This window comes from Salvelinus sp. IW2-2015, linkage group LG7 (genome assembly GCF_002910315.2).
Source record: "Salvelinus sp. IW2-2015 linkage group LG7, ASM291031v2, whole genome shotgun sequence".
Lineage (NCBI taxonomy): Eukaryota > Metazoa > Chordata > Actinopteri > Salmoniformes > Salmonidae > Salvelinus > Salvelinus sp. IW2-2015.
This window is the reverse complement of record NC_036847.1, coordinates 20,955,501-21,083,461: the sequence shown is the minus strand read 5'-3', so window position 1 is coordinate 21,083,461 and position 127,961 is coordinate 20,955,501. Positions and strand designations below refer to the sequence as shown.

The window sequence follows — 127,961 nt, the reverse complement described above, 5'->3', positions numbered from 1 at the left end:
GAGAGAGAGAGAGAGAGAGAGAGAGAGAGAGAGAGAGAGAGAGAGAGCAATCAGATGTCCCACCACAGCGCAGAGAACAAGTAATACAGGCCTCATTTGAAGCACACTTATTACATTACAGCCCAATAAATAAATGGGCTTCTAAGAGCTAGGGGTCTCAGTTTGGGAGGGTGTGGAGGAACAGCCTGAGTCTGGCCCCATTGTTTGGATTTGTGTGTCTTCATGTGTGTGTTGAGTGTAATCTTGTCAGTAAATGTTGGTGTTTTCACGTGCTTGTCCATGTATTTATGTAGGAAGGGAGGGAGGGTGAGTGTGTACGTTGGGACAGATTTTCACTGTCCTGTCCATGTAGAAGCTACCTCCTCTGTCAGCATTAAGACCATCCTAATTGAGCATAGGAGCGCTGGAGCACTGGCATTGTGGGGTTGATCTGCTGGGTGCTGATAAACTGGTTTCTCTGCTCCAGGGGAGAAGAAAAGGTGCCATGACAGAGTTATGAGGCGTGTAAAAAACCTGATTGCTTCCCCTGGGCAGTGGGCAGGTTCTGAATGCCCCATGACAACCCAGACCTGATTGCTTCCCCTGGGCAGTGGGCAGGTTCTGAATGCCCCATGACAACCCAAACCTGAAGACACAATCTCACACATCCAGAACAAGGCTCAGATACCAAGGCAGGAGCACTACTTCAGTCAAACCCCCAAACCGACTCCAGAAGGATTCTCACAAATTAAATATAAATAACTTATTTCATATAACTTAATACATATTTCTCTTTTGGAGGGAGCCCCAAATCCTGCCGATTAATTTGACCCTGTGTCTGACAACACTGCCTACTGGCAAACCGCTTTCATTGGCTAACCCAAGCAGTGTTTTCTTAACAACCTAGAGTGTAACAAATACCTTAGAGCAAACAGACTTGTGTTTATCCTGAGCTCAACACAATAACAACAAAAATGTTACCCCTTCACCCAGGCCAGATCTATACATTTGCTGTGAACGCTTCTGACATTTTCTCTTTAGTAACCAAGAGTGGAACAGTCACAGAGAAAGAATAGAGATCCCATACATTATTTCCCTAGTTCTGACACTTTAAATATTTCACACACCGTTGGCAAGGAGAAAGTGTATTGGTTTTACATTCCAGCAGCCAGGATGAAAGCGAGAGACTGGCCAGTGGTGGGGCCACAGAACTGGCCTGGGTCATGGCCTGTGCCAGACAGCCCAGCTTTTACACATGGCTGTAAACATGCATGCTAACTGGCTGACTGTGTTGTTCTCTACCATGCTTTGCCTACACTATGCCCCTCTAGAACCTCTGTCAAAGAGAAACTTAGAAACAATAGCATCATAGACAATAAACACCACGGCCGGCCCGCTCATTAGGCAGGATTATGCGGCAAATTAACCAGGGCGGCATTTTCTGAGCTAAACTGACCAAGACGCACCTCCAACAACCACACATAAAACCTCACATAATTCTGCCCAAAAACAATGGCAATTTCTCTCAACCAGTGGCATATGGGCTTTTTAGGGGAGCGTTGATGCCGCCCTGTGATAAGCAATGCCCACGTTGTCAAAGCCAAGGGGGGCAAAATATTTTGATTGTCCATTCCCAGCACGCCTCTCCAGGGTGCTGTTGGAGAGACCCATCGCTGTGGTGTCCACCAAAGTTTAGTCCAAAAATTATCTAACATAAATGATGCAACAGATATAGGATATGGTATAAAGAGTATGTGGCTTTTTCTGCAGCCTATTCTGTAGGAGATAAAATGTTTGACTATTTTTTATTATTTTTTTATTTTTTGCAAATAGATTGGGGCTTCTATCAATTGAAATTTTCTGCATCATTTCCAATCCTCCAAATATATATTTTTATAAATAAATATTATTTTAAATATACAGTTGAAGTCGGAATACACCTTAGACAAATGCATTTAAACTCAGTTTTCCACAATTCCTGACATTTAATCCAAGTAAAAATTATCTGCCTTAGGTCAGTTAGGATCACCACTTTATTTTAAGAATGTGAAATGTCAGAATAATAGTAGAGAGAAGGATTTATTTCAGCTTTTATTTCTGTCATCACATTCCCAGTAGGTCAGAAGTTTACATACACTCAATTAGTATTTGGTAGCATTGCCTTTAAATTGTTGAACTTGGGTCAAATGTTTCGGGTAGCCTTCCACAAGCTTTCCACAATAAGTTGGGTGAATTTTAGCCCATTCCCTTTGGTGCACTCCGGACTGGCCTTGATTTTTTTGATGTTTTTTTAGTCCAGTCCGGACCAAATCTTAACCAATAATAGATGTCTATGTTTGGATCAGATTTGGTTCGTTCCAGACTAGAGCTGTGGCGGTCATTACATTTTGTCAGCAGGTTATTATCAAAAGACTGCCGGTCTCAAGGTAATTGACCATTAATTAACATAAACACATTTAGCATCTCCAGGCCTCCAAACATACAAACTGCATACAAGCCACTGATGTGTGCCTTTGGAACATATACGCTTAAAAAAGTATAATAAATCAATTTAATACACACCATCACAATAAATCCATTATTTATTTTGTCAGGTCTGAAGAAACATGATATGACAAAAATGTATTTCAGAAGAATAGAATATGAGTTGTTATCTCGCTCTGCTCCATGCCATAGGCTGTGGTCTTGTTAATTTAGCAGACAAGATATGCTTATAAGTCCCGTGCCCTTATTTTATTTTATCAGATTTTATAGTAAGAAGAACATAATTGAACTTAGCTGAATAAAAAAGAAAGGATATTTTTACCATTCTGGAGCGAGTGCACATATGAAATGGTTATGTTGAGCGTAGAAGTGATAATTTGAAACAGGTAGATTTAAAGTTATTTTGCAACTTTGGTTGTGAATGATACAAAATGTAGAATGTCTTAGAAATAAAAAAAATATATGGGCTGCTTGATGTGACTATAGACTATTGATGATTTGAAGTAGCAAAAAAAGCTTGGGCTCTGTTCCTCACCTCAGGCTGCACAGCTGTTCTCTCATCAAGGGATCATATTTTCACCCATCATACTATTCTCAATTGAATCTTGTCTTTACTAATACAGTACCAGTCAAGTTTGGACACACCTATTCATTTCAGAGTTTTTCTTTATTTTTACTATTTTCTACATTGTACTCTCTGTTCATCATATATGCATAGTCACTTTAACCATATATACATGCACATACTACCTCAATCAGCCTGACTAACCGGTGTCTGTATGTAGCCTTGCTACTTTTATAGCCTCGCTACTGTTATTTTTCACTGTCTTTTTACTGTTGTTTTTATTTCTTTACTTACTTATTGTTCACCTAATACCTTTTGTGCACTATTGGAGCCTATAAGTAAGCATTTCACTGTAAGGTTTACACCTGTTGTATTCGGCACATGTGATAAATAAACTTTGATTTGATTTGATTAGACTAATAGTGAAGACATCAAAACTATGAAAAAACACACATGGAATCATATAGTAACCAAAAAAGTGTTAAACAAATCAAAATATATTTTATATTTGAGATTCTTCAAAAGCCTCCCTTTGCCTTGAAGACAGCTTTGCACACTCTTGGCATTCTCTCCACCAGCTTCATAATGTAGTCACCTGGAATGCATTTCAATTAACAGTTGTGCCTTGTTAAAAGGTAATTTGTGGAATTTCTTTCCTTCTTAATGCATTTAAGCAAATCATTTGTGTTGTGACAAGGTAGGGGTGGTAAAAGACCAAGTCCATATTATGGCAAAAACTGCTAAAATAAGCAAAGAAAAATGACAGTCCATCATTACTTCAGGACATGAAGGTCAGTCAATCCGAAAAATATCAAGAACTGTCAAAGTTTCTTCAAGTGCAGTCGCAAAAACCATCAAGTGCTGTAACTGGCTCTCATGAGGACAACCACAGGAAAGGAAGACCCAGCGTTACCTCTGCTGCAGAGGATACGTTCATCAGAGTAACCAAACATGAGCAATGGACATTAGGCTGGTGGAAATCTGAACTTTGGTCTGATTAGTCCAAATTTGAAATGTTTGGTTCCAACCGCCTTGCCTTTGTGAGACGCAGAGTAGGTGAATGGATGATCTCTGCATGTGTGGTTCCCAACGTAAAGCATGGAGGAGGAGGTGTGATGGCGTGAGGGTGCTTTGTTAGTGACACTGTTTGTGATTTATTTAGAATTCAAGGCACACTTAACCAGCATGGCTACCACAGCATTCTGTAGCGATACGCCATCCCATCTGGTTTGCGCTTAGTGGGAGTACAATTTGTTGTTCAACAGTACAATGACCCAACACACCTCCAGGCTGTGTAAGGGCTATTTGACCAAGAAGGAGAGTGATGGAGTGCTGCATCAGATGACCTGGACTCCAAAATCACCTGACCTCAACCCAATTGAGATGGTTTGGGATGAGATGGACCACAGAGTGAAGGAATAGCAGCCAACAAGTGCTCAGCATATGTGGGAACTCCTTCAAGACTGTTGGAAAAGCATTCCAGGTGAAACTGGTTGAGAGAATGCCAAGAGTGTGCAAAGCTGACATCAAGGCAAAGGGTGGCTAATTTGAAGAATCTAAAATATATTTTGATTTGTTTAACACTTTTTTGATTACTATATGATTCCATATGTGTTATTTAATTGTTTTGATGTCTTCACTATTATTCTACAATATAGAAAATAGTAATAAAAAAAATTAAAAAAACAACTTTAATGAATAGGTGTGTCCAAACTTTTGACTGGTACTGTATGTGAAAGTTTTGATTTAGAATGACCCATGATCAAATGGGCAGGAACCGGGCAGGGGAAAAACTACATGTCATCTGTATGCACTCCAATAGCAAATGGAGGCTGCACACTTTCCGCTGGTCCATTTTTGCCAGGTAGGCTACTTCGGTTTTATACAGTAGTGGAGCATGTACTTAATATGAGCAGCTGAGAAATAAATATAAAAACACTTATTTCACTCCATGCATCAACCACTGTTTGAGGAGCATACTCTCGCTGCGCGACAGGTGATATTCCACCCAAACTCTGTATGCCATGGGCTCTCAAACCTTGTTGCTGCAGCTACCCAGTGCTTCATTTGGGAAACAAAGTGAAATCTGTTCGGGAACATCGACAGTAACATGTTTTCACAACAAAAAATATTTAACTAAAGTGTTGGCAGCCCCTCTGCGGGCTCGAGAAAGGAATAAAGTAGAGAGAGGAGATGGAAATGCATAGTGGTGATATATTCTGTATAGCTAAAAATGTGTCACCCAATTAATTATGAAAATCTGAAAAAAAATCCCTATTACTAGGCTATTCAAAATTGCCCTGCACAATCTATGAACCAACAGCATGGCCTAGGGCTACACATTCTCTCCAAGACTCATAGATCGACATTTTGTAGCGTAGCATATTGTAACCAGTCCATCCAGTATGCATAATAATACAGTCCACACTCAAAGGCGATTACTCAAATTTGTTTAATTTTTGAGTATAGGCTACACCAATTATGTACCAAAGACATCTTAAATCAGTTTTATGTTTTAATGAGATGCGTAATATGCGGTAGGCTATGTAACGGCACAATCATCATTTTAATTCCGTTTTTTGGTGGGGCTTGGGCTCATAAGCCTATGCGTATGCATAAACTCTAATACGCATATGGTTGTTTTGAATGAATCATCACCTTAGATTGCACTGTCCATTTTGTTGTGTTAGGCTTTGAAACAACATCCACAATGACCATGTTTTCCACTCAGTTTCAACCTGCTGTTGAACTTCTTACTTCAAATCGATCATCATAGTGAGGTGAGTTTTAAAAGCATGATGATGTTTTGATGATAAGTGTTTGATTTTCGTTGTATTTGCATTGATGTCAGAGTAGTTAGAGGGACAATAGCAGGCTGAGTACTAGGCCATTAGGACCTGATGGAGGGACAATAGCGGGCTGCTTACCAGGCCTATTAGGATCTAATGGAGGGACAATAGAGCCCTGAGTTCCAGGCCATTAGAACCTAATGGAGGGACAATAGAGCCCTGAGTACCAGGCCATTAGGACCTGATGGAGGAACAATAGAGCCCTGGTTACCAGGCCATTAGGACCTGATGGAGGGACAATAGAGCCCCGAGTACCAGGCCATTAGGACCTGATGGAGGGACAATAGAGCCCTGAGTACCAGGCCATTAGGAACTGATGGAGGAACAATAGAACCCTGAGTACCAGGCCATTAGGACCTGATGGAGGGACAATAGAGCCCTGAGTACCAGGCCAATTAGGACCTGATGGAGGGACAATTAGAGCCCTGAGTACCAGGCCATTAGGACCTGAAGGAGGGACAATAGAGCCCTGAGTACCAGGCCATTAGGACGTGATGGAAGGACAATAGAGCCCTGAGTACCAGGCCATTAGAACCTGATGGTTGTTAGCAAGTTGGGTACTACCAAAGCATGTCCAGAGTGCATAACAGGAGATTACCTTGACTCAACGGTCTTGTGGAATTTTACTGCGGTCATGACTCATGACTGCCGGTGTGGTGGTAATACGACCGCAACAGCCCTAGTCCAGACAGCCCTAGTCCAGACCGGCACTTACATATTTTGTCTTGCCCATGAATGGCACACACACACAATCCATGTCTCAATTGTCTCAAGGCTTAAAAATCCTTCTTTAACCTGTCTTCTCCCCTTCATGTACACGGATTGAAGTGGATTTAACAGGTGACATCAATGAGGGATCATAGCTTTCACCTGGATTCACCTGGTCAGTCTATGTCATGGAAAGAGTAGGTGTTCTTAATGTTTTGTACACTCAGTGTATATCAATATGCAAACTAGACCAGTATCAGATCTATGCTTGTCCTAACGTCATCACCACATGTCCTTAAAGATCAAAGCCATGTTCACTATTCAGACTGTATATTTGTCTTGGACGGAACTGTTATCAATCGTTTCAACCACTCAACCACTGCAAAGATTATGATCTCCCTCCTTTCACTCAGCTGCTCTGTAACAACATGTCCAGTGGTATTGGAGCACCACTTCTCAGGCAGGTCGTATCCGAATATCCATTCTCAGAGTGGCAAAGCACAGCTAAATTGATTGTCTACTCTACACTCATGAAGATCAATGACCCTGACAGGCTTCCATGACGACCGTGATGTATTGATTAAGAAGAAGAAAAGGACAGCAAAGAGAAAAACATACACAACAGCAGCAAATATCTTGAGAGATGTAAATGTAATTTCATACATCCATTTGAATATGTGACCTGGAGCTATATTCAGTAAATAATAAAGAAAAGGTGTTCTGCGTGTCAAATAGATATGCCAAAACCCCTGAATCCCTAATACCTTGGCACACTGAAAGGGACTTTGACATCAGTACGCTTTAAGGCACATATCCACTCTGTGAGTAGATAACAGTACTGTAATAGCACAACAAATACCACTGCTGTCTAGACAAATGAATGCTCACAGCCAGCACCTAAGAGTGAATGTGATGAGATGTGTGCCAAAGTGGGAAAGGACTGGCCATGGTCCACGATGATCACAGAGAATAGAATGTTGTCTCCACAATAGTTGCATTCTTCTTCTGTGGTGTTCTTAGGGTGGTGCAAGCCCAGAAAGCTGAGCAGGAAGAAAAGCACCATTTAAACAGATATTTTCATGTGGCTTCATATGTGGTTACCAGGAACCATTGCCAAGAGATCACAAGAGATGTCGGTATTTGACTTTCATTAATTGTACAGCTTTGACTTTCACAGGTAAATGCCTGCAATATTTGCTAAGAAAAGCAGTGCAAATCTATTAACATCTTCACCTTCCACGACAGAGAATGTATGAGGACCGGACAGGTTTAATGATTTACAACTAGAGGATAACAAATTGAGGAATAGGAGCCCCATTAAATAGATCTTGTGCATGCCTGTAACACACACACACAGCCATAGCCTATGGCAGACGGTGGAATCAGACATGACTAATTCATTTAGTATAAAGAAAAGAAAAAGAAGACAAAGCAAACAAAGGAGAGGAGGGATAAAAGCAAAAGGGAGGGGGGGAACCTCTGGCCTTCCTTCCATCCCATTCTTTGTGGAAGACACACCACTTCTAGGCCTCCCTCCCTCGCTCCACTTGGGCCTCATTTTGCTGAGTCGCTCCCTCCAGGCCAGGGCTGGTTGGTTCCCACATTGTGGCTCAGGGCTGAGGGCTGCTGCCTTTGGCTCCCTCCCTGGCTGCAGTAGGAGCTCTGCCTTCCAGAGAGACCCTCGGGCCCAGGAGCAAAGGTTACACCAACACAGCCACCGCTCTGCACCGCATCACAGCATGTCAGGACCTCACCAACGGTTGCCTTGGCGCTGTATTAGCTAGCCAGGAACTTCCGACTTGAGGTTAGCTCAAAGGCTCAGTGATTAGCCTTGTCCAAGGCCCTTCACTATTTCCCTTTTTCCTTTCTCTCTCTCCACCTGCACCTCTAACCGGTCTAATTTCCCTTCTTCATCCTCCTCTTTTTTTACCTGTTCTTCACCATATCCTCCACAATATTCCTTAGTTCATTTGATGAAGGACAAAGGGGCTTGTCACCAACATCTTTGTTGAATCAATATTGACCTGACAAATTGTGCCTTTTATTGTTCCAGTATCTGTCTCTCTCTCTTTCTCATCTCTCCTCTTGATCTCATCTCTCTCTCTCTCATCTCTCCTCCCTCCTCTCGATCTCATCTGTCTCTCTCTCATCTCTCCTCCCTCCTCTCGATCTCATCTGTCTCTCTCTCATTTCTCATCTCTCCTCTCGATCTCATCTTCTCTCTCATCTCTCCTCTCGATTCTTCTCATCTCTCTCTCATCTTCTCCTCCTCTCTTCATTCTTCTCTCTCTCTCTTTCTCATCTCTCCTCTCGATCTCATCTCTCTCTCTCTCATCTCTCCTCTCCCTCCTCTCGATCTCATCTGTCTCTCTCTCTTTCTCATCTCTCCTCTCGATCTCATCTCTCCTCTCGATCTCATCTCTCTCTCATCTCTCCTCTCGATTCTCATCTGTCTCTCTCTCTTTCTCATCTCTCCTCTCGATCTCATCTGTCTCTCTCTTTCTCATCTCTCCTCTCGATCTCATCTGTCTCTCTCTCTTTCTCATCTCTCCTCTCTCCTCTTGATCTCATCTCTCTCCCGCTCTCTCATCTTTCTCCCTCTCTCATCTCTCCTTCTCCATCTCATCTCTCCCTCTTATAGATGTCTAAAGATAAAAAGCCATACAAATATTACTAACTGCACATTATTCATAGACTATCCTCCCACTCTTAAGACTTCTGTTTTCACAGAGTCCATTCTCTGCCAGGCTATGTCACTTAAGCTACAAACAGGTGCATGCCATTACTGAGTGATAACACTGTTCCGGTAACATTCCACATGACAAGCAAGTGTGTAATCGATGTTGTGGGAAATTAAGTTAGAAAAAAGTAGTTATAATTGCAGAATGTAAATATTCGGTTCTCTCACAAGTGGGGGCCGACCACCCAGGATGCTAAATAGTCCCCCCCCACACTCCTTGCCTGACGGGCCGAGGGATGTCTTTTTGTGTCTATCTTTGTGTGAAACATAACCAAAGCTGCTGAGGTTTGCACACACACACTGTGCTCTGTCCCTGGCATATATAGATCTGGTTGCTACAGATTGACATGAGTAAGCATATTCTTATTATTTAAAGAGAGAAACAGACAGAAGAGAGGAAATAGTAAATAGGTAAGAAAACAGCACCCAGGCAGCAACTTATTTCAGCCCTTTTATTGTGTGGATGGATGACTTATAACTGCAAGTAAAATGTTGTCCTATGACCTGCATCGTCCACGCATTTTCATTGACTTTCATTACCCTAATCCTCATAATCATCAACATCTTTAGTCTGAGTGCTCAATGAGGATTTAGAGTTTTTCACCTTAAAGCCTTGAGGCACAATCTGTGTATGAATCAAACAGAGGCGGCAAGACATGAAAGCAACCCGGGTGCAGTACTGTAGCCTAGCTCAGTGGAGGCTTTGACAGAGAGACTAGGGAGAGCCCTTCTGCTCCATGTGAGTGTTACAGAGTATTTTTCAAATACTTGGCTTGGTAGTGATAAATACATCTTGATGGTCTCTCTCTTTCATTAATAACTACTCTGTTCTTGAAGTTCTCAACAAACCTGTTCTGATCACACTGTTGTTGTTTGAAGTGTCGCCAGTTTATCTCCATGGTTAGAAAATGGGAGTGTCAGAGGGATTTAAACATTGATTAACGGTTTTGGATCAGACCTATAAAACAGGTTAATTTTCCACTTTTGTGACAGTCTCAGAAAAGTGCAGCAGTAGCTTAAACATCATGGGGAGACAAATATAGTCTGGGCATGCAACAGAATAAACTATTTCCTGATCTCAGGACACATGCAAGTGCAAAACAATATTTAAACAGAGTGGAATTTCCTAGGTACTTAATAAATAAACATATTTTGCATCAGCCTACTAAAAGAGTTTTCAATTTGCTTACCAGTGTGCCTGTTCATTAAATATAATATAATGTTGAATAGGATGAATGAGGCATATTTCGTTTTTAAATTTTTATTGTGAGATGCTGAATTTATTGGTGTGTGTGTGTGTGTAATCTTTAAAAATGAACTAATATGTAACTCAATTAGAAATTGGTCAGGCATTAGCTTACAAATTCACAATGCACAGCGGATTGAGGTAATGAAATCTGCACTAAATAATCATAGCTGCTCCCCAGGGTCTGAAAGATACAGCCTGGAGGAATAAAGGGATTTTGATGGGAAAACTTACCTTGAGTGGATTTGCCTCCTGAAGCGCGAGCTGGCTGTTGGACAAAGGCAAGCAGACAGAAACCGACTAATCCAATGCTAGCGCGCATTATAATGTGCAGATGCATGGCTACTTTATACTGTAGTTGGACAGTTATACTGTAGTTAAACACCTACTTTACAACGCTTAACACGCACAAACGGACGGTATTTCTTTTATAAGAAAAACGTGTTCCACCTTTAAAAATATATTGTGGTACTATGTCCTTTCCTTTGTGTCTGCTTATTGTGTTTCAAGTGATCGGGTTTTGCGGAATACCCGACAATGTGCAGCAATAGAGAAGCGGTGTTCTGTGATCCTGTTCGACCCAGACCAATTTCAATATAAGGCAGAGGGACGTTTGAGAGAGATGGAGTGAGGTAGAGAGGAGGAAAGGGGTGGAGAGATGAGGATCCGCGCATTGCTCCTGCTCTCGCTCTCCCACACGCGCTCTCTCTCTTTCTCCAACTACTTGCAAGTGTTTATTTTTCTGCAGGAATTTACAATCAGCTGCTGGTTGGAACGAAGTCGGGGGTTGTCATGGAGGAGACTTCCGTGGGCGAAAGGTCAAACTCTGGGTGCAATCTATGGACCGCGCGCCACACCACAACCAACTTGGACACTTTCCCCACAGACAAGGGAAAAGAGCAGTGCGGGGGAAAAAATGAAAACCTGCAACTGACACATACAATGACAAATATAAGGAGTTGTGTTGATAGCACCCGATGCACAATGACCGCGAACAGGTTGTAGTCTCTGCGTGTGCTACGCGAGCTCTCGTGTACACTCTATCTCCCATGATTGCTTCTCGTACAAAATTATTATTACCTATTTTTGCCACCTCAAAAAAAGTCAGGAGCAAATCGCATTCAAAAAGATCTAGAGAGCAATAATCACCATGACATGATCTGCTATTTAGCAATAGCCTGCAGGAGATTCAGTTTAATTATCACATTTTACTCATATATTTGTTCCGCTGGATTTACATGCTGGCTTTACATAAATGAAAAACACAAGTCTGGCATTTTATATAATCTTTTTGTATACATACGCCTACTCCTTTTTCAAATGAGTTTGTACCCTTTCCACTTTCTCTGCACCATCACTTGAATTTGCCTATTGCTATACCCATGTGTAGGCTACACAAGGCAGACAGAAAAAGTATTACATTTCCCTGGCCACACCTCACAAATAGGTTTTCACATCTTCTAAAACCCAGCAAAGGATATCTCCAAGCAGCCTAAATTTCACATCACCTGCCTGTTAACATCCCTCAAATTATACATTTCCTTTTTATTTACAGCAGGCCAAGCCTATACTGCTTGCCTCCTAGAGGATAAGTGTCCCATTAATGAATATGTCTTTGTGTTGTGCAGCTAGTCTCTACCTCCTTGTCTCTTTTAAAGAATCAATAAAAGCTGAACAAAAGGAAATGCAAACAAGAATCAGCATGTTCCTGTTCTTTCATTGTGGCAGTGCATCATGGGTGCTTTTCAACTTGAAAGAGTTAAAAGAAGACTGGAGATTGGAACATGGAGATTAGATTCAGCGCTGCATCAGTATTAGACAGAAGATATGCTTATTATATTTCATTTCCTCTAGGATTTCATCTGCTGTACTGGTGCAATACGCTTTAAGTTTACATTTGTTTTGAGAAAGATAATGCTCAATAATGATGTTCTCTAGCTTCCCTGTTTTATTTCTCTTTAATCAAAAATGCAATTAGGGTCTCGCATTAAAATTGATTTGGAGATTTAAAAAAATCTATTTTCTACAGGCTTAGTAAGATAACGGAAACTTTTCCAATTTGTAAGTCGCTCTGGATAAGAGCGTCTGCTAAATGACTTAAATGTTAAATGTTAAATGTTAAATGTTTTGATAGCAAACAATCTGATAAAAGCTTGTCCATAAAGATGGATATCTCTGTGGCTGATAAAATGAAAACATGTTTCAATAGTTGAAAGGTACAGAGGAACATTAAGGTTTCTTTATTCTTCTTTTTTTTACCCAAGTTTAATCTTTGATTAAGTATTTGTTCTTTGTTTTTGCCTTGCAGAATGGAAGACACTTTCTGGCAATGTCTAATGCTCCATATTAATATTTGGGTGGTAAAATGAAGCCTGATCATATACTATTTTATGGACGTGCATCTAATTTTGAAGAAAAAAATCAACATGGATGGTACTCCTCTGTTGTGAACGTTCATGTCGTGAATCTTAATGGTTTCCCTAGAGTTGTTTTTATAACCAGGAATAATCAGACAAAGTATAAAAATGCCCTTTAAAAGAAATCCCTCCTGGCTTGTAGCATACATCATTTGAAAGGATTCATAGTAATGACCATTCAGATCCAAATTGTGAAGTCTGGCAGCCTGGCCTGTGTAATTATAATAACATCTGTCAGAAGAAATATGTAAATATCCATATCCCAAACCCCAAATCTCCAGGTAATTGTGAGCCCCTGTATAACCAAATGAGCTGAGAATCACTGGGGAGCCAGAGAAAGTCAGGCCACAGTGGCAGGGGCCTGAGCCTGGAAGCTGTAAGTGATGCATAGTTTTTCATATGGGTACAGCAGTAACACTTACTTCATTAATGGTAGAGGGGTGTGCATGGGCATCACTCTACACACAAACATACCTATTTTTACTTGAACAGACGCATAAGAGAAGCCCAGGTAATGTTTAATTTATGACCCTAGTTGTCATGAAAGGACTTCAGTTACACTGTGAATCCGGAGGAAAAGGAAAGAGTATGCCTGTAGGGTAAAGAAAGAGACTGGGAAAATACAGCTGCAGGCTGCAATACAGGCTTCTCCTATTAGATAAGCACACAGCCCCACTATGTAACCAAATGGCATCATATACTTCAGCAATGGGACTCACTCTACCATACCATTTTACATGTAGTAGTGCTTGCTTAAATGTACAGTAATGCTTGCTTACATTTTCCTACAACACTGACGTTGCAAACGCCATGCTCTAGCAATTGAGCCACACAGGACCAAGATGGTACATTACTCATTCTCCATCTTCTCCCTCCAAGCAACACAGCAGGGTATTTGGGCATTGACCATGCCAGCTCCACAGGGGATCAGATGGGGGGAGGTAAACTTAGAATCGATTGAGGGTTAGATGATTTGGAACCTTTGCATGAGTAGGAATGTCAAAACTGTGCTCCAAGGCTATGGGTGATTATCTCCCACATGTTTTGGTGGTGACCTATTTGAATGAGCTAAATAGGCTGGGTAAGAGCTGCATACTCAGTAGTGGCTTTACTGTACAGACTGCAGAGCATCTCCACGAATCCCCCTATGATCAACTAAGATCCAGCCTGAGGCAGACCTTCCACACAGGTACAGTCAGAGGATGAGACCTGCCAATCTCCAACACAGGTACAGTCAGAGGATGAGACCTGCCAATCTTCAACACAGGTACAGTCAGAGGATGAGACCTGCCAATCTCCAACACAGGTACAGTCAGAGGATGAGACCTGCCAATCTCCAACACAGGTACAGTCANGAGACCTGCCAATCTCCAACACAGGTACAGTCAGAGGATGAGACCTGCCAATCTCCAACACAGGTACAGTCAGAGGATGAGACCTGCCAATCTCCCACACAGATACAGTCAGATGACGAACGCCTGCCCCAAGAGCGACGAGGAATTATGTGGAAGTACCATGACCTCCGTGTCTAGCTATACGGCACAACGTGTATGCCTTTATCCCAGTCAGCATTTAACAAGGCCTACAGTAGATGAGGGTCATAGATTTCTGCTAGGTTTGTATCTTAACCTAGTAGAAAAGCACGCTCACAGTAGAATGACATGAAACTTTGCTCCTTTTGAAGAAATATGTTATTTGAAAATACATCTCTAAGGCGTTCATTCACTCCTCTCTGTCTGTTCCCTAGAACTTAACCTTGACAAACCGACGAGAGAAAACACAAATGCAGAGATGGTGCAGAGATGCTTTGTTGAGTAAAAGTTTTCATACAAAACATTCAGACTAAGTGGCACAGGTCAAGATCAGTCCTAACATCTTTTTTTACTCTGGAGAAAATAAATTATTCCTCTGAAAGAGATTAAAACAACCACGCCACTCTGAGCTCTCTGGGTCACTCTCCCACACGCCCTGATTTGTTTCACCTGTCCCTGTGATTGTCTCCACCGCCTCCAGGTGTCGCTTATTTTCCCCAGTGTATTTATCCCTGGGTTTCTGTCACGCCCTGACCTTAGTTATCTTTGTTATCTTTATATTTTGGTTAGGTCAGGGTGTGACATGGGGGATGTATGTGTTTTGACTTGTCTAGGGGTTTTGTATGTTTATGGGGTGTTTACTAGTCTAGGTGTTTGTATGTCTATSGTTGCCTAMATTGGTTCTCAATTAGAGGCAGCTGTTTATCGTTGTCTCTGATTGGGAACCATATTTAGGCAGCCATATTCCGTTGGGTATTTCGTGGGTTATTGTCTATGTGTAAGTTGCCTGTGTCTGCACTTGTTGATTATATAGCTTCACGTTCGTTTTGTTGTTTTTGTAAAGTTTGTTTAAGTGTTCTTCGTTTCGTGTTAAATAAATAGAAGAATGTATTCGTATCACGCTGCGCCTTGGTCCTCCTCTCTTCCTCCAAACAACGAACGTGACAGAATAACCCACCACAACTGGACCAAGCAGCGTGAAAGGAAGGAACAGCGCTTTGTGGAGCAATGGACTTGGGAGGAAATATTAGACGGCAAGGGACCATGGGAACAGCCGGGTGAAWATCGCCGCCCCAAGGCAGAGCTGGAGGCAGCGAAAGCCGAGAGGTGGCATTATGAGGAGCTAGCTCGGCAGCGCGGCTGGAAGCCTGAGAGGCAGCCCCAAAAATGTCTTGGGGGGGGGCACACGGGGAATGTGGCGAGTTCAGGTAGGAGACATGCGCCAACTTCCCGTGCTTACCGTGAGGAGCCGAAGATGGAACCAGAGCCAGTCGGGGTGGAATTGGAGGTGAGCAAGGGGAGTGAAGCAGAGACTGTGAAGGAATTAATGGGGAAATTGGAGGAGAGTGAAATGATGGAGTTGCTGTGTTGGTGCATGAGGCACGACATCCGCCCGAAGGAGCGTGTCCGGGATTTGATGTTACCTGAGTCAGCTCTCCATACTCGTCCTGAGGTGCGTGCTAACCGTCTGGTAATGACAGTGCCAGTCCCACGCACCAGGCCTCCTGTGCGCCTCCCTAATCCTGCACCTCCTGTGGCAGCCCCACGTACTAGCTCTCCTGTGGCAGCCCCACGCACCAGCTCTCCTGTGGCAGCCCCTCGCACCAGTCCTCCGGTGCCGGCGCCACGAACCAGGCCTCCAGTTCCAGCACCCCGCACTCGCCTTGAGGTCCGTGTCCCCAGCCCAGTACCACCAGTGCCAACACCACGCACCAGGCTTCCTGTGCGTCTCCAGAGCCCTGTACGCCCTGTTTCTCCTCCCCGCACTCGCCCTGAGGTGCGTGTCTCCAGCCCGGTACCACCAGTTCCGGCACCATGCACCAGGCTTATAGTGCGCCTCGGCAGTCCAGTATGCACTGTTCCTTCTCCCCGCACTCGCCTTGAGGTGCGTGTCCCCAGCCCGGTACCACCAGTTCCGGCACCACGCACCAGGCCTACTGTGCGCCTCCAGGGTCCAGTATGCCCTGTTCCTGCTCCCCGCACTAGCCTTGAGGTGCGTGTTCCCAGCCCGGTACCACCAGTTCCGGCACCACGCACCAGGCCTACTGTGCGCCTCCAGGGTCCAGTATCCCTGTTCCTGCTCCCTCTGTAGAGCACCGCCTGAGCTGCCCGTCTGTCCAGCGCCGCTGAGCCGCCCGTCTGTCCAGCGCGCCTGAGCCGCCCATCTGTCCAGCGCCGCCTGAGCCGCCCGTCTGTCCAGCGCGGCCTGAGCCGCCCGTCTGTCCAGCGCCGGCTTGAAGCCGCCCGTCTGTCCAGCGCCGCCTGAGCCGCAAGTCTGTCCTGAGCCGTCAGAGCCGCCCGTCTGTCCTGAGCGCGCTAGAGCCGCCGTCGTCGCGAGAGCTGAAGCCGCCCGTCAGTCAGGAGGCCGCTAGAGCGTCGTCAGTCAGGAGCCGCTAGAGCCGTCCGCCAGTCAGGAGCCGCCCGAGCGCCGACAGTCAGAGCCGCCAGAGCGCCCGCCAGTCAGGAGCTGCCAGAGCCCCCCGCCAGTTCAGGAGCTGCCAGAGCGCCGCCAGTCAGGAGCTGCCAGAGCCGCCGCCAGTCAGGAGCTGCCAGAGCGCCCGCCAGTCAGAGCTGCCAGAGCCGCCCGACAGTCCGGGCTGCCCCTCATCGGAGCTGCCCTCAGTCCGGAGCTGCCCTCAGTCCGAAGCTGCCCCTCAGTCCGGAGTTACCCCTCAGTCCGGAGCTGCCCCTCAGTCCGAAGCTGCCCCTCAGTCCGAAGCCTGCCCCGTCCGGAGTTACCCCTCAGCGGAGCTGCCCCTCAGTCTCCTGGAGCTGCCCTCAGTTCCGGAGTGCACCGTCAGTCCGGACTGCCCGTCAGTCCCGGAGCTACCCTCGTCCTGAGCTGCCCCTCAGTACGGAGATGCCCTCAGTCCGAGCGACCACCACTCAGTCCGGAGCTGCCCCTCCGTCCAGTGCGCCCTCTACGATGGTCTTCAGTCCGGACTCGCCTGCAAGGGTCCCCGCTCCAGAGGCGCCACCAAAGCGGGGTAAATGACTATGGTGGAGTGGGGTCCACGTGCCCGCACCCGAGCCACCGCCGTAAGAAGGCCCCCGGACCTCCCCTTCTGTGTCAGGTTTTGCGCCGGAGTTCGCACCTTTGGGGGGGGGGGGGGGGACTGTCACCGCCCTGACCTTAGTTATCTTTGTTTTCTTTTATATTTTTGGTTAGTCAGGGTGTGATATGGGGGATGTATGTGTTGCTTGTCTAGGATTTTGTTGTTTATAGGGTGTTTACTAGTCTAGGTGTTGTATGTCTATGGTTGCTAGATTGGTTCTCAATTAGAGGCAGCTGTTTATCGTTGTCTCTGATTGGAACCATATTTAGGCAGCCATATTCTGGGTAGTTTCGTGGGTTATTGTCTATGTGTAAGTTGCCTGTGTCTGCACTTGTTGATTATATAGCTTCACGTTGTCGTTTTGTGTTTTTGTAAAGTTTGTTTAAGTGTTCTTCGTTTCGTGTTAAATAAATAGAAGAATGTATTCGTATCACGCTGCGCCTTGGTCCTCCTGTCTTCCTCCATACGACGAACGTGACAGTTTCCTGTCTCTCTGTGCCAGTTCGTCTTGTATGTTTTCCAAGTCAACCAGCGGTTTTCCCGTTCTCCTGCTTTTTGCTATTCTCCTTTTTTATGGTCCTCTGGGTTTTGACCCTTGCCTGTTTCTGGACTCTGTACCTGCCTGTCTGACCTTTCTGCCTGCATTGACCACGAGCCTGTCTGCCACTCTGTACCTCCTGGACTCTGATCTGGTTTTGACCTTTTGCCTGTCCACGACCACTCTTGCCTACTCCTTTTGACTCCAACCATCTGCCTCCTGTGTCTGCATCTGGGTCTCGCCTTGTGTCATGATAATAGGATACTATGGTATAAATACTATAGTATTCACTGTAGTATACTGTAGTATTTACAGTTAACTATAGTTTAAATACTGTAGTAAAATAACTGTAGTATGTACTATAGTAATTAATGTGCTGTTTTTGCAGAATGTAGGGAGTTTCAGAGTTTTTCCTTGCCACCGTGCTTCTACACCTGCATTGCTTGCTGTTTGGGGTTTTAGGCTGGGTTTCTGTACAGCACTTTGTGACATGAGCTGATGTAAGAATGGCTTTATAAATACATTTGATTGATAGTATACTGCTGTATTTACTGTAGAGTTTTTGGAGACTGTAGTATACTGCAGTATTTACTGTAGCGTTTTTGGAGACTGTAGTATACTGCAGTATTTACTGTAGCGTTTTTGGAGACTGTAGTATACTGCAGACATTACTGTAGTGTTTTTGCTTCCTCCTTCAGAAAACCTACTGAAGAAATACTAAAACAGAACATTTCCATAACCTGTAGGTAGGATTGGGATCTGAACAGATAGTTCAGCACTTCTGCTCTTTTCTATGACTTGTAGGGAACACAAAATGTCTATACTTGGCTTGTAGGTTTCTCACTTAGGGGTGGGACAAATTGCAATATGGGGGAGGGGAACGGGCAGGGTATATGCAAATTATATACTGTAGTATTTACTATAGTTAAAAAAGTGTAGGGTTTTTGCGGACTGTAGTGTTTTTGCGGACTTTACTGTAGTATTTACTACAGTTTTTTTCTTCTTCTGGATAATACTGTAGTATTTACTGTAGTTTTCAACAGTATACTACAACATTCTATAGTAAGTACTACACATGATAAAGGGTTACTACAGTGTGTAGTATAGTATTCTACAGTAGCTTATACTACAGTTCATTATAGAATTCTACAGTAAGTACTGAAGTATTCTACAGTATAATGTAGTATTTTTTTCAGGTGGGCAGGGTCAGCCAAGGTTTCACTTTTCGAGGCTGCAAAACAAATTGTTTTTTGTTACTCAGCCTTAAGAGTTAATTTTAAACCTCCAGTGGAAGCAGGTTAAAATTGATACAAGGCTAAATAAAACACAATTCAACAGTTCAACATTTATACTGTTAACTGGAGGCATGCTGTTAATTTAAGTGGAGGCAATTCCTCTTATTAGTGAGGTACAAATTACCAACATTTTGTACAAAATGAATTACTTAATGGCTTATGATAAATGGTATGGAATATGAAACACATTAAACACATAATATTGATATTACATTTGTGGACATTAGTCATTCATTCGCTGCTCATTTATTGATCTGTGTAATCGCCAAAGAGAAAGCTGTTAAAAGTAATTATTTCCCTCTCGCAGCCTACAGATGGAGAATTCTAATGGCATTATATAAATATAATTCTAATGGTATTATATAAATATAATTCTAATGGTATTATATAAATATAATTCTAATAGCATTATATAAATATAATTATAATGGTATTATATAAATATAATTATAACGGCATTATATAAATATAATTCTAATGGCATTATATAAATATAATTATTAACGGCCATTCTATATCAAATATTAATTCTGATGGTTATTATTCCAATCCTAATTATATCATTATATAAACTTAATGGTTTAATATTGTATAATGGTAATTATTAACTCATAATCTATACGGGCATTTTATATATTAATTCTGAATGGATCTATATCGATCTAATATATATTGTCAACTATATAAATATAATGGTATTATATAATTATAATGGTATTATATAAATATAATTATAACGGCATTATATAAATATAATTCTGATGGTATTATATAAATATAATTATAATGTCATTATATAAATATAATTCTGATGGTATTATATAAATATAGTTCTGATGGTATTATAGAAATATAATTATATTGTCATTATATAAATATAATTATAATGGTATTATATAATTATAATGGCATTATATAATTATAATGGCATTATATAAATATAATCTTGACAGTAACAGGGAACACTCTCTATGAGAGAGCAACGTTGCAGACTGTTTATCCTCCCGTAGCTTTTGTTTTTGGATGACTGTGCTCACATCACCTCATTCCTCGGCAACAATAGAAAATACATAAATAAATCCTCATTAAATCCGCACCATATGCAGCATCATTTTGTTTGAAACACTCTGGAGCAATTTGGTCATTATGAACATCTAACAGGGGGGTATGAAAGAGGATTACGGTAAAGCCCATCAATTTGTTTTGAAGTCTGTTTGTTCTGCCTGCCTGAAATGATTTCAGATCAATGCTTGTCGGGATATTATGATTACAACAGGCAGTTAAATGCAACAGCTGTTAAGTGAGTGAAGTGGTAAAGCTGTAAGAAGGCCTGTGTAGCTGTGCACATGAAAATAAGGGCAACACCAGCAGTCCTTCATAAAGTGGTCTGTAAACAGTACGTTGTCTTCTATCAGCACATGACGTTACAGCCTCAATCATGACTGTGCATTTACCGTACCCCTCTATAGTCTCACTGTACCAATCTGCTGTGAGGAGAGACTAGTCTGCATAGGTTTACAGACGACTGCCTACACACCTATTCAGCAGAAACCATCCAGCACAAACCTGGACTGCCCTCTAGTGGCAGCATGGTGCTCACACAAGCTCTGAAGGTTGACCACCTGTTTCTGGCCATGTTCAGTATGAAAACGTACTTTATTAACGTTGCAGAAATACCAATAATAGAGCTGATGGGATTCCTTATTCTACATGTCAGAGATGCATGTGTGTTCTAAATAGCATATTTCGATCATCATGTCACCATCATCAAGGCTGCATCACATTCGGCCGTGATTGGGAATCCCATAGGGCAAAATTAGCCCAGCGTCGTCTGGGTTTGGCCGGGGTAGGCTACCATTGTATATAAGAATTTGTTCTTAACTGACTTGCCTAGTTAAATAAAGGTTAAATAAAATAAATAAAACATAATCATGTCACAGAGAAGCACAAAGCACTCTTATTTCTGTATTTGCTCATCAATGATTCCCTTTAAAGAAGCAATCAGCAGATGAAGCAATAAAGTGTATAACATTGTTTCAGTAAAAAGCTGAGGGATGGGGTTGGAGAAATGTAACCACTCTTAAATTAATAGACAGAGCTCTGGATGCAAGGACTAACCATCCATGATATAACATGTGTAGTTTAACCATGTTTTGAGGCTATATAGTGTTTGTTTACATTTACTTTGTTTACAAACATTGGAGTAAAACAAGCTTATATTTTGGGTTCTGATGGGATACAACAGTTGAAGTATGCTCATAAGGCGTTTATAAGTTATATTCTTCAAGAATCAATGGGTACATATCGTTAATTTATAAGTAAAAAAATGTAGCAACAGCAGATTCCCCCTTTATCTGGTACTCCTGCTCTAGGCCTGAACAGTGAAGGGAGGAAGTGCCTTAGGCTGGGCTCTCATTGGCACAGAGACAGACTGCGTACTGTCAGTTTGGCACGGACTCACTCATTCATTCCTGAAGCAACATGCACCTCAAAGCTGTCCCACCTCTCAGGGAACGTGAGCCGAATTCCACAGATACAAACTTGAAGCAGCAATTGGAGAAAAAAAAAGTTTCAAAATCACGTGCGTTATCGTTTGATACAATATTTTATACCATGCATTGCAGAAAACAGAAAAAGTTTAACAAACCATACAACTCTATGAACAAGGACAGCTTTGAACAATTCACACAACACATTTCACAGAAACACATTTACTGGAAGAACTGTGCAGATGCAAAATTTGGATACAGAATTACGGTAAAATCTCCCTCTGTTTTTTATGTGACCACGTTTCCCAAAAACGAAATATTTACTCCGAATTAAGATTCAAAGATGTCTGCAGAAAGAATTGGATGTCAGCTACAGAAATGCATAATTATGGATATGAATATCGTTCTCTTCATGGTAATGTGTCCTGAAGGGCGGCAGGTAGCCTAGCGGTTAGAGCATTTGGCCTGTAACCGAAAGGTCGCTGGTTTGAATACCCAAGTCGACAAGGTGTAAAATCTGTCGATGTGCCCTTGAGCAAAGCACTTACCCCTAATTTGCTCCAGGGTCATCCCGATACTATGGCTGACCCTGTAAAACAACCCATTTCATTGCACTTATCTGGTGTATGTGGCAATTAAACATATTTAAAACACTATAACTAATTGGTAAGTTTACTTTTACTTGTTACTTCTTTTAACTTTTATTATCCTCTCTCCTCATGAGGGAGAGAAATTAGAAAATATATTAAAGATATGTGGGTTTTTAGTAACGGAATTACAAGTCACAAGGCAATGTTTCTTAAACTTTCTTAAAGTAAATAATTTCTCCAAAACTAAATATGTGTTTACATTACTTGGCAGGGGTCTTCAGTTCAATATTAATGTGTTTGATGTATTTCAAATAACTTTTAAGACATTTTCTGGTAGATGTCTAAGACCCCTTTTCCATATATTGTACCAAAATTCAAAAGGCACTCACACATCTGAGCTATCTTTGTTGCAGGTTCATGGTAACAATTGAATAAGATGAGAAAAAATAAGAAGCCCACACACTGCTCATGATAGTATCACTGCTCTTTAATAAGCTTTACATATCAGACTCAAGGCCTTCGTCAGAGCTTTTGTGAGTTAAAAAAATAATAATTGCACCCTTATGTAGACATAGCTCCACCCACATCCGTACCATGCTTCGAATGGGTTTGGAGTCGAGGGAAAATAAGTAAGTGTTACCAAATATAACAATGTGAATTTTATAAATATTCTAATAGTGTACATAAAACGTATTAAACACGTCTGTAAAACCACAATGAGGACATCGAACCACCAAGCAAGTTTTCATAAATCATTGGGTACAACTCAAGAACAACGTCAGAGTAATTTGAAATGGTGGCATTTATTCATGTGTTAACTAACCTCCAAACGAGCTTCAATGCCATACAACACTCCTTCCATGGCCTCCAACTGCTCTTAAACGCTAGTAAAAACAAATGCATGCTTTCAACCGTTCGCTGCCCGCACCCGCCCGCCCGACTAGCATCACTACCCTGGACGGTTCTAACCTAGAATATGTGGACAACTACAAATATCTAGGTGTCTGGCTAGACTGTAAACTCTCCTTCCAGACTCACATTAAACATCTCCAATCCAAAATCAAATCGGCTTTCAATTTCACAACAAAGCCTCCTTCACTCACACCGCCAAACTTACCCTAGTAAAACTGACTATCCTACCGATCCTCGACTTCAGCGATGTCATCTACAAAATAGCTTCCAATACTACACTCAGCAAACTGGATGCAGTCTATCACAGCGCCATCCGTTTTGTTACCAAAGCCCCTTATAGCACCCACCACTGCGACCTGTATGCTCTAGTCGGCTGGCCCTCGCTACATATTCGTCGCCAGACCCACTTGCTCCAGGTCATCTATAAGTCTATGCTAGGTAAAGCTCCGCCTTATCTCAGCTCACTGGTCACGATAACAACACCCACCCGTAGCACGCGCTCCAGCAGGTATATCTCACTGGTCAGCCCCAAAGCCAACACCTCCTTTGGCCGCCTTTCCTTCCAGTTCTCTGCTGCCAGTGACTGGAACAAATTGCAAAAATCGCTGAAGCTGGAGAATTATAATTCCCTCACTGACTTTAAACATCAGCTATCTGAGCAGCTAACCGATCGCTGCAGCTGTACATAGTCCATCTGTAAATAGCCCACCCAATCTACCTACCTCATTCCCATATTGTTTTTATCACTCCAGTGGTAATCTGCTAAATTGTAATTTAATTGAAATTACTATGGCCTATTTATTGCCTTCCTCCTCACGTCATCTGCACACACTGTAAATAGACTTTCTTTTTTCCCTATTGTGTTATTGACTGTACGCTTGTTTATTCCATGTGTAACTCTGTATTGTTGTTTGTGTCGCACTGCTTTGCTTTATCTTGGCCAGGTCGCAGTTGTAAATGAGAACTTGTTCTCAACTAGCTTACCTGGTTAAATAAAGGTGAAATAAAAATAAATAAAAATGTTCACATTTACAACATAACATACATAGGCATTTCATCATTAAGACCTTTAGGAAAGAATGTCTGGAGGGTGAAAATCCCAAAACATTATATTTTGTTCAGAGTATTATTTATATCACCTCCCCTGCCTGATATCTTAACTTTCTCTATGCCACAAAATCTACAGGTAGAAATGTCACGTTTTTGGTCATTAAAATGTACTGCGATTGGATAATCCCTGTCGTTCTCCTTATTGAACTTTAATGTTCACTAATTCTCTGCATGAAAGAACAAGAGGTTTTACCTACATACCACAGCCCACATGGACATTTAATCATGTAGATAACATGTGTAGTAGAACACGTAATAATGTCATTAATTTGGAACCATTTTCCTGTATATGGGTGGTAGATATATTCACACTTCATCATGTTGTTACGCTGTGCGCAACCTCTGCATTTATAGCTACCATTCGGAAGAGGGCGTAAAAGAGCCTGGCTGATTTTATTTTGGCTGTTGGCATCGACCAATTTATCGCGTAAATTGCGACCTCTCCTATATGCAATAAGTGGTAAATTCTTAAATTCAGCTGGGTCCGATGATAAAACATGCCAGTGTTTCTTGACAGCATCTCCCACTTTGCGCGAGTTCAAAGTATATGTGGTGGTGAACATTACAGTGTTCTTTAACTCTAATGGCTCTTTATTTGTGGCAGTTCATCTCGTGTTTTCCCCAATGCCAAATCAAGAGTTTCATTGTCACATTGTAGAGAGTAGCCTCTTCTTAGAAAACGGATGTGGATGGAGCTGTCTACATAAGGATGCTAATTATTTTTAAACTCACAAAAGCTCTGACAAAGGCCTTGAGTCTGATACGTAAAGCTTATTAAAGAGCAGTGATACTATCAAGAGCAGTGTGCGGGTTTCTTCTTTTTTTTAACCATATATTTGACCAGAAATCAAAGCCTTTGCTTATTCCACATTTTTAAGATGGAAAATGGCTATATATATGTCACAATGTAAACAATAATAATAGACTCTTAGCTTTCATTTGACACCCAATTTGACATGCTCCTATGAACTTTGTACTCATGGGTCCTTTTACATGGAAATGCCCTAAGGTAAAATCAGTGGTGGAAAAAGTACCCAATTGTCATACTTGAGTAAAAGTACAGATACCTTCATAGAAAAAGTAAAAGTGAAAGTCACCCAGTAAAATACTACTTGAGTAAAAGTCTAAAAGTATTTGGTTTTAAATATAATTAAGTATTAAAAGTACATATAATTGCTAAAATATACTTAAGTATCAAAAGTAAAAGTACAAGTATAAATACTTTCAAATTCCTTATATTAAGCAAAGCAGACAGCCACATTTTCTTGTTTTTATTTTTTTTAAATGGATAGCCAGGGACACACTCCAACACTCAGACACCATTTACAAACAAAGTATGTGTTTAGTGAGTCCGCCAGATCAGAGGCAGTAGGGATGACTAGGGATGTTCTCTTGAAAAGGTTGTGAATTAGACCATTTCCTGTCCTGCTAAGAATTCTAAATGTAATTAGTACTTTTGAGTGTCAGGGAAAATGTATGAAGTAAAAAAGTACATCATTTGCTTTAGGAATGTAGTGAAGTAAAAGTTGTCAAAAATATAAAAAGTAAAGTACAGATACCCCAAAAAACTACTTAAGTAGAACTTTAAAGTATTTTTACTTAAGTACTTTACATCACTAGATAAAATGGATTGAGTTATTATGGTAAAAGTTATTATGGTAAAGTTGTTGAGTTGGTGCCATTCAGGATAATGATCAATTGTAGCTGACTTTCATTTCTTCCGGTCTGTAAAACAAGATTTAATTTATTTTTTATTTTTATACAATGCACTCCAGTTATGTATCAGCCAAGCCTACAAAGTGTTATATTGTCAGTGAATAGAACATTCAGAATTACTCACATTTACATGTGGGAAGGGCAGGAGTCCATTTCCCTTCCAGGCCACATGTGACGGTGCCTGGTCCATCCATCACCATGCCCCTATCACAGACAAATGTCACAGAGTCACCAAACTTAAGAGACATTCTTGCTCCTCTTGTCAATTGTCAACATCCGTTTTCATTCTATTGTTCTTAAAGGGGATGAGCGGTTTGTTCCCTGACATTACTCTCGGGGCCAAGTTCTCAACACCTAAGGGGTGTTCCTAGTTTGATAAAAAACATTGCAAAATAGTGCAGCTGGAGAAGCTATAGACTTGAAAAGGATTTGGAACCTTGGCACTCTGGAGGTGGATCACTCCAGGTCCCATCTTTGGTACAGTAGATCTCTCTCGCTCCAATCAGTTTCCCTACGCGACATCGATAGCCAATCACAGTGCTGTAAAAGTAAGGTGGTTCCAAATAGCCATTTGTCTCTCCATTTACCACCGTAGGAAGTTCAGCACACTGCACAGCTGAAAGACACACATTTACATGATTACATTACAACAATTTTGAAAATATTATGGTGACAGTATTGGAAGTTCAGGGATGTTATAAACTAAAACAATGATACCTAAAGCAATTGACCTATGACCCAGGTGTGATACTGTGTGGTGCAATAGGGTGATTCGGTTCCACGCCAGCGAGAGCAGAAAATATTTTTGGTATCTCAGACTGTTCTGGCAAATCTCACATAAAAACTTCATTGGGAGGAAGGATGCTTGAAAAGCTTTCTCCATTTGTATCACAAACCATGTTTGAGAAAATCATGATGAAAGTTGACATTTTAGGCCCTTTTTAGAGCTATACATGCCTCCTGTGAGACCCTATGATCCATGAACTGTACATGATACAGACAACATCTTGGTGTCATTATACTCCTTATAGTCTGCTCTAAAATATGGAGTATTTCTACATTCTGAAATACACATTCTCACATTAATTTATTCAACATTTTGCTTATTTGTAAACATATTGTTTGTAACAATACACTCTTCAAACATGTCAAATTTCTAGAATGGTCTCTCTGGTACTTTTAATGACATGACCCATTTTATACATAGAAATTGATATTATAGGTAATTAACCAATCACAGCCCTCCTTTAGGATTGCACATTCAGCAAGTCACCAGCAGAGGGAATTTCCCATTCACTGTGTTGACGGCTCATAAAATGTATAATACCGTCAGAATTAGCAGAGAGCCCACTCTGGAAATTGTATGTATATACTTGTACAGTATATATTGTTACAAACAATATGTCTTAAAATTAACAAAAATCAAAAAATTAACAAAATCAAAAAGAGTAGTTTTGAGATATTAATATTTTCAATGTTGAATAAATGAATGTGAAAAATTGTGTTTCAGAATAAAGAAATACTCTTGACACCAAGATGTTGTCTGTATCATGTATGGTTCACAGATCATAGGGCCTTACAGGAGGCATGTATAGCTCTAAAAAGGGCCTAAAATGTCCACTTTCATCATGATTTTCTCAAAATTACTTTGTGATACAAATGTAAAAAAACATGTCAAACATTCTTCCTCCCAATGAAGTTGCTATGTTAGAATTGGCAGGACAATCTGAGATACCAAAAATATTTCCCGCTCCCTCTGGTGTGGAATCGCCCAGTAGCCTATCTAAAAAATGTATGTGACAGCCTACCTTCACAGACCGGAACACGCCCATCCCAGCCATCAGTCATGCAATTTCTTACATCCCGTCCAACCAGTTGATACCTGGTTAAAAAATGGGTACAAAAAGTGATTTAATCTGGCAATGCATCATTTTATTTGTACACTGTAACAATTATGAGGGTTAGGCAGCCTCGAGAGAAAATAGACATACTAACAGAATACTTACCCCTCATTACAAACCCCTGTAGCTGTATCCCCAAACTGTACACCGGTATAAATGAAATCACCATAAGAGATCTCTCCAGCAGATCCACATGATTTGCCTTTGGACAAGAAACTTTCACAATTAATTTTGGGGGAAATAACAAAATACACAAACCTTCACTCCCACAGAGTGATATAATATAGACTAGCTATGGATCTGCTGCCACCTAACGGTTAAACAAGATAAGTGCAATCTCCTGAACACGCTGCCTATGAGACAGAGCAGTTGCATTTTGTTGAATGTTCTTTATGTACTATATACTGTGCATATACGTTTAATATATTCTGAACATCAATAATACTTCTCCTTATGTGTTCTTACGTTCACATCTCAGAGTTACTGGCGTCCACTTCCCACTGACACAGGTACTATAGTAAGTGCCTCTTGCTCTCCCGTATCCCAAGGCACAACTGTAACGGACCCGTTCACCAGGACCAAAGTCTGTCTGTGTTATATAGCGGTCAGAAAGGTGTGCGTTGGGGAGGTACGGTGGCACTCTACATCTGCCTAAAGGAAAGGGAGATGGACCATTTTGACAATAGATTGAAAGTACATCTAGTATAATACCAATGCATCATAACGTGTTTTATATATTTCAATGATCAAAGAGACAGATCTTGGATGGTGTTATGTTTACCATCAGGCTTGGAGCTTTGAGTTATATCAGAGGCCTGACAGAGTGGGGGCTGGGGCTGCCACTGGCCATCTGGTCCACAGGTAAGCTGCTGGGCTCCAGTCAGGAGAAAACCCTCAGAGCAGGTGAAGGTCACTGAGTCTCCGACCTTGTATACTGAGTCAGCCTCACTCAGCTTCACACCGTTGGCCACAGAAGGATCAGGGCAGAACACTTCTGCTGGAACCACTTGTGGTTTACCTCCTACTAGAATGAGGACATTTCAAATGGTAGTGCCTTTTGTTTAATTCATTATTGCATCAATAATGACATAATTGTTAATGTGGCTCATTTTGGAGATGCCTCCATGGAGACAATGAGCTTATGCTTTGGTAAAAAGCATTGCAGTACAGTAGATAGGACTTTAGCCATGCTGTAGTAGCCTAAATAAACGTTTGTTTATGTGATATTATCCTGCTTTTGAGATGATGGGACAACTACGGACTGAATGTCCAAGGCCAACATGGTCAAGTCTCAACAGAAGTATCTTGGTGTGTCGTGCCAACAATCTCTTAGACAAGTACAGGGTCATGCCAGTCTGGTATTTCATACAGTAGGGCTTACTACATTGATTAGGAGGTGTGTTATGTATCCTACTTAGAAAGGGATATATCTTATTGCTGCATATTACTGTAAGATTGGTAATTGAATGTTGCACACCTTCACAAGTGGGAATCTCTCCACTCCAGCCAGACTCTTTACACATTCTGTATTCCATCCCCTTCAGTGTAAACCTGTTCCAATATCACAGAGAGGATGAAAACAAATCTCAGGCTATAGGCCTATTTCATTACATTCAAGACACTTCCCACTGGGCACGGACCTCAGTTCAATGTCTAGTTCTTATAACATTTGGTTGAGTTTTCAACTAATGTGAATTCAACGTGAAAACAACAAAAAATGTGACTATGTCATTTAGTTTAAAAGTTAGGTGAAAAAAAATATGAAATGCCCTTCTTGATGACTTTTTGCAAATCCAATCAGTTTTCCACGTTGATTCAATGTCATCACATAGATTTTTTGGGGTTAAAATTATGTGGAAAACACATTGATTGAGTCAGTTTTTGTCCAGTGGGTTACTTACCCCTCATTGCACACTGCATATGCCTTGTCCCTGAACGAAGCCCCTGTGTAATTGTAGTGTCCATTGAACAACTCCCCAGCAGATCCACACATTTTCTCTAAGGAGAGGACACATTAGAAAACAGCAGAGCAGTCAGGGAACAAATCCAGGGTGGATGTGCCAAACTCAACATAAAGACTCATACAGAGAAGTGTTAAGCCGGCGACACTGCAGCCCTCAACGACTGAAGAGAATATACATTCAACTTCCCACATTTTCTCTCTTTGCAACCACCAGAGTAGTGTCAAATGATAGCTCCTTGCCACAACAATCTCATCCCACGCATCACATCAGACTCAGGCAGCGAGACACTTATCATAACCATAATGATATGATGACATGACATTCATTGAACCAGTGTTATGCACAACAACAATATACTGAGCTAAATGCTTAGCTGTAGCCTATTACTTACTTTCACACTTCATGGATAACCTTGTCCATTTTCCAGCTTCACACATGATAGAGCGAATGCCTTTGTACTGAGTGTAGCCCTCAGCACATCTGTAGAGGACTTTAGCTCCTTCGCTGAATATATTTTTCTGTCTCAGGTATTTGTCCCTGACTTGCATGTGTGGAAAGGACGGCGGCATACCACATTTCGATGGAACTTCAGCTGTTTACAAACAAATGAGCCACACCAGAGAGGTAAAGCAGAATCAGAATCAATCAAGAGTTAGCCAACATTGATTAAAAAAATAATAATAATAACTATTGACTTTCTGGTTCATTAAGAAATAAACTTGAATGTGTTTTTGGTTGTTGAGACAATTACACTATGTCCATTCCAAGCTTATCTTAAAAAAAAAAAATGTTATTTCAATATATTTAGGCAAGTTAGCTGGTTAACTCATTGATCCTGCTTTGTAGTACTCATCAACAGTGGCAATTTCAATCACGGCATTAATCCGATGAATATGTAAAAATTCTACAAATTACATTGTCATAGTTACAGTGGTCTGTGCAATGTTATGTTTACAAATATAATAATCTTACCTGAGGGATGTATGGCAATTGATAAAAAGAACATGATTTTATACCCCAGATTCATCATTTCCTCCACGTTTATTGTGCATTCGGATCTGTAGGCCTACCCGTTGAAATGTGCTTAATAAAATTCTATCTAGAGTAGGCTGTATTTTATAGTTGGAGGGCGGAGTAGACATGTAAGTAGGCTTATATCTATTCAGATGTTTATTTACGTCAGCTGCTTAGGCTTTACTCACGGGGCGTGTTCGTTTTGCATGGCCTGTTGCCCCGGGTGGGCGGAGTTTGCACATTTTAGACCATTCCATTGGTCCTTAAGTAAAATCTCCCCCCAACTGGGTCACCGGGCCATGCAAAACAAACTGGCCATTTAGTAAGCTACACTGTATAGCCTACAACCTGTGCTTTCCCACTGATATTTGTAAATCATGTATGATAAGTGGACTAAGATGCACTCCAAAATAGGAGTGAGTCAAAGTTGATATGTTTTACATATCGAATTTCCTCCTGAAATTCTAGTTGCACACGTCTGTCAAGATAAGAGTGGAAAGCTCTATGGCCAATTTCACTTTGGGGACAAATCTAAGGATCAAATACAAAGGCACAAGATTTAAAAAAAGAAAAACTTGACAGAACATGATTTGTTTACACTAGCATTGTCTGCCTCTTTCTTTCTCTTCACTGATTTCCCCTCCACTTCTGATCCTCCAATTTAACCCACATTTCTGCTCTAGCCTGTATTCATGTTGCAGAGCAGGTCCACAGAAAGCAACACTCCCATTTTAGTAAGATTATACAATTCTAACTTCTGCACACAAAATGCAGTGAGGCAAGATCATACCACTGAACTTTTAGTGGGAGCACTAGTTTACCACACCCTATGTTCTGTACATGCTTTGGACAGACAAAATATGTTTCCTATGATGGTAGTTAAACTGGCAGGGCAAACCAGTTTCCACCCAATCCAGTTCCCACCAAACTTCTTATTATCAAAACATAACTAATATAGGTCTAGCTTGTCAACTTGTTTACTGTTCCCAATTGTATTTGTACAAAACTGAACAAAAATATAAACGCAACATGTAAAGGGTTGGTCCCATGTTTCATGAGCTGAAATAAAATATCCCTTACTTCTCTCAAATGTTGTGCAAAAATGTGTTTACATCCCGGTTAGCGAGCTTTTCAACTTTGCCAAAATAATCCATCCACCTGACAGGTGTGGCATATAAAGAAACTGATTAAACAGCATGATCTTTACACAGGTGCACCTTGTACTGGGAACAATAAAAAGGCCACAATGCCAAAGATGTTTCAAGTTTTGAGGGAGCATGCAACTGGCATGCTGACAGCAGGAATGTCCAACATAGCTGTTGCCAGAGAATTGATTGTTAATTTCTCTACCATAAGCTGCCTCCAACGTCATTTCTGAGCATTTGGCAGTATGTCCAACTGGCCTCACACCCCAAGACCACGTGGAAACACGCCAGCCCAGGACCTCCACAGCTGGTTTCTTCACCAGCCACCCAGACAGCTGATGAAACGGTGTGTTTGCACAACTGAAGAATTTCTGCACAAACTGTCAGAAATTGTCTCAGGGAAGCTCATCTGCGAGCTCGTCGTCCTCATCAGTGTCTTGACTTGACTGCAATTCGGCGTCGTGAACGACTTCTGGGCAAATGCTCACCTTCGATGGCCACTGGCACTCTGGAGAAGTGTGCTCTTCAGATTAATCCTGGTTTCAACTGTAAAAGGTAGATGGCATTGTGTTGTGTGGGTGAGCGGTTTACTGATGTCAATGTTGTGAATAGTGTCCCATGGTGACAGTGAGGTTATGGTATGGGCAGGCATAAGCTACGGACAACGAACACAATGGCATTTTATCTATGGCAATTTGAATGCACAGCGATACCGTGACCAGATCCTGAGGCCCATTGTCGTGCCATTCATCCACTGCCATCACCTCATCTTTCAGCATGATAATGCACAACCCCATGTCGCAGGAACCTGTACACCATTCCTGGAAGCTGAAACTGTCCCAGTTCTTCTATGGCCTGCATACTCACCAGACATGATACCCATTGAGCATGTTTTGGATGCTCTGGATCAACGTGTACAACTGAATGTTCCAGTTCCCTCCAATATCCAGCAACTTCGCACAGCCATTAGAGGAATGGGACCAAATTCCACAGGCCACAATCAACAGCCTGATCAACTCTACGCGAAGGAGATGTCGCGCTGCATGAGGCAAATGGTGACCACACCAGATACTGACTGGTTTTCTGATCTACACCTCTACTTTTTTTTTTTTTTTTTTAAAGGTATCTGTGACCAACAGAAATCCATAGATTAGGGCCTAAATAATTTCTTTTAATTGACTGATTTCCTTATATGAACTGTAACCCAGTAAAATCTTTGTTGCATGTTGCGTTTATATTTTTGTTCAGTTCATTTGTGTAGACTAGCCATGTTATCAACATTTGATTACTGATGAACCACTCATCCAAAGGACAGGATGTCTATAGGCGGAGTACTGATTTATTTTGGTCCTCAGTCTGTCATTGGTTTATAGCAGGGGTATCAAACTAATTCCATGGAGGGCCTAGTGTCTGCTGACTTTAGTTTTTTCCTTTCAATTAAGACCTAGAGAGCCAGGTGAGGGGAGTCCCTTACTAATTAGTGACCTTAATTCATCACTCAAGTACAAGGGAGGAGCGAAAAACCACAGACACTCGGCCCTCCGTGGAATGAGTTTGACACATTTATAGAAAGCACCATTTAAATTCCCTACACATCAGAAAACCCAACAATTTATTATTTCTATTCCAACTATAGTTCAGAATTGTCCTAATTTACAAATACAGTAATACAAGTTTATATATGACTCATAACATTTCATTACAATGTCTCCACACCTTAAAGTCTTGTTGGTTTAGGTAAATGGTTGCTTCGAGTGTAGTACAATGCAGTCTTGCGAAAGATGCCCACCGATACACAAACAAGGCTGTGAAAGCGGTAATGCGTGACAAGGACTTTACTGTTTCCAATAACAGAAAAAAAAAAGTAATAGTCAAAGTTCTCACCTCATTTGCTCACATTGTATATGGACTTATTTTTCTACTGCATTATTGACTGTATGTTTGTTTAACTCTGTGTTGTTGTAAGTGTCGAACTGCTTCGCTTTATCTAGGCCAGGTCGCAATTGTAAATGAGAACTTGTTCTCAACTTGCCTACCTGGTTAAATAAAGGTGAAATAAATTTAAAAAGGAGGCACCCCTGCTGATTGAACCAAATAAATACTTCCTGTGAGAATAATGTACTGTATGCTTCAGTAGTTCATGCTATACACAGACACTGAAGTTTCAGATGGTAGTATAACAATGAACCAACCCATTTCCCCTATGACACACCAGTCTGGAAACATTTGAACATTCCCAATCCCCTGCTGCCACCGTCCCTTTACGTCTTTGAGACATTTCTTGTATTAGTCCTCTTTCACAGATACTGTAGGTCAAATATAAGAAGATAGAGTCATCTAGGTTATTATTCCCAAAAGCCACTCCCAGAGTCTAGCCCCATAGCCAGGGTTCTGCCACAGGCTTGCCCTGGCTTTAGAGAGAGACAGGGAGTTGTAGTGGAAACAGGATGACACCTCCCAATGAGCTCAATAAATCTGGCCACATTATGTACCAGAGAACCAAGTCAAGTCAAACTGCCATGAGCAAGATGTTCTGACAGAGTACAAGATCATTTCTTCAATAATTTACACTTACATCAGATAATTCTAGTGATCTAAAAATATCTTACAGCATCATACCATTATATCATTCAGTATGTTGTAGTCTTACAGGCTACTGACTTCTGCCTACTTATATGATAACATTACTTTTGTGGCTCTTACAAGACAATGTTGCTAAACACCGGCACATAAGCACTTTAGAGCAGCATTGAATTTAACATTATCAATGTGGCAGTAATAAACAAGATACACATGGTTGGACACAATCAGTGAACTGTAAGTATGAAAGTACCCATCTTCGCTTACGCTGTGCTTTTTCAAATGTCAGTATAGCAAATTTAAGAATAAATATTCCAAAATGTTGATGCATGGAATATTAACTGTAACTACAGTAGTACTGTCTAAAAACTATTTCCCCCCTTAAATCATGTTGCCATTTTAGCTGAGGACGTGCAATGGATGCATCGATAATGCAAAGAAATGGGTGTTTCATAACATGGCCATGAATATGTGACAGAATTGCAGTGTGAAATGTGAACTCTATACACACACACAGTAATGTAACATGTAAAAGTAACATGTGACTAACTAATAACATTAACTCTTAAGCCAAAATGTTAAATCCTGTATGGTGGTCTTTCAGCATACTCTCACTGAGGAAACAGGGCTGGTCAAGTATGAGAATGTTCAAAAGAGATGATATTCAACTATCCAATTAAAGGGGTACATATACTGAACAAAAATATAAAAAGACAACATGTAAAGTGTTGGTCCCATGTTTCATGAGCTGAAATAAAAGATCCCAGACATGTTCCATACGCACAAAAATACATTTCTCAAAAGATTTTCATACTTCTCAAATGTATGCACATCTCTGTTAGTGAGCATTTCTCATTTGCCAAGACAATCCATCCACCTGACGGGTGTAGCATATCAAGAAGCTGATTAAACAGCATGATCATTACACAGGTGCACCTTGTGCCGGGGACAACAAAAGACCACTAAAATGTACAATTGTGTCACACAACACAATGCCACATATGTCTCCAGTTGAGGGAGCGTGCAATTGGCATGCTGAATGCAGGAATGCCCACCAGAACTGTTGCCAGAGAATTTAATGTTAATTTCTGAGGACTATTTCTGTCTGTAATAAAGCCCTTTTGTGAGGAAAAGATCATTCTGATTGGCTGGGCCTGGCTCCCAAGTGGCTGGGCTTATGCCCTCCCCAGGCCCCAATGGCTGCGACCTTGCCCAGTCATGTGAAATTCATAGATTAGGGCCTAATTTATTTATTTCAATTTACTGATTTCCTTATATGAGCTGTAACTCAGTAAAACCATTAAAATTGTTGCATGTTGCGTTTATATTTTTGTTCAGAATATATTATTCATAAGACCTTAAGTAATTGTTTATAAACTACATTGTAGAATTAAAGGATAATAATTTAAGGATAAGACAGTGTTTGTAGTCAGTGCTTTGTTTTTGATACATTTTTCAGTGTGGCAACCTTCTCCATTAGTTATAGTATAAATTATATACATTGTAATAGACAAAATCACTGAATGTCTCAAATCTACTGAAACAAATAATCTCAAGGATGTCCTCTATTCAACATTCTAAAGTTCTGTTCACAATAAATTAAACGTTGACTGTTGATAAGTGTGTGTGCGCAAGGTCATGTTTGTCTCAAATCATATCGCTCTTCACCCACACCATCTATCTAACAGATGGCAACAGAAATGGAACTGTAGAACAAATTCTGGCCACTACAACTACCACATTCCATACCTAATTTGCTGCTAAGACGGTGTGCTTGAACTCCTGCTTGACAATCAAATTGGTAAGGCTGGCAGGGTATGAAGCAAGCCTGAGCAGAGCACCTGGGTTCAAATACTATTTGAAATAATTTAGCTGTGCTTTATAGCGCTTGCATGTTGCAATGGAACCAGTGGAAAATTCCCCAAAGTGCAAACACTACCCACCTGGCACTCCAGGCAAGCTAAAGCAAACACTCAAGGTATTTAACAAGATTTCTAAATTGTATTTGAACCCAGATCTGATGGCAGCGAAAATGTGGGGAAGTGGAGACACCCTTCTCGGTCCTCTTCAACTGTGGACAGCATCTTCTGCGTCTCCTGGGCTGAAGCAGTTGAGAGACTCCTTTAAGAGGCAGAAGGAGGGGGAAACAGAGTGTTACTTCCATGCAAAGCAGTGCCAAGGCTAGGTGCCATCCTCATAGTTTGTTTTGACTGGCCTCTGCTACACTTGAGCTCAGAGAGGAGGGTGAGGTCAATCACAAGACACAGCTTACTCTGTTTTTATAAGTAGCTGTTTTTAGAAAATTATCAAATTTAATGAGGCAAATGGGGAAACTAAAATTGCAGAATTTAAAAAATATATATGATTTTAACCCTTAAAGCACTAACAGGGGTAAATGGTGAGGTCCTTCTGATCCTTCTGAAAATGTTAAGGCTTTGTCAAGCAAGTAGTTAGACAAAAAAAAAAACTATTTACCATAATTTACTTGTTAAAAAAAGACGAATGAAAAATATATTTTGTATAGTAGTGGTGTGCGGTTAAACTAAAAATGTGGACTCAATAGTAAACTTTGTGACAAAAGCACCAAATTTAGCACAGAAGTAGATGTATGTATCCTGAAAAGTACAGTCGTGGCCAAAAGTTTTGAGAATGACACAAATATTAATTTCCACAAAGTTTGCTGCTTCAGTGTCTTTAGATATTTTTGTCAGATGTTACTATGGAATACTGAGTAATGACAAGCCTTTCATAAGTGCCAAAGGCTTTTATTGACAATTACATGAAGTTAATAAAGAGTCAATATTTGCAGTGTTGACCCTTCTTTTTCAAGACCTCTGCAATCCGCCCTGGCATGCTGTCAATTAACTTCTGGGCCACATCCTGACTGATGGCAGCCCATTCTTGCATAATCAATGCTTGGAGTTCGTCAGAATTTGTGGGTTTTTGTTTGTCCACCCGCCTCTTGAGGATTGACCGCAAGTTCTCAAGGGATTAAGGCAGGGGTGTCAAACTCATTTCGCATCGTGGGCCACATACGGCCTAGGGAGATGTCAAGTGGGCCGGACCATTAAAATTATACCATACTCTGCTATAATAAAACAAAATATCATGTCTTTCCTTTGTTTTGGTGTAAAGAAGCACAAGAACATTAGGAAAATATTGAATTCTCTGTTTCAATTGACTGTCTAAATCTGCCGATAGTTCCGAAATCCTCTCTGCTATAGTATTTCTCGTCAGGCTAATATTGCAAAAGCTTGTCGCTTCTCGGGACATACAAGTTCAGCCGCCTTCATCATGCATCGTTAACAAAGTCACCGTCGGAATACGGCTTCGATGCTAATGCTATTTCGCTAGCAATTAGGTAGCTGGCTTTTACCGCTCTTCACTGACTTCTCGGCTCTGGATGAAAGTGACTGCTGTTTCCCAGACCCGCCAGCAATTCGTTAATCTTATCTCTTCTCAGTTGTCCTTGCAAGCCGTCATATTTTTCGCTGTGATGAGTCCTCGTAGTGGCGTCGAATATTATATTCCTTCAATACCGAAACTTGTTGCAAACACACCAAGCACGAAGGTTTTCCGTGCATCTCTGTAAAAAATAGGACGTGGTCCATTTTCTTTGAAAATTCTACACTCCTTATCTACTTTTCTCCGTTTGGATAACGACATTTTGGCTAATGAGGGTGTAGCGGAAGAGGTAGAGACCAAGGTATTAACAACGTCGTAACAAGCAGCAGATGGCGCATTGATACCGTCTGCTGTTTTCAGTCGTCTCAGTGATGCAGCTTGTCTTCTACTCTGATGGAAAGAGTGCGCCCCTTAGCGGATAATCCATGAATTGCAGCGAATTAAAAATATTAATTCCATGTCTTTTATGCATTTTTTCCACTTTCAAATTATCCTGCGGGCCTGATCGAACCTCCTTGGGGCCGGTTCCGGCCCGCGGCCGTATGTTTGACACCCCTGGATTAAGGTCTGGGGAGTTTCCTGGCCATGGACCCAAAACATCGATGTTTTGTCTCCGAGCCACTTAGTTATCACTTTTGACTTATTGCAAGGTGCTCCATCATGCTGGAAAAGGCATTGTTCGTCAACAAACTGTTCCTGCATGGTTGGGAAGAAGTTGCTCTCGGAGGATGTGTGTTACCATTCTTTATTCATGGCTGTGTTCTTAGGCAAAATTGTGAGTGAGCCCACTCCTTGGCTGAGAAGCAACACCACACATGAATGGTCTCAGAATGCTTACTGTTGGCATGACACAGGACTGATGGTAGCGCTCACCTGATCTCTCCGGACAAACTTTTTCCCGGATGCCCCAAACAATCGGAAAGGGATTCATCAGAGAAATGACTTTACCCCAGTCCTCAGCAGTCCAATCCCTGTACCTTTTGCAGAATATCAGTCGTCCCTGATGTTTTTCCTGGAGAGAAGTGGCTTCTTTGCTGCACTTCTTGACACCAGGCCATCCTCCAAAAGTCTTCGCCTCACTGTGCGTGCAGATGCACTCACACCTGCCTGCTGCCATTCCTGAGCAAGCTCAACTTTGGAGACGGTCCTGGCGCTTGCTGGACTTTCTTGGCGCCCTGAAGCCTTCTTCACAACAATTGAACCGCTCTCCTTGAAGTTCTTGATGATCCAATAAATGGTTGATTTAGATGCAATCTTACTGGCAGCAATATCCTGCCTGTGAAGCCCTTTTTGTGCAAAGCAATGATGACGGCACGTGTTTCCTTGCAGGTAACCATGATTGACAGAGGAAGACAATGATTCCAAGCACCACCCTCCTTTTGAAGCTTCCAGTCTGTTATTCGAACTCAATCGAGCATGACAGAGTGATCTCCAGCCTTGTCCTCATCAACACTCACACCTGTGTTGATGAGAGAATCACGACATGATGTCAGCTGGTCCTTTTGTGGCAGGGCTGAAATGCAGTGGATTTTGGGGGGGGGGGGGATTCAGTTCATTTGCATGGCAAAGGGACTTTGCAATTAATTTGATCACTCTTCGTAACATTCTGGAGTATATGCAAATTGCCATCATACAAACTGAGGCAGCAGACTTTGTGAAAAATAATATTTGTGTCATTCTCTAAACTTTTGACCACAACTGTACAGCCTTCAGAAGCATTCATACACCTTGACTTAATCCACATTTGTGTTACAGCCTGAATCAAAATAATTAAATCTAATTTCCCCCCCTCACCCATTTACACACAATACCCCATAATGCCAAATGAAAACATGTTTAGACATTTTTGCAATTTATTAGAAAAAACGAAATCCATAAATATCTAATTTGCGTAACTATTCACACCCCTGAGTCAATACATGCTAGAATCATCTTTGGCAGTGATTAAAGCTGAGTCTTTCAGGGTAAGTTTAAGAGCTTTCCACACCTAGATTATGCAACATTTGCCCATTATTCTTTGCAAAATTCTTCAAGGATTGTCAAATTGGTTGTTGATCATTGCTAGACAACCATTTTCAAGTAGATTTAAGTCAAAACTTCAACTAGGCCACTCAGGAACATTCACCACTTCTAGGTACTGTAATCAACTCTAGTGCAGACTTGGCCTTGTGTTTAGGTTATTGTCCTGCTGAAAGGTGTATTCATCTCCCGGTGTCTGGTGGAAAGCAGACTGAACCAGGTTTTCCTCTAGGACTTTGCCTGTGCTTAGCTCCATTCTGTTTCTTTTTTATCCCTGATGAATTACCGGCAGTGTCCGTTAAGCGAATTGAGCGAATGCGGGATTAACCGGCGGAGTAAGCATGACTTGCAGCCACCACTATGCTTGAAAATATGGAGAGTGGTACTCAGTAATGTGTTGTATTATTTTTTTTGCAGTATTACTTTAGTGCCTTGTTACAAACAGGATGCATGTTTTGGAATATATTTAGTCTGTACAGGCTTCCTTTTTTTTGCTGTCAATTAGGCCAGCATCTGAGTTAGGAAGGACACCTGTATCTTTGTAATGACTGGGTGTATTGATACAAAATCCAAAGTGTAATAAGTTCACCATGCTCAAAGGGATATTCAGTGTCTGCTTTTTAAAAATGTGTACCCATCTACCAATAGGTGCCCTTCTTTGCGAGGCATTGGAATACCTCCCTGGTCTTTGTGGTTAAACCGGTGTTTGAAATTCAATGTTCGACTGAGGGACCTTAAAGATAATTGTATGTGTGGGGTACAGAGATGAGGTAGTCATTCAAAAATCATGCCAATCACTATTATTGCACACAGAGCGAGTCCATACAACATATTACGTGACTTGTTAAGCAAATTTCTACTCTTGGAACTTATTTAGGCGTGCCATAACAAAGGGGTTGAATACTTACAGACTCAAGACATTTCAGCGTTTCAATTTTAATTAATTTGTTTAAAAAAAATGAAAAACATAATTGCACTCTGACATTATGGGGATATTGTGTGCTGGCCAGTAACAAAAAAAATCTAATTTAATAAATTTTAGAGAATCTTGTTTCTCATGGTCTGAGTGTCCTTTAGGTGCCTTTTGGCAAACTCCAAGTGGGCTGTCATGTGCCTTTTACTGAGGAGTGGCTTCCGTCTGGGCCTGATTGGCGGAGTGCTGCAGAGATGGTTGTCCTTCTGGAAGGTTCTCCCATCTCCACAGAGGAACTCTGGTGCCCCGTCAAGAGTGACCATCGGGTTCTTGGTCACCTCCCTGACCAAAGCCCTTCTCAGGTTGGCTGGGTGGCCATCTCTAGACCTTATATAGACAGGTGTGTGCTTTTCCAAATCATGTCCAATCAATTCAATTTACCATCAAGTTGTAGAAACATCTGAAGGATTATCAATGGAAACAGGATCCACCTGAGCTCAATTGAGTATCATAGCAAAGGGACTGAATACTTATGTAAATTTTTACTCGCTTTTTCATTATGGGGTATGTCGATTTAATTTAATCAATTTTAGAATAAGGCTGTAATGTAACAAAATGTGGAAAAAGTCAAGGAGTCTGAATACTTTCTTAATGCACTGTAGAGCTAAAAGGCTGATGGCACCGGCGCCCATATTGCCCATATCGGTGGCCATCTTAGGTCGTACCGGTATGTCAGATTAACTCTAAATCACCAATTTCTTAGCTTCTGAGTATCACAGAAATACAACACTTTGAATGAATAACAGACAAATGTTCATAACATGTGGCTATGGATGAAATGTATCAAGTTAACTTAAATTAAAAATATATATTTTGAAACATTAAACTTGTGGGACAGTCCCGCATTTGGCCCTTTGTCCTGCGTCCCCCAACCAAACAATCATGTCCAGCATTTTATTAACAAATTCAAACACCACTAATTTAGAAAAAAAGGTTGATTTGTCCCGTATTTCAGTCACACATTCCAACCGGTCTCTTGCAGTCATGTTGCGCTTATATATACAGTTGAAGTCGGAAGTTTACATACACTTAGGTTGGAGTCATTAAAACTTGTTTTTCAACCACTCCACAAAATTCATGTTTACAAACTATAGTTTTGGCAAGTCGGTTAGGACATCTACTTTGTGCATGACACAAGTTATTTTTCCAACAATTGTTTACAGACAGATTGTTTCACTGTATCACAATTCAAGTGGGTCAGAGGTTTACATACACTAAGTTGACTGTGCCTTTAAACATCTTGGAAAATTCCAGAAAATGATGTAATGGCTTTAGAAGCTTCCGATAGGTTAATTGACATCATTTGAGTCAATTGGAGGTGTACCTGTGGATGCATTTCAAGGCCTACCTTCAAACTCAGTGCCTCTTCTGCTGTGACAATTCATGGGAAAATCAAAGATATCCAGCCAAGACCTCAGAAAATAAATTGTAGACCTCCACAAGTCTGGTTCATCCTTGGGAGCAATTTCCAAATCCTGAAGGTACCATGTTCATCTGTAAAAACAATAATACGCAAGTATAAAACATCATGGGACCACGTGCCGTCTTACCGCTCAGGAAGGAGGCGCGTTCTGTCTCCTAGAGATGAACGTACTTTGGTGCAAAAGGTGCAAATCAATCCCAGAACAACACGCAAAGGACCTTGTGAAGATGCTGGAGGAAACGGGTACAAAAGTATCTATATCCACAGTAAAACGAGTCTATATCGACATAACCTGAAAGGCCTGTCAGCAAGAAGCCACTGCTCCAAAACACCATAAAAAAGCCGACTACGGTTTGCAACTGCAATGTGGACAAAGTTGTTATTTTTGGAGAAATGTCCTCTGGTCTGATGAAACAAAAATATAACTGTTTGGCCATAATGACATGTTTTATGTTTGGAGGAAAAAGGGGGAGGCTTGCAAGCCAAAGAACACCATCCCAACCATGAAGCACGGGGTGGCAGCATCATGTGTGGGGGTGCTTTGCTACAGGAGGGACTGATGCACTTCACAAAATAGATGGCATCATGAAGGAGGAAATTCTGTGGATATTTGAAGCAACATCTCAAGACATCAGTCAGGAAGTTAAAGCTTGGTCGCAAAGTGGTCTTCCAAATGGACAATGACCCCAAGCATACTTCCAAAGTTATGGCAAAATGGCTTAAGGAAACAAAGTCAAGGTATTGGAGTGACCGTCACAAAGCCCTGACCTCAATCCTATAGAGAATTTGTGGGCAGAACTGAAAAAGCGTGTGCGAACAAGGAGGCCTACAAACCGGACTCAGTTACACCAGCTCTGTCAGGAGGAATGGGCCAAAATTCACCCAACTTATTGAGGGAAGCTTATGGAAGGCTACCCGAAACGTTTGGCCAAGTTAAACAATTTAAGGCAATTATACAAATACTAATTGAGTGTATGTAAACTTCTGACCCACTGGGAATGTGGTGAAAAGAATAAAAGCTGAAATAAATCATTCTCTCTACAATTATCCTGACATTTCACATTCTTAAAATAAAGTGGTGATCCTAAGTGACCTAAGACAGGGATTTTTTATTTGGCGTACCCCCAACAGAATTGCCCCCAGTTTGGGAATATCTGATCTAGTAGAATTCACTCGTCTTTCTCCTACTCAGGTGTTTTAACAGCTGATAATCAGATAAATGACATGCTGTACCAAAATGAACGAATGGCAGGTGAACACAATCGCGCATTAGATGACACATTCAGAGTACTACATTTCACATACTATAAAACCTTTTGTTTTTTTTGCATACTATTAAGTACACTAGTATGGGTATTCAGAAACAGCCAGTGTCTTGGAAGATCACAACGATTAATTAGTATTCTACATAACCAAAATTAACAGAGTATATTGTTACTGTTTTAGGATGGTTAGCTGAATAGACAAAAAAATACACTACTGTTCAAAAGTTTGGGGTCACTTAGAAATGTCCTTGTTTTTCTGTGAAGGGAGTAGTACCCAGCGTGTAGAGATCTTCAGTTTCTTGGCAATTTCTCACATGGAATAGCCTTCATTTCTCAGAACAAGAATAGACTGACAAGTTTCAGAAGAAAGTACTCAACTAGTCTTAAGGTAGCCAGTTGTATTGCTTCTTGAATCAGCACAACCATTTTCAGCTGTGCTAACATAATTGCAAAAGGGTTTTTCTAATGATCAATTAGCCTTTTAAAATGGATTATCTAACACAAAGTGCCATTGGAACACAGGAGTGATGGTTGCTGATAATGGGCCTCTGTAGACATTCCATAAAAAATCTGCCGTTTCGATCGTCATATACAACATTAACAATGTCTAACACTGCATTTATGATCATTTGAGTTATTTTAATGGACAATTTTGTTTTGCTCTTCTTTCAAAAACAAGGACATTTCTAAGTGACCCAAACTTTTGAACGGCAGTGTATATTGTGGACAAAATCAAAAGGCATTTGCCACTATGCAGAATATGCTTGTATTGAAACTAAATACAGGAAGGATATATCATTGTTAACTTCTTATGGCTGCAGGGGCAGTATTGAGTAGCTTGGATGAAAGGTGCCCAGAGGTGCCATAGTAAACTGCCTGCTCCTCAGTTCCATTTGCTAATATATGCATATTATTATTAGTATTGGATAGAAAACACTCTGAAGTTTCTAAAACTGTTTGAATGATGTCTGTGAGTATAACAGAACTCTATGGCAGGCAAAAACCTGAGAAGAAATCCAAACAGGAAGTGGGAAATCTGAGGTTGGTCGATTTTCAACCAGCCCCTATTGAATACACAGTGGGATATGGATCTGTTTGCACTTCTTACGGCTTCCACTAGATGTCAGTCTGTAGAACTTGACTGATGCCGCTACTGTGAAGTGGGGCCGAAGGAGATAGGAATTAGTCAGGTCTACCATGCCATGACCATGCGCGTTCACATGAGAGGGAGCTCTGTTCCATCGCACATTCTGAAGTCAAAGTATTCTCCGGTTGGAACGTTATTCAAGATTTATGTTAAAACATTCTAAAGTTGATTCAATACATCGTTTGACATGTTTCTATTGACTTATGGAACTTTTTGACATTGTCTGCTTTTAGTGAACGCGCTTCCTGACTTTGGTTTGTTTACCAAACACGCTAACAAAAATAGCTATTTGACATAAATGATGGACATTACCGAAAACAACAACATTTCTTGTGGAAGTGGGAGTCCTGGGAGTGCATTCCGACGAAGATCAGCAAAGTGAAGATTTATAATACTATTTATGAGTTTTGTTTACTGCACAATTTGGCTGGTAACTGTATGGCTTCCTTTTGTGGCTAAACGCTGTTCTCAGATTATTGAATATTGTGCTTTTGCCGTAAACCTTTTTGAAATCTGACACAGCGGTTGCATTAAGAACAAGTGTATCTTTAATTCTATGTAAAACATGTATCTTTCATCAAAAGTTTATGATGAGTATTTATGTTATTTGACGTAGCTCTCTGCAATTTCTCCGGATTTTTGGAGGCATTTCTGAACATGGCGCCAATGTAAACTGAGGTCTTTGGATATAAATATGAACTTTTCGAACAAAACATATATGTATTGTGTAACATGAAGTCCTATGAGTGTCATCTGATGAAGATCAAAGGTTAGTGATTAATTTTCTCTATTTCTCTTTTTGTGACTCCTGTCTTTGGCTGGAAAAATGGCTGTATTTTTTCTGTGATTTTGCGTGACCTAACAATTGTTTGTGGTCTTTCGCTGTAAAGCATATTTGAAAATCGGACACTTGTGGGATTAACAACAAAGATTACCTTTAAAATGGTATAAAATAACATGGTATGTTTGAGGAATTTTAATTATGAGATTTGTTGTTTGAATTTGGCGCCCTGCACTTTCACTGGCTGTTGTCATATCATCCCATTAACGGGATTGCAGCCATAATTAACACAATCTGCTCTAATTTGCTCACCAAAAAATATTTGAAAATCAAATGATGGGCTTACAGGTGTAGTTTGGACATGAAATCTGTAAAATTCTGCCAACATTTTGTATTCATGTAGTCTACACTCCCCCGCGAATTTCCGCAAAATCCTGCTGTTGGTCACCCTAAATTGTACAATAAATGTGTGATAATAAATAAATAAATATCTGGTTATTTGAATGTTTTACTGCTTGAAAGACAGTGTCTCTTTACAATCATTACCAATTTGGGGTCAATAATAATAACCTCCGTTGGCGCCCTTAAGCAAAAAATATGTTGGAGCTTTTAGGGTTAAAAGGTAGAGTCAGTGATGCACATAGTAAAGAGCAGAATCGGGCCGACTTCTGCAACAACTAAGACTGCGAAGCGTGAGACAAAATTGTTTTGGTCCTGTAGCTATTGCCTTGCAGCAGCGTGAAGCACACCCGTGCAGATACTCTGAGTGCATCATCGTCTTGCATTGTGCTTAACTGCAGTAACTGATGTTTATCCTACTGCTTGTGGAAAGGTCATATCACTGAGTCTTAGTTGATGGACATAAGTAACATCATAAACATATTTAAAAGAGCGAGACATTCATACAGAAAGACAACACTAACTTGGCTTTGTGCCAACTCTGCTCCTTCAGGGTCCTCGAAGGACTGCATGCTGGGTAGAAAGGGGGCCAGGGGCCGTCGAGATTGAGGTAGGTTGCCAGCGCTGTAGAGGCGCGGTCGCTTCACCTGGTCGTGACTGGACAGCGGGGTGAAACTGTTCCTCCGGAGGAATGTGGCAGGAACGACGTCATTACGGACTTTATCCTGGTGAGAGAAGATTAAGGAAAGAGAATCAGAAATGAGAGAAATAAAGTATCTTTCACTGTGTGTGTGTGTGTGCGCACGCCTTGCTTGCTACACTTCTTGTGAAAACAATCCAGCTGGAACAAACAGAAGATTGAAGGCGCTTTTGCGGTTCCTTTCCCAGACATGTTATTCTCCCTCCATTTAACAGGGCTATTCTCAGGAAAAGGCAGTGTGGTCATTTTTATGAGTGTGACGCCCACACCACCAGGGACATCTGGTTAACACACTGTACTGGGGACAGCACTGAGGTCTGTTCACACCAGAACTACAATACCATCAGAAAATATTCATACCCCTTGACTTATTCCACATTTTGCTGTGTTACAATTCAAAATTGATTAAATATATGTTTTTTTCTCACCCATCTACACACAAAACCCCATAATGACAAAGTGAAAACAATTTTAGCAAATTTATTGAAAATAAAATACAGAAATATCACATTTACATAAGTATTCACACCCCTGAGTGAATACTTTGTCGAAGCACCTTTGGCAGTGATTACAGCTGTGAGTCTTTCTGGTTAAGTCTGTAAGAGCTTTCCACACCTGGATTGCGCAACATTTGTCCATTATTTTTTTCAAAATTCTTCATGCTTTTTTGTCAAATTGGATATTGATCATTGCTTGACCACCATTTTCAGGTCTTGCTATAGATTTAAGTAGATTTACAGAACCAGTCAAAAGTTTGGACACACCTACCCATTCAATTGTTTATATTTTCTACAATGTAGAGTAATAGTGAAGACAACAAAACTAATGAAATAATGTTTATATATATATATATATTCTTCAAAGTAGCAACCCTTTATCACAGCTTTGCACACTCTTGACATTCTCTCAACCATGCTTTCCAGTCTTGAAGGAGTTACCACATATGCTGAGCACTTGTTGCCTGCTTTTCCTTCATTCTGCGGTCCAACTCATCCCAAACCATCTCAATTGGGTTGAGGTCGGGTGACTGTGGAGGCCAGGTCATCTGATGCAGCACTCCATCACTCTCCTTCTTGGTCAAATAGGCCTTACATAGCCTGGAGGTGTGGTGAGTCATTGTTCTGTTGAAAAACAAATGATAGTGGGACTAAGCGCAAACCAGATGGGATGGTGTGTCGCTGCAGAATGCTGTGGTAGCCATGCTGGTTAAGTGTGCCTTAAATTCAAAATAAATCACCGATAGTGTCACCAGCAAAGCACCCCCACACCTCCTCCTCCATGCTTCACGGTGGGAACCACACATGCATAGATCATCCATTCACCTACTCTGCGTCTCACAAAGACACGGTGGTTGGAACCAAAAATCGAATTTGGACTCATCAGACAAAAGGACAGATTTCCACCTGTCTAATGTCCATTGCTCGTGTTTCTTTACCCCAAGCAAGCCTCTTCTTCTTATTGGTGTCCATTAGTAGTGGTTTCTTTGCAGAAATTCGACCATGAAGGCCTGATTCACGCAGTCTCCTATGAACAGTTGATGTTGAGATGTATCTGTTACTTGAACTCTGAAGCATTTATTTGGGATGCAATCTGGTAACTAATGAACGTATCCTCTTCAGCAGAGGTAACTCTAGGTCTTCCTTTCTTGTGGCGGTCCTCATGAGAGCCAGTTTCATCATAGAGCTTGATGGTTTTTGCAACTGCACTTGAAGAAACTTTGAAAGTTCTTGAAAGTGTTCCAGATTGACTGACCTTCATGTCTTAAAGCAATGATGGACTGTCGTTTCTCCTTGCTTATTTGAGCTGTTCTTGCCATAATATGGACTTGGTCTTTTATCAAATAGGGCAATCTTCTGTATACCACCCCTACCTTGTAGGTGGACCAATTCAGTTTGTCCGTGATGTGTACACCGAGGAACTTAAAACTTTCCACCTTCTCCACTACTGTCCCGTCGATGTGGATAGGGGGGTGCTCCCTCTGCTGTTTCCTGAAGTCCACAATCATCTCCTTTGTTTTCGTTACGCTTGAGTGTGAGGTTATTTTCCTGACACACACTCCGAGGGCCCTCACTCTCCCTGTAGGCCGTTCGTCGTTTTTGGTAATCAAGCCTACCACTGTAGTGTCGTCCGCAAATTTGATGATTGAGTTGGAGCGGTGCATGGCCACGCAGTCGTGTGGTGAACAGGGAGTACAGGAGAGGGCTCAGAACGCACCTTGTGGGGCCCCAGTGTTGAGGATCAGCGGGGTGGAGATGTTGTTACCTACCCTCTCACCACCTGGGGCGGCCCGTCAGGAAGTCCAGGACCAGTTGCACAGGGCGGGGTCGAGACCCAGGGTCTCGAGCTTGATGACGAGTTTGGAGGGTACTATGGTGTTAAATGCTGAGCTGTAGTCGATGAACAGCATTCTCACATAGGTATTCCTCTTGTCCAGATGGGTTAGGGCAGTGTGCAGTGTGGTTGCGATATTGCGTCGTCTGTGGACCTATTGGGTCGGTAAGCAAATTGGAGTGGGTCTAGGTGTGTCCGGTAGTGGAGGTGATATGGTCCTTGACTAGTCTCTCAAAGCACTTCATGATGACGGAAGTGAGTGCTACGGGGCGGTAGTCGTTTAGCTCAGTTACCTTAGCTTTCTTGGAACAGGAACAATGGTGGCCCTCTCGAAGCATGTGGGAACAGCAGACTGGGATAAGGATTGATTGAATATGTCCGTAACACACACAGCCAGCTGGTCTGCGCATGCTCTGAGGACGCGGCTGGGAATCCGTCTGGGCCTGCAGCCTTGCGAGGTTTAACACGTTTAAATGTTTTACTCACCTCGCTGCAGTGAAGGAGAGCCCACAGGTTTTGGTAGCGGCCGTGTCAGTGGCACTGTATTGTCCTCAAAGCGAGCAAAAAAGTTATTTAGTCTGTCTGGAGAAGACATCCTGGTCCGCGACGGGCCTGGTTTTCTTTTGTAACGTGATTGACTGTAGACCCTGCCACATACCTCTTGTGCTGAGCTGTTGAATTGCAACTCTACTTTGTCTCTATACTGGCACTTAGCTTGTTTTGTTGCCTTGCGGAGGGAATAGTACACTGTTTGTATTCGGTCATGTTTCCGGTCACCTTGCCCTGGTTAAAAGCAGTGGTTCGCGCTTTCAGTTTCACCGCATGCTGCCATCAATCCACGGTTTCTGGTTTGGGAATGTTTTAATCGTTGCTGTGGGTACGACATCGTCAATGCACTTTCTAATGAACTCGCTCACCGAATCAGCGTATTCGTCAATGTTGTTGTTGGACGCAATGCGGAACATATCCCAATCCACGTGATCGAAGCAGTCTTGAAGCATGGAATCAGATTGGTCGGACCAGTGATTGAACAGACCTGAGCGCGGGAGCTTGCTGTTTTAGTTTCTGTTTGTAGGCTGGAAGCAACAGAATGGAGTCGTGGTCAGCTTTTCCGAAAGGAGGGCGGGGGAGGGCCTTATATGCGTCGCGGAAGTTAGTATAACAATGATCCAAGGTTTTACCAGCCCTGGTAGCACAATCGATATGCTGATAGAATTAAGGGAGTTTTGTTTTCAGATTAGCCTTGTTAAAATCCCCAGCTACAATGAATGCAGCCTCAGGGTGTGTGGTTTCCAGTTTACATAGTCAGATAAAGTTCGTTCAGGGCCATCGATGTGTCTGCTTGGGGGGGAATATATACGGCTGTGATTATAATCGAAGAGAATTCCCTTGGTAGATAATGCGGTCGACATTTGATTGTGAGGAATTCTAAATCAGGTGAACAGAATGACTTGAGTTCCTGTATGTTGTTATGATCACACAACGTCTCGTTAATCATAAGGCATACACCCCCGCCCCTCTTCTTACCAGAAAGATGTTTGTTTCTGTCGGCGCGATGCGTGAAAAAAACAGCTGGCTGCACCGACTCCGTTAGCGTCTCTCGAGTGAGCCATGTTTCCATGAAGCAAAGAACGTTACAGTCTCTGGTGTCTCTCTGGAATGTTACCCTTGCTCGGATTTCATCAACCTTGTTGTCAAGAGACTGGACATTGGCAAGTAGTATGCTAGGGAGTGGAGCGCGATGTGCCCGTCTCCGAAGCCTGACCAGAAGACCGCTTCGTTTGCCCCTTTTACGGCGTCGTTGTTTAGGGTCGCCGGCTGGGATCAGATCCATTGTACTGGGTGGAAGGCAAAACACAGGATCCGCTTCGGGAGAGTCATATTCCTGGTTGTAATGATGGTGAGTTGACGTTGCTCTTATATTCAGTAGTTCCTCCCGACTGTATGTAATGAAACCTAAGATTATCTGGGGTACCAATGTAAGAAATAACACATAAAAAAATACTGCATAGTTTCCTAGGAAAGCGAAGCGAGGCGGCCATCTGTCGGCACCGGAAGATTACTCCTTCTTTTCACTCAGCCAATTAGTTTAGAATTGGGGAGTAACTACAATGTTGTTCATCCATCATCAGTTTGAGCCATTAAACTCTGTAACGATTTTAAAAAGTTACCGTTAGCCTCATGATGAAATCCCTGAGCGGTTTCCTTCCCCTCCGGCAACTGAGTTAGAAAGGAAGCCTTTAACTTTGATGTGAATGGGTGTATTGCTAAACCATCCAAAGTGTAATTAATAACTTCACCATGCTCAAAGGGATATTCAATGTCTACTTTTTATAAATGTTTTCACATCTAGCAATAGGTGCCCTTCTTTGCGAGGCAATGGAAAACCTCCCTGGTCTTTGTGGTTGAATCTGTGTTGAAATTCACTTCTCGACTGAGGGACCTTAGAGAATTGTATGTGTGGGGTACAGAGATAAGGTAGTCATTAGAAAATCATGTTAAACACTATTATTGCACACAGAGTGAGTCTATGCAACTTATTGTGACTTGCTAAGCACATTTTTACTACCGAACTTATTTAGGCTTGCCATAACAAAAAGGGGTAGAATACTTAATCAAGACATTTCATATTTTCATGTTTAATTAATTTGTCAAAATGTCTAAAAACATAATTCCACTTTCACATTATGGGGTATTGTGTGTAGGCCAGTGACAAAAAACAAACAAATATTTAATCCATTTTAAATTCAGGTTGTAACACAAGAAAATTTGGAAAAAGTCAGTGGATGTGAATAATTTCTGTAGGTACTGTACTGTATAACCAGAACACAGGTTAGATTAGATTACATGAAATAGGCCCTTTGTGTGGTTGAGGGTGGAGATGGTGCGCTGGCTTTTTATAAGAGCAATTTCACTACAAAATAGAACTCTTCAAACCACACCTCCACAGCTTAGCCAGATGGTAATGACTCGGCTGTTTACTGTCAAACTGACCCTTGAGGGAAAGTCTTCGGATCAGTGTTCAGAACTGGCCACATCCGTTACCGAGAGGGATACAGGAAATAGGAGAGGGATACAGGAAATAAACCTAGGAAATTAAGAAGAACGCACAGTAGATTGAACAGCGATATGGCAAGGAGAGCAACTCACTAATGTCCTATCCCGGTGAGTGTTCACAGCCTTCACTTTCAGGTCAAACATGTCCACTTTGCAACCTGGCCGAGAGATGGAGAGAATAACAGTCAATGTTAACCTGAGAGAGGGAGGAGAAATATGTGGATTCTGAGACAGGGTAGTCTTGGATGAGATATCCTACCATAAGCCACAGGGGTGAGCTTTAGGACTGTGTGGAGGGGACACTTCAAGTAGGGCAGGTCATCTGTGTCAACAGAAACAAGAATGCCAATGACTTCACTTAGAACATTACACGTGAGATCTATGCATCATCTCAAGACAACTCAATCTTATGCATTTCAATGACACATGACAGTTAATGATACATATTTATTTTTCAGGGATTATATTTAGATTAGACGATATCATTACTCAATAGATTACATTACTTCCCTTTCATGACATCTGGGATCAGGCAGTGACAGTCAGAGGTGCCCAATGCCCAGTCACAGTGTGGGCGAGCTGTGGCAGACAGACTTTACTAGCGTTTAAAATGCTCTTTTAGGCACAAACCACTTTTGCTCCTGACTTTGACAGACCTTTAAGAGGGCCATGTGACATTGTTTAGCCTCAACTTAATTACCTCGACTAACCGGTGCCACCGCACATCGACTCCGTACCAGGACCCTCTGTATATAGCCTCACTATTTGTTACACAAAACATGCCTTTTTTTTTTTTTAAACTGCACTGTTGGTTAAGGGCTTGTAAGTAAGCAATTCACGTCAAGTATTTGGCGCATGTGACAAATAAAATTTTATTTGACTTTTATTCACTCAAAACAAGCAGATGTAAATTAAGAGGAGTGTGTTTGTATCCTAGCCAAAGTAAATGAGTTTCCTAACACAGGTGTGTCTATCTGCGAATCTCCATGTTTATATACAGTGGGGCAAAAAAGTATTTAGTCAGCCACCAATTGTGCAAGTTCTCCCACTTAAAAAGATGAGAGGCCTGTCATTGTCATCATAGGTACACTTCAACTATGACAGACAAAATGAGAAAAAGAAATCCAGAAAATCACATTGTAGGATTTTTTATGAATTTATTTGCAAATGGTCACCTACAAACAAGCAAGATTTCTGGCTCTCACAGACCTGTAACTTCTTCTTTAAGAGGCTCCTCTGTCCTCCACTCGTTACTGTATTAATGGCACCTGTTTGAACTTGTTATCAGTATAAAAGACACCTGTCCACAACCTCAAACAGTCACACTCCAAACTCCACTATGGCCAAGACCAAAGAGCTGTCAAAGGACACCAGAAAACAAAATTGTAGACCTGCACCAGGCTGGGAAGACTGAATCTGCAATAGTTAAGCAGCTTGGTTTGAAGAAAACTGTGGGAGCAATTATTAGGAAATGGAAGACATACAAGACCACTGATAATCTCCCTCGATCTGGGGCTCCACGCAAGATCTCACCCCGTGGGGTCAAAATGATCACAAGAACGGTGAGCAGAAATCCCAGAACCACACGGGGGGACCTAGTGAATGACCTGCAGAGAGCTGGGACCAAAGTAACAAAGCCTACCATCAGTAACACACTACGCCGCCAGGGACTCAAATCCTGCAGTGGCAGACGTGTCCCCCTGCTTAAGCCAGTACATGTCCAGGCCCGTCTGAAGTTTGCTAGAGAACATTTGGATGATCCAGAAGAAGGTGGGAGAATGTCATATGGTCAGATGAAACCAAAATATAACTTTTTGGTAAAAACTCAACTCGTCGTGTTTGGAGGACAAAGAATGCTGAGTTGCATCCAAAGAACACCATACCTACTGTGAAGCATGGYGGTGGAAACATCATGCTTTGGGGCTATTTTTCTGCAAAGGGACCAGGACGACTGATCCGTGTAAAGGAKAGAATGAATGGGGCCATGTATCGTGAGATTGAGTGAAAACCTCCTTCCATCAGCAAGGGCATTGAAGATGAAACGTGGCTGGGTCTTTCAGCATGACAATGATCCCAAACATTTCAAGGTCCTGGAGTGGCCTAGCCAGTCTCTAGATCTCAACCCCATAGAAAATCTTTGGAGGGAGTTGAAAGTCCGTGTTGCCCAGCAACAGTCCCAAAACATCACTGCTCTAGAGGAGATCTGCATGGAGGAATGGGCCAAAATACCAGCAACAGTGTGTGAAAACCTTGTGAAGACTTATTGAAAACGTTTGAAATCTGTCATTGCCAACAAAGGGTATATAACAAAGTATTGAGATAAACTTTTGTTATTGACCAAATACTTATTTTCCACCATAATTTGCAAATCAATTCATAAAAAATCCTACAATGTGATTTTCTGGAATTCTTTTTCTCATTTTGTCTGTCATAGTTGAAGTGTACCTATGATGAAAATTACAGGCCTCTCATCTTTTTAAGTGGGAGAACTTGCACAATTGGTGGCTGACTAAATACTTTTTTGCCCCACTGTAAATGAGATTGTGTGTTTGTACCTGCACTCTTATCCAGGAAGTAAGCGAGCAGGCATCGCATGACAGCCTGGTGGCAGATGACCAGCACGTTGCCTTGTCTCTCCAGTTCCATGATGACCGGCTCTAACCTCTGCACTAGGTCCTGGTAGGACTATGGAGAGGAGAGGGACAAACTGAGCTCAATGACTCGGATGAATAGGCCAGATAGATCTCTGTAGAGAAGGAAGAATTACCTCTCCCCCTGGGTAGCGGTAGTGGTACTTGTCCTGGTTTCTCAAGGAAAACTCCTCAGGGTAGGTTTTCTCAATTATATCATAGGTCATCTCCTCACACACACCCTGACACACAGAAATATGTCATTTTAAAAGACAATCATGATTTAACAATGTAACCACTACCATGTTTTGTCTAGGGGTCATTAGTGCACTGTGGTACTGACTGCATCGATCTCGTTGAGTATCTTCCACTGCTCGTAGGGCACCCCAAGCTCCTCAGCAGTCTGGATGGTCCGTCTCAGCTGGCTGGTCCACACCTTTAGGTCTGACAGACCATGCTCCTCCACAAAACCCTTTAGCGCTCCAGCAAACTGAGGATTAGAATAGGCATAGTAGGTTTAATAGTGTACGTAAGCGTGAGATGTCATATTGTGATTAAGTGATTTAAGAACACCTTCCTAATATTGAGTTACACCCCCTTTTGCCCTCAGAACAGCCTCAATTTGTCAGGGCATGGACTCGACAAGGAGTTCCACAGGGATGCAGGTCCAGGTTGACTCCAATGCTTCCCAGTTGTGTCAAGTTGGCTGGATGTCCTTTGGGTGGTGGACCATTCTTGAGACACATGGGAAACTGAAATCCAGCAGCGTTGCAGTTCTTGTCACAAACCGGTGCGCCTGGCACCTACTACCACAACCCGTTCAAAGCCACTTCAATCTTTTGTCTTGCCCATTTACCCTCAATGACACACATACGCAATCCATGTCTCAATTGCCTCAAGGCTTAAAAATCCTTATTTAACCTGCCTCCTCCCCTTCATCTACACAGATCGAAGTGGATTTAGCAGGTGACATCAATAAGGAATCATGGCTTTCACCTAGTCAGTCTGTCATGGAAAGAGCAGGTGTTTCTAATGTTTTGTACACTCAGTGTACATAGAATACAGAGCAACATAGCAAGAGCAAGCACAATTTGACTACTTGTATTGATGTACTTAAAGAGAAGTCGGGGTACCTTTTTCCCTTGAACAGACAGCATTGCGTCGCCCCCGATGCGTCCCTCCACGTTGTGGTCGCTCTCTCCGTGCCGACACAGGTAGATAGAGTGAGAGTGCACGTGGATGTTCATGAGGTAGTACACGATCTTGCTCTGGATGTAGTCCTGCACCCTGTTGACCAGGAAGCTCCGGCCCACATTGATGACCTGGATGAAGGACAGGTCCCTAGGGGTCAGAGGTTAGACTGGAGGTCAAGATGTGTGATCTGATAGCATCTTTACCACATGCAGACTGATCATGAAGATATACTCATCAGTAAAATTAATTCTCCATAGTTGGGAGAAATGAAAGAAATCGAGACATACGAACATTCAATAAAATTATACTGAACATGTTTCATGAGCTGAAATGAAAGATCCCAGACATTTTCCATACCGCACAAAAAGCTTATTTCTCTCAAAATGTGCACACATTTGTTTACATCCCTGTTAGTGAGTATTTCTTCTTTGCCAAGATAATCCACCACCTGACAGGTTTGGCATATCAAGAAGTTGATTAAACAGCATGATCATTGTCTATTGATCATTGATTGTCTTATTTCACTGTAGAGCCTCTAGCCCTGCTCAATATACCTTATCCAACCCTTTAATTCCACCTCCCACACATGCGATGACATCACCTGGTTTAAATGATGTTTCTAGAGACAATATCTCTCTCATCATCACTCATGCATAGGTTTACCTCCACTGTATCTACATACTACCATATCTTTGTCTGTACATTATGCCTTGAATCCATTCTATCGCACCCAGAAACCTGCTCCTTTTACTCTCTGTTCCGGACCTACTAGACGACCAGTTCTTATAGCCTTTAGCCGTACCCTTATCCTACTCCTCCTCTGTTCCTCTGGTGATGTAGAGGTTAATCCAGGCCCTGCGGTGCCTAGCTCTTCTCCTCTTCCCCAGGTGCTCTCATTTGTTGATTTCTCTAACCGTAAAAGCCTTGGTTTCATGCATGTTAACATTAGAAGCCTCCCCCCTAAGTTTGTTTTATTCACTGCTTTAGCACACTCTGCCAACCCGGATGTCCTAGCCGTGTCTGAATCCTGGCTTGGGAAGACCACCAAAAACCCTGAAATTTCTATCCCTAACTATAACATATTCTGACAAGATAGAACTGCCAAAGGGGGCGGTGTTGCAATCTACTGCAGATATAGACTGCAGAGTTCTGTCATACTATCCAGGTCAGTGCCCAAACAATTCGAGCTTCTACTTTTAAAAATCCACCTTTCCAGAAACAAGTCTCTCACCGTTGCTGCTTGCTATAGACCACCCTCTGCCCCCAGCTTTGCTCTGGACACCATATGTGAACTGATTGCCCCCCATCTATCTTCAGAGCTCGTGCTGCTAGGTGACCTAAAGTGGGACATGCTTAACACCCCGGCCATCCTACAATCTAAGCTTGATGCCCTCAATCTCACAGAAACTTTTAATGAACCTACCAGGTACAACCCCAAAGCTGTAAACACGGGCACCCTCATAGATATCATCCTAACCAACTTGCCCTCCAAATACACCTCTGCTGTTTTCAACCAAGATCTCAGCGATCACTGCCTCATTGCCTGCATCCGTAATGGGTCTGCGGTCAAACGACCACCCCTCATCACTGTCAAACGCTCCCTAAAACACTTCACCGAGCAGGCCTTTCTAATCGACCTGGCCCGGGTATCCTGGAAGAATATTGACCTCATCCCGTCAGTAGAGGATGCCTGGTTATTCTTTAAAAGTGCCTTCCTCACCATCTTAAATAAGCATGCCCCATTCAAGAAAAAATGAGAACCAGGAACAGATGTAGCCTTGGTTCCCTCCAAACCTGACTGCCCTTGACCAGCACAAAAACATCCTGTGGCGTTCTGCATTAGCATCGAATAGCCCCCGTGATACATTTTTCTACGGCTGGCCATGCTTTCCACCTGGCTACCCCTACCCCGGTCAACACCCCTGCATCCCCCACAGCAACTCACCCAAGTCTCCCCCATTTCTCCTTCACCCAAATCCAGATAGCTGATGTTCTGAAAGAGCTGCAAAATCTGGACGCCCTACAAATCAGCCGGGCTAGACAATCTGGACCCTTTCTTTCTAAAATGATCTGCTGAAATTGTTGCAACCCCTATTACTAGCCTGTTCAACCTCTCTTTCGTATCATCTGAGATTCCCAAAGATTGTAAAGCAGCCGCGGTCATCCCTCTCTTCAAAGGGGGAGACACTCTAGACCCAAACTGCTACAGACCTATATCTATCCTACCCTGCCTTTCTAAGGTCTTCGAAAGCCATGTTAACAAACAGATCACCGACCATTTCGAATCCCACCGTACCTTCTCCACTGTGCAATCTGGTTTCAGAGCTGGTCGTAGGTGCACCTCAGCCACGCTCAAGGTCCTAAAAGATATCATAACCGCCATCGATAAGAGACAATACTGTGCAGCCATATTCATCGACCTGGCCAAGGCTTTCGACTCTGTCAATCACCACATTCTTATCGGCATACTCAACAGCCTTGGTTTCTCAAATGATTGCCTCGCCTGGTTCACCAACTACTTCTCTGATAGAGTGTGTCAAATCGGAGGGCCTGTTGTCCGGACCTCTGGCAGTCTCTATGGGGGTGCCACAAGGTTCAATTCTCGGGCCGACACCATTCTGTAGACCTCTGGCCCTTCTTTGGACACTGTGTTAACTTCTTATGGCTGCAGGGGCAGTATTGAGTAGCTTGGATGAAAGGTGCCCAAACTAAACGGCCTGCTCCTCAGTCCCAGTTACTAATATATGCATATTATTATTGGATAGAAAACACTGAAGTTTCTAAAACTGTTTAAATTATGTCTGTGAGTATAACAGAACTCATATGGCAGGCAAAAACCTGAGAAAAAATACCACAGGGTTCAATTCTTGGACCGACTCTCTTCTCTGTATACATCAATGATGTCGCTCTTGCTGCTGGTGATTCTCTGATCCACCTCTACGCAGACGACACTATTCTGTATACTTCTGGCCCTTCTTTTGACACTGTGTTAACAACCCTCCAGACGAGCTTCAATGCCATACAACTCTCCTTCCGTGGCCTCCAATTGCTCGTAAATACAAGTAAAACTAAATGCATGCTCTTCAACCGATCGCTGCCTGCACCTGCCCGCCCGTCCAACATCACTACTCTGGACGGTTCTGACTTAGAATATGTGGACAACTACAAATACCTAGGTGTCTGGTTAGACTGTAAACTCTCCTTCCAGACTCACATTAAACATCTCTAATCCAAAATTAAATCTAGAATCGGCTTCCTATTTTGCAACAAAGCCTCCTTCACTCATGCTGCCAAACATACCCTCGTAAAACTGACCATCCTACCGATCCTCGACTTCGGTGATGTCATTTACAAAATAGCCTCCAACCCTCTACTCAACAAATTGGTTGCAGTTTATCACAGTGCCATCTGTTTTGTCACCAAAGCCCCATATACTACCCACCACTGCGACCCGTACGCTCTTGTTGGCTGGCCCTCGCTTCATACTCGTTGCCAAACCCACTGGCTCCAGGTCATCTACAAGTCTTTGCTAGGTAAAGCCCCGCCTTATTTCAGCTCACTGGTCACCATAGCAGCACCCACCCGTAGCACGCGCTCCAGCAGGTATATCTCACTGGTCACCCCCAAAGCCAATTCCTCTTTTGGCCGCCTTTCCTTCCAGTTCTCTGCTGCCAATGACTGGAACGAACGGCAAAAAATCACTGAAGCTGGAGACACATATCTCCCTCACTAGCTTTAAGCACCAGCTGTCAGAGCAGTTCACAGATCACTGCACATAGCCCATCTGTCAATAGCCCATCCAACTACCTCATCTCCATACTGTATTTATCTTGCTCCTTTGCACCCCAGTATCTCTACTTGCACATTCATCTTCTGCACATCTACAATTCCAGTGTTTAATTGCTATATTTTAATTACTTCGCCACCATGGCCTATTTATTGCATTACCTCCCTTATCTTACCTCATTTGCACACAATGTATATAGACTTTTTCCCCCTACTGTATTATTGACTGTATGTTTGTTTTACTCCATGTGTAACTCTGTGTTGTTGTATGTGTCGAACTGCTCTGCTTTATCTTGGCCAGGTCGCAGTTGTAAATAAGAATGTGTTCTCAACTAGCCTACCTGGTTAAGGTGAACCCCCCCCCCCCAAAAAAAAACAGGTGCACCTTGTACTGAGGACAATAAAAGGCCACTAAAATGTGCAGTTGTCTCACACAACACGTCTCAAGTTTTGGCAGTATGTCCAACCGGCCTCACAACCACGTGTAACTGGCTTCTTCACCTGAGGGATCGTCTGAGACCAGCCACCCGGACAGCTAATGAAAATGTGGGTTTGCACAACCAAAGAATTTCTACACCAACTGACAAAAAACGTATCAGGGAAGCTCATCTGCGTGCTTGTCATCCTCACCAGGGTCTTGACCTGACTGCAGTTCGGCATGGTAACCGACTTCAGTGGGAAAATGCTCACCTTCAATGGCCACTGGCACGCTGGAGAAGTGTGCTATTCAGGAATGATTTCTGGTTTCAACTGTACTGGGCAGATGGCAGACAGCGTGTATGGCGCCATTATTTTGCTGCTTTTACTATAAGGAAATGTGCAATTTAACCCAGGTCCTGACATTTCTACCGCATCTGAATTAAAAAGTCAGAATTGTCTGAGGTTTCTGTTCATAAATGTAAGACATCTTCTTCTGAAACATGATTTTGTGAATATTTGGGTAAAACAGCAGACCCAGATGTATTTATGCTTTCTGAATCCTGGCTCAAAAAAAAATCTCACTGACATTGATCGTTATGTTTTTCGGTCTGATCGTGGTGGTGTTGCTATATACACATAAGACACGTTTTCGGCTACCATTCTGACTTCATTCACCAAAATATCTAGCTTTGAATATTAATCCTAGTGCATACTTAAATATTGTTCTCTTGTTACCGCCATCTGCTATTGCTGGCTCTCTGGACTGTATTTTAGAATTATTATCACGTCAAATCAGAATTTTTGCTTATGGATGACCTGAACCTAGACTGGTGGACATCCAACTGATCAACTCAAGAATCTATGTAATACCTAGCTAGCTAACAAGCAGCTCATTAGCCTACACACAGTAGCCTGCTGTAACTAGCTAGCTAATAAAACAGAATTGTATACATTTTTTACATGTACATACGACAGCTAGTTAACAAGCTAATATGAAGTTATCTTGATGCAGGTTTATTTTAAATTAAAAACCTTGCTCCAAATGCATTGGAAGAGTGTGAGAGGATGTTCTGCTCCAGCTGTCAGAAAAGAGAATAGCTGTACTAGTTAGATTGGGCACGTTGTGGGATGACATTACGCAAATATTCTCCAGTTTTAGTCCCTAGAGAGGAACATTATGAAGACAGACAGAGACATGATAGTCAGGGATCTTTCTTTTTTATGTCTGTTCTCAGATATGGAGAGCTGCAAAAGCCTGTCTGCAGATGAAGAGGTCCCAGTGAAGGTCCCAAGAGACTGCTGGCACATTCTTGTATGCCATGGGTTGCATGTGTGCTTATGTTAGCAAATGTTGTATACAACAATACAGTAAAAAAGTTACACACAATGTTGGCTAAAAACTTATTACAACTGTAGCAGGCCAATCCTTCTCCTGGAGGTATGCAAGCTTCTGTTACAGCCCAGCACTAACACACCTGATTCAACTTATCAAACCTAATGAGTTGATTATGTGTATTATTGCTGGGCTGGAATAGAAGCCTGCTCACCCAGTAGATCAGCGAGTGGAGCAAGGTTGGCCACCTCTGGTATGGACTTTTTTTGTTCACCTGAAATGATGCTTTAGTAATAAATTGCCTACTTACTAAGATGTCTAACATTCAAACAGGTTAGATTATTTGTACATTTTGAAATTATATTTTCATGAATTCAATGTTGATTCATTGAAGTAAAGTGTTTAAACTTGTTTTAAATTGTTAACTTAAAAACATTATTCAAGATGAACTAATGTCAAAGTTCTTTCATCACAGATCACAATAAAAAGGTGTGAAGGGGATCTGTCTGTAATTTGTCTGTGTTTCTGTTTTGCTTTCTCAAATGAACATTATTTGTATGTCCAGTTGTGAGCTCTCCAATCTAAAATTACACCAGTAGATAATGTATGAGGCTAACCATAAACCAGATTTTTTACATTATTCTTCTGACATGAAATTGTTTAGTGCAAATCCAACCCGTATTCTAGGTACATTACTGTACATGAAAATATGGAGCTGCCAATTTGTAGGCTAATAAAAATATCAAAAAGGAAAATAATGTGGTGTGGGGAGAGTTGTAATTCTACCTCATTTATTTGATGAGAAATATTTTTGAACACAGAGACGAATTCTGAAGGGCAATGGCACGGAGGAGGATTGCAGAGGTGTTGGTGGGTTGAGAGAGATTTGCATAACAATGTTTGCAAGTCAAAGCCACAATTTCCTTTACCCAAAGTACCTATTGGTGTATTTTGCAGGAAGTGAGCTAACAACAATGTCATGACACCAGTATAATGAAGGAGCTATAAGCTACAATGAGAATCATAAAGTTAAGATACCATAATCCAATTCGTAGCATATTACATGGAAATTCATGCCTAGTGTATAATTTACAATGTTACATTGCATGTTACTGGCGATTCCCATCCTTTGGTGGGCAAATTTCACAATTTCATCTTTGATCACAGTTCTGAGGTTTAGGTTGCTCAATGTTCATGGCTACAGCACAAGCAAACATTGTTGTGCAAATCTCGCTTCACCCACCATAAAGCTCTGCAATCCTCCTCCATACCCTTGACCTTGTGATTTTGTCTGTTGTTTTCTAGCAAAGTAAAATCATTTTGAATTGGAAAACCAGACACTGCGATGATTGGCTATCCTCCATATTTTTTGTTTGTGCGACCCCGTAACTAATGACAGGCGTTACTATGCTTCATGAACAGAAGGTTTTAACAAACATGGTTGATGGTTTCAGCCATGGTATTCTCATTTTCCTTATGTTGTTTACCTAACAAGCATCAGGTGACTATTTTTCAGGAATACTCAGGTACTTCAATTTATTAGTTTGTTCTTGTATGACCAGAAGACCTATTTTGTTTACAAACTTACAAAGAAGATTGAAAGCTGTATTTATTTTATGTATACAGTAACTAAGATGCTGTTTTAAAGGGCTTACAGGTCTGCTCTGACTTTACATGGTTATTGTTCCATTTAGTTATTAATACTTATTTCCAAAAAAAGATCTTAGGAACATTTATATGTAAAACATTTTTTATTCAATTATTTTATGATCAGTTTTCATATGCACTTAAAATAGTAGGTACCCTTTTATTTAAATTATTATTTTGTATTTTATTTCTCAGAATAGTTCCTGATTACACTAAAGAGGGTTTTTAGTCTCTCTTACTACAAGAACCCTTGGTTTAGTCTTAACATAATTTTCAGTTGAGTTGAATTTCAAAGCCGGATATCGTCTAGCTCAGAGTTTATGGTATAAGCTATTTTCACTTTAAGTTGACTTAAATGGTGCAGATCTCGGTTCCTTATCGTTTACGTTCACTGCTCCTACGTCTTTGACTCATCCTACTACAGTTTATACTTTTATATAATCTTTGTTGTTTTGTCTTTAGTTTCTCTTAATGCTAGGGGGTTACGAAACAATGTGAAGCGCAAGGCCTTATTTTTATTTGCTAAACAATTTCGAACAGATTTTAGCTTTCTTCAAGAATCTCACTCAATTTCGGCTGATGCCAACTTCTGGAGGTCACAGTGGGGCAACGATATTTGGCTTTCCCATGGATCTGAACGCTCCACTGGTGTCACTACAATGAAAAATACCTTTGGTGGTAATATTCTACACTCAGAATGTGACCCCTTTGGTCACTTTATTTGTCTTGTGATCAGTTACAATGACATTACGCTCATTACTGTAAACTTCTACGGGTACAACACCAAACATGAGAATGATGAATTGCTTGAATCTATCGAGAAACATATACTTCATTGGTTATCTAAATTTCCCAATTCGTTATTATTGATAGGAGGGGACTTTAACATTACTATAGATAATTCAACTGATAGATGGCCCCCAGGTAGACCAACCAATCAGAATTTGGGTTTAATACTTTTTATGGAAAAGTTTGATCTTACTGATATATGGAGAAAGGTTTCCGGCTGACAGATCATTCACTTGGAGTAACAAAACAGGTTCCAGACAATCCAGAATAGATTTTTGGCTTATATCCAAATGTATTGATAGTGTGTTACTACAAATATCTGTACTACTCCCCTCACAGACCATAGGGCCATTTACATTGATATCAAAATATTTACCCCTGATACTAACCTTGGCAGAGCATCTTACTGGAAGCTAAATAGCTCATTATTAAATAATGATATAGTTAAATTTGAGGTTAAAGATCTGCTCTCACACTTTTGGGAAAGGGCTTGTGAAGAAAAATCTTATTGCAAGAACTGGGAGCTCTTTAAATTTGAGGTGTCCAAATACCTTAGAAAATATGGTAGTAGTCTTGCTAAGACCAGAAGATCTGAGGAGGAAAAGGTGATCATTAAAGATAACTTCCCTTTTTCAGGAGGTCCCCAGCCGGCCTCTCGGGGGAGGAGAAGATGGAACTAATTGAGTTACAAAATAAACTGGATAATATATAGATTAAAAGCAGAAGGAGCCTTTATTAGATCTAGGAAAAAATGGATTGAGGGAGAACAGAATTCATCCTATTTCTTTAGACTTGAGAAATTTCACTCTAAAAATAACACTATCCATAAATTAAACATTGATGGTGTTATTACAGATGACCAAAAATTAAATCGCTAAATACTGTAGCAATTTTTACAGAAATTTGTATAGCTCTACGTACTGTCAGGAATCCACAGACATGTTTTTTAACTCACTGAATAATGTTCACTCTATCAGTGATATAGAATCTAAACAGTGTGATGAACCCATCAAAGTTGAAGAGATTAGAGTCTATCAAACATCTYAAGAACAATAAATCACCAYGTGTTGATGGAATTACATCAGAATTTTACAAATTATTTTCTGAACAAATAGCTCCCTTCCTATTTGAAGTCTTTTTAGAGAGTATTAAAAACAATGTTCTCCCTCCTACAATGAGTCAGGGGTTAATAACACTGAATCCTAAGCCTAAAAACGAAGTGCTGCTCATCGATAACTGGCGTCCAATTTGTCTTCTTAATAATGACTATAAGATATTAGCCTTACTACTTGCAAAAATAATTAAAGAAGTCCTGGATGCAATCATTGATTAAACACAGTCTGGCTTCATGAGGAACAGACATATTTCTAACAATGTCAGACTAGTATTAGACATACTTGACTACTCAGACCTAATAACTGAGGATAGCTTCATATTATTTTTAGATTTTTATAAAGCATTTGACACAGTAGAGCATCAGTTTCTCTTCCACTCCCTTGAGAGACTTGGCTTTGGGGATTTTTTCTGTAAGGCTATTAAGACTCTCTATGCAAATGGTAACAGCTCTATCAAATTGAAATATGGCATCTCACCTAGATTTGAGTTAAAGAGAGGAATTAGGCAAGGTTGTCCTATCTCCCCGTACCTGTTTTTATTAAATCACCCAACTTCTTGCAAAATCTTAAAAAAAATAGTCCTGTACAAGGTATTTCCATAGCTGGTTAAGAAATTATTATAAGCCAGCTGGCTGATGATACTACACTTTTTCTGAAAGACGCTAACCAAATTCCCATATCGATCAATGTGATACAATCCTTTTCCAAAGCATCTGGTCTATACCTTAACATTAATAAATGTGAACTCATAGCTGTCAAAGACTTTGTGACACCTTCATATTATGGTATTCCAGTAAAAGAACTTACATATTTAGGCATAACCATTACAAAGGATCAGAAGTCTAGAGGCTTACTAAATTTTAATCCTCTTATTAAAAATACCCAGAAGAAGCTAAATCAATGGCTACAGAGGGACTTATACACTGCTCAAAAAAATAAAGGGAACACTAAAATAACACATCCTAGATCTGAATGAATGAAATATTCTTATTAAATACTTTTTTCTTTACATAGTTGAATGTTCTGACAACAAAAGTCACTCATCAAAATTATCAATGGAAATCAAATTTATCAACCCATGGAGTCTGGATTTGGAGTCACACTCAAAATTAAAGTGGAAAACCACACTACAGGCTGATCCAACTTTGATGTAATGTCCTTAAAACAAGTCAAAATGAGGCTCAGTAGTGTGTGTGCCTCCACGTGCCCGTATGACCTCCCTACAACGCCTGGGCATGCTCCTGACCGTTTGAGCAGACACATGCACATTTGTGGCCTGCTGGAGGTCATTTTGCAGGGCTCTGGCAGTGCTCCTCCTTGCACAAACGGAGTTAGCGTCCTGCTGCTGGGTTGTTGCCCTCCTACGGCCTCCTCCACGTCTCCTGATGTACTGGCCTGTCTCCTGGTAGCGCCTCCATGCTCTGGACACTACCGTGACAGACACAGCAAACCTTCTTGCCACAGCTCGCATTGATGTGCCATCCTGGATGAGCTGCACTACCTGAGCCACTTGTGTGGGTTGTAGACTCCGTCTCATGCTACCACTAGAGTGAAAGCACCGCCAGCATTCAAAAGTGACCAAAACATCAGCCAGGAAGCATAGGAACTGAGAAGTGGTCTGTGGTCACCACCTGCAGAACCACTCCTTTATTGGGGGTGTCTTGCTAATTGCCTATAAATTCCACCTTTTGTCTATTTCCATTTGCACAACAGCATGTGAAATTTATTGTCAATCAGTGTTGCTTCCTAAGTGGATAGTTTGATTTCACAGAAGTGTGATTGACTTGGAGTTACATTGTGTTGTTTAAGTGTTCCCTTTATTGTTTTGAGCAGTGTATTTAAAAGGTAGAGTCCTAATAACCAAGGCTGAAGGTATCTTTAGACTAACATATGGCGCTCTATCTTTATATCTTCACAGTAAAATAAGCAAGGAGATAGAAAGTTGAAAAGCATCTGGTCTTCGGAGAAACCGTACCCATTACATTAGGAAAACTGTTGTAATGAACACTTATGAGAATGGTGGACTGAATTTTCTGGACTTTATTACTTTAAATAATACTTTTAAGATCAATTGGATAAAACAATTCCTAAGAAGACCCACTTCTATCTGGAATTTTATTCCTCATCATGTCTTCTCTCCTTTTGTTGGCCTTAACTTCATGTTGTTTTGCAGTTATAATATTGACAATTCCAGTGTAAGTTTCTGCTTTTCATCAGCAGGTTCTCTTGTCATGGTCCTTAATTTATAAACACAATTTTTCTCCACACAGATATTATATATGGAATAATCGGAATATATTGTATAAAAATACTTATTTGTTTTTAGAATATTGGTTCCGAAATAATATCCTATTGGTGAGCCAACTGGTAAATGCAGAGGGTCTTTTACTCAGTTATAAAGAATTCTTATCACTTTACAAGGTCCCTGTAACACCTAAAGATTTTGCAACTGTTTTAGACGCCATTCCCTCATGTGTTGCTCTGTTATTCAGGAACGTGTCAAGACCTGACCCTCAGAGCCTACCTTCTATTGACCCTGTTGACTCATCAGTAGGAAAGATTTGTTTCTCTTTTGGTCCATTCAACAACAGAGCGATACGAACCTTGTTTCAGCAGGATGTTGTATCTATACCTTATGTCATGCCTTATTGGAATGGATTTATTGATAATATCGGTTGGGAAAAAGTTTGGATGTTGCCACACACATACCTACTTGTTAACAAAATTAAGGAAGTTTCCTTTAAAATTATTCATAAATATTATCCTCCCAACCACTATATGAAGAAGTTTAAGGAAAACATCAACTCAAATTGCTCCTTTTGTAATGACCACCCAGAAACAGTGTTGCATATTTTGCAAGACATCAGTAGATTTATAATTGAACACATTTATGAAGATTTTACACTATTGTGGAGAGATGTACTGCTTGGATTCTTTACATACAATAGAAATAAGCTGAAACATTTTTATGTAATTCATTTCATTATTCTTTTGGCCAAATTTCATACACACAAATGTAAATTTACTAACAAAAAAACACATTTTCTTACACTAAAAAAGAAATTGAACTGTATTTTGAGACAGTTAAATACTCTACTAACAAAAAAGCTGTTAGAATTGTAAGTGTAAGTATGTCACTTAAGGTCCTTGTGTAATTGTAATGTGATATTGTACCCCCTAGCTCAATTGTCCATTATATATACTTTTGTTCCCTTATGTACTTTCTGCATTGATTTGTTGTTAATAAAAAAAATTATAAAAGGTTTTAACAAACATTTGCTCATCACATGATTGGTTAGCGGCAGCCGCGTGAAATTTGTAAAAAGTAGAGCAGAGCTACTTTTTCTATCGCTCCGCTAGCAGGGTTCGTGCCACTCACATTCCCATACTCCCCTGCGCATTTCTCCGTGTGCTCCTGTGGAAAATGAATGGGGGCGAAACTTTAACTGGCGAATTCGGAAGTGGTTGAAACCTTACGTAAGGCCTACGTCATGGAAAACAATATTTGGAGTGGTATGCAATTAGGTTTCAGGTCTTGCCACAGCACTATCACAGCAACTTTGAAGGTTTTGAATTATGCTCACTGTGCCCTGGATGAGAAGTTGCATTTTAACATCATTCAACAGAATCTGTAAAATGTGAAGCTTATTTTGAATTCCTTTAAAAGCAAAATGCATGATATTTTCCAATACTAAACACTCTGAAAACCATGTAATTACTACCTTGGAAGGAAATTATATAGAGCAAGTCAAAATGTACAAATATCTGAAAGTTTGGGTGGTTGAGAAGTTCAGCTTCACCACCCATGTAGAAAACCTTGTCAGGAAACTCAAGCTGTGTATTGGGTTTTATTACACAAAGCTTGCTTTTCCTTTGTTGCCAGAAAATAGTTGATCCATTGTACTTTTATTTCTGTATTGGACTATGGTGATACTATTTATGTGAAAGCCTCAAGCTCTACACTGAAGGCTCTTGACTATCATGAACTGAACCAACTGAAAATTATTCATGATTATTATTTGACCATGCTTGTCACTTATGAACATTTTTGAACATCTTGGCATAGTTCTGTTATAATCTCCACCCGGCACAGCCAGAAGAGGACTGGCCACCCCTCATAGCCTGGTTCCTCTCTAGGTTTCTTCCTAGGTTTTGGCCTTTCTAGGGAGTTTTTCCTAGCCACCGTGCTTCTACACCTGCATTACTAGCTGTTTGGGGTTTTAGGCTGGGTGTCTGTACAGCACTTCGAGATATTAGCTGATGTACGAAGGGCTATATAAAATAAAATTGATTGAAAAAATTGATTGATGAAGCCCTTCGTTTTGTCACCAATCAGAAGCGTCTAACTCACCATTGTGATCTCTACAGTGCTGTTGGGTGGACAAGCATTTCGCTACACCCGCAATAACATCTGCTAAACGCGTGTATATGACCAATACAATTTGATTTGATCACTAGCAACACGTAGTCTCAAACACTGGTACATTCTTATTTATAAGGCCATTTTAGGAAAACTACCATTTTATCTACCCTCTTTTCTTGTTTGAAATGAAAACATACAACCTCAGATCTCAAACTTCTTGTTTTATGCGAAGAGTCCCAAAAATGTGAACTGAGCCTGGAAAAAAGGTCCTTTCATTAGGCCCCTCCAAGTCAACCTAAAACTCCAGGGCCTGGTGTCCCAGGAAGAGTTCAAATGACAAATAGATGAACAGGTTGTTGAAACATGTCGTTTCTAGTTGTCACTAATTTGCTCTGCCTTATGTAAGGAAGAGAGTTGTTTTACTTCTCATGCACGCACACACCACATCCACCCACTGTTTGTCTGCTGTTGTATTTTCTCTGTTGCCAGTGTCTCCTCTCTGTGTTGTCAGTTTTCATTCTATCACAGCCCCTGTCCCCACAGAAGACCTTTTGCCTCTTGCCAGGCATCATTGTAAATAAGAATGTTCTTAATTTACTTGCCTGGTTAAATAAAACATTGAAATTATAATAACATCGTATAGTCTCGAAATTAGAATTTTCCGGATCTGCGGGGGCAACAAGATCCTTTCTAATAGCGTGTTAGCAGGTGATTGAGGAAAAATAGGAAGGTGAGAATGAACAAAAATACAAGCTTGAAAAAAGCGGGAAATATTAATTTGAGGCAGATTATATTTAGCAAAAAATAAACCTTTGAAATATACCAAACCTCTCTCCTGCCACAAAATAAAAAAGTCTGGTCAAGCTTGGATGGTAAAAATGTATGGTTGTTTGTGTATTGTTTCAGAAGGGATCTAAAATAAATACTATGGTGGGATAGCAATAATGACCAATGAACAAGAAACGGTTTCTGTCAGGAGAATCAGAACTGGAAATCAGACCAATGATATGATGAGTCAATGTGGCCACCAAGCAGGCCATAACAGAATAACAACCCTTTGTCAACCTTGCGTGTTGTCTCCACCTACTGGACAAACTGGAACTCTTGAAAAAGGTTTTTAAATGCAAATGCATGACTGACAAAATGAACCAATTAACCATTTAAAAAGAGAGAACTCAGCAGAATGTCTTACCTGTCATTTTCATCTGGGTCTAATGGTTGGTACGTGACTTTATAACATTCTATTCTCTTCAGGAAGTCCTCCATCACACTCTCTCTGTGTCTCTCTGGGTAGTCTGGACTGGATACCTTCACATCCTGGGGAGGAGAGAGTGTGGTGCACAAGACTTAGTGTGGAAATACCTTGAAGATTATTAGAGAATGTTTTAACGAGAGGTAGTACTCATGTTTTTTAACATGCAAGTTAATTTACCATAACATTAGCAGCAATGACATCAGGGTCGTCGCACAATGACTCCACAAAAAACACCTGCAAAAGAGACCAATCTATGAAGACCCACTTCAACAAACCATTGACAATAACAATTGAAAATAGTTTCTATACCCAACCCTAGTAACATGCATGACATGAAACTGACCTTGTAAGCATGTTCCTTTGCAAAACTAAGGATTAATTCTCTCCTCTCTCGGGTGGTGTTTGTGGCATCAAAAACCTGAAATACATAAGACAGTAAACACGTAAATAAATAAATCACATGTCACTAAAATTAAGCTTGTCTTTCAGCTTTATATCACCATTTTATCTCCAATTACTCAAAACAGAAAGAGCAAAGAGTAGATCCTCACAGCGATCTGGCCCCCCTCAGCCAGATAAGCTTTGACATCCCGCAGAGCTACCAGAGCACACCGCCTGTAGGAACACAGTGACCCACTTCAGTAATCCACATCAATAACAATTTAAATGAAAAATCTGTAACACTTCACTTAAAGCTAATAGATATTATGCACTATGTGGCTATAATGCATTGTAAGAGGACCCAATTACGCCTTAGTAACATTTATGTTCAATCTGTTAAAATGTACAGCATAGAAATACATAACATATTACAATCCCTATTATAATATATTATAGGGTTCATATAATGCTTATAACAAGTATTATAACTGTTGGTCTAGCAGCCAGCACTAAATACTAAAATGAGAGACTAGGAAAATGACAGGCTGCCAGGTGACTAACTATGCCAGGTGACTAACTATGCGCACTACTTAAAACGTAATTACATGAATTGTTTATATCTAGTCGGGGCCTTGTAAACCTCCGCAGGTTTTGTAAATACAGAAAACACCTGCCTGGGGCTGTGGAAAACATGTAGGGCATATTCTAGAAAAAAAGGGTTACTGCAATACTGTTTAACTCATCAAAACAACCAAATTCTTCTGCCACAGGTCCAAAAACACAGAGGGGAGGAGGAGCACTCACTTCCTGATTTCCATGGCCTCCTCGTTGTCATGTCTGAAGAAGTCATAGGATTTGTAGGCTTTTACAGCCTCTCGTCTGTAGACCCCCAGGTTGAACACTGCAACACAATACAGGACCATCATCATAAGCCTCAGGTGATGAAAGGCACGACATGTTCTTGTAAATCATGGGACATTCTACTGAACAGAGGAAGGAAGACAAACAGGTTCTGCAGCATGCAGTTCAATGACATCCTCCACTATAAATATTTCTACACAAAATAAATCCTTTGTTAGTGGTCTACACAAAGGAATTATTTTACACATCGTATAGAGCAGTGGTTCCCAAACTTATTTTTAACAGTGGCACACCTTGATGGGTTAAAAAAAAATATTGCGGCACACTTAAAATGTCCCTATTAATGTATTTAGTGGTCATGACCTCCATCTCATCTGACGCACACTGCAAATGATCAATTTCCCGTAAAAAAATAATATATTTATAGATTAATTAGGGTTTCTTTGAAGCATTTTCATAGTTCCTTACTCATGATTAATTTGTGTGTATCCCTTTAAGAGCATTAAAATAGGTCTTTAGGTTTAAACGGTTTGGGAGAGAGACAAGCAGTTTTCTGCATTTTAAAGGTGCAACCATGGACATAAAGCTATGCTCTGTTTGTTTCTATGCTAGAGGCTGTGGTAAAATTAAGCCTAGTCCGACTTGCCTGTGCTAATGGTTCTCACAGGCGAAGTAAAATGATACAAATGACTTTGCTCATGATGCGCACCCCTCAAACTATACAAATGTATAAGCCTGTAACAGCCTGAGCGTACAGGCCTTGAAAGAACGATACAGATGTACTATTTGAGTGACACTGGTGCCCCCAAGTCAAAAATCCATGTTCATTCCACAGGTCACATTTCTAAGTGAGTGTTCGAAACTGGAAAGTTCCTCACGGCACACCGGTTGATAACGGCACACCGGTTGATAACGGCACACCGGTTGATAACGGCACACCGGTTGATAACCACTGGTATAGAGGATTATGATTGGATTGAATACAGTGACATGAAGAATGAGGAAGGTGTCGCTTCAATGCTTATCTTCCGGTTGGAAGGTTCTGGAACAAATTAAATACAGTATAGTACATACTGTGATGACTTTATACTAACCCTTGGTTGGCACTCCTATCCAGTTGAGGTAGCGGGTTAGCTTCTTGGACATGTAGGTTTTCCCTCTGGCAGGAAGACCAATCATGACAATCACAGTGGGGGAGTTGGTCATATAAGAGGCCCATGCTGTTCACAAAGACACATCACTCACAACCAAACAACTTACTTTGAAATACCAATAGAATGTAGGCCAAGGTATAAACAATGACAATAAGTCCATCTTTAAAAATGAAAGTCAAACAGTTTATCCATTTTCAGTTATTCCTGTTTTTTGTTGTTTCCCCCTCCCCCCCACTCAGATGTTATCACTAGTAGCTGCTTAGCAACTGACTGTCCACAGACACTGTTACATCATTGCCCAGAAAAGTATAGCCTGGTGTTATGAGGGTTATTGTCTCTCTTCTTTAGTATGTTACTGTAGATTCAAGAAAGCCCACCAACACCCATCCTCAGTCCATTGCAAACAAACCCTTGCTATGCTTAACAAGGCCATGCATGACAGTCACATGTTACATTTCTAGAACCAGCAAGGCGGTTTAAAAATCTAGATGTTATCGAGCAGCCAATGAATATGTTTGTGTGAGTATGAAGTATGAGTCTCCAGATTGCGCAGAATGGACTGGAAAGTTAATGCCAGACTTATTTAACTGGGGATGACATTTTGTTATTGCCAAAACACACTCACTGGTGACTGCATACATCACATATAATATACAGGTAACTGCCAAAATAAAGAAAAACACTTGAGTAAATGAGGGAAAAAGTGTATTGAAAGCAGGTGCTTCCACACATGCTTAGGGCCATGTATAAAAATGCCATTTGCCCATTATTTTGTCTACCATGGATAGAAGAGATTAGTGACTTTGAAAGAGGGTTCCCAAAGGAGCATAGGGGGTTTAAAAGGTGTGTGTTTATGTGTCCCAGTCACCAGATCTCAACCCAATTCAACACTTATGGGAGATTCTGGAGCGACACCTGAGACAGCATTTTCCACCACCATAAATACACCAAATAATGGAATTTCTCACGGAAGAATGGTGTCTCATTTCTCCAATAGAGTTCCAGACACTTGCCGAATCTATGCCAATGCGCATTGATGCTGTGCTGGCGGCTCATGGTGGCCCAACTCACTATTAAGACACTGTTGGGTTTCCTTTATTTTGGCAGTTAAGATATATCTATCGAGCACCTTTCACACGCTATAGAGGCAGGTAGGGAGACAAGAGATGCCTAGTGTCACGTTGCATCACAGGGGAGGGAGGGTAGTGACATACGATCGCACATGCACCTGCTTTCGCCTTTTGAAAGCCAGCGAGACAAAAAAATGGGACTGATTACTACTTTAAAAAGGGCACTTCGTGTCCATTTCTAAATGTCAAATTTGCACAGCAGCCCAAGACCAATTCAATGCGCTTAATCAACACAATTGCATTATGTCGTAACAAAAAAAGGTCTGAATGGTTATGCATTTAGAGGAAGACAGCTTACAATGAATAACCAAAGATCAGATTGATGCATCTGGCAATGAGTTAACATTTAACCTAATTGGGTTAACACAGGAAAGGGACCAGACTGGAACATGATACTGGAAGACCCAGACACACAGTACTTACAGCATTTCTTCTGAACTTCATTGGCCCTGAGCTCTGTTCTCTTTCCCTCTGTTGAGGTTTCCAGCACTGCAGTGCCTTTCTGCTGGCTGGCAGCCATGATGCTAGTAGAAATTGAACACTGTCACTGTGGGACCACCCACACGTAAAATGTATGCACGGATGTGTCGCTTTGGATAAAAGCGTCTGCTAAATGGCATATATATTATACTATTGTGCTGTCCAATGACTGGTTCTGTCACGGCTGGGTTGCCTGGCTGAGGACGCTCTGGGACTGGGAGGTCAGGTCACTAGCTGAGTGAGGTCATCATCATCTCTCTGCAGAGGATTTTACAGATAAAGTCAATGTTGAGGGTTTTACTTTTTAAGACAATGGTACACTGGGAGAGTACAGTACACTTCAGTAACGTACAGAGATGACAACACTTGGCTGACAAGGCTTGTAAAAGATCAGTAACGTTTAACATCTCAAACTTCTAGGCTAAATCAAATTACTTGAGAAATCCCTGCATCAGCGTCTAGCTAGCTAGTTGTTTAGTTCATCTTCCCACATTTGTTTGTTTACTTTCAATCATAGCTAGCTGAGTAGATATCCACTACATGTTCAAAAGTATGTGGACACCCCTTCCAATTAGTGGATTCGGCTATTTCAGCCACACCCCTTGCTGACAGGTGTATGAAATTGAGCACACCTCCATGCAATCTCCATAGACAAACATTGGCAGTATAATGGCCTTACTGAAAAGCTCATCGACTTTCAACATGGCAGCATCATAGGATGCCACATTCCCAACAAGTCAGTTCATCAAATTTCTGCCCTGCTAGAGCTTCCCCGGTCAACTGTAAGTGCTGTTATTGTGAAGTCGAAAAACGTCTAAGAGCAACAACGGCTCAGCCGCGAAGTGGTAGGCCACACAAGCTCACACAACAGGACTGCCGAGTGCAGAATCACGTACCGTGTAAAAATTGCCCCTGGAAGCAAAGTCAACACAAGAACTGTTCGCAGGGAGCTTCATGAAATGAGCTTCATGAAATGGGTTTCCATTGCCGAGCAGCCACACACAAGCCTAAGACCACCATGTGCAATGCCAAGCGTTGGCTGGAGTGGTGTAAAGCTCGCCGCCATTGGACTCTGGAGCAGTGGAAACACGTTCTCTGGAGTGATGAATCACGCTTCACCATCTGTCAGTCCGACAGAATCTGGGTTTGGCAGATGCAAACCCCAATGCATAGTGCCAACTGTAAAGTTTGGTGGAGGAGGAATAAGGGTCTAGGACTGTTTTTCATGGTTTGGGCTAGGCCCCTTAGCTCCAGTGAAGGGAAATCTTAACACTACAGCATACAATGACATTTTAGACGATTCTGTGTTTCTAACTTTGTGGCTACAGTTTGGGGAAAGCCATTTCCTGTTTCAGCATAACAATGCCCCTGTGCACAAAGCGAGGTCCATACAGAAATAGTTTGTCGAGATCGGTGTGGAAGAACTTAACTGGCCTGCAAGGAGCCCTGACCTCAACCCCATCGAAGACCTTCGGGATGAATTGGAATGCCGACTGCAAGCCAGGCCTAAACGTCCAACATCAGTGCCCGACCGCACTAATGCTCTTGTTGCTGAATGAAAGCAAGTCCCTGCAACAATGTTCCAACATCTAGTGGAAAGCCTTCCCAGAAGAGTAGAGGATGTTATAGTAGTATGATTTTTTTATGAGATGTTCGACAAGCAGGTGTCCACATACCTTTGACCATGTAGTGTATTTCACAAGCAGTTTAGCTAGCTAGTTAACGTTAGCTTTAGCACTGTAACAGTAGGCATATAGGCTATGTAGCTAATGTTAGCTAGCTAAGCATGTTGAATCCCGCTTTACATCTGAAGAAAGTGACCGGTTGTTTTTTTTACATGTCCATAGCTATGACACACGCTTGTTTTATACAATAACTTGAGGACTTAGCTTTATTTTCACTGCAACAACATAGCGATTCACCTACGCACGGCAGATAGTATTCAGCAGAACTTACCAAAATGACGATAGATGAGTCCACACAATTGTAGCTATCTGTTTGGTGTGAGACTTTTGATTCAGTACAGTATTTAATCAGTTCGCTCCGAGGTGTTCCTCATCCTCTTTTAATGTTTGGCTCCTCCTCCCGGCGTCCGCAGGAAACGAATCAATATGCGCGCTGACAATGCACACACGAGTAATATGATATTATGATCTGCATTTAGGAATGAGAAACGCTCTGTTTTATGTCACACACACATTTTATTGGTATATCTAAAAAAAGAAAATAGCCTTTCATTTTCTAGTTTGTCAACGGTCAGTTAGGCCTACCATCTTGAAGCCAGTAGGGGGAGCGCTATGATACTATTCACACACTGAAAATGAATAGGACATTTTACTGGTAATTACAATTCTTTATTCTTTCAAAATAACTAGTATACCATAACATATGAACAACCCCGTATCAGTAGAATATGTGCTTGATTTGTAAAATAATGACTAGTAGTTTCTAAATGGCCCTCTGTCTAATTTGTTTATGCATGTTTCACTATTTACATCTCTCAAAGAGGAGTTGGTGAATGGGGATGGTGTAATCACATGTGACAAGTCTAAGGAGGTATATCTACAGTCAGGTAAGTGAGATTTTCTACTACCATAGAAAAGTTCATCAGGGAATTTATTTAGTGTCCCATTATTACCCTGAAAGTGATGCGTGGCAAAATGTTTTTGATATTATTGATACAATCCAGACTATTAGTTCAAAAAAGTCCAAGCCAGATGGCTGAAGTGTTTTGCATTGTCCAAAGTCACTGTCTCAACAGGGTATATGACATCAGGGGTTGCCCCTTCATATGCCCATTATAGCCCTTTATAACACAAAACATACTGTATACAAACTGCCTGAATATCCCTGATCAGGCCATTTTCTCTTGAAGTAGTGGGGGAATAAAAAGGTTCCATTCTTCCAGGCTCCTGATTCTGAAGAAAACAATGTCCTAATCTAGGTTCAGATCTAGATTCTATGCTATGCCAGTGCCATGCAGAGACCAGTCTAACACTTCTGACTGTATGGTTGAAGAGGAGAACATGAAATCTGAGACCAATTCACCAACCCTGAATGACATGAGACTGAATACAGACTAGTCTCCAACCCCAGACAGACAGCAAATTGTGATTGGTACTATGATCTCAGTAGGATCTTTGCATGACTCTTGTTCTGAGCTATGAGGAAGGCCATTAAAAAGAGATATAACCTTAAAACATGAGCTAACATACAGCTAAATATCATTGAAGACAGGCGATTTTATCTGTAATATTAACATCTCAGCTAATATTACATGTAGCAATGAGTATAATAATGTTGGTGACAAGGAGATGTAACAAAGGGATGTTTAATGATTTCTTTGGACAATGAAATGTACACGTCCGTATGATGTATTACAAATAAACAAACAATAATTAACATACTGGTGCCCCTGCATCAGCTGCTTTCCCAGTTCTACTAATTGCCATATTTTACATTATGAGCTAAAAATACAAAACTGACTGTGGATCACACGAGCACTTTGAGGGCAGCCTTGTTGTGACACAGGTGTTATTTAGGAGGAGAGCCAGCTCTTGAAGGGGACAAGTTGCATTGAGATCCTGAAATTGCTAATATTTTTCAAAATTCCAAATCAATCCCTCGCATAGCTTTGTGCAAAAATGTAATCGCGGCACTTTGCCTTCTGATCAGAGGTTCTTTGCTTCTGACAGACTGGGTGGACTTTCTCCATACCTATCCAATCATTTCAGATCTAACAGGAGTGCCTAGGCTAGAGGGTTGATTTGGAATTCAGCGAATGAGTGGAACATGGCAAATCATGAGAAAAATGACTCATGTTACGAGAAATGCAAAGCTGAAAGCTCATATACACATGTATGCTGTAGTGTGATAGTGTGAATACACCTCTTTTTCAGTGATGCTGACATGTTTCTCTAGGAAGGCATTCAAACTCCACACCATCGCAGTACAATCCTATACAGCACCATCAATTCTCTCCAAATCCAGAAAAAGACCAATATAACCTGTGGCACAGGTCAAAACAGTCTAGTGTGTTTTGGCTGACTGCATTGTCAATTCAAACCAGTCACAGAAAATGTCTCATACAAAATGTTTTTTTAAATTATCTCCACAATGTGCCTCTATCTGTACACAGTTGTTGTCAAACTGCCAGCCAGACACCATAATAAGAGTACATTAATTCAGCTTGAGCATAGTCTGAAACATTTACATTCTTAGACCTTTTCAAATGCACAGATAAGTGATACATAGCAAATGCATTTCTTAGTTTATAATGTATGCTATGTTGTCATTCTTTTGGATCATTATTAATTTGACAGTTGGTGTTAAGGCTTTGACCAATGAAGTAGTGGATATTAATGGCGTATGACGACCAAAGCGCTGTTATGGTTCGTTCGACTGTTGGCTTGTTAAGTGACTGAGGGCTCATCTGGAGAAAACAGCTCATAACCTAAGCATTAGACAGGAGGACGAAGAATAGTTGAAGCTCCTCATGGAACATTGTAAGACAAGGTAGACTCATCACATATTGTTTGACTTTCACCTATCACTTCAGATCTGAGAACACTGAAAGTTTAGGGGCTAGGGGTTGTTGCTTTTTGACTGGGCATCGGAATCATTTTTACATTGCTAGTTCAAACATCCCATTTTACTTATTGCTTATACGAGTTGTCTCCCAAAACCACTGGCAGAGCTCTGGCCTACGCCGCTGAAAATAAACCAGTCTTGGTAATCAGGAAAAGAGGAGAGCTTATAGTTGATTCCACTTTCTGATTCAAATGTACTGGAGGTTGAGTAGGAAACAGGGAATGTTGTAATTAAGTGGTGCACAATACCTCATGGCCCCCTGCAACAAATATGTGTAAAGTAACCAGGTAAACAGGTGGCGTGAAAGGTGCAGTTATCAAGTTATTTTCAATGCATATTACATTCCTACCTTAACGCACATCAACTGGCCCTGGTAATCTCTCTCTTCTTCCCTCAAAAGGGCATAGAAGACGTAAAACATGAGTCTGCACAGACACCGACAGACAGCATAGTGCGTGTTTATGAGAGAGAGAATGATTGCATCATGTGCGAATATCATCATGACAGTACATGTACTTGGTCTATAGAAAAACTACCTTAGTACTGAACACTGGACCTTGTCTAACAGACAATCTGGTAAAGAACATTTACAAAACTCTTATGGTAACCAATTTGAGATAGATAGAATGCTACGGTCTTCCTTAGTACACAACAACACCATCTCATATAGATTCCATAGAGTAAAGCTTATCGTCCACAACCAATGGAGTGGCAGCCTAATACAAAGAGAAAATAGGAAGACTGTGTGGACAGTGAATGAGTACACCTGTGTGTATCCTGAGTGTGTGTGGTAAACAAGAGAGGCTGCCTGGACTAGCCCAGCCCAGCTCGCAGACTCAGAAGAATTGAGGGGGTGAGAAGAGAGTAAACTTCTGGGATACCAAGATTCTTCAGCTGACAAGGAATAAGGATGTCCTTTTATCCAAGATGCACATTTAAGACAGTCTTGATGTATTTCAGGAGGAGATAATAATAATTATAATATTAATAGTAATAACAATAGTATTAAATGTCTGTTGAGGTCTCCATCTCCATGGCAGCCAGGAAGGAAGTGGTTTTGCATTGTTCTGTATTTTTAGCATGCCTGTGCTCTCCTGGGTTCTACTCTGATTGTATGCTGCGCTGCCATTTGGGGACCGGGCTCTGTACCCCTGGGTGTGTCTAGTGCATGTGTGAGGCTGTTCCTTCATGGGGAGCAGTGTGTGTGTGTGTGTGTTAGCTAGAGTGTGTGAGTGTATATGTGGGTGAGAGAGGCTGTTCCTTCATGGGGGAGCAGAGTGCCGGTGGCGGTCTGTTCTCAGAGGCGTGTCTGGGCCTCGGGGACGTAAATCTCAATGCTGTCTGAGCTTTCCGTGGCAGAGTTCTGTCGTACAGACGCCGCGCGTTTGGCCGCCATCAGGCGTTTTCTGGCCTCCTGCCGCTGCTTGTCCACCACAGAGTCCACGCTCCGGTCCTTCCCAGGGGTCAGCTTGGACGTCTTCTTTGGCACAGAGGGGGGAATAACCTTCCTCTCCACCTGAGGATGAGACAGAGATATTAGGATGAAGAGACATGTGGGAATTGTTGGATGCAAACCCATTAAGAATATCTAGGATGCGTTTGTGCGTTAAGTGTGTCTTTTGTTTTATTAAATAGAAAGCTGTTTGGATGATAATAATAGTAATAAGTCATCAGGATCTATCAAGGTGATATGTGGTGTGAGTCCAATACCTTCTTCTCTGGCAGCTGCCAGTTGATGGCCTTGAGTTGCCAGAGCTCGTCAAACTTGACACTGATGTCCTCTACAGAGAGCTGCAGGAGGTCCCAGAACCCTGCCAGATCCTGGGCTGTGGGCCGAGGGTTGGCATTCACATTCTAACAGACAGGATGTGACAGGAAGGACAGTGCTAGTTGGCTTGTCTAGACACACTGACATTACAGAACATTATTCAGTCCTTTCCAGCCATGGCTCACTTTCAGGAAGTGAAACAGTGAAAATACAGATTTAACATCAATATTAGCCATCCGTTACAGAGATGGATGTGTGTTGCCTCATTGCTTAGAAGAAGTATGCCTCTATTTGGTATGTATGTATTTTGACACCAGGGGGAGCTCTAAACCAACTCAACCTGCTGAGACTGAAAAAAGTGCATTGAAATGTGCCAGGCTAAGAGGGCATTTGTAGGGTTAGTACTACTCACCAGGTTCTCATCACAGAGTCCTCTGAACTGCTGGAACTTCTGGGCTATGAGGAGCTGGGCACTGCCCACTGCACTACGGATCGTCCCCATCACTACACACAGAAAACAACAGCTAGTCAGCCATCACAACAACATGCAGGTTCTCTAAATGGGCACAGAGCGCAATATTTTTTAATGGCAATATAAAATGCCCTTAAAATTGTATGGTTATGTGGTATTTCTGACCTTTGTTCTTAATTACCATTGTCATTACAGCGTAGAATTTACTTTGCTGGTGACACACTTCCTCCATAGAATAAATTACTAACCCTTATTCCCCCAAAAGTTATAAAAATGACTTTTTATACACTTATTTCAGTATTAACATTTGCATGAGTAAAATCATACAATACAGGTCTGCTGAGGAATAACCTGATGTGGGAGTCAATCCTGTTCATTACACATTCAATAACTGCAATGCAGAGGTATATTATCCACCTGCCTGACAGAGGTATATTATCCACCTGCCTGACACAGAGGTATATTATCCACCTGCCTGACACAGAGGTATATGATCCGCCTGCCTGACACAGAGGTATATTATCCACCTGCCTGCCTGGGCCAGATCTTGGAGGATCAAAGAGTTTGTCTGCAGTAGTGCCATTAGACTGAAGGAGTTAATGAGCAGCGTTAGCCGTTAACTATTAGCATTAAATGAGCCTGTCCTGCCTTCTCCAATCTCCACAACAGACAGGAGCTGATATGGACTGTCTATTGTCTTAGGGCTTCAGGGATGAGGACATAATCTCAATACCAATTCCACATGTCATAGAACTGACAAGGTATTCACTGATAGGAGATTGTATCTCTGTCTAATGTATAGAGGTCTCCTGTTTAGAGTGAGTATGATAGACTGTGTCTTACTCTCCAAAAAACCTCTGTATGCCTATCAGAATGAGTATAGTCTATGGTCTTGTATACATTTAGCTGGTTAGTGTGAGTATGGTGTACTGTGTCTTACCCTCCTCTGAGATGTCCTTGTCTTTGGTCTCCTGCTCCATCTGTTGACACCAGCCCTCCATTCGTGCAGTCTCAGCCTGTAGTAGTTTGAGGAACCAGTTGCCGTCCCGGAGGCAGGTGGGCGTGCCGGGCTGGGCTGCATCTCCCTGGACACTGCCATTGCCGCTCTCCAAGCTGGGGTCTGGAGGGGGCAGGGAGGAGGGGTCCAGGGCCGGGTCCATTCTCTCTGGGAGGGAGGCAGACACTCTGGCCGGGACTGGGGCATATTTGGGAGGATGCCATGCCATCGCGCTGTCCTCACCGTTGGAGGCAGCGGGGGCGGGATCTACCGGCTGGCTGTTGCAGTTGGCTCTGTTGTTTTCTGAGGGATGGGCGTCTTGTTGAGAGTCCTGAGGCTCTGTCTCTGTGTTCTGTCTGGAGGCCATGCTGCTGGCCCGGCTGAGTCTGGACGGACACACACGGATTAGTATTGGTGCAGTTCAGAGATCATTTACTGTGGATGTAATAAGGTTGACCTTGGGGCCTGACGACCACAAATCACTGCCCCAATCTCTGACTACTGTGGTCCAGAGATTATTGGAACACACTTTATGTTAATACATAGACCAAGGACAGTTTGTATTCAGCCATTAGTGCTAGGTCAGACTTCCTCTCCCAACGACAGGCATACAGACAGCCATCATTATGAAGTGGAGTTTGACTGATAGATCAAGGACATGAGTGCTGAAAGCACATTGCCTTTCTCTTTGCCTCTGCAGTAAAAGCAGAGACGGCATGATGAGAGGGTGACTGAGTAAGCATGCAGGAAAGAGAGAAAGATGAATCGAGAGAGTGAGGGGGAGAGCGAGGACAAGATTACAGCGTTCAGTGATAGGGAGAACAGACGAAGTGGGCAATACAGTCCAAACAATGTGATTAGGGAGAATTACTCTGTACTAGGCTGTTTAAATGGCCAGTTCTTCACAGCACTCTGCCTCCTCCACTGTAGCCAAAACAAGAGAAAGGCCACCAATCAGACAGACCGAGAGAGAAAGACAGAGAGACGCTACACTAACACTGTACTGCTGCCAGCGCTAGCTCAGAGTGACTGCTGAGTGACCTTGGTAACTGCCTGGACCAAACAGGCTGGAGCCATGCCAGGGCAGGAGGGGAGGGACTAAGGGATGGAGGGAGGAAATAGGGATTACAGAGGGTGTGGATGGATGGATGAGTAATGGTTGAACACAGCAGGAGATGCACAAACACAAATGTGAAGCAGTTCAATTTAGAGATTGTGAAGTAAATGTAACTGAAAACATCAAGGTCTCCAATGTGAAAATGATAGGGATGTGCATCTTTCCCTTTCAAGATGATTCGATACGCATCTAGATACATGGGCTCCGATATGATACAGCAACGATACGTTTTAGTTTGAAACAATTCGGTTTGATTAGAGAACGAATCGATGCGTTTCGGTTCGATGCAATACGATCTGTTATATAAATAAATAAATTTTCCATCCAAAATTCAAATGTGCTGCTGATGGAGCTCATGAGCTGGATCTGTCCGAGCTGGATCTGTCCGAGCTGGATCTGTCCGAGCTGACTTGTGTGTGAGTGTTCGGGCTGTGACGATACCAGTATAGCAATATTCTTTCCATGGCAAAAATGAAAACACGAAGCGGCCCTTACTAGTCGGTCCTTTAAGAACCTGCTGTATGCAAAATATTGTGTGCTAAATCCTCTTCGTGTTTTGTTTCCTTGCCACAACAGTAACGAGTATCGCGATACTGGTAACATCCCGGCCCTAGTGTGTGTGCATAAAATTATGTATGTACTATGTAGGCACCTGATCTGAGCCATAATGGAGACTAAGCATCTACCACCCCACTACTATCAGATTGGGGGGCGCAATGTTGCCCATGTTTTCTCTCTCCCAACGTTGGTTCTGATATCACCAGCACCCACTAATTAACTTATAATTTCTGCAGATTATGTGTTTGAGTTAGTAATAGTACTGAGCGAATAGTGCCTTTGGGCTCCCGAGTGGTGCAGCGGTCTAAGGCACTGCATCTCAGTGCTAGAGGCGTCACTACAGACACCCTGGTTTGAATTCAGGCTGTATCACAACCAGACGTGATTGGGAGTCCCATAGGGCGGTGCACAACTGCCCCAGTGTCGTCCGGGTTTGGCCGGTGTAGGCTGTCAATATAAATAAGAATTTGTTCTTAACTGACTTGCCTGATTAAATAAAAAAATTAAAAAAATAAAGTTTAACCTTTTAAACATTGAGGTTGGTTTGGTTTCGGTTCAAATTTTCTTTTTTAAGTAATGGCAATCATTTGAGTTGAATGCTGTAACACAGAATAAAACAATTAATAAAAGTCCCATGATGGTAGTGATGTCCATTACTGCTTATCACTTATTAACCATCATTTATTCATATTACTTTAATACAATATTTCAATTGTTGTGTATATTACATTTGTTTATTTGATGACTATCATTTCATTCCAAGTCATCTCATCTCTACAGATCTGCTGCCTATTCTGTCTGACAAAATAACTATTTTGTAGTTCTTCAAAGTAAATAAGGCATACTTTTATGGACTGCTGAATACAACTATCAATCACTTAGATCATATATTTTCAGGAAGAGATACCTCATGAAGCAACAGCTGTTCTCTATATCCCCTCATGTTCATTCTTGTCTCTTCCGCAGTAGGCATAAAAGAAAGACCGGACAAGTAGACTACGCAATGGATTATGGTCATTGGAGTTAAAAAATAAAATGTAACCTGATCAAAATAAAATCTATCGTAAGCTCCGCTCAGCAGGTATAGCCAGATGATAGTTAGTTAGCTCACTAACAAGCTTGTGTCTGCAGAGTGGCACCAGATTTAAAATAAAAACACGTCTTGCCTTTTTGTAATTAATAAAGCCGATGTGAAACCTGATAACTACAGTATCCTTAGCATTAAAAAAGTTTATAAATTATTCTCCAATTAAAAATCTTCCCAACTTCTGAATCAGGCTTGTAAAGTCAGTAGACTATGCTTCGGAAGGGGGAGGGGCAGGTAACCCACACACACACACAGAGATTTTCAGCTGTCAGGCAGACACTGGAATACGTTTCTGAGTGAGAGAAGGCTTTTGCGCATGGGCACTTCGTTATTTTTTGTGGAACTGGGGGGAAAATGCCCAGTTCCCATGCTTTTAAAATTACAGTTTAGATCACTTTCGTTCGTGCTTCTGTTTATGGGAAAATGTCATTAAGTTCTCGTTTTCAGTTCTGTTCCCTGAGTCGTTTCCAACCCCAGGTCTCCAGTAGCTTATTTTAATTCGGGTAAAACAGTGCCTAGATAACAATAACCTAGCAAATTACACAGGTTGTCACGACTAATAAAGCCTAATACTGTATCATACAAGGCATTTTAGCATTTGAACGACGAAGGTGCCACGTAGATGTGCAATATCAGGAAAAGGTAGCCTACATCGCGTCGGTCAGCGGGTGAAACTGGGCACAGTGCGCAGTTTGACTAGACTACTGATATCGCCTGGGGTTGTTCAGCATGCAAAATGACTTGTAGATCAATGACTGTCAACGCAGTTACATGCAGTTTGACACTAACAGAGGACGCATCAGTTGTCACCAGAAATGTGAGGTATTTTCAGAAGGTAGAAAGGACGTAATATGAGCAAAACATTTTAGTGAACCAGCGATTCGTAATGTTTGAAATTGGGTTCTCTGACCGATACATGCTTTGCATGCTAAATTTGCATTGGTTTGGTGTCTGTGGACCGCTACACTTGCATCTTAAACATTTAGAAAATCATCCCTAGAAAATGATAAATGACTATTCCGCAAGTGGCTGTGAACAGCTGATTGAGTGATCAGCTGATTGAGATTATCTTGTGTTGATAAGGATTTGACTTACGGCCTGCCGTTCTCCACCTGCACTCCAATAGACTGGAACTTGGTCGAGGGGGGCGGTTGAACCTCTCTCTGGATTGGCTGAACGCAGTCCACCTATGAGTCAACCATTACAACGAATTAGTCAGTCATTCTAAGCATCCTCCCAACAGATTACAGTGCATCACAGACATTAAAGCTGAACTAACAGTCAATTTAGAAAATTGATTCCTGGGCTCACCTGGATGCCGATAGACGAGAGCTTCCTCTTTGTGGGAACAGGCTCTGGAAGGGTTAGGGACTGGTCTGGAGTGAGGCTGGGGCCTGGGTTTAGAGTGTCATTCTGGGGCTCAACCTGGGTGCCGGTACTTGTGGTGGTGCTGAATAAGGGAAGTGGGTGGGAGTCCCTTGGGGCAGGAACAGGGGCAGTGACGGGGGCTGGGGCCCGGGGTTGAGAGCCCTTGGCCAGGCTGCCTGTACGCAGGCTGCAGAGGCTATCGGAGGAGTTGCTGTGTCCTGATTGGCTGTTGGCCTCACTGCAGCGGTCCTGTTGGTCCAGGTATGTGTCCTGGGCTGACTCTGTGCTGCTCTGCACCGTCACAGAGATGTAGGGCTTGGAGGTGGTGCGCGGAGGGACCGGAGGTGGGCCCTTCTTACAGGAGCTGCTTACACACCTAGGGAGTGCTGGGAAAGAGGAAGGAAGAGCCATTAGATGAAACCTGAATCAGGACAAAGCAGGAAGTTCATTAAAGTAGTGCCAACCGAACCACCACAACAGCTAAATTGAGTTGTAAAAGAACAGGGCAGATCAAAGACAGCCTGCTCTAAAGCAACTTCAAAAATACAATAAAAACATACCCAATTTTCCTAAACATATTTTCCCATGCCTAACACACCTCCATGTTTCCTGTAAACCTGCTGTTTCAGTTCCATTGACGTCAGTCAGTCTGTCCCTATGGGAGTCCCTTACCTGCCTAGTAGTGCCTACTGCCTAACCTCCCAATCATCTTTCTCAAGGGACTATAAAGTGGGGAAAGTCAGACACATTCTGTGTCCAATGGAAATGCGCTATTCTTCATTATGGAAGTAACAGCAGGATAGTTTAGGGAACCATTGATCATTGACTCCTGATAAACTGCACAGATAGATTGATTGTGTTATTGAATGAAAAGCATGACTTTCTGCCATAGAAACCCTTGGTTTCAAAACTGTACAAAAAAAAAGTCCAAACTGTACAAAAAAAATCTGAAAAACGCTTTCAGTGTAAACTTAAGACTAAAACCAGATAAAGCATGTATAAAATATATTATATTAGAAAAATAATAATAAAGTCTGAGAACTAACAATCACCAAAACAAAAGCTAGACAGTCAGGGGAATATAAAATTCCCAAGACAATGAATTTACCCGTATTGATTTTGATATTCAGTTTCAGCAAAAGAACACAGCATTAGCCATGACAAAATGCATAGAACTTCAGGAAATTATCTTTAAAACTGCTAAATTCTCTCAGCTCCATGGCAGAATGTAGAATTTCTGGTAATTTGCTCTAGAACTGCAACATTTTCTATCAGCTCATGGCAAAATGTGAAAATGTGAATTGCACGGATTTAACTTTAAAACTGCAAAAATTTATCTTGGCTCAATGGAGAAATTCAGAGAATTGCAGGAAAGTTGTGGGGGGGCCTCTAGAATTCTCAAATTCAACTGTGCCGACCGTGCCCATTGCCACGCTCCCTGCCAAACCCACCACCTAAGCCACTTTTTGATCCAGAAAAACCCTGAATAAGCCTCATTTCCCCTGGAGATACCAATAACACACTGACAAACAATTATGACACTCCCCGGGCGGATCTTACTGCAAACATTTCCAAGAGGAGTCAAAGAGGGAATTACCAGCAAGAGAAATAATAGGTCTGACTCAAGAGCAGGGGATTTCACTCTAGCCTAGTGCTTGAGATGGACCTGGCCCCTGTTCTTGTCATCAGTGACTGATTGGAGGGTTACTGAGTGAAACAGAGAGGTAATTACCATAATACAACTCAAAAGAGAACCCATAAACTGGGTCAGGCAGGGCATATGCTGCTGCTAGATATAAAAATGCAAACTAAAGGAGAGGCTGGCCCTTTTGTAAGAAATAAGTTGCCATTTAAACTAGGGCTGGGAATTGCCAGGGTCCCGATAGTTATGTGCCGATACAATATGTATTGCGATTCAATATGTATTGTGATTTGATACTGTGATTTATACCACGATTTGATGTTCCAAACATATTGCTCACCATGTGTTCACTGAAGAGGGACAAGAGAGCCATGAGAACGAGTTGATTGGTCATGGAAATTAAAGTGCTGAAAACAAATTGGCTCCCTATTTAAAAGAAGATGGAGAACAAGCTGTGAAAGAAAAATACTGCCGTTTTGGTCAGGTTAAAAAAACTAGCGCAAATAAATATGCCGACATTGTTAAAACGATCGTCAAAAATAATTTCCCGATATGTAACCGTATCGATTCCCCCCCCCCCATCACTAATTTAAACAGCTGGCCGTGTGGCTGGGTGGGATCAACAGATCCTGGAAAGAGACAGGACTGATAGGTCTGCCTGGGAAAATGGGAGAGGAAAGAAAAATTACACTGGTCTCGTCCAGTTACAACATTCACAAAGTCACATGGGCGCCAAGTATACTCCCACACATGACTAAACACACAGTCACAGGCTGAATGAAAAACAAGTTTGTAGCACTATTACCGGAAACTGTAGGGAATAACCTACCAACTTTACTACAAGGACAGGGTTATTACATGGGTGTGTCTTGGTCCATTTCACAGTTGATTCACCAGTATAAAAAGGGCAATGCCTGGCCTATATAGGTTAATGTTAGTGTGACCAAACATCCTTCAAGATACTTTGTTTATAGCAACAGGGAAGTGTAGACATGAGATCTGTCATCAACAAATGACAGGCTGCTCCATTTCATTTAACATTCAAATGTCACCAACGCACACAAACAGGCCTGTGGAATCCAGTGGCCAGAGAGAAGCGCTGTCTCACACGTTGCTCTAACAGCAGCAACCGCCTCAGCTCTGGGCCTGGCGCCAGCCGAGGACAAAAGGACACCTCTATTCCCCGAGAACGGGACCCATTCCTCAAATGCCCAGCATAGACACACAAGAGTCCGACGAGTTAATTAATGTGGCGTGTTCGGTGTTGTCACGTTCTTCTTAGTACTACAAGCCTCTTGATCCCCATGTCTACGTGGCTGGTACGCATTCGCTAGTGTACCACACAAACATGTCTACACAGTCCAGACAGCCTACTCCCTCACCAAACAAATGACAGAGAAAAGGCCATAATCTGGCCATAATCCATCAGTAACACCAATGTTTGTTTTTAAGCACTAACGCTGTAGAACTACCTATTATTTATAATATTGGCAGAAAGGCTCTGTCCAGTCCTGCTGTGATTTGTATTACTGAACCATGCTTGCTCTGCCCTTCACCATGGGCTGACTGCCCAGAGGTGATTATGGGCTAGATTAACTAAGCTGTCTGGAACCTCTGCTCCTGTGGGGCAGTGCCAACCCTACTACCCACCCACTGGTCTCATAGACAGCATCAGATATCCAGGGCTGGCATCAGAAGGGACAAACATCCAAAAACACTGAGCACTTGGATATCTGATAACATGAGTATTGCTAGTGAATGAGTTTGTGAATCACACCTCCACTTTGCATTCAATGCAAAACCAGTCTGGCCTAGGATATGTTAATGCCATTGAGGCATGAGTGGATTACAGAACTGGACTTTGATCAGAAACAGTAGTTTTACAGTCTATTGTTGATTATAACTGATGGGGAGCAGTCCATGATGTACTGAAGAATGGCGCCAAAGGAGATGGCTGCCGTTTTACGATCCCCGTAACCAACTGTGATATTGTGCATGTTTTTCGCGTTATTTATAAGTTATTTTGTGTTAGTATGTTTCTGCCAGCGTGTTTTATGACCGAAAATAGTTTCTAGATATCAGAACAGCGATTACTCACCCCATACTGGAGGAATACTTTATCTTCAACGAGTCAGGCGGGAAGGAATTACTTCAGACGGCCGACAAAGCCCTCATCCCCGCCATTCGCAGGAGAAAGAGACGGCGGTATCGTTGACGAAGAGCCAGGTGCCTTGTAAGGATCCGTCGCCGAGTGGGTAATCTACCTTTACCATCAGTCCTATTAGCCAACGTGCCAATCAATCGCTAATAAAAAAAATTAATAAACACAAATTACAATCAGCTACAGTGGGGCAAAAAAGTATTTAGTCAGCCACCAATTGTGCAAGTTCTCCCACTTAAAAAGATGAGAGGCCTGTAATTTTCATCATAGGTACACTTCAACTATGACAGACAAAATGAGAAATAAAAATCCAGAAAATCACATTGTAGGATTTGTAATTAATTTATTTGCAAATTATGGTGGAAAATAAGTATTTGGTCAATAACAAAAGTTTCTCAATACTTTGTTATATACCCTTTGTTGGCAATGACAGAGGTCAAACGTTTTCTGTAAGTCTTCACAAGGTTCACACACCGTTGCTGGTATTTTGGCCCATTCCTCCATGCAGATCTCCTCTAGAGCAGTGATGTTTTGGGGCTGTTGCTGGGCAACACGGACTTTCAACTCCCTCCAAAGATTTTCTATGGGGTTGAGATCTGGAGACTGGCTAGGCCACTCCAGGACCTTGAAATGCTTCTTACGAAGCCACTCCGTTGCCCGGGCGGTGTGTTTGGGATCATTGTCATGCTGAAAGACCCAGCCACGTTTCATCTTCAATGCCCTTGCTGATGGAAGGAGGTTTTCACTCAAAATCTCACGATACATGGCCCCATTCATTCTTTCCTTTACACGTATCAGTCGTCCTGGTCCCTTTGCAGAAAAACAGCCCCAAAGCATGATGTTTCTACCCCCATGCTTCACAGTAGGTATGGTGTTTTTTGGATGCAACTCAGCATTCTTTGTCCTCCAAACACGACGAGTTGAGTTTTTACCAAAAAGTTATATTTTGGTTTCATCTGACCATATGACATTCTCCCAATCTTCTTCTGGATCATCCAAATGCTCTCTAGCAAACTTCAGATGGGCCTGGACATGTACTGGCTTAAGCAGGGGGACACGTCTGGCACTGCAGGATTTGAGTCCCTGGCGGCGTAGTGTGTTACTGATGGTAGGCTTTGTTACTTTGGTCCCAGCTCTCTGCAGGTCATTCACTAGGTCCCCCCGTGTGGTTCTGGGATTTCTGCTCACCGTTCTTGTGATCATTTTGACCCCACGGGGTGAGATCTTGCGTGGAGCCCCAGATCGAGGGAGATTATCAGTGGTCTTGTATGTCTTCCATTTCCTAATAATTGCTCCCACAGTTGATTTCTTCAAACCAAGCTGCTTACCTATTGCAGATTCAGTCTTCCCAGTCTGGTGCAGGTCTACAATTTTGTTTCTGGTGTCCTTTGACAGCTCTTTGGTCTTGGCCATAGTGGAGTTTGGAGTGTGACTGTTTGAGGTTGTGGACAGGTGTCTTTTATACTGATAACAAGTTCAAACAGGTGCCATTAATACAGGTAACGAGTGGAGGACAGAGGAGCCTCTTAAAGAAGAAGCCACCCGGACAGCTGATGAAATTGAGGAGTATTTGCGTCTTCAATAAGCCCCAAACATATTCTGATTGGCTGGGCACCTGCCTAATCATGCAAAATCCATAGATTGGGGACTAATGAATTGACTGATTTCCTTATATGACCAGTAACTCAGTGAAATTGTTGAATGTTGCGTTTATATTTTTGTTCAGTATAATTGCTCATTTGCTACGTGAGGCTTATTTGGTTGAATAGAAGTTTTGTAATGGTTAGGTTGTTACGAACGCAATAGGTGGACGCACAAGGCTTTTCGGCAAATAAAACCAAAAATGACTTTATCGGAGCTGTGCCCGTTGAGGACTCATGAATATAACCTGTTATAGCATGGACGTTGCCCATGAGGCCTTCCACCATTTTAAAATAGTCAACTGGGTGGGAATTCTTATGAGTTGGGAGCAATCAGCCAATGAAGAAAATGTACTACTTTTAAAAATGGAGATTGCCTCAATGGCACTGCCCATGCTGTCACAGACGCTATAATAGCACAGATACAAAGATGAGTCCTTTATCCATTCCTCTCGATGGCCTGTTGTTCACACGAGTATCTGCTCTCACATTGGCTAAAATGGTCCCACCTGATCTCGCCTCCTCCCACCTGCCTTACATCTGAGGACATGTAAATCCATTGTTAGACCAGTCACTATCTTGTCAATGTAATACACACTCTGTTCGTAACCATAGATTAAAAAAAATAATAATAATAAGTTCACTGTTCTCTGCCATCTTGGGACATCAGTCTGAGATTGCAGTGGGATTTAACATGGTTTAATTACTGTTGGTCTTATTTTTGTGAAACCATCATCCTACCAGTTGAGATGTGTGTTAATTAAGCAAACTAGCCTCAGTGGGCAGATGAGACATGGTGCTGATTTGGCTGTTTCCCAACCTGGAGGACACAATAAATTCTAAACACTGCAAATAGAAAAAAAGAAACATGCATGTTCTTTCTCTGAACCTGTATGCCGTTGCACCCCACTGAATGGGACCTTGGTCTGATGACTCCAGAGCTGCTTCCTGCATCTCTTCCTGTCTGCACTAAAAGCATCCGCATGCTTCCCAGCCTAAACATTTCAGAAGAGTTTGTGCATATTCGACGACATTGTGCTGTTTTTTTTCTTTTTGGCCTTTGGAAAAGGTTTTTTTCAGCTGTTCGGCCACACAAAAATGTTTCTCCAGGCAAGCCAAAGTCTACGCCCCTTGGTCGGTGATTGGTAAAGAGTAGGGATTCTTCAATAAAGTATTGTCATTCAACAAGAGACGACTCGTTTTTCATGCACTTTTTTCCACTTAGAAATAATGCATCAAATATCTAGCACCCGGACTAATTACATTGTCACCCACCCTTTGTTTTTACAAAGCTGCTACTCGCTGTTTATTATCTATACATACTCACTTTACCCCTACCTACATGTACAAATGACCTCGACTAACCTGTACCCCTGCACATTGACTCGGTACCAGTACCCCTTGTATATAACTTCGTTATTGTTATTTTATTGTGTTACTACTTTTTCTTAACTCTATTTCTTGAACTGCATTGTTGGTTAACTTCTTTGATATAGGGGGCAGCATTTTCACTTTTGGATGAATTGCGTGCCCATAGTGAACTGCCTCTTACTCTGTCCCAGATGCTAATATATGAATATCATTATTACTATTGGATAGAAAACACTCGAGTTTCTAAAACTGTTTGAAAGATGTCTGTGAGTATAACAAAACTCATATGGCAGGCAAAAACCTGAGAAAAAAATCCAAACAGGAGGTGAACATTCTGAGACTGGTCGATGTTAAAGTCATCGCCTATTCAATTCCCTGTAATATATGGATATGTTTGCACTTCCTACGCCTTCCACTAGATGTCAACAGTCTGTAGAATGCTGAATGAAGCCTCTAGTGTGATGTGGGGCCGGATGGGAGGTGTTTCAGTCATTGGTCTGGCAGATTGCCAGTTCTTGGTCACACGCTTTCCTCATGATATCGCCATGCGTTCCATTACTTATAGAGACTGAAAAGAATTCTCCGGTTGGAACCTTATTGGATATAAATGATAACAACATCCTGAAGATTGATTCACTACTAAGTTTGACCAGTTTATTCGACTTGTAATATAACTTTTTGAAGTTCTCGTCCGACGTTTGCCTGCATCTGCGTGAGCGGTTGGACACGTGTACTACACATGCTAGCAAAAGTAGCTAATTGGACATAAGTAATGGACATTACCGAACAAAACAACAATTTATTGTGGAACTAGGATTCCTGGCAGTGCATTCTGATTAACTTAATCAAAGGGAATATTTATGATGTAATTTCGTATTTCTGTTGACTCCAACATGGCGGAGAAATGTTGTTAAATCTGAGCGCCGTCTCAGATTATTGCATGGTGTGCTTTTTACGTAAAGTTTAAAAAAAATCTGACACAGCGGTTGCATTAAGAACAAGTGTATCTTTAATTATGTGTAAAACATGTATCTTTCAAAGTTTATGATGAGTATTTCTGTTATTTGACGTGGCTCTCTGCAATTACTCCGGATATTTTGGAGGCATTTCTGAACATGGCGCCAATGTAAACCGAGATTTGTGGATATAAATATGCACATTATCGAACAAAACATAAATGTATTGTGTAACATGATGTCCAATGAGTGTCATCTGATGAAGATCATCAAAGGTTAGTGATTCATTTTATCTCTATTTCCGCTTTTGTGACTCCTATCTTTTGCTGGGAAAATGGCAGTTTTTTCCTGTGGCTATGTACTGAGCTAACATAATTGTTTGTTGTGCTTTCCCCGTAAATCCTTTTTGAAATCAGACATGTTGGCTGGATTCACAACATGTGTAGCTTTAATTTGGTGTCTTTCATGTGTGATTTCATGAAATATTGATATTTATAGTAATATTTGAATTTGGCGCGCCACATTTTTTCTGGATTTTGGCCAAGTGGGACGCTACCGTCCCACCTATCCCAGAGAAGTTAAGGGCTTGTAAGTAAGCAGTAAGATCTACACCGGTTTTATTCGGCGCATGTGACAAATAACATCTGATTTGAGTTTCAAACTGCCACTGGAAGCAACGTCAGCACAATAACTTTGGTCGGGAGCTTCATGAAATGTTTTGTTTCATGGCCGAGCAGCCGCACACAAGCCTAAGATCACCATGCGCAATGCCAAGCGTCAGCTCGAGTGGTGAAAACGTGTTCTCTGGAGTGATGAATCACGTTTCACAATCTGGAAGTCAAATCTAATCCAATTTTATTTGTCACATACGTGTTTAGCAGATGTTATTGTGGGTGTAGCGAAATTGTGTTCCTAGCTCCAACAGTGCAGTAATATCTAACAATACACACAATCTAAAGTAAAGGAATTAAGAATATATATAAATATTTGGACGGGCAACGTCAGAGCGGCATAGACTAAGATACAGTATAATAAAATAAGTATATAAATACGGGATGAGTCATGCAAAATATGTAAACATTATTAAAGTGACTAGCGTTCCATTATAAAAGTGGCCAGTGATTTCAAGTCTATGTATATAGGGCAGCAGCCTCTAATGTGCTAGTGAAGGCTGTTTAACAGTCTCTTGGCCCCAGCTTTGATGCACCTGTACTGACCTCGCCTTCTGGATGATAGTGGGGTGAACAGGCAGTGGCTCGGTGGTTGTTGTTCTTGATTATATTTTTGGCCTTCCTGTGACATTGGGTGCTGTAGCTGTCCTGGAGGGCAGCTAGTTTGCCCCTGGGGATGCTTTGGGCAGACTGCACCACCCTCTGGAGAGCCCTGCGGTTGCGGGTGGTGCAGTTGCCATACCAGGTGGTGATACAGGATGCTCTCAATTGTGCATCTCTAAAAGTTTGTGAGGGTTTTAGGTGACAAGCCAAATTTCTTCAGCCTCCTGAGGTTGAAGAGGCGCTGTTGTGCCTTCACCACACTTTCTGTGTGGGTGAACCATTTCAGTTTGTCAGTGATGTGTACACCGAGGAACTTGAAGCGTTCCACCTTTTCCACTGTGGTCCTGTTGATGTGGATAGGGGGAAGTCCATGATGAGCTCTTCAGTTTTGTTGAAGTTGGGTGAGAGGTTATTTTCCTGGCACCACACTCCCAGGGCCCTCACCTCCTACCTGTAGGCTGTCTTGACATTGCCTGTTAAATCAGGCCTACTACTGTTGTGTCGTCTGCAAACTTGATGATTGAGTTGGAGGCGTGGGTCAACAGGGAGTACAGGAGGGGGCTGAGCATGCATCCTTGTGGGGCCCCAATGTTGAGGATCAGCAAAGTGGTGATGTTGTTTCCTACCTTCACCACCTGGGGGCAGCCCTTCAGAAAGTCCAGGACCCAGTTGCACAGGGCGGGGTTGGGACCCAGTGCCTCGAGCTTAATGATGAGTTTGGAGGGTACTATGGTGTTGAATGCTGAGCTATGGTCAAGTAACGGCATTCTTACATAGGTATTCCACATGTCCAGATGGGACAGGGCAGTGTGCATTGCGATGGCATCGTCTGTGGATCTATTGGGGTGGTAAGCAAATTGAAGTGGGTCTAGGGAGTCAAGTAAGGTAGAGTTGATATGATCCTTGACTAGTCTCTCAAAGCACTTCACGATAACAGAAGTGAGTGCTACAGGGTGATAGTCATTTAGTTAAGTTACCTTTACTTTCTTGGGTACAGGAACAATGGTGGACATCTTGAGGCATCTGGGGACAACAGACTGGGATAGGGAGAGATTAAATAGGTCTGTAAACGCTCCAGCCAGCTGGTCTGCGCATGCTCTGAGGACGCGGCTAGGGATGCCGTCTGGGCCAGCAGCCTTGCAGGGGTTAACACGTTTAAAATGACTTACTCACGTTGGCCACGGAGAAGGAGAGCCCACAGTCATTAGCAGCGGGTGGCACTGTGTTTAAGCCTGTCCGGAAGCAAGACTGTGTCCTCGCGTAGCTTGTTTCCCCTTTGTAGTCCGTGATTGTCTGTAGACCCTGCCACATGTCATGTCTGAGCAGTTGAATTGGGACTCCACTTTGTCTCTACACTGACGTTTAGCAAGTTTGATTTCCTTAAGGAGGGAATAACTACACTGTTTGTATTCGGCCATATTCCCAGTCACCTTGCCATGGTTAAATGTGGTGGTTCGCAATTTCAGTTTGTGTGAATGCTGCCATGTATCCACGGTTTCTGGTTAGGGTAGGTTTTAATTGTCATAGTGGGTACAACATTTCCTGATAAACTCAGTCATCGTATCAGTGCATTCGTCTATGTTGTTCTCGGAGGCTCCCGGAACATATGCCAGTCCGCGTGATCAAAACAATTTTGAAGCGTGGATTACAATTGTTGAGACCAGCGTTGAATAGTCCTTAGCATGGGTACTTCCTGTTTGAGTTTCTTACTATAGGAAGGGAGGAGCAAAATGGAGTCGTGATCAGAGTTACCGAAGGGAGGGCATTGGAGGGCCATGTAGGCATCTCGGAAGTTGGAGTGGCTGTGGTCGAGTGTTTTAGCAGCGCAAGTACTACAGTCAATGTGTTGATAGAACTTCGGTAACGTTTTCCTCAAATTTGCTTTGTTAAAATCCCTAGCTACAATAAATGCGGCCTCAGGATATGTGGTTTCCAGTTTGCATAAAGTCCAGTGAAGTTCTTTGAGGGCTGTCATGGTATCGGTTTGAGGAGGAATATACATGGCTGTAACTACAACCGAAGAGAAATTATCTTGGGAGGTTATACGGTTGGCATTTGATTGTGGTATTCTAGGTCAGGTGAACAAAATAACTTGAGTTCCTGTATGTTATCACAATCACACCATGAGTAGTTAATCATGAAACATACACACCCGCCCTCCTCCTTCACTGAGAGATATTTATTCCTGTCTGCGCAATGAACTGAGAACCCAACTGGCTGAACGGACTCAGACAGTATATCCCTGAGAGAGCCATGTGTCTGTGAAACAGAGTATGTTTACAATCCCCTGATGTCTCTCTGGAAGGAAATCGTCGCCCTGAGCTCGTCAACTTTATTATCCAGAGACTGAACATTAGCGAGTAATATACTCGGAAGCGGTGGGTGGTGTGTGTGCCTCCTAAATCAGACAAAGTGCACTCCAAGTACCTTTTTCCTGCAGGCAGTGTTTTGGAACAGCCTCTGGAATCAGTTCAATTGCCCTGGAGGGTACGAGCAAAGGATCCGATTCGGGAAAGTCGTATTCCTGGTCGTAATGCTGGTGAGTTACCACCGCACTGATATCCAAAAGTTCTTCCCGGCTGTATGTAATAACAAAGAAATAACACATAAAAACAAAATACTGCTAAGTTTCCTAAGAGCTAAAAGTACAGCAGCCCTGTCCGTCGGCGTCATTAGGTCTCTGAGGAATCTGGGTTTGGCGGATGCCAGGAGAACGCTACCTGCCCAAATGCATAGTGCCAAATGTATAGTTTGGTGAAGGATGTATAATGGTCTGGGGCTGTTTTTCATGGTTCGTGCTAGGCCCCTTAGCTCCAGTGAAGGGAAATCTTAACGCTACAGCATACAATGACATGCTAGATGATTATGTGCTTCCTACTTTGAGAAAACAGTTCAGGGAAGGCCCTTTCCTTTTTCAGCATAACAATGCCCCTGTGCACAAAGCGAGGTTCATACAGAAATGGTTTGTCAAGATCAGTGTGGAAGAACTTGACTGGCCTGCACAGAGTCCTGACCTCAACCCCATCGAACACCTTTGGGGTGAATTGGAACACTGATTGCGAGCAAGGCCTAATCGCCCAACATCAGTGCCCTACCTTACAAATGATCGTGGCTGAATGAAAGCAAGTCCCCACAGCAATGTTCCAACATCTAGTGGAAAGCCTTACCAGAAGAGTAGAGACTGTTATAGCAGCAAAGGGGGGGGGGTGGCTAACTTCATAGTAATGCCCATGATTTAGGAGATGAGATGATAGACAAGCAGGAGTACACATACTTTTTTTCCTAAACATCAAATCGCAATACCTATTGTATCAGCACCCAAGTATAGTGATATTGTATTGTGAGGTCCCCATCCATTCCCAGCCCTATCTACAACGTGATGACACTATGTTGCTCCTTGCTGAACCAAGAAAGGTATTGTAGCAAAGGAGACTTCTGCTTCAGCAGCACATGCAGTTAGGAGAAGAGAAAATGTGCACCTTAATTATTATTTTAATGATTCTTTTTCTATTCTAAAATGGTACAACGATGCCCATTTGGCCAACCTTATCAGTCATCCAAAATTCCATGACAGTCACAGCCCTACTTTTAATAGGTGCTCCTGCAAGTGTTTAAGTGCTCCTAATCTGCACACGGCAAAGGGTTGGATCAGCCCCAGATTAACAGCATTATAGTGACTGTGTAGCAAGGTGACAGGCTGCTGGAGAACTAGGCTGGTGGTCCAAGACCAGAGGGGATAGACAGGGCTGGTGAGAAACAAAAATGTAGACAGGCTGGACAGGGCTAATGGTGAGTAGTGCTACTCAGAGACAGAGGCAGGCAGACTGGACAGGGCAGCCCAAGAACACACCAACAGGAAGACAGACAAAAAACACACAATACAGCAATGGTTTACAAAGAGAGTGGTTAGAATATAAACACCAATGGTAATTCTAGTTTATTATGAGTGCAACAACAAGCTACAGCCTCTCTCCATGCAAAGACTGGAAACAGCTGTCCACAAACTAAGTAACCAGTCAAATCACTTAACTGGAAAAATACTTTAAAATATCTGCCCGCCCCACAAAAACAGGTTTAGAACAAACTAGTTCTACTCTCTTACAGCACAAGTGTTGGGGGCTGCTTGAAGTGGTCCGTCCAGTCAGTCACAGTGGTGTTACTCCAGGAAGGTATTAAAACGCTAATGACGTCCTGTGGAGTTTCCAGACCACACTGTGCCCTGTGGGGATTGGTGCCAGCTTGGTGGAAAGCCTAATTAGCTGAGGTAAATACCCGGAATCAGTCCTGTCAGGTGTCAAGAGGAAGGGGCTCGGGTGGGACTGGAGCTGTGTGTTACCAGACTACTACAGCAAGGAAAATCCTTCTACAACAACAGACAGAATGTCACTTTTGCTCAAGAACACACAAACACACTTCCCCTAACCCCTTTTAATCTTGTGTTCAACACATACTGTAGGATTGGGCGACCCTCATTTGTATGGCTGTGTGTGTCGTGACCAGCTACATGAGCGGTATTACATTGTCAAGATTACACAGGCGGAGCTGTTGAGATTGAACTATGACACCATGGATGCAAGAGATCCTCCTTGTGACCCAATTCTTACAGATTGGTCACTTGAATACGACAGGATTCTGCCAAACCAAATACCAAGGACTTGCAGACTCTGAGGGGTTGCATCATTGTACTGTTCTCTATTCATTTCTCTGTAGCAGTCATTTTACTACTCATCCCTTGAGAATGTCTGTTTGAAAATTGTCATGTAACTATAGTGACTCCACCCACTGACTCACCAATGACCTCATCAATGAGTGTGTGTACAGCCAGCCTGTGTGTATTGCCAGAGCATGTGACTCAATGTCTGTGTATTCATGTGCTGACCATGTGTTATCTGAAGCCTATGAATGATTGGCCATCTGATCCCAGCCCTACAACAACTTTCAAGCTAAACAAAGTCAGGGGTGCTACCATGGTCCTTGGTATACAGAGCACAGATTCAAGCCTCTCATAAAAGGTCCAGCTGTTTAACTGCAAAGCACTTAAATTAGCACATTGTCCGGAAGCTGTTCAATTATTGATTGTATACTCAGAATCCAGACAATAAATGGCCTTTAGAGACAAAATGCTATTTTTAAAAAAAGAAAGAAAAAAAAGAGACGTCACTATTTCAAGAGGAATCCCACATCTGACGAAGAGTCATGAAAATGCACCATAACTAGACGTCGACCGATTAAGCGGAATGGCCGATTTGAAGTTTTCATAACAAATTAGGTAATCGGCATTTTTGGACACCGATTGTGGCCGATTACATTGCACTCCACGAGGAGACTACCTGTTATGCGAGTGCAGCAAGGAGCCACGGTAAGGTGCTAGCTAGCATTAAACTTATCTTATGAAAAACAACCAATCTTAACATAATCACTAGTTAACTACACATGGTTGATGATATTACTAGTTTATCTAGCTTGTCCTGCGTTGCATATAATCGATGCGGTGCATTAATTTATAATTGAATCACAGCCTACTTCGCCAAACAGGTGATTTAACAACCGCATTCGCGAAAAAAGCACTGTCGTTGCACCACAACGTGTACCTAACCATAAACATCAATGCCTTTCTTAAAATCAATACACAAGTATATATTTTTAAACCTGCATATTTAGTTAATATTGCCTGCTAATAGAGGTCGACCGATTATGATTTTTCAACGCTGATACCGATTATTGGAGGACCAAAAAAGCCGATACCGATTAATCGGCCGATTTTAAAAAAAATGTATTTGTAATAATGACAATTACAACAATACTGAATGAACACGTATTTTAACTTAATATAATACATCAATAAAATCAATTTAGTCTCAAATAAATTATGAAACATGTTCAATTTGGTTTAAATAAGGCAAAAACAAAGTGTTGGAGAAGAGAGTAAAAGTGCAATATGTGCCATGTAAAAAAGCTAAAGTTTAAGTTCCTTGCTCAGAACATATGAAAGCTGGTGGTTCCTTTTAACACGAGTCCTCAATATTCCCAGGTAAGAAGTTTTAGGTTGTAGTTATTATAGGACTATTTCTCTCTATACCATTTGTATTTCATATACCTTTGACTATTGGATGTTCTAATAGGTACTTTAGTATTACCAGCCTAATCTCGGGAGTTGATAGGCTTGAAGTCAAACAGTGCAATGCTTGAAGCACAGTGAAGAGCTGCTGGCAAATGCAGGAATATATATATATATAAAAATAGCTTTTTTTGGTCGTCCAATAATCAGTATCGGTGTTGAAAAATCATAATCGGTCGACTTCTAACCATAACAGTTTGTTTTGAATTAGTCTAGTTTACAATACATACTTGATTCATTTCTGGTTGGCTCACAAATCTCCAACTATCCACCTTCTCTTTCACCATAGCAATAAAAACAAACAAATACATGCATTAAAACATTTGGCAAGGAGGTAGAACCTTGGCACGGGTGAGGTCTTACTACTTAGCAACCACACATATCTCTTATGATAAACAAACTGCAGAATAAACAAGATGGTAGGTTAAACAAGCTTTTTAGTTACCTTGACTGGATGATGCGGCCACGGGATCTAACGTTAGCTGGATATTACTAGCTAGATCATATGATCATCAATATCATGGTCACAATTTGGTGAGTTCGAAGCTGGAAAAATGACTGGTGTAAAAATGTCTGACCTGAAACTAGTAATTTAAGTTTACCCGTCTCTCCAAACTCACCAAATATGTTAACGTAGCTAGTTGGTAGCTAACATTAACGTTACCTAAATAACGTTCGATGGCTATCTGACAGTTCCTGTCTAGTTTTAGCTGCATTTCTAATTTGGTGATTCAACCTGTGGTTGACTGCGCGACTAGCCAACTAACTATCCACTCTGCTTGCAATGATGGGGTGCTGGTAGCTAGCTACAGTAACGTTAGCTCGTTAACAAGGCGGGTGCTGTCAGGTATCGCTAACATTAGCTATCTAACGTAACTCGGGGTTTCCCCTAACTCGGTCCTGAGGGCACGTTTGTGTTTTTGCCCTACCACTACACAGCTGATTAAAATAATCAAAGCTTGGTGATGAGTTGGCTATTTGAATCAGCTGTCTAGCGCTACGGCAAAATAATAAAAAATAAAATGTGCACCAGCATGAGGTGGGGGGCAGGACCGAGTTTTGGAAACCCTGATCTAGTTAACATTAGCTACACCAAAGACATTATCGGGTGCTGGATTGATTGTGTAACGTTATTCGCTACAAATTGTCACCTGCTAATAACGATAGCTAACTGATTACCACGACAAAAAAATGAATACTAGCAGTGGAATGAAGAAAGCGTTTGTACGAGTCGTGGAGATTTAGCTCCCTAACCTAGTGTAACATCGCTAGCTAACGTTACCTTCAGTACGTGGATCCCAGAAGCAGGGCGATTCCTCTCATCCACGTTAGACAGGGTAGTTAAGCTAGCGTTCGTCGCTAACGACGATCAATACCAATCGATCCAAATCTCAGTGCAGACACGTGTACATTATGCAATATTTAAGCTTACTTTGATAAAAGCGAGTCAATAAATCCGTATTTTCTATTCATTCATTCGAGGTTGTTTTAATAGACAGAGGCATACGCTACTGTGCTAATTCTAACTGGTCACACAACGTTCCTTGAAGAAAGGAATCAAAAGGGACACACCCTTGAAGTAAGGGATTGGAGTCCACCTTTTGCAGACTGGCACACATTACAACGCCATTGGATGTCGATGGTCATCAATCTCACCATAGACGAACAGGATTGGTTTAAATCTCCAGTCAACAAAGGGCGTCACGTTTCCCCGCCTTTTTGGTCCACGACACGGGTTTCTTAACGGCCATTGGATAATATCTGTGTCTGTTTTTTGTGTCTACGATTTCCCCGGCTTGGTCGTGTAGGTTCCCGCCTCTATATTTACGTTTTGGATGTATTCAGAACAGTTATTGGTCATGGCTAAACGGGATCCAGCTTTTGTCAAATTAACGTCAAAAGTTGAATTGTTCTGCATTTTAGTTAACCCTAAGCATTTTCCTAACCATGTCCCTAACCTGCTACGGTAATTATCCTAACCTGCTGCGTAAAGTATCCTAACCTGCTACAAAAAGTATCATCTGAATCTGATTCAAAGTCTAAATTTAACAAAACCTTCTAGCCGTGACCGCAGTGATTTGCAAGTAAAACGTTCTTCAGCAGATATCAACAGAAATCAGTGCTTGTAAGAAAAGACAAACGCGCAAGAGTGCAAAATTTGTTCGATGAAATGGAACATGTTACTTCGATCTGTCAAATTATACATGTATTTGAATGAACTACAGGTCTAATGTTCAGATTGACACTTTTGAATATTCATAATGGTCTATTCATAATGGTTCACAGCCTCCAGCAGTGGACAGACCACTATCTGAGACCACCCACATCTGTGAACTGGCTTGATATTTGAGAAGTTTTGTTCTCATACATGGAAAACACCCGCAGCACTGTGTGTGTGTGAGACCCAGGTGTGCAAACTCACCATGATGTATCACCAGACAGCATATCCCCCTGCTCACTGTTGTGTAATGGGTATGGATGAATTAGCTGGCACCAGTCCAGTCTTGCTGCATCACCTCCCTCTACAATGTCTACTTTCACACTGGGCTGGTAGGCCATTCAGTGCCACCAGCCAGAGACCAAATCTGTCTTGCCCTCTGTGTGTGTGTGTGTGTGTGTGTGTGTGTGTGTGTGTGTGTGTGTGTGTGTGTGTGTGTGTGTGTGTGTGTGTGCGCGCGCACGCCACTGAGTTCATACCCCTTACAGTGTAAGAAGTACAGTCCCTCACACCCTTCATATACATTTTCCCTGCTGGATTTGAAAATACATCAATGCATGTGAGAATCTTACATAATAGTCCTTAACTTGGAGATACTAAATGATTCATGAATCGTGCTAAAAAGGATGATAAGGTCCTAAAAAGGATGATAAGGTCCTACAGTAAAGGCATAAAAGCTTTGTTTGTCCAATCCCCAGTGCCCAGCCCACGCCCATACTGAACAGTACAGTATACTCACTGGTGCTGGAGATATGGGTGCAGCCGGTGGTGGTGGGTGGAGGTGAATCAGAGTCCACTGAGGCGGTGTCCTCATCCTGGGAGCAGCCAGCCTGGATGGCCCGCAGGTAGCTGTGGCTGCGGGAGCGGAAGTACGTCGGCGTGGGAAGGTCCAGAGCCTCCACCGCCTGGGACTCCGCCTCGCAGTACAGCGAGCGCCCACAGCCCTGCCCACACACCTGAAAGGACACGTGCAGGTTGACAAGTTGGGGGCGGGGGCGGGGACTTAGGCGACCACTAGATCTCCGCCGCCTGTGAGGCGAAAGCAGTGCCAGTCTCGGGTGACGGGGCATGCTGCTGGAGTAAGGTGGTGGTGTATGGTCAGAGAGTGTGAAGGATACTGTTCGTCTCAGCTCACGAGAGCCCAATCAAAAGGACTGTTTGATTTACCAAAGAAACTCATGCACTGATAATGGACATTTTTACTATCTCTAGAGGAAAATGGGTACAGGAGTTATCATGCACGTTCACGATTCTACTTAATGAAATCAATTGATCAAAAAGTAAATCTGCAGTGACCTTGTTGAATACATCTCATTATTTAAATATTCTGTTTGAGCTTTGTGTCCCCTGATAATCAGTGTACTCACTCTACTGTATCTAATGTGAAATACCACACAGAATGTTTAATCAGTGATGATAAGCCAGCAGCGTCAGATTTCACTTTACTCCTCATGCCAGGAGCTAATACAATCACTGCTACTGAGGCACCAGCAGCCTCCCACTACAAGCTGTTCACTCTCTCCACATCATAGTCGTAGTGGTAATGGTGGTGTCTGGTTTTGCTCAGTTCAGCGGTGCTAATGATCTACAAGACGTTTATTGGTGTAGGACATTTCCAGTCTCTGGCGTTGACAACATGACATGTTCACATAACAGCAGATTCATCAGCAGGAATATATCATAGTACATCTATGTAGCCCAGGGCCAGGGATAGGTTGAACAGGGACAAGGTATTGTAGAGACAGACCAGCTGAGTCAACTTCACCAGTCCGTCCTGGGATAAAGGCTTGTTTCAGTTCAAACAGTGCCAGAGTGGAGAAGGAGGAACAACGATAGCTTATTATACCCCAGTCTTCTATGCCAGGCTGCTGTGATGTTCAAGGTTTTAATGATGTTGGTAGCAGGTGGAGTCTCTGTTTGTTCATCCTGCTTTTCATTGCAGTGTGAGAGGAGGAGGCTGGTGCCAGAGTTGGCACATGGTCATCATTGTGTCCCCCAAGAAAGAAAGGGGATGTAACATGGATGCTCAGTATTCAAAATCCATTCTGAAACTTCATGTAAATCAAATGATGAAACTTCACACCATTCCATGATTTTTACAAATAAGAGCCTATTCCTTGGTTGCTGCTTATCCGTTATTTGATCCGTTTGAATCTTGCAATACTTTTTATCATGGTTTTGGAATGATTATTACCATCTTGAAACCATCTTTCCGGTCTATAATTTTAGCATGTAAACTGATAATGTCTGTACTCCTTTTTATGCCCAGTGAAAATACTTGAAGGAAAAGGCATCGATGTGTTACAACCTTTCCTATATTTGATTTTATGTGCATTTACCTCCATGTACAACAATGCAGATCCTTTGAAGCCTTTTCTCCTGCTAAGGCAGCCATCATAATCCATCAGATATCAATCCTGATAAAACGTTGCAGTTCATTCAGAAAATACTTGCTTTTGTCCCAAAACAGATTTTACTGTCATCTCCCAAATTCATTTACTGAAATATCATAATAAAAAAAGCTTCCTGTGAGGTAAAGAGGGCAATTCCATTGTTGTCATCTGTCATATTATGCCATTTTAACTCCATGAGCAAAGGTGGCTCCGGATGTTCCATCTGAAAGGAGTCTGCTGGTTTTGATAAAAACAGAATGTCCTCAGGATTAGAAGGAGGCTCATGTCCCAGTCTTAACTTCTGAAAATTACTTTCAAGCATCATTCCTGTTCTTGTCTCTTCTGGCTTACTGGATGTTTAACCAATCAGCGTCTCACACATAATCTGAAATGTTCTATCCCTGCCTGCAGTCACAGAAATAGAGGATTCGGCTGTCAACATCCCACTCATTTCTGGTTGTTGTTTCAGGCTTGAGGCTTGTCTTTGCACTGTCTGAGGGCATTCTTTATGAATAATTCATTTAATACAGTAGTACTTTTATTAGTTAATTATGCCTACATGTATCTGTCAAACTGTTATGATGTGTTTGTTGTATGGGGGTACTATTCCTACACACACTGACAGGCCTGTTTGAGACCCTGATAAAGAGTGTAATGAGTGAATAGGGAGAGTGCATTTACAGTACATACCTGACCACTGCTCATCATGGCCCTGCCCAGGGTAGCATAGCCTTGGTGGTAGTCTCTGCGATCGTCCCAATGCCGCATGGCCATCGGGGGCTCACACGGGCTCACCAGGCAGTCCAGGTTGTCCAGGCTCCGATTGGTAGAGAGTTCTCTCAGGGAGGGGAGACAACTACAGGGGTAGAGGGGAGAATTAGTTGCCGAAAGAACCCCTCAACCATAAGGAAAAGACCTGGATGAAGGGTGGGGAGGATACAGGACATCTTGGTTTGATGAGAACCGCATCCATTTTCAGCGGATGCTTTGAACTTCCCCAAATTTCTTGTGATTTTGTGAGATCAAATACCAGCGAGATGAGAGGATAGCAGAGCAGAGAATAGTTGGGTATCAAAATGACAGCACAGAGGAAGCATTGAGTCGTCAGTAAACATCAAAACAAAAGGGAGAGAATTTGAGTTATTTTTTTGCTTTGTGATCATCAATGGAATTTGCTGAGACTGAGAGGTTGTTTCCTTTGTTCTGAGTTGCATGACGAGGAGGCACCTGTTAGTGGGAATGTGTGTGCCGGTGCGGAGGGTGGAAAGGGTTTGTATGGGGGATCAGTGGTTTATGATGAGAGACGTGACAGGAGTGGCTGTAGCTGGGATACTAACACACCACTCAGAGCAATTGGTAATATATGGGGTGTGGGCAGGGGAACAGGACAAAGCACTGGGTTGGTTAGAGAAGTGGCAGCAGAGGTGGGCATGTGTGAGTGGAGGGCCGTGCTGCCTCCCTCCCTAGGACACTGACCTGGCCAAATGCTGCATTGAGCATGCACTCTGTAGTGGAGACCACAGTACCCCATTATCCTCCAGCATGGGTGCATAGCCGCGAGGCCTGCCGGTGCGAGCGGTGGGGAACATGACAAAACATTTCACATTTTTTACCTCAAATGGAAACGGTTACCTATTGTTGGTAGGTGATTTCCTTTTTCTATAATTGAACAGCCCATAAGAACATGTTACACTGATATAGTTGTATCTACTCCTGAACAGGAGTCTGCTGCAGCCTGCAGTTTTTACCCTGCATACATTGTGTAGTAAATGTTCAACGGCAGTGTCAGGATGCTGCCCTCTGCTGTCCATTTGCGGTGTCCACTTTAATTTCATTCTGTTATATTATATTCACTCTCAGAGCAGAGAGGTTTCCATGCAGGGTGTGTGTAGCTACTCCTCTGTATAAGAATAAGTTCCCCCAGACATCCCATGTTATCTGTTCTGTCATGACATAGATTGCTAAGGAAAATGAACTCCTCTTCAGAAACATACAGTATCTAAACAGTATTAACTACAGTATGATCTACATGCATATTTCCTCTTGTATCTGGCTCTCTCACTTGTGTGGTGGTGGAGGCTGCTGCTCGCTCAGGGACTGATGGGTGGCCTTCAGGTAGCTCTGGCGGCGGGCAGCTGTTTTGGGCGAGGGTTTAGGACTTCCCTCTGAGTCCTCGCTGTCCTGGTCCACGTCCCCCATGGCCTTGACGTAGCTGCCGCTACGCATCCTCCGGCAGGGGATCTCAAGGCCCCTGGGTCGGCCCCGGCCCCCCAGCGTAGCACTCCAGTCCCCCAGTGGAACCTACAGACAGTATGGGGCCACACACCATCCCACTGTGACTCACTGAGCCACCACACCTTCATCTCCACTTTATCATCTCCACTTTAACTAGTTTAAAGACCCAGTGCAGTCAAAAACTTGATTTTTCTGTGTTTTATATATATTTATACACTATGAGGTTGGAATAATACTGTGAAATTCTGAAAATTCTGATAATGCCCTTTTAGTGAAATTTCAGCCTGTTTTGGTGGGATGGAGTTTTGGCCAGTAAGGCACTTAATTGTTACCCAGAAATAGTTTGATATTGAGATAAAAATGGCTGCATTGGACCTTTAATGCGACAGACCTTGAATGTGTCATTTCATTTCATTTGAATGTATTGTGTGTGTATTTGTAATGAATTTGAATAATGCGATTATAAACCGTAAATGTCACGAGGCTGCTGAAGTAGTTAAAAGGGATTCAAATGAATGAGGTTTTAAAACAAATCTCCTAATTTCTGAGATTTAGTGGCTGTGGCTGCTGGTGCCTAATGTGAATAATACTCACTGGGCCTCCTACCTGGAGGTACTGACAGGTCAGGTCCTGGTGACACGACTTGGATTTGAGCAGCGTCCTGTTGACAGTGGCTGAACCCTTCTGGAGCACCTGCCTGGCCTGGCTGAGGGTCAGTGTGGACCAGGAGCCTCGCTTCACCAGGGTGCTCTCTCTGCCTCCTCCTCCCACCAGCTCCCCACCCCTGGTCCCTGTCATTGCTTGCGGGCAGGCCAGGTACTTGAGGTCGCTGCTGCTCTTGGAGGCCTTGAGTGTGTGAGCAGAGATGGTGTTGTAGCCCTGTGGGAGGTGCCTGGGAGGAGCCTGGCTGTCAGACACTGCCCTGCCTAACGTCATCATGCTAAGTGGGTTACGGTAGCCCACGGCGATAGTGCCAACTTTGGTGGTTGTGTCACTATCCAGGGCATCGTCTGAGCTCCAAAGCCCCAGTGCATTTTGCCTGCTAGGTCGCTGCTTCAGCGTCTCAGTCTTAGCCCTGTCTTTACTCTTACTCCTGCAGGTCTGCCTAGTCCCCTCCTCACCTCCCCCTGTAGTGCTGTTCATGTTGCCCTTGACCACCGAGCCCTCCAGCGACTGGGACTTGTTGAATAGCTTCTGGACAGAGTGCATGATGTGGCGGATCCGTCCGGGACTCTCGCTGCGCTGCTTGGCCACCCTGCCCCGGTGGAACTGTAGGGTACTGAAGCCATCCCTCTGCAGGGGCAGGTGCTTCTCCAGCTGGTCTAGCAGGTTAGATGGCAGCCGGTTCATCTTGGCCGATGCCGCAGAAGAGATGGTAGCTGATCCACTTGTGATCATGGGAGCCCCGCTGAGACCCATGCCCATGCCCATTGACATGGAGGTGGACAGGGTGCCCATCCGGCTGCCACCAGGCCTACCTCCACCCCCGGCAGGGACCATGCAGCCCTGGGAGTAGTCAGACTGTTCCGGTTGGGAGGTGATGTGGAGGCGGGGGAAGGTGCTGCTGTTGGACATCTGGTTCAGGGGCAGTAGGCACTCCGGATGCAGGGGTTGGGGGTTGGAGGCCTGGTAGTGGTGGAGTTGGTGGGGGTCCAAGGTGCCGTAGTGGTTCATGGTGGGGCTCAGGAGGAAGGGACCATGGGGGTCAGAGGTCAAGGGGTACAGGGGCTTCTGGGGGCCCCCCGATGGCTCACAGGAGTCCGACAGGTGACGGCTGCGATTGGCACCTAACCCTTTCATGGTGGCCACAGTGCAGGTCTGCTGCTGCTCTTAGAACATGTCTCCAGCTGGGGCGCGTTTACAGCCCTGGAGGGCTCATCCTGGAACAGAGGGGAATAGGATATCTATTAGAATATATAGTGTAAGAAAGAGGAAGCGATGGTTACAGTATGAATACGACTCCTAGTACGACTCAGTATGAGTGCGACTCATACATGACACTTTCCCCTCTGCTGTGATGATGCTGGAGTCAAGCAGTAAAGAACAACCTTAAGTGTTTATAGTACGAGGCTCTACAAATCCACTTAAGCTCATAAACACATTAGAGTTGGAGCTCATTAAGCTCTTTTAAGTACTGTAGTGGAGCACTAACTTAAGAGACATATTGAGAGCTTGGAACTATACGGTTCTGTCTGCAAAAAGATGATTCTGAGATAATTGGCTTTAAAGTTCAGTAACATTTCAACTAACTATCTACTAACCCTAACCCTCAACTTAACCCTTACTCTAACGTTAACCTTTACACTAACCCTTATTCTAAACCTTACCCTAACCTTAACCGTAACCTTAGCAAGCAGTTGCTTATCAACAGTTAGTCAGTTGCTTATCAGCGGATACTTTGTTGATAGTATGACCATCTGTACACAATCTGGACTATCCAAATATAGTGGATCCGAACCCTCATTGGTTTGAATTGTGTCAGCAACTTTTTTTATCTTGTATTCTTTTAAACTTAACAACTTGAATTGGGGTATTTAGAGAACTATATAGGGAGAGAACATTGAACAGAACAAGACTATGTCAATAATTACATTTGGACAAAAACGCAGATAGAACCTTATAGTCCCAAGCTCTTGCTATGTGTCACACAGCACTTCTTCAGCCATGTTCTTGATATAGCTAGACCAAAATGCGCTGTAAAACACAGAGGAGTTGCCCTCTGCCAGCAGATTTACTGATCTTCTCCTAGACACTAGCCCACACACATCACCATGTCCGCATGGTTCTCCAACTAACCAGCAGGTGGAGCTACAGAACAAACCAACAGCATGCAGGAGTAAAGGGTAGGCCAGGGATTAGAAAACATCAGTGCGTCCCAACTGAGCTCAGGACAGAGAATTTCTAAGTACATACCGGTCGGTATATGCTCTGCTCATAAAAATTACATGACTATCTTTATATGCAGACTACATCAAGTGGGAAATTCAAATTTACCATCTGTGCTTGTAAGTCTTTTAACGGTCACTGCCTATTAAAGCAATGTCTGACTGAACTTCAAAGGCGATTAACTTATTTTTATGATTTTATTAAGCTTATTTAGCAATACAAATATAAACTGTGTGTGCATTTCACTGCTGAGAGTGTAACCCTGTCTTCCACTCTGTCTGCCCATATGTTCTGGGTTTGGTGCGTAGGAATGCAGACCTTGCTGCCGCAACCACCCTGTACAAATAGAAGGTGAACTGCAGGTAGAAACAGATTCAGGTTCACAGAGGTTAACATGGGGAATAAAGGAAACATCTACAGAAGTCCGACATGGGTTGTCTCCCCCCATTTAAATATTTTCATGGGAAGGACTGGAGAGGATCCAATGTGAGAGGAATCTCAGATGTGATATTCTGTATTCTTGACCTCAGTTAACTCTCCTGGCTGTCATAACCTGACCATAGACAGAGGTGATAGTAGAGTGCTCAGGGAATCAGGAATTATTGTGAAGCAGAGATGATGGCTCAGCCTGGTTTCAGAGACTAAACGTAACATAGTACATTTAAATCCAGGACACTGAAATTAGTATGACATGTTACGTTTGGTATGGTTACATAGGACAGATTGTTACTTAAGGCAAAAATGAAAGTAGGGTGGTTGGTCGAGGTGGATGAATAGGTGTCTAACTAGAATGTCTAGCAATCCAAAGGTAGCGAGTTTCAATCTCATCACAGACAATTTTAGCTAATTAGCAACTTTTCAACTACTTACTACTTTTTAGCTACTTTGCAACTACTTAGCATGTTAGCTAACCCTTCCCCTAACCCTAACCTTAATTTTTTTTGCTAACCCTAACCCTTTTAGCAAACCTTTCCCTTAACCCTAAACCTTACTTTACCCTAATCTTAACGATAACCCCTAGCCTAGCTAGCATTAGCCAACTAGCTAGAATTTGAAACATATCATATGTTGGGCAAATTGGTAACATATTGTACGTTCTGCAAATTCGTAACATATCATACAAATTGTAATTTGTAACATATCATACGAAATGGGTGATGGACATCCACAAATTAATACATACCATATGAAACTTAACATATCATACTAAATGGTGTGTGTCGGATTTACGTACAGAATAATACGAAATGCTCTGAGACCAGGTTGGATGCCACCTCTCTCTCTCTCTGCTAAATGGCTATTGTGACATCACCTCTCTGAGACAGGAGACAGGGGGTCCTAAAGCTCTGATGAATGTGGGCCGTATTGTCCTGCCATGGAATTAAAGTCCCATGTGGCCTGTCTGTCAACACGGATAGTGGTTTCCACAGCAACAGGCAGTGCTGGCAAGGTTAGTCAGTCTAGACACGTCTCTCAGTGTGTTCGTTGGTTCTCTCTTCCTGATGCTTCTGACATCACAGCGCTGCCTGGCAAAAAAATTATCTCTGGTACAATGACTCAGGTTACATGCAGCTGGAAGCCTAAAGCATGCTGAGGAAATTGATGATGGAACTGTATGTGGTCACAAGAAAACTAGTGGTAGCCTAGGAATGATTTTTGGAATCAGGAGGGTGCCATGTTTTCCTAGTAGCTCAGAGTAATCTGTTCTTCCTTCAAGCTCTGTAAACATTACATTAAAAAGTATTTTTATAAAGCCCATATTTATTTGAGACTAATGCTTACCATGCAAGTTGCTTCCTAGAGGAGTAATAACTGTATCGTTGAACACACTGCATGGTCATTCAGCATCTCCCTCTACAGCATAGTTGGAAATAAATCCTGCCTCGGAGTTGAGCATGTAGCGCTCACATTTCATTACCACAACATTAGTTTGGGGTTTGTTTCCTTTATCTAACCTTGTGCACCCCATCTGCTGTATGAGAGCTCCAACTTATCTCAGTCTGTATCAGCTGAAGCAGAGCAGCGCTGTGACAAATACAGCAAGCTTTACAGCAATATAGGCTTTTGTAATTTATCTGCGTAAACCAAAACACACACACACACACACGGACAGGAGCCCACACGCACACTCACACATACACGTACACACATGCATACACGTACTCAAATACACACATACATAGACACCCGTACCCACACACACAGCACTCTATAGAGAGATGGTGAGAAGTGCTGCAGCTTAAAGGGATCCATGCATTCCTTGTTCCCAGGGTCAGCCTGACTTGTCTATGGAACCTGGACCACAGGCTCAGAGTTATTATCAAGTAGAGGGAGGATCCCCTGGGCTCAGGCTGTTGTAAATGCCTGTCACCAGTTCACACACACAATGGGGAAGCACAGGTTTAGCGTTAGTGTCATGGGAGCTGTGGCCTGCCTGCCATGGTAAAAGAGATGTACACTGAGTCAAGGGCAAAATGTTGGTGTAGATATTGGGGGGGGGGGGGGGGGGGGGGGGGGGGGGGGGGGGGGGGGGGGGGGGGGGGGGGGTCCATGGGTCCTCCTCCATTTATTTTTTTACATTTTAAAAACATTTCCTGCAATTCTACACATTTTGACCTATTATGCCTCTCTTGAAGGGTATTTTGAGGGTTATATGGAGGGGTATTTTGAGGGGTATTTTGAGAGGTATTTTGAGGGTTTTATGGAGGGGTATTTTGAGGGGTATATGGAGGGATATTTTGAGGGGTATTTTGAGGGGTATGTGGTGTATTTTGAGGGGTATATGGAGGGATAATTTGAAGGGTATTTTGAGGGCTATTTTGAGGGGTATATGGAGGGGTATTTTGAGGGGTATACAGTATTGAGAGATATTTTGAGGGGAATTTTGAGGGGTATATTGAGGGATATTTTGAAGGACATCTGTGGTATTGTGCTGTGTGACAAAACTGCACATTTTAGAGTGGTCTTTTATTGTCCCCAGCACAAGCTGGACCTGTGTAATGATCATGCTGTTTAATCAGCTTCTTGATATGCCATACCTGTCAGGTGGATGGATTAGCTTGGCAAAGGAGAAATGCTCACTAACAGGGATGTAAACAAATTTGTGAACAGAATTTGAGAGAAATAAGCTTTTTTTGTGCATATGGAACATTTCTAGCCTCTTTTATTTAAGCTCATGAAACATGGGACCAACACTTTACATGTTGCGTTTATATTTTTGTTCAGTATATAATGCTATTCTACACATTTTGTCATGAGGCTGAGAGAAACATTATAAGTTTTAAAGCTAATTTCCTGCAATTCTACACATACTTATGACGTGTTCATATGCTATCTGGGGGGCCATTGACCTCCAGGGTAATCCCAACCCCCCAAAATATTTATATATAAAAAATAAACTTTTAAAGAAATTATTGTGGGGGACGAATAGACCTGTTCTGAATATTGGGGGGGACATGTCCCCCCATCCCATGTGACAATTTCGCCCATGCCCTGAGTGACAAGACTGCTGAGTCTGTTTCAGCAGCAAGCTGTTTGCCTGTGTGTGTGTGTGTGCCTGTGTGTGTGTGTGTGTGTGTGTGTGCGTGCGTGCGTGCGTGGGTGCGTGCGTGCGTGTGTGTGTAAACATGTAGATGACAATAATTTGTTTGTGTACTTTATGTGATATGCATATTTGTGAGGAGGAAAAGGAGGGGTATGGGGGAGTATCACTATTGAATGTGTATAGCCCTATTCAGTGGTGGGGTTTTCAACAATGAGCAGAGCACAGAGACAGTTCCAAGCCTAATCAGCAGCCTTCAACCCACAGCTGGCTGACATTAACCTGTGTTAGTGAACCCCCCAGTGCCAGACACTGTTTACCATATTCCACACTGGGAGCAGAGCATACTTCTGCTCTCATGTCTCCCTCCTATGGAGCTTTGATACTGTAGGACTCCCCGTTGATAGAAATGATGCTACTATTTTAAAGCTGTTCCGGACGTTCCTACATACCGTGCAGCGTCAGTGAATTTCAGAATTACATATTTTCTTGGTTTAAGTAAATAGCATGGTGTTTGATGCATTGTGTAAGGGTTGATTTATGGTTGTTTGGAGACTGAAATCCAGCAGGTCTGTGAACTACTAGTGTGTGAAGTGTTTGGTATAAGCCAAGGGCACAACAATCAATATAAATACTATAGAAATTAGATTGGGCATGTATGATGCAGTGTGCACCCACACAGAGGATGCCAGTGATCAAGGTGCCTTGGTGCCATTCAAGTAAATGGAAATTCTTCAGGCTGTGCAGGGCTTGCTGGATGCAGATGAAAAGGTAAAACAGCAAACCTGCATAACCTAGAAAGTACAAACACCCTTTACTAACACCTACCAGGTAGAGGAGTATGTGTCATTTGGTGTTGCTGATTTGGTGCAGAACAATTCTAAGAAGTAACATGTGACAGCAAAAAAGCAGGGGACGTTTGTGTTGTTTTGGCACACATATCATCTACAGAGGCATATGAAATCAAAGAGACAGAGATCTCTTTTAATTCACATTCCTGCATATAGTACTGTTTGATGTTTGATATTGGCTCATATCTCTGTCATCAATAATTATTTAACAGACAAAAAATTGAAATGATCCTTTAATAGTCTTCCCCCCATCATATCTAACAGAATCACATTGCAGAGATGAGATGGTAGGAAACTATCACATGTCACTGATGAGCATATTTATTAGTATTATTTACTATTTGATGAAAAAAGATGAGTAAATAATCCAGGTCCGTAAGAAATTAATAATTCCAAAACTGCAATTTTAGTGGTCTAATGATTATGAGGCAAAGGTACACAAGATTTCAATTGATTTCCATTGTTCAAAATGTTCTAACTCTGACCACTGCACTTCAAGTGACTTTGTCCTACAGTAGGCTGAAAACACTGTCACTGTTTCTAATCATAGATAGACAGCACATGAAGGGGACTATAAATCCTCTACAGGATCGCTTCCCCCCAACGGGATGGTTAAGCTAATGTAGGCTAATGTGATTAGCATGAGGTTGTAAGTAACATGAACATTTCACAGGACATAGACATATCTGATATGGGCAGAAAGCTTAAATTCTTATTAACGTAACTGCACTGTCCAATTTACAGTAGCTATTACAGTGAAAGAATTCCATGCTATAGCTTGAGGAGAGTGCACAATTATGAACTTGAAAATGTATTAATAAATCAATTAGGCACATGTGGGCAGTCCTGATACAATATTTTGAACATATATGCAATGGTTCATTGGATCAGTCTGAAATGTTGCCCATACACTGCTGCCACCTAGTGGACAAAATCTAAATTGCGCCTGGGCTGGAATAATACATTATGGCCTTTCTCTTGCATTTCAAAGATGATGGTACCAAAAACACTTTAAAAAACGCATGTTTTTTTTCTTTGTATTATCTTTTACCAGATCTAATGTGTTATATTATCCTACATTAATTTCACATTCCACAAACTTCAAAGTGTTTCCTTTCAAATGGTATCAAGAACATACATAACATTGCTTCAGGTCCTGAGCAACAGGCAGTTAGATTTGGGTACGTCATTTTAGGCAAAAAAAAAAGAAAAGGGGCGGACCCTAAAGAGATTTTAAGATACAAGCTCTCACAGTCTCAAGTCAGAATTAGACGTTCATTCATGTTTCTCAAACGTCAAATTTCAAAGTGTTTAAGATTAAGTTTAGACATTAACTGCTAATGGTTAAGGTAAGGGTTAAGGTTTGAGATAGTCTTAAAACCAAAATATTAAAAACAACTTTTATTGTTGGATTCAACCATGCAACCTTTGAAATCAGAGGCAGATGCTTACACCCATTCACCATCCACGTCCACAACGCACTAGCCAAACTGAAACCTATGTGAAGGTAACAGTGCTCAATGTTGCACCTAGTGGCCGGTTTCCACATCACCTCCCGACGCCCTCAGACATGGTGAATACTGACTTGTATCACGGGTGACCTCCCTGATTTTAAGAGAAGGTCCACGAACACTCGCACTCGCACTCGCAACTCGCACGCACACACACACACACACACACACACACACACACACACACACACACACACACACACACACACACACACACACACACACACACACACACACACACACACAACACACACACACACACAACACACACACACAACAACACACACACACACACACACACACAGTCTTTTTAAACCCAGTCTGAGCCTGATCGTGACACAAATCCAGCTTTGCAGCACACAAAATATATTCTGTAAAGGCTTAGTTTGGAAGCACATTTTTTGGTGACTGCCTCTCTGCTTGTCCTTAAAGAGCTTTAATTTGCGTAAAACTGAGTTTATTAGGTGCAAATAAGATGCAAGAGAGCGGGGGACAGACTGTCAAAAATGAGCAATTTGCCTTCTTTGATGAAGCTTCTGATCTGAAGAGTACAAAAGAGAGTCAGAGAGGGTTTCTTCTTCCAGCATCAGATCAGTCTATTTAGTTTAGCGCTGTAAGATTTGCACACTAGGCCCAGTGCAATCAAAATGTTCCTGTGTTTTGTATCATATTGTACAACAGCTGATGAAACTAACACTGTAAAAGTGTGGAGAAATTGGATCAGTGTTATTTCCTGATAGTTGATGTTTGAAAATACAATCTACACAGGACCTTCTAATCAGCAGGTTTGCATGGGCGGGAGTTTTGGCTTTCCATGGTGACATCACCATGCGGTAAACTGGTTAATAGACCAATAACAAAGAGATTTCCATACCTCTCTGCCAATTTCAGCTTGTTTTCAGTTAACCCTCACGACTCAGATCACTCCCAGACAGTCCCAGCAAAATTCTTGCTTGAGAAATGTTTGCCCATTTTAATGGAAATCTATTACAGTAAGGTACTTTGTTACCCAGAAATGATTTGATATTGATATAAAATGAGAATTCTGAAGATTTGATCTGACTCTGGTTAATGCAGCAAGCAGCTTAATCTACACAAATCATTTTAAAGCAATGTATTTGCCTAGTGACGACAAGCCAGTATTGAACTTTATTTTCCAGACCTGAACCCGGTTAGGCAGTGGAGCCAGGGATTTATTACCAAGCCAAACCCCACAGTGTCCTGCCACTAACCAGGCCTGTAATGAATGTGCTAAGTAGCAGTGCACTTCCCCTTCAGTCTGTGGTGAAGAGGAGGACAGAGGTATTGATCCAGGCCAGGGACAGCTCCTTGTTCAGGGGTGAATATATAGCTGCCTGCTGGGCATCGGCTTTAGAAAACACTCCCTAAATAATCACCTCCCTTTCTCTTTCCTTCACTCTCTCTTTCTCATCCGCTCTCTCTCTCTCACTCTCAGACCTTGGCACCTTGTGTATATCACCCAAATGCTTTGGGATTTTGTTATGTGTGGTCTAACTGATTGTGATTGTGTGGTCTAATAGTTTTTTTTATGAACATATGGACTGAATCACTAATACATTTAAAGGGCATTCATGGCCAATGCTTGGATCTCAAAGATAGCAAATCATAAGGACGGACACTAACACATTCACATTTCACTTAAAAATTCATAATCCTTCCAAAATTCATGAAGCCCCTGTTCACCCAGGATTGACACTTTACATAAGAGTACACATGTCATTAGTCTCATTGTCTGCCAAGTAGCTCCCAGTCGCCTGTTTCTGTCACAACTGCCTCCTTTTGTTAGAGCTGTATTCCCTTGGGGGGGGGCTGTCTAGCAGCAGAGACCCAGATACGGCTGAGGATGACAAGGCTAATCAGAGGACAACCATTAGCATTGTGTTGTTTATTCAAGAGCCTCACTTCCAGCTCAGATATGATTATGATTAGAGAAGGACACATCTCAGACTCGAGCTGTAAACAAGCAAGACTTTACCATTTATCCTCCACAGAGTCTGCATTATTAGATACAAGAAGTAATGTAGGCTAGCCTTGGATTTTAAACAGTGTTATTTCTCCTCTTTTGTTCATGTGTCCCAGAATGGGCAATTACAGTAGGTTGTGAAAGTATTCACCCCCCTTGGCATTTTTCCTATTTTGTTACATTACAACCTGTAATTTAAATTGATTTTTATTTGGATTTCATGTAATGGACATACACAAAATAGTCAAAATCGATGAAGTGAAATGAAAAATAACTTGTTTCAAAAAATTAAATTAAAAACCCTGGAAAAGTGGTGCGTGCATATGTATTCACCCCCTTTGCTATGAAGCCCCTAAATAAGATCTGGTGCAACCAATTACCTTCAGAAGTCACATAATTAGTTAAATAAAGTCCACCTGTGTGCAATCTGTCACATGATCTCAGTATATATACATCTGTTCTAAAAGGCCCCAGAGTCTGCAACACCACTAAGCAAGGGGCACCACCAAGCAAGAAGCACCATGAAGACAAAGGACCTCGCCAAACAGGTCAGGGACAAAGTTGTGGAGAAGTACAGATCAGGGTTGGGTTATAAAAAATATCAGAAACTTTGAACATCCCACGGAGCACCATTAAATCCATTATTAAAAAATGGAAAGAATATGGCACCACAACAAACCTGCCAAGAGAGGGCCGCCCACCAAAACTCACAGACCAGGCAAGGATGGCATTAATCAGAGAGGCAACAAAGAGACCAAAGATAACCCTGAAGGAGCTGCAAAGCTCCACAGCGGAGATTGGATTATCTGTCCATAGGACCACTTTAAGCCGTACACTCCACAGAACTGGGCTTTACAGAAGAATGCCCAGAAAAAAGCCATTGCGTAAAGAAAAAAATAAGCAAACACGTTTGTTGTTCGCCAAAAGGCACGTGGGAGACTCCCCAAACATATGAAGAAGGTACTTTGGTCAGATGAGACTAAAATTGAGCTTTTTGACCATCAAGGAAAACCATGTCTGGCGCAAACCCAACACCTCTCATCACCTCGAGAACACCATCTCCACAGTGAAGCATGGTGGCATCATGCTGTGGGGATGTTTTTCATCGGCAGGGACTGGGAAACTGGTCAGAATTGAAGGAATGATGGATGGCGCTAAATACAGGGAAATTCTTGAGGCAAAGTTTCAGTCTTCCAGAGATTTGAGACTGGGAAAGAGGCCCTAAGCATACTGCTAAAGCAACACTTGAGTGGTTTAAGGGGAAACATTTAAATGTGTTGGAATGGCCTAGTCAAAGCCCAGACCTCAATCCAATTGAGAATCTGTTGTATGACTTAAAGATTGCTGTACACCAGCGGAACCCATCCAACTTGAAGGAGCTGGAGCAGTTTTGCCTTGAAGAATGGGCAAAAATCCCAGTGGCTAGATGTGCCAAGCTTATACAGACATACCCCGAGAGACTTGCAGCTGTAATTGCTTCAAAAGGTGGCTCTACAAAGTATTGACTTTGGGGGGTGAATAGTTATGAACGTTCCAGTTTTCAGTTTTTTTGTAATATTTCTTGTTTTTTTCACAATAAAAAATATTTAGCATCTTCAAAGTGGTAGGCATGTTGTGTAAATCAAATGATACAAATCCCCCCAAAATCGAATTTAATTCCAGGTTGTAAGGCAGCAAAATAGGAAAAATGTCAAGAGGGGGTGAATATTTTCGCAAGCCACTGTATTCAACAACATCCCCGTTTCCACCCTCAGGAAGCACTGTGTCCTAAACAGGCATTGTGTTGTGTTTCACCGACATCACAAGCCCCACTGAGAGAGAGCTATGTATTGATTGAGGTGGACATAGTTACAAAGTTCATGCAGTCTGGCTCTGATAAGGTTACTGTAGTGAGAGCATAATTGTATGATAGCCTGCTGGTGCATGCCTGCCTTAAGGGTCTATCATATTCCTAAACGTGTGCGCATACGGACAGCAGTGTTCTAGACCATTGGACCGTTGGCTTTCATACTTTTAAAATTCTCTGTGCAGCTCAAGCAATTTCTCTAACTGTCAACACATTAAAATTAATAGAGGACGTGTACCAGAGTCGCGTTGGTTGGTAATTGGTGCGGGTTCGGGCTGTATGGTGGATGGTGGTCTCAGAGCCACATAGCTATGTCACAATAGCTCGCCGGACTATCACGTCTCAGCGTCTGTGGACTATGATTTACGCTTTACCCAGCAGAACACTCCATTGCCCATGCATACAACATAGCCTAAGTTCAACTTCTATCAATAGAATGATTTCCCTAGTAAGGCTGGTACATCAGAACTTGAAGCATATGGTACAGATGTTCCATGAAGACAATGGTGGCTGATGTTTTGTATAGAGTGAGTGTTAAAAGGCTTCAAGGCACATTTTGATTGGGCATCATGGATAGCTAGAGAGTTTCTAGAGAGAGTCAGTTAGAGAATGACAGAAGGCCTGATTAACAGTGCAGAGGGATATCCAGCCAGGGGAACCTACTTACCTGCATGGGTTATAGCAAGTACTACAGTCATACAACCCTGGCTTTGAGTTACCAGGCAGAAGCCTTTGAAACAGTTGCCTTCAGGTTTAAAGACACTTGCCTGCATAGGAACTATGGAGACTGTGTGGTGGCATGCAGGTCTCTATCCAAAGCCAACAACTCTCATTGTTACAGCATGGGAGACGTTTAAAAAAAATGCTAAGTCATGTTGAAACATTCAGAGCGAGTAGCATTTGGCATTTATAGGACGCTCATCAACGCTTTGCCCATTAAGGCAATCCCCACGCACATGCAGCTCTCCCCTCTCCTTCGTTTAGTACTGCATGTACTTTAGCAGAATTAGGGGAAAGGCTGTGTGTTTCCTCACAGCAATTAACTTACCATCCTCACTGTACTGCTGCTGGCTTCTTTTTCCTTCTCCTGCTTGCTTTAATTATAGTAACATCTCATGCCAGCTACTAAACATTGCCTGACTACAAAAATCCATACTATACTACTGTATGCATGGGTTAACATCTGTGGGACTCAGTTGAAGAAGAAAATGTGAAATGGGATCAGAATCAGATGGGAATCTTTGAGGGTTGAGGCCAGGCCGAGTACAGCGGCTTCACATTGCAACTATATGAACACCATGTAAAGTCACAATCAATCTCCAGAGATCTAAGCTTACAGTACTGTAGCCAAGCATGCGAGTTGCTGTTAGCTAGTTGACATGCTGATCCCACCATCACCAATTTGTAACGAACCTGTAAGGCCACCGATACTCGCACGTTGTTTGTTGACTAGCATAAACAGTCTAGGACACTAATTTTCCAATTAAATAATCAAGTTGTATTTTATTTGGATGAACAGACAGAGCACCCCAGCACTGACCCGCCGCACAAAAAGCCTTCTGAAAAACTCTCTCTCAACAGACAAGGCAACAGTGACCAAGAGTGTTGAAACACCACTTTCTGACTCAATGACCTTGACAGTGTAATGGTCTCAAGGCGAAATGAGATTCACATCATTCAATAAAGAAGGCACATGCATTAACTTATGGAGTCATGTGCTGCTGTGCTGTGAGAGGCATGCTAAGCAACACTGCTAAGGGTCTACAGATCTGAAACATGCTAGCCTTACAGTGTACCCGCTTGGCCTACGGGATCTATTGCATGATATTGGGTAGTAGCTGGCAGAGCATTCATTTATAATGCCGTCAGTGCTTTAGAGTTGAAAAGTCCCTGGGGCTGGAGCTTAGTGGGAAGAAACGCTTCATTCTCCTCTGGAAGCAAAATTTGGGAGAAAAATTAGGAAGGAGGACATAGAACAGGACACATAGGAAGCAAAGCCAAAGCAAAACTGTTTCCACTGTAACAATGGGTTCAGTTTGAGAGTTAATCAGAGTTAAACTTAATCTGCTGCTGTCTGGCACCATGCCCTGCCACAACAACATCTTAATGGAGTCCCTATGCATCCCTAACCCATTTTACCAAACAATTTAGGTTAATTCTTCGCTGGCATGATTAGATTTGTCCATTTGATTGTCATGCCATACCGTCTTATCTCGACTAATTCTGACTGACCCGTCCCTCTGAATTGGACTTCCTCCAAGATGGAGGAAAGCAATGACCTTCAGTTATGTAATCAGAATAATGTATTACGAATCCGGTTACAGGAGTTAGCAAGCTAACTTTGGTCAACTCTGAGTTAAACTCGGGATAGCCGGTGACATGAAAGTGGCTCACCTTTTAGCCAAATACATTTCTACGGCAACAAATCCTTCAGAACTAACCTGAGGGGTATACTACAAAGCCAGCTAACTTTGATAAACAACCCAAAATAACTATTGATTTTCTGGTTTATTAAGAAATCTAAACTTAGATATATGTTTTTAGTTGTTGAGTCAATTTTTATATTTGACCTTTATTTAACGAGGCAAGTCAGTTAAGAACACATTCTTATTTACAATGACAGCCTACCCCAGCCAAACCCGGGCGACGCTGGGCCAATTGTACGCCGCCCTATGGGACTCCCAATCACGGCCGGATGTGATGCAGCCTGGATTTGAAGCAAGTACTGCAGTGACACCTCTTGCACTGAGATGCAGTGTCTTAGACCACTGCACCACTCGAGAGCCAAATTAGACCATCTCCATTTCAAGCTTATCTAACTCATTGATGCTGCTTTGTAGTATACCGCTCTGCTCCGGGGCAGGCTAACTCAGGGCTAACTCCATTTATCCTGAAGGAAGTGTCTGAGCCACAAGTTGAGGACCAATAAAAATCAGATTCCTATCACATTTAGTAATAATAGGATACATTTGCAACTTCACGCACAGTAAAACTTTTGTATGACTTAATACAATTATTTTATCCATTAGAGTGGGAAAAATGGTGCTTGTGGATTGATAAAGCACACCAAAGAGAGCATTAACGATACGTAAGAAAAGAAAGATGGCACTTCCCATAGCCTATTTCACAACATAGCCTGCTTACTTTGCTATTTGATAACTTTTCCTTCATTTTGATTTCACCAAAAATCTGACTCTGACTCGCCCATGGATGGATGTTTTAGCATTGTTTCAATGAAGAGTTTGGCGTTCAAATAGCCATGTGCAACATGAATGTGCAATTTCAAGCCCGGTTCGAGCAGGCTCGAGTAAGTGACGGGTGCACAATCAATATCCACCTTCGTAACATGGATGAAGCCTGAGCTGGAATGTGAAGCTAACTGAAGCTAGCTAACTTCAGAAATGTCTGAGTACATCTAGCTAGATTCGTAGTAAACCACTCTGGTCTCATTAGCAAGGTGAATATAACCACTAGCACACCTTTTACTTAGAATACTGAAATAGGATAATTAGGCCTCAGGTCCAAGTCTAACCAATAAGCACCTATTTGCTATTGCTAACTAAAGGCATACTATCCTGAGAGAGCTCTGTACAGTAACAGTGTAATAACCTAGCTCTCTCTGTCCAGGGTCTCACATTGAGTGGATTGCCCAGCAGCAGTAGCAGCAGTAGCAGTAGCAGAAGCAGCAGCCTGACTAGACCTCTGTAAATCCCAGAGGAATACAGATCAGGGACGACCACACAGCATCTGTCCCACCACTGTCCAATTGGCCCGGGCAGATGCAATTCATATGGAGTTTTGCTTCCCCCTTGTGTAAAGGGATTAGAGTCTCATATGTGTATCCAGGCAGAGAGGGAGGGAGGGGGCAGGGACCTCTCTGACAGAACAGTACCTCAGTAACACTGATCAGACAGAGGAGCAACATCAGAAGGGTGGTGTGGTGGCTGTCCTGCCTGTCTGTGTATTCAGTCAAAGCCTCTTATTGTGACAGGACACTGAAGACGATTTGGGAAGATGACATCAGGGTCACACAGAAATAATACACATACATAACAAGCTGCAATCTAATCAATCTTATCATTGATATTACAGCATTTGTAACATGATATACTGTATAATACCTTGCTGCTGCTTTCTGTGACAATCAAACAATGTTGCATGACAAGGGCAACATGTACAGCATTGTATAAAAAAGCAGGGGGATGAGAATGTTCCAACACCTGATTTTAACAGTGTGTTAGCAAAGCATACACAGTACCATTTCTCCACTCAGTGAAGTTAAACAGCAGCCTACGCTCTCTGTGAGCTCACAGCAGACCTCAGAGTAAATAAAGCTCAGAGATTTCGATCAAGAAAGGCGCTGGAGCAGGCAGGGGGGAAAGAGCAGCTAGGCTGAAAGGAGGAGAGTAGCTTTTAGAGACACAACAATTACTGGGAGTCCACCAGCAGCCTTTCTATACAGAACATGATGCAGTGAAAGGACTAGTAAGTCGTAGGAACTCGGAGCCTTGGACGGATATTGATTTAACCCAGCATAGATGACAAACCATGACGAGAACTATTGGTGTCCATGTTTGTATGGTCGTAGTACTACATGAGGTGGCTGTGTAGGCAGAGGTAAGACACACAAACCAAACAGTTGAGTATGACACATTTTTACACTCGTTAGATATAAAAAAGACACACTTGTTTAGTTTGAAGGTAGCAAGCACCAAGCATCCTCCTCTGTCATCATTTGCATTAGAATGTGTTCCATAATGAATGCCCTACTGGAGACATGTATCAGCAGCACCAGCAGGAAGGGGAACGTGCCTGCCGACATAATCCTCACCACTAGTAATTCCCATAGACACAATTACTGTGCTTAGCCCTGCTGTACCAAAGCATTCCCTAACAATATACCAGCTTGACTCCTCTTTTATCCCCATTAAAGTCACAACATGCCTGCCAACACAGCGCATGTAGGGTACAGTGGAGGACTTGCGTCATTTTGCACAAGAGGAGGAACTCTCTGTAAATGAACACCAAACAACAATTCAATCTACCAATACTGTGTGATGTGTTGAATGTTGAGGATGCATCTGATTCACTTAACAAACTTTTTAAATGACCTGAAATCGCCCTATCAAAGTTAAGAGCTGATGTCCAAATTGTAATGCATACTAAAATTGATGTGTCTCTCCCAGTGAAGTCCCTTGGATCTTAGAGAGCATTAGACACTTGGGAAACTAAGAGTCACGGCAGTGATACTGACTGATAGTGACAGTCTCTGTCTTCTGTTCTCTCCAACTGATTCTGTAAGAACTCTGACGGGACGTCAGGGAAACATGTGCTTTGTCCTCCTTCCGTCTGGCCAGCCAGACTTTCAAAGAACACAGCATTGAGACACAGGCAGCTCTGAGAGAGCTTGAGGAGCAGTCCCTGTGGTCTGAGAGAGCTTGAGGAGCAGTCCCTGTGGTCTGAGAGAGCTTGAGGAGCAGTCCCTGTGCTCCGTGTGCTCTGAGAGAGCTTGGAGGAGCCAAGTTCCTGTCGCTCTGAGAGGCTTGACGGAGCATGTCCCTGTGTTGAGACTTGAGGAGCAGTCCCTGTCTGCTGAGAAGAGCTTGAGGACGCAGGTCCCATTGCGTCTGAAGAGAGCTTGAGGAGCAGTTCCCTGTGCTCTGAGAGGCTTGAGGAAGCTCCCTGGTGCGGCTGAGAGAGTTAGAGGAGCAGTCCCTGTCTCTCGAAGAGCTTGAGGAGCAGTCCTAGTTGCTCTGACAGAGCTTGAGGAGCAGTCCCTGTGCTCTGAGAGAGCTTGAGGAGCAGTCCCCTGTGGTCTGAGAGAGCTTGGACGGAGCGTCCCTGTGGGTGTTGTACGACACACCACACACCGCCAAGATTGAGCCTGTTCCAGGACGACTGAAGAGACTTGTCATCACTGGCCGCAACAGTGAGCTACAGCCAAGAGACATTCATTATTAGTGCTAGGTAGGTACTCACACACTGGCAGGGAACGCTCTTCATCTGTGTGGGTGCAGCCTTGTGTAATACAGCATACAGCTGACTTGAAAAGAGTGATTAGCATCACATTACAACATTTATTTTGCTGGCTAATGGCTTTTTCTTTATAGAGGTTCTTCCTTTCTCTACTGCACAGGCAGAGAGAACACCATATTATCTTACAGACTATGTAGACCTAATTCGTGAAATAAAAAGAAGAAACTGCCATGACTGCCGATATGTATGGGAGATACGGTTGACATTCTGCACGAGAGAGAAAGTGAGATGTCAGAAGTGATTTCTATATATATAACGGCACAGTATGACAAACGTGCACAGACTCAAGGAATCGTGCACTTTGAATATAACTGACTGGGTATAGATGAAAGAAAAGCCTCTTTTCAAGAGCCCTATTTAGAAAGAAATAGTAAGAGCAAGATAATCTTTATAGGAGTTTGTAGTATCTTCTTTTCGAACAAGGAATCACTTTAGTAAGGGGGTACAATCCAACATACAGCCCCCTCGTGTGT

At 42.1% G+C, this 127,961-nt stretch overlaps 4 protein-coding genes across 14 annotated transcripts in view; all 4 read right to left on the bottom strand.

Moving 5' to 3' along the window:
* The window catches only part of LOC111966578 (signal peptide, CUB and EGF-like domain-containing protein 3), a 177,615-nt gene extending 166,447 nt beyond the window's left edge, over nucleotides 1-11,168 (bottom strand). For all 7 annotated transcript variants that reach the window (XM_070444530.1, XM_070444532.1, XM_070444531.1 and 4 more), the window contains exon 1: nucleotides 10,806-11,168. In XM_070444530.1, coding sequence (XP_070300631.1) covers nucleotides 10,806-10,911 — 106 coding nt within the window. In that variant the 5' untranslated portion in view covers nucleotides 10,912-11,168. The remainder of the gene's footprint in view (nucleotides 1-10,805) is intronic.
* A 14,598-nt stretch (nucleotides 11,169-25,766) lies between these two features.
* LOC111966577 (complement component receptor 1-like protein) lies at nucleotides 25,767-33,316 on the bottom strand. 2 transcript variants are annotated; one of them, XM_023991335.3, is made up of 11 exons: nucleotides 31,064-33,316; nucleotides 30,483-30,683; nucleotides 30,029-30,125; nucleotides 29,605-29,678; nucleotides 28,909-29,148; nucleotides 28,593-28,778; nucleotides 28,233-28,329; nucleotides 28,035-28,108; nucleotides 26,663-26,842; nucleotides 26,351-26,430; nucleotides 25,767-26,235 (listed from the first exon to the last, which is right to left on the bottom strand). In XM_023991335.3, exons 1-10 carry the CDS (start codon nucleotides 31,119-31,121, stop codon nucleotides 26,420-26,422), a joined length of 1,218 nt encoding a protein of 405 aa, XP_023847103.1. In that variant the 5' UTR covers nucleotides 31,122-33,316; the 3' UTR covers nucleotides 25,767-26,235; nucleotides 26,351-26,419. The 2 variants fall into 2 exon arrangements, with proteins under 2 accessions (XP_023847103.1, XP_023847102.1); XM_023991334.3 differs by having other exon boundaries at nucleotides 28,909-29,151; nucleotides 31,064-33,315.
* A 253-nt stretch (nucleotides 33,317-33,569) lies between these two features.
* LOC111966576 (6-phosphofructo-2-kinase/fructose-2,6-bisphosphatase 2-like) lies at nucleotides 33,570-76,938 on the bottom strand. Of its 4 annotated transcripts, XM_070444524.1 has the most exons (17): nucleotides 76,825-76,938; nucleotides 74,812-75,126; nucleotides 73,199-73,324; nucleotides 72,048-72,144; nucleotides 71,414-71,477; nucleotides 71,206-71,280; nucleotides 71,040-71,096; nucleotides 70,800-70,924; nucleotides 68,624-68,659; nucleotides 56,094-56,301; nucleotides 55,304-55,450; nucleotides 55,098-55,202; nucleotides 54,886-55,015; nucleotides 52,590-52,652; nucleotides 52,424-52,488; nucleotides 46,767-46,967; nucleotides 33,570-36,951 (listed from the first exon to the last, which is right to left on the bottom strand). In XM_070444524.1, the coding sequence occupies exons 2-17, from the start codon at nucleotides 74,906-74,908 to the stop codon at nucleotides 36,898-36,900; spliced, it is 1,650 nt and encodes a 549-aa protein (XP_070300625.1). In that variant the 5' UTR covers nucleotides 74,909-75,126; nucleotides 76,825-76,938; the 3' UTR covers nucleotides 33,570-36,897. The 4 variants fall into 4 exon arrangements, with proteins under 4 accessions (XP_070300625.1, XP_023847099.1, XP_070300626.1 ...); XM_023991331.2 differs by lacking the exon at nucleotides 68,624-68,659; XM_070444525.1 differs by lacking the exon at nucleotides 76,825-76,938 and having other exon boundaries at nucleotides 73,199-73,263; nucleotides 74,812-74,897.
* Nucleotides 76,939-78,183: 1,245 nt separating this feature from the next.
* LOC111966575 (disks large-associated protein 4) lies at nucleotides 78,184-110,688 on the bottom strand. Its single transcript, XM_070444523.1, has 11 exons — nucleotides 109,440-110,688; nucleotides 108,661-108,899; nucleotides 108,075-108,161; nucleotides 107,289-107,454; nucleotides 104,945-105,161; nucleotides 86,769-87,211; nucleotides 86,553-86,644; nucleotides 82,639-83,081; nucleotides 81,639-81,730; nucleotides 81,169-81,312; nucleotides 78,184-80,974 (listed from the first exon to the last, which is right to left on the bottom strand). The coding sequence occupies exons 1-11, from the start codon at nucleotides 110,631-110,633 to the stop codon at nucleotides 80,756-80,758; spliced, it is 3,336 nt and encodes a 1,111-aa protein (XP_070300624.1). The 5' UTR covers nucleotides 110,634-110,688; the 3' UTR covers nucleotides 78,184-80,755.
* Between the last annotated feature and the right edge of the window lie 17,273 nt (nucleotides 110,689-127,961).

What these genes read in the sequence shown, in the direction of transcription:
- LOC111966577 (XM_023991334.3), bottom strand. Translation starts at nt 31,121, where the DNA reads ATGATGAATCTGGGGTATAAAATCATGTTCTTTTTATCAATTGCCATA. An exon ending in GTTATCCATGAAGTGTGAAA is followed by an intron (nt 30,126 to 30,482) that starts GTAAGTAATAGG and finishes TCCTCTCCTTAG; the next exon opens with AGAAAATGTGTGGATCTGCT. An exon ending in AGAGATTCCCACTTGTGAAG is followed by an intron (nt 29,152 to 29,604) that starts GTGTGCAACATT and finishes TCCTCATTCTAG; the next exon opens with TAGGAGGTAAACCACAAGTG.
- LOC111966576 (XM_070444524.1), bottom strand. Translation starts at nt 74,908, where the DNA reads ATGGCTGCCAGCCAGCAGAAAGGCACTGCAGTGCTGGAAACCTCAACA. An exon ending in CAAAGGAACATGCTTACAAG is followed by an intron (nt 71,097 to 71,205) that starts GTCAGTTTCATG and finishes TCTCTTTTGCAG; the next exon opens with GTGTTTTTTGTGGAGTCATT. An exon ending in CTTCCTGGATAAGAGTGCAG is followed by an intron (nt 52,653 to 54,885) that starts GTACAAACACAC and finishes CTGTTGACACAG; the next exon opens with ATGACCTGCCCTACTTGAAG.
- LOC111966575 (XM_070444523.1), bottom strand. Translation starts at nt 110,633, where the DNA reads ATGAAAGGGTTAGGTGCCAATCGCAGCCGTCACCTGTCGGACTCCTGT. An exon ending in CAGCCTCCACCACCACACAA is followed by an intron (nt 108,162 to 108,660) that starts GTGAGAGAGCCA and finishes TCGCACCGGCAG; the next exon opens with GCCTCGCGGCTATGCACCCA. An exon ending in GACTCTGTGATGAGAACCTG is followed by an intron (nt 81,313 to 81,638) that starts GTGAGTAGTACT and finishes CCTGTCTGTTAG; the next exon opens with AATGTGAATGCCAACCCTCG.